The 144,179-nt window shown below is 37.7% G+C and overlaps 1 protein-coding gene and 1 pseudogene across 2 annotated transcripts; one reads left to right on the forward strand and one right to left on the reverse strand.

The window, feature by feature from the left end:
- Positions 1-4,612: 4,612 nt before the first annotated feature.
- PKP2 (plakophilin 2) lies at positions 4,613-89,637 on the reverse strand. 2 transcript variants are annotated; one of them, XM_029205504.1, is made up of 13 exons: positions 89,388-89,637; positions 77,162-77,274; positions 76,140-76,813; positions 68,229-68,364; positions 50,029-50,236; positions 41,568-41,745; positions 20,473-20,590; positions 19,405-19,569; positions 18,317-18,490; positions 13,054-13,207; positions 8,983-9,172; positions 6,180-6,267; positions 4,613-6,049 (listed from the first exon to the last, which is right to left on the reverse strand). In XM_029205504.1, exons 1-13 carry the CDS (start codon positions 89,599-89,601, stop codon positions 5,981-5,983), a joined length of 2,481 nt encoding a protein of 826 aa, XP_029061337.1. In that variant the 5' UTR covers positions 89,602-89,637; the 3' UTR covers positions 4,613-5,980. The 2 variants fall into 2 exon arrangements, with proteins under 2 accessions (XP_029061337.1, XP_029061339.1); XM_029205506.1 differs by having other exon boundaries at positions 8,990-9,172; positions 89,388-89,601.
- Positions 25,858-26,580, forward strand: LOC114885394 (annotated as a pseudogene).
- Positions 89,638-144,179: the final 54,542 nt, after the last annotated feature.

A 144,179-nucleotide genomic window follows, 5' to 3' on the forward strand; every position in this document is an offset into this window, starting at 1 on the left:
TCTACTTACTCAACTGCAAATGAAGCATCTTAAGTGATAAACTAAAACAGGAGAAACACAACATGAGATGAAGAATTGGGTCATTTTAGAGATGAGACACCAAAAGTTGGAGCATGTTAATATGCTATTTAATATGTTCACACCTAATTCTTTTTAAAAAAAGCTGTTTTGACCGTACCACTAAAATAGATTATTTATGTCTTTTAAATTTAGGACTGCAAAAATCTCCAATTAGAGCAAGGAGTACAAGAAACAAGTTCCTGAGGAAAATAAATTTTGTCTATTTTCAAAATATTAAAATTTTCATGCACTCATTACAGGAGTGTCAATTCTGACTTAACCCCTTCTGGCTAAAAACAAAGGTATTTTCTTAATTATTCTCTGCTTCTCACTCTAACCATTTCTTGTTTTATGAGAGAGATCTATTCCAGTAGGTCTAGAGCAACTTAACCCTCACCACACAGTTGATGACTTTTCATTTCCCAGGTGAAGCAAAGGGCACTGAAAACTGTAAACTGTCACAGTGAAGTCAGTTTCACGAAGAGCTGTGAGAGCTTCCTCAGAAAGGTACATCTCACTGGTCCTCAGCTCCAGGAACAAGTGCTCAATACATGTATGTTAAAAGATATCCTAATTGAAAATGGATACCCCTAACTTCCTTTCCAAAACAAGAAAACACCCAAAACACTGTTACTGGGAAGAACATACTGCAATGGTTCTAAGAAAATCTGCAACAATTTGGACTTGATTTTTATTCCTTGCCAGATGTGTGTTAGCCGCTTACAAGCAAAATTCAGGCTTCGGAGAGATTTAACTGCTTCTTGAAGTGGGATTTATGAAGAGGTCTGATCAGCCAGATGTAAGAATGTCTGTCGCTGTCTCAACCTGCTTCTCTGGGCTCATACGTACCTCCTGAGTTACCTTCTCATCCACAGATGCAGCACTCCAGGTGGGAATGAGACAAAATGTTCAGGAACTAGTCCTAAATCTATTGAAGTCGCTGATTTTCAGATTTTACTAAATGATGACTAAGCCCAGGTATGGTTTACTAGTAGTCCAGGCTTTAGCAAGATGAATTGGGCTAGACTGTGAACAAGATAAATGCCTTTTTTCCTCTTGACTATGGCTCACATCACTGCTGGTCACAGTGTTTACAACAGAAGCACAGATTCAAGAATCATCTAGGTTCATTGATTGAACCAAAGAATCATCTAGGTTCATTGATTGAACCAAAGGCTTGTGACATGCAACATAGTCTAGCCCTTTTTGGAGATTTCACAATGTACGCTGCATATTAGGGGCTGTGAGAAGTCTTGTAATCCAGATTCTTTCAATATTTGTATAACTCAGCCCTTTTCAGACTTCAAGTATGGGATATTTCTTTTCACATAACACTTATAAATACTCCCAAAGAACTTGTGTTCTGAAGAACAGACTTTCAGCAACACTTGTCTGGGCCATATTTATTTTCCTCATTTCTACCTGGCCTTCTGAGGAATGAAACAGTATGTGTATGTGTGGGTGTACAAAATGCATGGCTGGGGGGAAGGTCGGGCTTTTAATTGAGCCAACCTATCTGAGAAGTGAGAAACTTCCCCCAACTAACCCTAACCTTAACCCTAACCCTTACCCTTACCCTCCCAGTAAGTAGAACAGTCACAATTTGAGTTCAGGCTGGCTGGTCCTAGAATCAATCCTCTTAACCATTATGTCAGACTGTCCTCTTAACTTGCCAAGAGACAAGCCAAAGAGAGCCCCACATTTCCCTAGCACGGAGACCTGAGTCTTGATTCTTGGCTCCCAGGGAACCCAGAGAGAAGCCATCCCACCTGGGTTTACATGGCCCCTCTGCACTTTCTAGCTATGCAGCTTTGGAATGTGACCTAACCTTTCTCTGCTCCAGGTTATTTTCATGTGTAAAACGTATTAAAAGAAAAAAAAAGAAAGAAAAAGAAGTACATACCTCATGAGGAGGCTGTGAGAAGTGCTCAACATATGTCCACTCTGGTTCAGTCAAAGCCAGTCACACAAGCCTCTGCCTACTCACCCTGGTCTGTCTTCTACTCTGTCAGGAAGACTGTGTCATCTTTTACACCGTGGTCTCTCAGATATTTAAAGGCAGATAACACAACACCCTTCTTCCAGGCTGGATATTGCTGGGTTCTTTGTGTCTCCCTAGGACTTTCAAAATGCTTTCCCTTAACATATTTTAAACAACTTCTATGCCAATGTGTGGCATTTTGGTCTCTCTTTCTGAATAGATCATAAAAAAAGACAGTTTTCTGGGCTTCCCTGGTGGCGCAGTGGTTGAGAGTCCGCCTGCCGATGCAGGGGACACGGGTTCGTGCCCCGGTCCGGGAAGATCCCACATGCCGCGGAGCGGCTGGGCCCCGTGACCCATGGCCGTTGAGCCTGCGCGTCTGGAGCCTGTGCTCCGCAACGGGAGAGGCCACAGCAGTGAGAAGCCTGCGTACCTCAAAAAAAAAAAAAAAAAAAGAGTTTTCCTTTTAGTTACAGTTCTTAAAGGGTTGAAGTTTATTTCATAAGAGATGAAACTGTCTTTCCACTATAAATAAAACATTAAATCTAAAGCCGAGTTTTGTTTTGAAGAGTTTGTTTCCTTTTTAATCTATTTTCACTTCCACAATGAATACTTTAAAATGCAACAGTTACTGAATCTGAAGATAGGCCAGTTACAGGGTCATGTTAGGCATTAGTTGAATGAATGATTGCATGTTTTTCTTCTGTTACTTTAATAAGAACTGAGTCTTTTATGATGCAAGAAGATACTCTAAAGAGGACTTGACCGGATGCCCTCTAAATTCCCTCCTAATCCTCAGATTCTGTGATTCAAGGCTTCTGCAATTTTGTTCAAAGTACACACATACTGAAGTCCTGCTCATTCCAATGCAGTGCCTTCATTATATATTTTATTCAGAGGAAATTTCATTTGTAACTATAGTATATAAATTACATATATATATACACGTTTCAATATATATTAAAACATACATATTATTTATATATTTAAACATATATATATATGCGTGTGTGTATATATATATATTTCTCCCCCAGCATTTCCTTCTTTCTTCTAAGGAATTGCTTCTTCATAGGGTGATAAAATTGGTTTTAAAGTGGTTTATCTACTCATGCTGCTTATTTTCCCATTTGACTTGTTAATCCCCTCTTTATCTTATCAGACAACCCTTTGGGTTTTTTCCATCTGGTATAAAATTTTTCATTTGATAGAAATCCAGGGCAGCAACCTCCCATATTCCAGAAGATCGTTAAGAATTCTTGACAAGGCAGCAAGGCCTTTAGATCTCTTAACATAAATGCATGCAGAGTCCCAGCTCAGTCCCTTTGTTCCTTTGATGACATGGGTACAGTCTGGGACACATAGAAAAGAAAAAAAGCTTTGTGTATAGACCTGTGATCAAAAGTGATATTCAGGGCGCTTCCCTGGTGGCACAGTGGTTAAGAATCCGCCTGCCAATGCAGGGGACACGGGTTTGAGCCCTGGTCTGGGAGGATCCCACATGCTGCAGAGCAACTAAGCCCGTGAGCCACAACTATTGAGCCCAAGGGCCACAACTGCTGAAGCCCACGCACCTAGAGCCTGTGCTCTGCAACAAGAGAAGACACCGCAATGAGAAGCCCGCGCACTGCAACGAAGAGTAGCCCGTGCTCGCCGCAACTAGAGAAAGCCCGCGCACAGCAACGAAGACCCAACGCAGCCAAAAATAAATATAAATTTATAAAAAAAAATAAAAGTGATATTCAACTGCATAAGGACCTCCCTCAGCAGTGTTCATAGAAAATAAAGTGGTGAGGTTTTTGTAAACAAAGGGACAAAGCAGGACATGGGGATCAAGCATAGTCTATCTTTTCATGGTCACAGACTCACTCAATTTACTGAAATCTAGCAATACCTAGATTTGTATCTCTCCATTTTTACATGTTTTAGTCGCTAGCTAGTCCCATCTTTCTTACAGGAAGTGTTTCTTGGTGAAGAACTTAGGACTAATTAGGGAAGAAATACAGCAATTACAAAGTATTAAACCCTTAGTAATTAAAGTTGAATTTATGTCATGTCAATCATACCACATACACCAAGATACACAAATAAATCAGATACACACAGATACCAAGGCAGGCAATGTTATTTTTGCCTCATTTTGTGTTTAATATTATTGAAGGCTCTACTAATGTCTTAAAAACATAGAAACTTCTTGAATATACATTAATTCTCTGGAGGAATAAATATACTCCAAATGCTTATCATCAGAATTCTGATAAAAGGGATATAATTTCTTTCTTCAGTATTTTAAAAATTGGTATCTAAATAATTTCATTTTGAACTAGGTTAGTAACCTAAGTCTTCTTCATTGAGCTTTTGAAATTGAAAAAATTTTAAGTTCCAAATATAATAAAGACTTTGGGAATTCCCTGGTGGTCCAGTAGTTAAGACTTGGTGCTTTCACTGCCGTAGGCTCGGGTTCGATCCCTGGTTGGGGAGCTAAGATCCCACAAGCTGTGTGGCCAAAAAAACCAAAACAAAACAAATATAATAAACACTTAAGTACACATTCAAATTGAAAGTGGCAATTTATTTCCTATTACACTTTTCTGGCCAAAAGGAGCTGAAGGATTTTTTTCCTTCTTACTTTCTTACAACAGATATTGTCAGATTTTTTTTTAAAAAGCAAAATAAAACAGAATTATAGTTAAGAAGACTAATTCTATCTGAATGGTATTAATCACAGCCCAGTTAAAATAACACTTAATATAGACTCACTTCAATAGATGATGCTGTCAACTTTAAAACATTAGTATTTCTCGTATCATTTCTGGATGGCCTAGACACATTTTTCCTCAACATAACTTCATTTTTTTTCTAGCTTTTCCTTGACTTAAAATAATGGCCTAAGGAAGGTCACATGAGTTTAGTGGTTCTATTTTTTAAATGTTGGGCAAAGTAGGGCTGGTTGATAATGTACTTCATTAAAATGAGCTGTGTTTTCAGGGCCCTGGCTGATCCAGTAGTCTGAGAGGCCTAGGTTTCTTTTGTAGCCAAACAGTAGAGTCCATTCTTCCACCAGTCCATAGCAGTGGCTGAAGAAGTCCAGGAAATAGATTACACTGAATGCTACTGTCAGAAGAGATTTGCATTTAATGGTGTTAATATAGATGAAGTATTTCCTTGAGTAAAAATCCTACTTATTCAGTATTTTGAGGGAACACTGAATTTCATAACCATAGTTGACTTTCTCTGTAGAAAAGACTTTTAAATTTGCTATGATCACTTCCTTTCAATTTCTTTTCCTTATAGTCATGCATGTTCTGTGACCTAAATTTCTTAAGTTCATTGAAAATCAGAGAAAAAATTCAAGAGGATAAAAACAAACACAAAGTAAACAAACAAGTAATTTTGTCATTACATTTTCACCTGGATAACCCCAAATATTTCTTGTTGTTTCCATTCTGTTTCAACACTGCAGAACAAGACACTCATGGCTCAATGGTGAAGCAACGTGCATGTGAGTGACAAAACATGGAAACCAGAAAAGGAATATAAATGTAAATCAAACTTTTAAAATCCTAGTAATACAGCAGCTTCCTTCCTTATTTATTCTGTTAACGTCCATTCCACATGAATTCACATTTTGATTCCAGTAGGACATACACCATCAGCCGTGATCAAAAAGACCACTATTTGTAGAGGGTAAAATCGAGCCTGTTGCCAGTATCCACTGGTGGCAAACTTGCAAATGTCCTCTGGAAAACTAATAAAATTATATTTTGATTATTTGTTTTCTGGATCCTGGGGACCATGGAAATAGAAAAGGACAGCAACAGGACACGCTTTTTTGAAGTTTATTGGGCTGGGAAGTAGAAAAATAGGTGTTTTCCTTTGGGGCTTTTTGTGACTGAGAATGATGAGGTTCATATTTCTGAGAGCACTTTTTCATGTTCCTCAGTCTTTCAGGGAGTGGTAGGCTTTGGCAGTCCGGCTGTTGACAAAATCTGTCTTCTTAAACTGAGCCTTTGAATAAGCAAACAGAAATGTGAAAGGTTAACAACATTTTCACACAAGAAAATGCAGTTTTTAGTGACTTCTCACCAGGGTCAAGTCAAGCGGGACATTATTATATGGCTCTTTTTAGCATTCTTACCTTCTTGTAGGCATTATGGAGCTCCGTGTGGGTCCACAGAGAATATAGGAGAACAGAAGCAGCTTTACTTGCTTTGTTGGAAGCACAGCTGAAAAGAAGAAAAGGACATTTTTTGGAGATCAGTGAGAAAGTATGAGGCTTCTGGATGCTGTCTTTGGACATTCTGTAAATCTTCTTCAATTGCTGTCACTCAGGAGCCATCCATTAAGTCAGGCCACTCACCATGACAAGAGATTAGATGGTGAGCTTTAGGAGGCCAGGGGCCACGTTGGTGCTTTTGTTTTTTTAAAAATCTTTTCAAACCACTAGCAAAGTACTAACAAATAGTTTATAAAGCAAATTCCTGATATTTATAAGGCATGTATTCTTAGAGTTTTATAATTTCTTGAATTTATTTATAGAATAAAATTTATATTTGTACATTTATATTATATATTTTTAGAAAATACTTGTATATTTATAACGCATATTTATATAGTACAAACGCATGAAAGTATGATTGAAAAATATGTATAACTCTTAGACTTAGTGACTCCATGAATGTAGGGATTATGTACCTTTTTCAAATTAATAAATTCTTACTGGAGCAACTGTTATTTTAATACAGTTTCAAAATTTATGTTTTTGTATATAGCAAATGGAAAGTGTGTTCCTGTTATAAATCCAAGTCCGCACTGAATTTGACATTGTACTTACTTTTTTTTTTGGCCACACCGTGCGGCATGTGGGATCTTAGTTCTCCGACTAGGGATCGAACATGAGCCCCCTGCACTGGAAGCTTGGAGTCTTAACCACTGGACTACCAGGGAAGTCCCCTTACTTTTTTTTTAAACTTTATTATTATTATATGTACTTTTTAAAAAAACTTTATTATTTTTATATGTTTTTGATGTTCTGCTTTTAAATTTGTCTCAAACTTCTTGTTTCTGGCTAAGGATCAGTGCTTTCTTAGGTTTCTCTCTCTTCCATCACTTGAATTAGCACATGGCTGCATTTTTTCTTTTAACAAAGAAACAAAGATTTTATTTTTCCTATCATAGGAGTTTGTAAGCATGCAACCAAGAACAGAGAATGCAAAGCTGTATGAAGAAGCCCATGCTGGGTTCATTTAATAGCTAAAAGACCTTGTCTTTCATACCAGCAGTGTAAGGAGGGTAAGTAAAATTAGCACCTTACAGATTTTTTTTAGTACCTCAGGGACTTTTCAGAGTCACTTGCTAATAACTGAAGTACTAATAAATCCATGAAAGCTGTGGATCTCTAATATTTAAAATTGTAAGTTCTTAAATTGCAAGGGTGTTATAGTCATGAAGTTTGTTCATAAGTTGGTTGCTTGGCACTTGGAACTCATTTATTCAAAGATGAAATGTACATGGTGATTGGTTATCAGGCTAGCCCATAAATTATGGGTTAGCTATACAACACTCTAGCAAGGAAGAGACAGTAGACCCAACTGGTAGGAGTTCCTTGTTGAATTTTTTTTTCTTTTTGGAGACAGGGCATATGAGGACTGGCTCACAAATGGGACACTCAGTGCAACGAAAAATAACAGAATAGCACACCCTGTAATTTTCTAAGCTACAAGAAATTTCCAAAAGTGATGGTGTATTCCCATGTGCTTCTTACGTCTGAATACTCAAATAATTAAAGTCATACTGTCTTATAGAGATTTGGTTAGAAGTTTGGATGACAACTTGGAATAGTCGTTTCTGCTTTGCAGCAATAATTCATACTTTCCACAAAGGCTGAGCAACTGCTACTTGGGAGCGGGTAAATATTCCCTGCTTTTGGGAAATGGACATTCTAACTAGGGCTCCTTTTAATCATGTGACTCTGAATGTAGTCCTCCTTCCATGTGAGCTTTGCCAAAGGGGAACTGCAGAGCACAAGGGGCCTAAATTGGGCGGGGCTGTGGGGGGAAGGGTTGTGCTCATTCGGGATACCACAGATCCCTATGCTAGCTTCTGTGCAGCCAAGCACACATTTATCTACTACAGGTCAAGTCCGTTTGCTTTGCAACTCATTAGAACTGGCCTATAATAACATTTGTTTTCTTTTTTGGTTACTTACAAAACTAACTTTATTTAACAAGTCAAACAATTCAGAGTCATATAAAGAGAAAAAAATAATACTCTTCATACCCCCTTGGGATCCCATCACTCTAAGTTAACTAACAGTAATAATTTGGTTACACAATATTTTTCATTCTCTTCTTCACCTTTTATTTTTAAAATGGGGAATATTTGAAGACACAGACACAAGGATGTGGGATGACTTACATGCATTAAACCTTCTACTTCAAAAGAGAATAAGAGATGGAAGAGATGTGATAAAGAAAACTGAGAAAGCAAGAATTTCTTGTTACGCTGCCTCCTACTTCCCCTCCTCATGCTATTACGGGTGACACCTGCTTCACATATTTAAGTGAGGAAAAGGGCATTCCTTGTCCATAGGACTCCAATTTGCCTACTTTCTTCTCTTTTTAAATCACAGCTGTGATTCTGGGAAACAATTAATTAGGTCAATAAAATGCTGGAATGCACGACCCAGATAAGCTATGGAGTTTTACTATTTCTGGATATTTTACTAGAGAATGAGCAACTACTTGGCTTAGAGGATTCAGCTTTCACTTGCCTGATCACCAAGGACTGGAACAGATGATCTGGTCCGGCTTTACGATCTTATTTTTTGGCCATGTTGCCCATGGTACTCAATGCCTGGACATTCACAACTGCATTATTTACATATGAGAGTGGTGGTGGGGAAAGGGGAGACGCTGACAGGCAGATGCTAAAGGACTTACGTGTCACCTGTGCTTATGGTCATAATTTTCTGCAGGCTCCCAGTGTTTAGAAGATCCCGTGCATTCTGGTAACTATTTTGGATTATATTGTTCAATGTGTAACAGGCAGAGGCTGTAGTTTCAATGAGAAGATCAGTACTTGGGACTGTGTTGGGAATTATGGAAACCAAATCAGGTAGAGTTTCTCTGGCTACAAATGAAAGAAAAAAAGAACACTTGATTAAAAAGATTGTTTCTTAACCTCAAGATCCCAATAACATTTAAGAAGAAACATTTGTTTAACAAACATATGGAAGGATGTAACCATTTTAATACTCAAATTACCAAAAAAAAAAAAAAAAAAAAAAGATTTTTAAAAAGGTGATACTTCGTGCTCAGTGTACTGGAGATCTTTCCAGAAAGCAAGTTGACAGAAATGTCAAAATTTTTTTTAAATTTTCACATTTTTTGATTCAGTATTTCCACTTTTGAGAATTCATCCTAAAGACATCACTTTAAAAATGGTAAAAGCAAAGATCTTTATTATAGTATTATATATATCATAAAAAATTTACAAAGCCTAAACATCCCAATAATATGAATATGATTAACTGAAGCACATCTGCAAAGAATATTATGCACCCCAAAACATATCTATGAAGCATGTATAATAACAAGAAAATATTTGTTAATATTCTATGTGAAAATAACCAGTATACTTAAGGGATAAACACATATACAGGAAACCTGAGAAGAAATACACTAAAACAGTAACAGCCCTTGTTCTTCTACAATAGTATTAGTGGTGACTTAAAAATATTAAAAAAAAATTATCTGTACTGCCCAAAGTTTCTTTAATGCGTAAATAACTGTTATTAAAAAAAAAGGTAAAGAAACTATTTAAAATTTATTTTTTCACTACATATATAAAATCTTGGTTATAGGGTTTTCATTTAGCTTTTTCTGTAGTAACAAGAGAGGTATTAATATTTGATGATGTCATTATACTTTGTCCTATGGTATATATTTCAGGCAATACGAATTTATACTTGATATTTTGCAAAAGTTCTTTCCATGTATGCTTTTTTTTCCTGTAACTACTTTGGACTCTCCTTGAAAGATAGAGAGCATGCTTCTATTGCTTTGTACAAATACTTCTGCCTAATTTTATTTTCTTCATCTGAGTTTATGTGACACCTTGAACTGCACTTCTCTCTCTGATACCAGACTGTAATTAGTTATGTGCCTGTCTGAATTCCAAATGGAGCCATGAGTTGCTTGAGGACAATTATTGTATTCATTTCTGGATTTCCAGCATCGATCACTATGCCTAAAATAGAGAGGTACTCAATAAAAGGAATGGAACCATACGTCTTCCTTTGATAATACCTGGACCTGACTGACAGGAAAGACATACCTTCTGCTCAAAGGCCCGAACACTTCCTTTTTCACTGTTGTCTAAGCATCTTGGCATAGTGTTAGGAGCTCAGAGCTCAGTCTCTGAAGTTACACCTTTTTAGTTTTAGTCTTGTCTCTGCCACTTCATGGCTGTGTGGTCTGGGTAAGTTACTTAACCTCTTTATGCTGCATTTTCCCAATTTGTAAAACGGAATAATAATAGTATTTACTTCACAGGACTGTTTTGAGGGATTAAATGAGTTACCATGTGCTAACTGTATCACAGTTCCCAGCACATAGTAAGCTCTCCACAGATGTGAGTAACTACCAGAAGGCTTCCTCATCTTAGTAAGTTAAACCACAGAATGAAAGGCCTTGAGAGCCTGAATTTTCCTTTTGCTGAATTTAGGTCGACAGCATGAAAACAAGTGTGAGACAATCACAACAGAAAATGTACAACTGATCTCTCTGCAGGGTGCATCAATGGCTGGCTGAGACCAGGCTGCCCACACTGAGACTGATCCCTGCTGAGAGAGTTCCACCTCTCCTCCCTCAGTATGACCAACAAGAATGTTCAATTCTACAGATCAATTTTACGGTCGAACCTTTGGGTTATGTCTGAGGAGGAGTGAGAATTAAGAGAAGTTAGAATCTCTAACATTTTATATCATGTTTGTTTTTCTTAGAAGAGTAGTATAACTGTTTACATCGACAAAGTTAAACACTACAGTACAGTAAAGGAGGGGTCATTCCGTCTCTCTACTCACACATACACACCCTGAGGGCCTGAGTAAATACATTCACTTTGAGACAAAGTTAGATCTTTAATAGTGAAATATAAAATCAAAGGCCCTATCATGATATTGGAGGGTTATAGCTCAATGTCATATTATTGAAGGAGATTTTAGTTAATGCTGGTGCTTGCACATACATTATGTTATCTGATCCCTGGAAAAACACTGTTCTGTAGTGATTACTAATTTCATTCGGTTTAGGGCAGTTAAATGACTATCCAAGGTGACATGTGGCAAAGTAACATTATAGGATGCAGACCAATGTCTTCTGCATGAGACCTGTTACTCTGTCACCATGCTAAGTTGCCTATCTTCAAGTTTTTAAGAAAATATGTTTCAAGTTTATTTCTGTTAAATCTAAGTGAAATGTGATGACTTCATTCCAGGTCAGCCCATGGGAAGTTTTACTTGGCCTAGAAATCTCTCATGAAAAACACAAAGCTTGTATTTCAAACTGATTTTCATTTATTCCTGGCTATTAATACCCTGAATTAACACAAGTACTTTTACTCAAATTACATATTTGACATAAAGCCAATTTGGAATTCAAAAATTGCATTTATCTTGCTGAAGCCTCTTCTCACGATTGTCCTTAAAACAATCATGGGGAGGTTGATCAGTGAAATCACCTTATATAAATTGTGGGGCTACAGCTGTATTGTTCCAACAGCTGGAGGACTGTGGAACTTGAGACAACAGTATTTCTGTCCTGAAGGCATAGGCACAGTGTGCAGAGCACAGTTCTTCTCATCAGCTATGCTCTAAAGATGGACTTAACATTTCATTTGAGAAAAAATAAGTCAAAGGATAATACGCCTGATTGAAGTGCAGCACAAAAGTCCATGAAAGACAATGAGAAGAACACTTTCATAATTTTGAGACAGTGCCTTTGGCAAGGTTTCTTTCAGATTCACTGAAAAATTTCCAGGCTCTCTACGTTCATAATGGGCACAAAGGCATTGTATGAAACCTCCTGTTCCATGTTGTGCTATTGGCTGTTTTTGAAAATGACATTGTTAAAACATAACCACAGACCTTTTGGCACTGTGTCAGTGTGTGTGTGTGTATGTGTGTGTGTAGATTTCAAAATAATCCAATCCATTAAAAAAACAAAAAAAAATTTAGTGGAATTTTTGAAAAACTGAGTTTTAAATTGTCAGAAATGACTAATTTATGGAGCATTAGAAAGCATGAGTAACTTTAGCATTATCTTCCTATTATCTAATTTTATAGTTTATGACTTAATTCAAAACACATTTTCAGGTATAAAGAAAATGAATGAAAAATGTTATTTGAAAGTGTAACATAGTTATCATCTTCGTCAATAATACGGACTTAGAAAAAAAGGAGCAAGTGTGTTTCATCATATTTATTCTAAAACCTATGCCAAATCTGTTATATTCATGATTCCTTCTTTTTGTGATTATCTGTCCAACCATACCATTTTTTTCTAGTACAACAATGGCCAAGGTTCTGAGGTGAACAACCACTGTGTGTGTGTGTTTGTTTAATGTTTCAGAAGACTGGTGCTTAAGCAGGCCACACAGAGAACATTCTGAAAGACATGGCTTAAAAAGACTTCACTGGATGGCATAGCTGAGGGCTGGGAAATATCAAATATATTACCTATCTCATTAATTATTAGTATGGTCTAAAATTTCTCTTTGGTAGTAATTAGAACAAAACCAAAGCTGGATATTAAGAAAAATCCTATTTGAGACCAGTGCGAAAGCCAACGCTTGATGTCTGGGTACACAAAAACCAGTTGTATTTATCACATTTTGCTCTTTATTCACATTTTCAGCTCATCATTGTAAAAAGAATGTGATAAGGACAATGCTTTATTGCATTTGTATTTTCAATATATACACTTTACATCTAGAGACTTATACTGACTTACCAATTTCATTCTGCAGAGAAAGATTCCGAGACAAATTCCTCAGCAGAGAGACGGCAGTCTTTTTCACACTTGGATCACCAACATGCAGCATCTTTCGTGTGTGCTGAAGGCCATTTTCTTTCTGGACAACTGTCTGAGCTACTGATGCTGGCATCTGTTTTGTGAGACATATTCTATAAATACTATTGTATTTTACTTCATGGTTAAAATTTCTTAATTTCTGTAGATTACTAGAGATTGAGCGAGATGTTTTAAAAGCTAGAGATACTTTCTTTAAATTCTTATTAGGTTTTCAATTTAATTACTGGATACAGACAGTTTATTCAGTATTTTTAAATATAACACTGGATTTGGTTAGCTATTAAGTTTTTTGCATCTGGTTATAAATAAAATGGGTCTGTCTTTCCCTTTCCTTTCTTTTTTATCATAATCTTTTTATTCACATTTTCAGTTCATCATTGTGAAAAGAAAAGGACGTTTTACAATCACAGTTACACTAATGTCATAAAATTTAGTGGGTAAGTTTTTTTCCCTTTTTCTATTTTCTTGAACTATTTGTGTAATATAAGAATAATTTCAACTTTGGGGGTCTGGTAGAACTTAGCTCTAAAGCCAACTGAGCTGAGAAAAATTTTAAAGGGAGATGTCTTTGATTACTATTTCAATGTATTTACTGGTTGTTGGCTTATTCATCTTCTCTGTTTGTCTTGTTCAAATTTTGGCATTTTACATATTTAATAAACTTATTCATTTCTAAAAAGCTAGTTTAAAAAAAAAAAAAAAAAAAAGCTAGTTTATTCTGAAAGAGATATTGGGCTTTTAAAGAAAGGAATGTATGGCTAGTCAGATTACCTGTAATTCTATTCTCTGTATCAGAGGCTGCATGGGTAAGTTGCTGGTCCAAGTCTAGGTCCACCAGAGGCAAACCTTGTTTGGAATTAGGCTGGTCACCTACTTTCACAGGGTCTGAGTACCAACTAGGCCCTTCCTAGCATCAGCAAACGTCCAACAATACTAAGACCTTAGCTTGTGTCTGCAACTTTATATATTTTTATTTGAAGCTAACATGAGGCTACCATGCCAAAAATCCGTGTATTCTTGACCATTCTTCAGGGTGTCTATCTTCTCTGTTTATCTAAACTCTGCTTGCTTCCCCTACCTCCTGCACAGCGCCCTCCTTACATTCTCCACCGTACCGTCTAAAAAAGGGGTTCTTAATACAGGATCCAGGATAAGTTTCAGGGAGGGAACAGGAGGTCCTTAAAATTATTTTTGTGTTTATATTAATCTTTTTCAGGGAAAGAGTCCATAACTTTTATTAGATACTCAAAGTGTCCATGACTCAAAGAAGTTTAATAACCACTATTTTGCAATGTTTGTTCCAAAGTTACACTTTGTCTTTCACTAATTTGCAGAACATTCCATTAGAGTCTTTTCTTTCCTCTGGGAAGAATCCTTCACCTGCAGCCATTCTGTACAACTCCTCCTTGGACATGGAGGTAGATTTAGCATCCCTCTCTCTTCCCAATGGCCCATCTAAGTGATTATCTCTCCTCATATGCAAAAGCTCTGCTCTTCTGAGTCAATGTCGTCCAGCTCTATCTCTCTCATAGCGTTTTCTTTGTCATCTCAAGGCCTAGTATATAAAAGTGATCACAGAATTCTGATTCATTGAGGGAAATGGGAGAGGCTGATGTGGAATGGTCTTTAGAATTTGCTCATTAAGGAAAATAAACAATCAGATTTACCAAATAGAGATTTCATATTCCAGCTTTAGGGAATTTGTGAGAATGACTGTTAGTTATTTACAAACAGCACTTCTAGTTCATATTGCCCTGAGGTTGAGCGCCTTTTCAAATGTTTAATGGCCATATATACATTATGTTTTGTGAAGTGCCTGTTCAAATCTCTTGTCCATTTTTCTATTGAGTTGTCTATCTTTTTATTGTTAAATTGATGAGTTTTCTTTTATTTCCTAGATACCAACTTTGTTACTTATGTATGTTACAAAAATCTTTTCCTCCTCTGTGCTTTGCCTTTTTACTGTCTTTTGATAGCTTGATAATAATTTTAATGTAGTCAATTTATAAAATATTGACTTTATGTGCTTTTTATGTCTACTGTTAAGAAATCTTACCCTATTCCAGGTCAGGAAGATATTCTATGTTATCATTTAGAAGCTTTACTGTTTCACCTTCCACATTTGAATCTCACTGCTGTTGGAACTGATTTGTGTGTAAGGTGTGAGACAGGGAACACATTTTGTTTTTTTTTCATTGGACATCAAATTAAGTGCCTTTAAAGTGTTTTAGAAACTTGAAAACTGTTTATTTCAATGATTTTTAACTTGTACAATGAATGTTTAATTTTACATGTATATACAACATAATGAGTTGATATATTGTAAAATAATTATCACAATAAGTTTAGATAACATCCATCATCACACATAGTCACAAATTTTTTTTCCTTCTTGTGATAAGGCCTTTTAAGATCCACTATTTTAGCAACTTTCAAATATACAATACAATATTGTTAACTATAGTCACAATGCTGTACATTACACCCCCAGGAGTTATTTATACTGTACTTTATACTTTATACTTTACACTATCCTTAGAGAATTTGCTAAATGGGTAAATTTTATCAACCCATCCCCTTCCCTTATTATTTTGTAGCTTTTTTGTATCATTTAAAAAATAATGACCATTATACCTGAACTAATAAAGTTTACATTAAGGTATTCTTACCAGCAAGAAATTACTGCCATAATTTTATACTAAAATTATAGAATTTATTGTTTAGAAGTTATTCAGTCCAGTTCAGGTTCTTTGCCATCTAAGGCACATGGCCATCGATGCTCAGTGCTGTCTCAGTTATGAACACAGGTGAATGGACTGGGTATTTTTTGGAACTATGTTTAATGGTCTGCTTTTCATGTTTTTCTATTCAGTGATTCCTTTTAGAAATTACAAAGCCAGGCATTTTTTTATCACACCATCTAAACATAGCAAAATTAGGGAAAGTAATAATTAGAAAAAATATACATGTAAGTCAAAATTTTAATAAAAAGCATCTTGTAACTTAAAAGAACAAAGGGTCCTCATATCATTGTCCCATGCTGCTAATGATTTTCTCCTATAAATCTCTAGTCAAGTTCAACTCTAATAGCCTTGAGTATGGATTAATACCAGTTTAGTGTAGGTCTCCTTTCAGGGGACTGGACTGGTCTGTTAGGTATGATTTAAAATCCATTGCTTGGATTCCTTTTGGACTTGGAACTCTTAGATTTCTGTTTGTTTATTTCTTTTTCCCAGCTAGATTATTACCAAACACAGGGATTTTGTCTTATTCACCACTATATACTTAGCACTAGGCTAGTGCCTTTTATGTAGAAGGTGCTCAAATACTGTTTGTTTGATAAATGAGTAAAGGAATTATGTAGTCTGAATAAACTACATATTCAGAATGGCATATTCTTGTATGTTGGGTGGCAAATATTCCTGTATTGACAGAAACATGGAAACACCTCTAGATAGTTTGGATTCCATGAAAGATTCTGGAGTGGAAGAGGCTAAAATCCAAGCTTAAAGAGTTAGCTCATATTGAACCATCCTCAGAGTATAGTGAGCTTAAATACATACAGATACAGCAATTTAATTTCTGACCTTTTCTATTAAGTTGGCTGGTAGTCAGTTAATAAGAGGGCTTCTGTAGTTTGGGAAAATGAAAGAAATGGTTTTGGGAAACCAAGCATGGGGAAATGGGAAGATAAGACAGTAAATTATGTCTTTCTGTCTGTCAGGGCTCCCTGGTCACTCCCCATTTCTTTCTCTTTGTGCACAAGTACATTCTGAAGAATTTCAAAGAGATTAAAATTGGGTTGTATTCTTAACCACAGTGCTAAAATTAGAGAAATACTGGTTTTAGTATTTCACAATTCAAAACTGAGCAAAGAATGAACATGGTTCATTAAAGAATGAACATGGTTTCTCAAGTAAAGAATAAATAATATTTTTGTTATCAACAAGAGTGCTTTCCTCTATGATGATGGATAATTAGACTGGCCATAGAGTGAACTACTTGGGGAGAGTTTAATCATTTTATGATCAAGGCAAAGAATACAAGCTTAGTTCAAATAATTAAATATTTATAGAATCCTTTATTATGTTGCAAGCTGTAAAATACATGGGGAAAGGAACAACTTTTTACTCTTTTCTAAAGTAATTAAAAAAAATTATTTTATTGGAGTATAGTTGATTTACAATGTTGTATTAATTTCTGTACAGCAAAGTGATTCAGTTATAAATATATATACATTCTTTTTCATATATTTTTCCATTATGGTTTATCACAGGACCTTGTAAGTTTTTACTCTTTTTAATATTTTGATTTTGCTGGTATAAAGTACATCTGGAAAGAGAAGTAACTCTTTATTTTATAGTTGACTTTCTGGGACACAAAAGCACAGATAGCCTTTCCAACTGCAGTGGACATGTGTTGTCTCTGCCTTCTAGCGTTCATCCTTCCTTTTGGTAACAACACTCTGACTTTCCATTAGGGAGCCACTCCATGTGGTACAAGTGGTAGTGACCCTCGCTCACTGAAACCCCTGCCCCTGAAATTCACATGTGAGCACATAACCCAGACTTGGCCAATTAGAACATCACAGGCTCCTGGCCACAGGTACTGGTTTGGAAATGGGCAAGTGAGACTCATTCCACCAGTTCTTAACAGAGCTATTGGGAAAATAGTAGTAGTTTCTTTTCCTGTGGAGACACTGAGCTGGATAAGAGGTAAGCCTGAAATCACTGGTGGCTATCTTTGCTGTAATATGAGGCTAGCCTTTGAGAATGAAACCAACAGAGGAAAACAGAGTCCAGAGATAGAGAGTCACAAATACAATTGCTGGGCACCTATGTCCCACCATGACAGAAGGAAAACCCACCCTGGACTCTTCAGTTATATGAGTCAAGAAAGTCCTCTCTTTTGCCTAAGCCAGTTCAGGTAGGATTCTGAGACTTGTAACAGAAAGAGTTCTGACTGATACTCATAAATACCAACGAGTCTTTCACTCGCAGTCTGACCTGGGTTTGCAGAAGCTGAGGCTGAAAGTCCTGCAAAGCTGAACTCTCTCTGGCAATTCCTGAGAACTGTCTTGATTGAAGCGAGAAAACTTATGTTCTTACTTCACTGTCATTTCTGAACTTAATGTAGGTGTGTCTACAATGCCATTATTTTAAAAAGTAAGCATGATACTCACTGGTCCACTTCCTGCTGTGAGATTCTGGAGAGCTCCCAAAGATGCTTCTTGAGTGTAGTTTCGGACACTCTTGGCAATCAAGGACAAATACATCCGTATCACGATGGAATGCCACAGCCACTCCACGCCCTTGGGGTTGCTCTTTTCCTCTGGCATTGGCATGTCCTGGTATTGCTAACCACACACATGATGAAATCCAAAATTAATGCCTTCAAGTCATTTCTATAATTCCACACCCAAACCAAGAGACCAGAAGTACTGTCTTGTCTAGGGAGACTAATAATTAGCATAATAAGAAGCCCTTAAAATAAAATGAAAAAGCAAATATGTATGATTCACAATCATTTAACTTTTAGCCCATGATGACTATTTCTCTCTCACAATACCCCATACTCACAACTTTACATTTCACAGCGAGAGAGACTGCAAAGAATTAAGCATTGACTGTTCTAGAATAGTTTTCAGGCTGCTGTTAAGCTAAAAGCTAAATTAGTCACATCCACTCTGAAGATAAGAAAAACAGGCCTCTTCCCTCAGTCTTGTGAAGTTGTCCAGGATAGCACCAGGATTCTAAATTTACCAGTCATCCTACAAGTTCACATACACCGTGATACTCTGAGAAGTAGGAGAGATCACATTCCTTCTATTTCATGAAATGCCAGTCTGGACAGCAGTCCTTCCTATGTATGGGATTTGCTTTTCAGATGTAAAAGTTTGTTTTTAGAATGTTTAAAGCTGAATGTCAGGGCTGCTTTTAATGTTAAAACAATGCTATGCCACTGGCCATGTGGCATTAAGCTTACTTCCTAACCTGCAGGGCACAAAGCAGTATGGTTTGATGGCTAATAGTGTAAATCTGGGGCCAGATTACCTGGGATTCAATTCCATCTCCTCCACTAATTTGAATTATTCTGAATTAACCTTTCTGTACCCTCTGTTTCCTCATCAGTAAATGAGGGTATTAATAATACATACCTCATAGGGTAGATATAAGGATTAAAAAAACTTAAAATGGAGACTGACATATACTAAGTACTCAGAAACACACACACACACACTTATACTTTCAAAGGCCTCCCCCAACATACCTCTTTTACTTTCCTGCTTCTACTGCCAAAACACCCAATACTTTTGTTGTTGTCAGCCCGGATATTCCGGCTTTGAAGATAGATACTCTGGGAATATTTCTCTGGGAGCTCTGCCTCCAGCTGGTAGGAGAGGTTATGAAGAATGCACACACAGTTCTCTGTGGCCTGAGAAAATAGGACATGAATATTGATCATATACATATAGATATCCCTTTGCAAGTGTTATACCACAGGACCTCTTAGGCTTTAGATCTTACAAGGTTAACTGGATGCAACAGGGTGCGCTTGGACTGCAGGGTGGCTGGGGGAGTGAAATGAGTACAGCTAGAAAGGCTAGGGCTAAATCATAAATGGTCATGAGCACAATGCTAAGAAGTAGAGGCTGAATGTTTTAAAACATTGAGGAGCAGTTCTAGGTTACTTTTAAAGAGCGTTCAGAATGATTTTAGATTTTAGGTACATTGTTTAGTAGCCACGTGGACTTGGAAAATAGGAGGAGATATTGCTTATAGAGACCAGTCGACTACAATAATCAGTATAAAAGATGCACAAACTATGACAGCAGTAGTAGCATTAAAGAGAACTGGTTAAACTAAAGAGCATTTCAGAAGTAAAATGCACAAGATTTGTTGTCCAATGGATGTCGGATGTGAGGGAAGAGAGGAAGTCCAACATTACTCAGGTTTCTATTTTCATTTGGTAGATGGTAATAATTATTAAGAAGGTTTATACAGAGGAGTAAGTTCAGAGACGAGGGAAGAGATGAATTTCATTGCTGAATATGTAGCATTTGGGCTCCTTTCAAATATCCAGAGTTGTTAAATTTGGGTTAGAAATTTGGGTCTGGAAAGTAGAAAATTTGGGTTAGAAATTTGGGTCTGGAAAGTAGAAAAAAAAATGAGGCTAGATAGATATTAATATTTATGAGCATGTATGGGAAATCTTAAGCTCAGCAAATCAGTTAATAAATAAAGCCAAACCCAAACAGCTACTTCAAGAATACTCTGAAGAGTCTTACTAAGACAAAATAAGTAATTCAATACGAGAGACATCTAATTCTTGTATCACCTTGTCATCTGGCTGGTAATCTGCAATGGTTCCTCTGACATAATGGACCAGTGAGTCAATCAGTCCATCACACCTTCTCATCACTTTCCTCCCTTCAGGGCCAGCTGAACTCATGTTTCTATCAGGAAAAACAAACAAACAAATAAACGATCAATCATAAGACAGGCAGTGTATCTAATAGGTTTTTGTTTCAAAGTTTCTTCCAAGGGTTCGGAAAACTGTCAAATTTGTCAAAGTATGACAGACTTGTCCTGGGGTCAATAAATCATCAACTGCCTATGGTCATCAAATCCAGACACAACTTGTAAATATATTCATAACACATTATTATGTCAATAAAAGTCTTCTGTCTACTTCATTCCAAGCACCAAGGTCAGAGCATTATTTATTTAATCTTTGCACCATTTTGGAGAGGGTATAAATATATGAGGAAAACATTTTGCAGTTAAAAGGAGAACAAATGGCACATTAGCCATAGCAATACACATGTCCAAGTCCCAACTTGTGCCATGCCTTAATTCTAAGTAACTTAAAGCTACTTAAATTCTCTGGGCTTCAGTTTCCTCATTCGTAAATACAGGGTGTTAGACTATATTATTTGGAGGTTTTGTGGGTTTCAGCATAAACTGTTATTGACAAATATTAAACCAAATGATCTAAAATGTGATAATTCTATAATTAAAATGGCAGAGTGATGTCACGAAAAATGCAGTTTTACACTGTGTAAGGCCTAAGTTAAAAGCATGACCTATAAACATCTTTGCAATTAGTCTGTTTTTTTAAAAATAAATTTATCTATTTATTTATTTTATTTTTGGCTGCACTGGGTCTTTGCTGTGGTGTGAGGGCTTCTCACTGAGGTGGCTTCTCTTGTAGTGGAGCATGGGCTTCAGTAGTTGCGGTGTGTGGGCCTAGCTGCTCCGCAGCATGTGGGATCTTCCTGGACCAGGGATTGAACCCGTGTCCCCTGCATTGGCAGGCAGATTCCTAACCATTGCACCACCAGGGAAGCCCTCTATTTCTAATTTGGCTAAGCCATGACACCTTTCTATAAACAGTGATTAAATCTACAAGTGCAAGTTGCTTCCTTATAGAGACTGAAGCTTATCAAACACAGCAAAGTAATACATTTAGGGATTATGTTTCAGATTCACATCATGTTTATATTCTGGTATTACTGTTACTATGTTCCTTTGCATTAAGTTCTTCTTGTCGGCATTAACTATTTAAAAAATCTTGTTTTCCAAAAATGTTAACAGCTCCATCAACAAGAATGGCAAAAGAACAATGCATTCAGGTTTTTAGAATTTTGAGAACCACTCTTATTCCCTTTTGTTAATTTCACTTGCTAAGAACTATTCCTATAAATTTTATCAGACCAGTTCCTTTCACTGGTAGGTAGAACATTCAAAGCATATTCTTTTTTTTTTTTTTTTTTTTTTTAGTTTGCTCCTTTTTAAAAATTTTATTTAGAATGCCTACTTGTTGAAGTTGGCATCATTTTACAGATTAGAAAAATTCAATTCTTCTGTCTCTGCAAACATTTATAATAGGTTAGGAATAACAGATTAGAAATGTAATACATTACAAAACAGTTGCCTATGACTATCTGTACATTTACTATGCACCTTAAGGAAAAGAATTCGACAGTGTGCTGTACTTACACTGCAGATAACATCCTTTTATCCTATTTTACAAAACTGACCAGTGGTAGTGTTTGAATTTATAAATGGCCATTAAACAGGATATTTAACTTAGATATATAGTTAGCGTGCTAAAAAGTGAAAATTTTCAACTGAAGTTCTGTGGCTCACAAAGCATACTGTTTTTGTGTATAATGTCTCAGCGTGATTCTGAACATCAAAAGAACTACAATTCTGAGAAATTTTGGGGTAGCATTTTCTTCTTCTTTAAAATAATATATTACACTAAGTGATTTAAAAAAGTTTCTGTTCCCAAATACTGTTTTCAATACATTTTGTCAAAGAACAAATGTGCCCAGCATTATATCAAGAACTGCAGGGAACAAGGGAGGAGTATCCAGCATTGCACCCTGCTCCCAGGGAGATCACATCTATAATACTTGACTGTTTCTAACCCATGAAAATGCAATTTCATAATCCAACCTAATAGTTGAGGAGATAAGACAAATACACCTAAAACTAAGGATATACTAATAATTTAGTGGTTGCTGAACTGACACAATGAGTTTGTGATTTTAACAAAATCCCTTCTGTGACTTTGGTTCTCATTTGAGGTTTCTAATGTAATTATTCCCGTCCTACTTTTCACTGTACCTGAAAGACTTTAACACTTAGTCCATTAAAAAAAAAGATAATGAATAGGCTCATAAGCTGTAAATAAAACCATTTTTTCTATAGTTTTTTTTTCAAGAAATGATTATTTGAACCAAGATCCTCTATCTACTCTCTGAGCCCTTTAAGGTCATGGGATCTTAAGAAGCTTGACAAAACTGAAAAAGCATCTTTTACGGTCTCCTTATTTTACACATGGAGAAACTGAGGACCAAAGAGTTTAAGTTACTTTTCCTGGTGAGATTAAATTACTGGTGAAGTCAGGATAGGAGAGCTGTTCTTTATTCTGTGCTAAGGGCGGCTCCAGAGTAGAGCAAACCTTACCTAACATTCATTCAGTCTGCCATTTGTTTAGCAAGTACCATATGTCCCCCAACTCCAAGACAGCGTTATCATATTTTAAAGCTCCCTTTGACCTTTTCAACATCTGGCTTTGAGAGATGGCAGTAGTTTTAAAATTGCTTTGACAAATCAAAAGGTCTCTCTCCCTAGCTAAGCCCACTACATACCTTGCAGATGGATGACTCAGCTTTGTTTAACTTCAAGTCTGTTTATTTTGGGTGAGAATGGTAATTCAATTTGGCAGTACTGCCAGTTCACACACACTAACTGTTGTCTTGTAGTCTGGTATTATCCAGACTCTACTGGCTTGAAATGGGACTTATCAGTGGTTCCTGACAGTTGATACCTTTGCTGACAGAAAGTGCATGGAACCCCACTGCTTCAGTATTTGCTCTTGCATATCAAAAATAGTTCCTACCTTACCCAACTACCCAGAAATATGAATGATAAGGGTGGATTATTTTATAGCAATACATCCATGAATAGAGGTCACTAGTCAGAAAGGAATTTGTTATTGTACCACTCTGAAAATAATCAGAAATTATTAGAAAATGATATATTCATCTTGAAGTATTTTTTAACAGCTAATACATAAGTTTTTTGGAATCAGAGAATTAACATGGCCAATCTTAGGCAGAATTGATCCTTTTACACTGTATCTCCTGAGTCCCGAGAAACATTTATCTATCACTGTTTCCTATATGCAGCCCAACAGAGGTTTAATCTGGAAAGCTATCTCAAAACTATACATGAAATATATCAAAACAATTATCTTGTTGAAAAGTAAAAAAGAAAGAGCATAAAAACCACAGTAGTTACTCAATAAAAGTTGATTATCAGAGTTACCAATGAACATATTGGAAATGTTTAATTCAGTGTCTATGGTTTGAATTTGATTAAATGAGTCTATTTCCCCTGGTATAATCTAGCAGAAGTCTGAGTAAATATGTGAGTACCTTTTAGGAAATTAGAACTGCACACTGTTGTATACTGAAATTTAAATACCAGGTCCTTGGGACTAGGGGTTGGGGCCTCAGGAGGAGGTGGGTAGAGAAGGATGTGAACTACTCTAAACATAAAAGCAGGACTGTTTCAGAGCTCTTCACCTTCACTGGCCCTGAGTGGGAGGATACCAGCACGAACTGTGGCTTGTGTTTGATATTAAGAAGAATTTTTCTGCTAATATGACTTATAAAGGGTGAGAAAAAATAGAATCTGAACCTCTGTATGTCTCTGAACAAAACTTCACATATTTAGGAGGCTTCAGGTGATTTATCTGAAAGCAAATCAGTGATTCCTGACTCTCTCCAGGACCATTTATCTCACACATTCCTGAGTGTCACAATGAAAAGGAGAAAAGAAAACCAAACACCCTGGACCTTGCTAGAATTAAAATAAAGAATGGTCTTTGTTAAGATTAAGGACAGTGTGACTAAATCTTAAATTTGTACGGCAAACCAAAGAGTGAAGTGTCAAATGATAAGAGCAACTGCAATTTAGTGTGTGTGCTAGACATTGTTATAGATACCTTGCAAATATTATGTTTTTACAAAATTCCTTAAATTAGGGTGTGCTAGAATCTCATTCAGAACCCTGACCTATGACTGTTGTTTAAAGTCAGAATTACCTGCTTCTAATGGGATTTTTAATGCCTCTTCGATAAAAAGTTATCTGTGTGGGGCTACGTGCAGGCATGTTGTCAAATACAGCTAGTCTGCCAGCACTGGAAGGAAGTTTGTTATAACACAGAATGTCCAAACTTGGGGTATGGACAACTGGCCTGGTGAAATGATGAGCTAATATGAAATGTTTAAAGTAAAAGGCTATAGTTAGTTACCAGGGCATGAGAATGGCAGGCAATAATAAGGCAGGAGTGAATCTTTTCAAGACATCTCACTAACAGGTAATTCTAAGATACAGAGATTTTTATTAAAAAATGGGGCTATTTCTACTGATAATAGGTGGTTTCCTACTAACATACAATTTACATGTGTATTAATGTGACCTGTCTTAAAGGTCTAACCAGCATACTGAGATAGTGAGCACCACAGTGGTTTTTAAAAAATTGTGGCTGTATCTTCATTTTCATCAATAATTATAGGCTTCCTAATACCATGTGTTATAAATTATATCCCAAGTGGTACCAGTCAATTAAGTGCTTGGTCCAAGTCCATTCAAAGACCCAATAGGTACTTGATAAGACATTGGCTGATAAGAAGGCATCCTTCTTCCTCTGGTTATTTGAGATTTAGGTCTGGGTTTTTGTTTAACTCTCAGCTGATACATATCAAACAGTTGGGCCTTGTCTGTGATTAACCTAGAGAAAACAGCAGAGGCAGTTTGTGGTTGCACAGAACAAAAGGGGAGCCTCATTTGAACTGGCAGAGGAACAAAAACTCTATGTCAAAAGAAAGGTTTGTCTGTTATTCTGAGTCAACATCAGATCCTGCAGGTATCCGCAAACATCAGCCAAAGTCAGCTGTTCATTCTGCAAAAGGAAGCAATGTTGGGAATAGAACAAAGCTGTACAACCTACACGTCTTGTTCCTTCCAGGACAAGGAACATCAACTTAATAAAGATGTGCTAGCATCTATTACACATCAAGAAACTAGAAGGTGTAGGAAGAGAAAATCTATCCTTAAAAATCCTTTAGTTCTGCTTTCCTACATTTTCAGGTCTTCCAAAAGTATGCTGAAGAGTCAGTTCAGAGCCCCCTGCGCGCGGCACATGGGGCGCCTGACAGCCGGGCCCCCTCCCGTTCCCCTGCCCCTCTCGTCCACGTCCCCCCGCTGCGCGGCCACCATGGCGTCCAGCGAGGAGGATGGCACCAACGGCGGCGCCTCGGAGGCCGGCGAGGAGAGGGAGGCCGGCGAAGAGAGGCAGGCCGCGGGCAAGAGGAGGCACCGGGGCTTGCTGGCCACCGCCTGGCTCACCTTCTACAACATCGCTATGACCGCGGGGTGGCTGGTACTAGCTATTGCCATGGTACGTTTTTATATGGAAAAAGGAACACACAAAGGTTTATATAAAAGTATTCAGAAGACACTTAAATTTTTCCAGACATCTGCCTTGTTTGAGGTAGTCCACTGTTTAATTGGAATTGTACCTACTTCTGTGCTTGTGGCTGGGGTCCAAGTGAGTTCAAGAATCTTTATGGTGTGGCTCGTTATTCACAGTGTAAAACCAATATAATTTTTTTTATCATCTTATATCCTGTTGGAGTTGCTGGTGAACTTCTTACAATATACGCTGCCTTACCATATGTGAAGAAAACAAGAATGTTCTCAATAAGACTTCCCAATAAATACAATGTCTCTTTTGACTACTATTATTTTCTTCTTATTACCATGGCCTCGTATATACCATTGTTTCCACAACTCTACTTTCATACGTTAACGTCAGAGAAGAAAGGTGCTTCACGGAGAGGTGATTGTCGAAAAGGATGATTAAATGATCCCTACAACAGGTGCTTTTTCCAGAATAACCAGGATTACTTGAGCCCAACTTTTAATAACAAGAATAAACAGCTTCATAAAAAAAAAAAAAAAAAAAGTCAGTTCAGCCAGAAATCATCTGGTTGGTCAGCAAGAGTCATTTCCCCTTGACTTAGCAGGCTGTTCAAGGTAGAATGTCAAATTCCATTTTAAATGAATTACAACAGCAAACTAATTTTAAAAATATGCCCAGGAGCCACTGGAACTTGAGTAGACATTCTTAACACCTAAAGGAGAAGTTTGGGATGCTAGACTAGGACAGATGAAGATGCTTAAGATCTAGAATAGTATTCTACTCAAGAATATGGTGCTCAGACAGGCTGTACCTCCAAGATAGCCATATGTTTTTTAAAATTTATTTTTTATTGCGGTAACATTGGTTTTTAATATTATACAATTTTCATGTGTACAGCCTGATATTTCTACTTCTGTATACACTACAGCGTGCTCACCACCAAGAATTGTTTTCATCCTTCACCATACAGTCGATCTCCTTTATCCATTTAACCCTCCCCTGCCCCCTTCCCCTCTCGTAAGCACTACTCTGTTCTTTGTATCTATGTGTTTATTTTTGCTAGGTTTGGTTTGTTTACTTATTTTGATTTTTTGACTGTTTTTTATAGGAGTGAAATCATTTTCTACATATGAGTGAAATCATACAGTATTTGTCTTTCTCCATCTGACTTATTTCACTTAGTGTAATACCCTCAAGGTCCATGACGGCATAAACTTTAACCACAGGATAGTAATAAAGTCATCAGTGGCTTTATCCAAATATATCAACTCACTTTTTTTTGATGAAGAATTTAAAAAAATTTAACAGTAGTTCTATGACAGTATTAATTTTTTTGGAAAATGACTTCGAGTTTCATAAGATACAGTTAATAAGACACTACCTTCAATTTAAGATACACACAGAATTTTTTTTTTTTTTTTTTTCCCCAGTACACGGGCCTCTCACTGTTGTGGCCCCTCCCGTTGCGGAGCACAGGCTCCGGACGCACAGGCTCAGCGGCTATGGCTCACGGGCCCAGGCGCTCCGCGGCATGTGGGATCCTCCCAGACCGGGGCACGAACTCGTGTCCCCTGCATCGGCAGGCGGAGTCTCAACCACTGCGCCACCAGGGAAGCCCCACACAGAATTTTTAAACATGAGGATGCTTTAAAAAAAATCTCTGACAAAAATACACACTTGGTTTCAGCCTAGCGCTGCAGATATTATCTGTTGCAGAGGGAGACAGGACCTTTGTGGAGAGAACTGCCAGATCACCCTTGACCAAGTGATCAAGCTTGACATCATGGATAATAGGCCAGAAGGATACCATGACACCCAACAGAAGTACACAGCATCACTCCCGACTTTTCTTACTAAAAAGTTTGACTTGAATCTAATCTTGAAGAAACAATTCAATAAACCCATACCGATACAGTCAAAAAAAAAAATCTCTGATAAAGACATTCTTGGGAATTTCATTTTCTGTTCAAGACTCATCTCATAAACTAACTGATGCAGAAAAACAAGCAAATACAGTCCTCTTGATATAATAAAAATTATTCTTCTGTTTCCTTCGCTGATTCTTCTTCCTCCATATTATCCCTATTCATGTGTTTTCTTTTAACAATTATCCCAGGGGGGCTGGACCCAAAGCAGACAAATGATATTTATGAACTGGTTGGTAAGAATGAAGAATTTCTTTGGCAAACTGAAATGTCATATAATTTCTGTGAAGTACAACTTTTAATCTGGGCCTACCTGCTAAGGACACGAATAAGATAGTGGAAAATTTACTCTGAAGAGTGGGGACCTTTGCAAGGGGGCTGCTTAACATTTCTAATAAGACAAATATTCTTTAAAACATTGGACTCAGGGAGACCAGACAGGGGTGACCAGGTAATCATGGCCATATTTGCTTCGTTTGTTTGATGTGTCTGCTTTAACAAGTTAATTATCGTTGAGAGATTTAAAAATGACCTAAAACCCCTGAGGCTTACTTTATAAAAGTTATTTTTAAAAATCACTTACACCTTTTAAAATTACTTAAAGAGAAACTTACACAATAATTTAACTCATTAGGGCTTCCCTGGTGGCGCAGTGGTTAAGAATCCGCCTGCCAATGCAGGGGACACCGGTTCGAGCCCTGGTCCAGGAAGATCCCACATGCTGCGGAGCAACTAAGCCCATGCTCCACAACTACTGAGCCTGTGCTCTAGAGCCCTCGAGCCACAACTACTGAGCCTGTGCGCCACAGCTACTGAAGCCCGCCTGCCTAGAGCCCATGCTTCGTAACAAGTGAAGCCACTGCAATGAGAAGCCTGCACACCACAACGAAGAGTAGACCCCACTCACTGCAACTAGAGAAAGCCCGCGCACAGCAACAAAGACCCAATGCAGCCAAAAATAAATTAAAAAAAAATAATAATTTAACTCATTAAGCCACGTTTGTTTGTATATCTAAAATATTCAATGTATAAAATGTGATTATGACCAACAGAGTAATATGACTAGAAATACTGCCAATTCCATTATTTATGGACTTTATATTGGTTATGTTTATACATCAAATGTTAAGAGTTTCAATAATTAACCAAATAACAGGATGAAGTTGATAATTCAACTTTTTATTTCTGGAAAAGTCATTCTCCAGACTGAACTATCTGGATACTTCTATCAGGTTTCTGTGTTGTTTACACTGTCTCAGCTAACATTCTTCTAGTTTATGTTAAACTATTTTCTAGAAGTAAATAACCACTATTTAGATTATGGTTTTAAAAAATATATACACTACCAAATGTAAAATAGATAGCTAGTGGGAAGTAGCCGCATAGCACAGGGAGATCAGCTAGGTGGTTTTTGACCTAGCTAGGAAGGGTGGGAGGGAGGGAGATGCAAGAGGGAAGAGATATGGGAACATATGTATAACTGATTCACTTTGTTATAAAGCAGAAACTAACACACCATTGTAAAGCAATTATACTCCAATAAACATGTTAAAAAAAAAATAAGTTCTGGCCTGCTTTTAAATCTATAGTCTTACAAAAAAGGAAAATACTTATTTGATAATAAGGGAAATTAGACTCTCATTTAATTATCTAATTCTTAATTCTTTAAATAACTAAATAGGATTATGCACAGATATAGACCAGATAAATCCTTTCCTGTTAGGAGTATTCAGAATAAGGGATAACTGAGCAAAGGTAAATAGAATGAAAAGCATAATTAAGGAAATTCAGATTCAGCAAAGTTCTGAAGTTTGATATCCAGATATACATAAAAAATTAAATTCAGGAACACAATGACATGTTTTATTGTGCAGGAGTAGATAGATATAATTGAATATATTAAAAATTTACATAGAGATATTATTTTTCCAGAAAGTAGTTGGTATTGATATTACCAAAAATCTTGCCCTTAACCCAGAGGCTCAACAGGATTAAGGCTGATAATTATAGCTTTTCTTTCTAAATGTAGTTTGCTTCCTCTGACCACTCCCCACCTTAGCTAGATTTATCATAAGTGACAATGGAAGTTTCTTTTAAGACATCATAAATTTTAGCACAAATAACTATATTACACATTCATTAAAATACATTTACTATACTATGACACATATAGGAAAGAGTGAAGTTTAAGTCACTTGCAGGAGAAATGCATTACCGATTGCTTTTCCTCTTCAACTGGCATAAAATATAATTAAGAAAAAGGAGTATATTTCATAATGCTTTATAGTAATGTTTTGTCATTTTGTCCTATTATCCTAAACAAAATGGCAAATTCTGGGGTGGTCTTTACAATGCAGAAACAGTTGTGTGTTTTTTAACTTTTAATTTATATTGGAGCATAGTTGATTAACACCGTTGTGTTAGTTTCAGGTGTACAGCAAAGTGATTCAGTTATACATATACATGTATCTAGTCTTTTTCAAATTCTTTTTCCATTTAGGTTATTACAGAATATTGAGGAGAATTCCCTGTGCTATACAGTAGGTCCTTGTTGGTTATCTACCTTAAATATAGCAGTTTCAATCCCAAACTCCCAATTTATCCCTCCCCTCCACCCTTTCTCCCATAACCATAAATTGGTTCTCTAAGTCTGTGAGTCTGAGAAACAGTTGTTAATCAGATTGTGGCGATAACATTAAGGCAGCAAGTTTATAAGGCTTTCTCATAAGCAAATGGTTAACAAACAATAGGAGTTTAGGAAAACAACTTTTCAGAGTTTTGTGAATTCATATTTTTAATGACTATATTGAAAAAGGATAGAGATGAACTAGTGATAGCATGATGAGCTAAAGACTGAGAGGGACATTCAAACAGCTACTCTTCCTTTACCAGCTCCTTAAATGTGACTCTCCAGTCAACATTTTTTCCCAATCCCTAGGCAACATCAGTTAAGCAACTCAATGCCTGCATTAACAGTCTTTTCAAACCTCTTCTACACTTCTTATCAAATGGACTCTGATAATCTCTTCTGGTGCCTTTCCCCCACTAAAACTGGAGTTCCTCCAGGGCAAAGATAGGTCCCATTCCCCTTTGAAATTTCAGAAATTTAAACAGTGCTTTGGATACGGCAGGCACTCAAGTACTGGAAAGGATTGGATAAGAGCAAGAGGGAAGACAGACCAAGTGGTAAAATCCCAAGAAGGCTGGATTAGTTGCTTTTCTCAAGTTTCTGATAACTGCTTCTATTATTGTGGAAGGGTCACTAGTACTTAATTTCTTCAGCTGAAGAATGAGACTGCTAACAGAGGCTTTCTCAGAAGAGTCTGTGTTTGGCCTGAAGTGTTTTCCAGAACTCTGAATGTCACTGCTCCTGGGGTAGGCATTTTTTCCATTCTCTAGTCTGATAGCAGCCCATAGTCTCACACCTGTCCACTTAAGTGCCTGTCTGACCCCTGGAGGCATTTTAATTTCTGACCTCTAAATTGTTTCCACCTCTTCCCTTTTAAGAGAACAAAGAAGACTGAGGTAAGAAAGGAAAGAAGGAAAGAAGGTAAGAGAAGGAAAGAAATAGTGACAACCAAATGGAAGAATGGAGAAATAATAGTAAATCTTTGGTAGGAATTTTGAACATACACCCTGATAATGACCATTGGTTTTATTTATGTCACATCCAAAGGTGTCCCAAAAGTGTGGCAATCAGTGAGGTGGAACATAGAGAATTGACAGCCATGTCACACCAATTCCCAATGAGTTACCCATACTAAATTGACAAACAGGGGCTCGCAATAAGTATGTGTAGGAAGGGTGTACAATCAAAGAAGGCAGCTAATGCTCTTTGGTAATTTACAATTCTATGGTTGTCACATAAGTCTTTTGCAGTTTGAAATGTTTGGAAGAGTATCCTACTAATCAAAATAAATTATTAAATATTTTAACTGTTATACTTCTTGTCCTAAGTAAATAAAAATAATTTTGAAAAAAAGAACGGGGCATTTTAGTAGGTTTTCTCCACTCAAAAAAAAACGTGGGGTGGATAATGCTTCATAATGCCTTCCAAGAAGACAAAGGAAATATTTCTTCTTTGAAAAGAGATATGTAAGGAGAAATATGCCTTTACCCTAATTATCCACATCTTGATGTTAATCAACTAATGGAAATTCAGTGCCAGTGGTATGCACTTGCATAGAACTCCTAAAAAAAGACAACACTGAAATGCAGACACAATGCCCATAATGAGACCTGAACGTGACTGTACACTGGCCTGTACACTGGCCAACCTGACCCTGTGAGGTTGCGAGACTGTGAAGGGCAGAGGCTTAATCCACAGCAGAGCAGTCTGTAGACATGTGACTAATATCAATGTATCCAGCACACTGATGAAGAGCTTGGCCCTGGAGACAGCCTTCCTGGATTAGAATTCCAGCTTTGTCTCTTACTAGCTGAATGATGTTGGGAAAATCTCTTAACCTCTGCTCTCTGAGCTCCAGTTTCCTTATCTATAAAATGGGAAGGCCTACTTTACAAGGGTTGCCCTGAGAATAAACTGAGGAAATCCTCATAAAGCATTCTGAACAGTTTTTACAACGTAAATATTAGCTATTATTATTATAAATTACATATACAGGTGAAATAAGAATAGATATTTTAGTAAGCAAATACTATGATACTCAATTTCCCAAATATTTTGCAATATTCTGCTCCTGAAAGTAGTTCAAATCAGTGGTTTGGACTGACTTTGCAAACACTGTTTAAAATGGTGTCATTATGATGGGAGTGGATTCAGGCAATAACATATCTGAAAAATGTGTGCCAACAAGGGCACTGCTTCACCCAAACCAAGCAAGTCTGTTATTCCTTGTTCATAAAAGGAGACTACAGGAAAAGATGTGCAACCAACATCTTTATTTTTAGATTTCCACCTTCCCAATACACCTTTCATGTGGATAATTTTTCTTCTTCATGCAGAACTTATATTTCTATCCTCCTCACACTACTAACTTTGCTTACAGAAGAAAAATATTAACTCCTTAACATGATTTATAAGGCCCCCTCAGTCTGGCTTTAGCTAATGTTTCCAACTTCTGTTTGATTACTTTCCATCACAAATTTGATACCTTGCCAGACATGATTATCCACCTAATTCCTAATGGATTTTCATTTGCTCATTCGTTCATTACTCATTTCACTCAAATACTTTATACTTGCTTACTATATGTCAGAAACATTGCTATGTGCTAGGAATTAGAGATTAGAAAAACTCTTAGAGTTCACAATCTAATAAAAAAGGTATGTAAACAACTTCCCATAAAAATAGTAATGTAATACAAAGTCTGTACAGAGGTGACTTACCTGTAAAAAGTCCTGTTTGAATTCTTATAAACAAGTAATGGCTTTTGCCTGAGGCAGGAAAATGTTTTACAGAAAAGGTGAACTTTATCTTTGCTATTATATGATTAGGAGATTAAGTAATCAGTAGGCAGATAATAGAAAATGTTTACCAGGCAGTAAAATTGAATAAAGCCTTGGCTATATGAAATTACCTATAATATCTAAGGAAAGCAAGTACTTTGTAGCTTGCTTGTACTTTGGGATATGTTTGCAGGAAAATGGGAGTAAGATTGTAAAGAAGGTTGTGGATAGACTGAGGTTGCATATGCTGTAATTGAGGAAGGTGTCTTCTATTTTTGTTTTGTTTGTCCACCAAGTGTTCCCCTCCCTCTTGCTACTTTAACAGACCTTGTTGCCATTGTTGCCACGAAGCAAGTATCTGATCCAGGTCTGGTCAATCTAGGGGAACAGAGGCTCAAACGATACACAGCTTTCAGAAGCAGAGTCAGGGTTAAACCTTCCAGGAGATTGACATTTAAAGAAAGAAGTGCACTTTTTCTGCTGGGTGGCTAAGCAAGGGCTGCCTGTGATTTAGGGATCTGCTACGTGGAGAAGGCTTGTTTGCATTTTTAGAGAATGAGCCCAGTAGTCTTCAAAGAAGATGAGTAAGCAGAGATAAGATATACAGGCATACTTCGTTTTATTGTGCTTTGCTTTATTGAGCTTCACAGACATTGCATTTTTTTTTTAACAAATTGAAGGTTTGTGGCAACCCTGTGTTGTTAGATGATGGTTAGCATTTTTTGTAATAAAGCATTTTTAAATTAAGGTATGTATATTGATTTCTTTAAGACATAATGCCATTGCACACTTAATAGACTGTTGCATAATGTAAACATACTTAAATAAGCACTGGAAAACCGAAAAGATCGTGTGACCTGCTTCATTGCAATATTCACTTTATTGCGGTGGTTTAGAACTGAATCCATAATATCTCCGAGGTATGCCTGTAAATAGGAGACTGAGTTCTAGAGATGCTGAATTTACGTCCCAGTCCTTGAGGCCATGGTTCCTGATGCACTTCTTTCACTTCCACAAGTGCCCGTCAACATCTCAGCCACATGAGCCACTTGATTTAAGGAACTTTGAATTGTGTATCTGCCATTTTCAATTGAAAGAGTCCTGAGTCTGTCAGGCTAAGAACTCTGTCGCACATGGTAAGGCAATGGGAGCGACAGAAAAATTTTAAGATGCAAAATGTTTTTAAATGAATCAAAATGTTTTAATGAATCAAAAATACATTAAAAAGTGGTTCCAAGTGGGTGGAGTACTAGGAGGATGTGGAATTCGCGTCTCCACACAACTAGGGCACTTACCAGGCACTGGTGGGGGACCATGGACAGCTAAGGGTACAGGAGGAACTCCCAGCGATTGGTTGTTAATTATAGTTTTATTTTTCCTAATATATTTTTTAATCTTTCTAATTTTATTTTGTTTTTTATTCTTTGATATTGTACTGCTCCTTTTTTTCTTTCTTTCTCTTTTTTTTTTTTTTTTTTAACCACACCACAAAGCTTGTGGGATCTTGGTTTCCAGGCCAGAGGTTGGGTCTGAGCTCATGTGGTGGGAGCTCCGAATCCAAACTGCTGGACTAACAGAGAACCTCAGACCCCAGGGAATATCAATTGGAGTGAGGCCTCCTGGAGGTCCTCATCTCAGCACCAAGACCCAGCTCTATCCAACTGCCGGCAAACTCCAGTGCTGGATGGCTGAGGCCAAACAACCAGTAAGACAGGAACACAGAACCACCCATCAAAAAAAAAAAGAAATGACAAAAAAAATATCTTACAGATGAAGGAGCAAGGTAAAAACCTACAAGACCAAAAAAATGAAGACGAAATAGGCAACCTACCTGAAAAAGAATTCAGAGTAATGATAGCAAACATGAACCAAAATCTCGGAAACAGAATGGAGAAAAAACAAAAAACATTTAACAAGTACCTAGAAGAACTAAAGAGCAAACAAACAGTGATGAACAACACAATTACTGAATTAAAAAGACTCTAGAAGGCATTAATAGCAGAATAACTGAGGCAGAAGAACAGATAGGTGAGCTGGAAGATAAAATGGTGGAAATACTGCCAGGGAGCAGAATAAAGAAAAAAGAATGAAAAGAATTGAGGACAGTCTCAGAGACCTCTGGGACAATATTAACCATACCAACATTCAGGTTATAGGGGTCCCAGAAGAAGAAGAGAAAAAGAAAGGGTATGAGAAAATATTTGAAGAGATTATAGTCAAAAACTTCCCTAACATGGGAAAGGAAATAGTCAATCAGGTCCAGGAAGCACAGAGAGCACCATACAGGATAAACCCAAAGAGAAACATGCCGAGACACATATTAACCAAGCTATCAAAAATTAAATACAAAGAAAAAATATTAAAAGCACAAGGGAAGAACAAAAAATAACATACAAGGGAATCCCCATAAGGTTAACAGCTGCTTTCAGCAGAAACTCTGCAAGCCAGAAGGGAGTGGCAGGACATATTTAAAATGATGAAAGGGAAAAACCTACAACCAAGAGTACTCTACCCAGCAAGGATCTCATTCATATTTGAGAGAGAAATCCAAAGCTTTACAGACAAGTAATAGCTAAGAGAATTCAGCACCACCAAACCAGCTTTACAACAAATGCTAAAGGAACTTCTCTAGGCAGGAAACACAAGAGAAGGAAAAGACCTACAACAACAAACCCAAAACAATTAAGAAAATGGGAGTAGGAACATACATATCGATAATTACCTTAAATGTAAATAGAGTAAATACTCCAACCAAAAGACACAGACTGGCTGAATGGATACAAAAACAAGACCGATATATATGCTATCTACAAGAGACCCACTTCAAACCTAGGGACACATACAGACTGAAAGTGAGGGGATGGAAAAAGATATTCCATGCAAATGGAAATCAAAAGAAAGCTGGACTAGCAATTCTCATATCAGACAAAGTAGACAATAAAATAAAGACTATTACAAGAGACAAAGGACACTAGATAATGATCAAGGGATCAGTCAAGAAGAAGATATAACAATTGTAAATATTTATGCACCCAACATAGGAGCACTTCAGTACATAAGGAAAATGCTAACAGCAATAAAAGGGGAAATCCACAGTAACACAAAAATAGTAGAGGACTTTAACACCCCACTTTCACCAATGGACAGATCATCCAAAATGAAAATAAATGAGGAAACACACGCTTTAAATGACACATTAAACAAAATGGACTTAATTGACATTTATAGGACATTCCATCCAAAAACAAGAGAATACACTTTCTTCTCAAGTGCTCATGGAACATCCTCCAGGATAGATCATATCTTGGGTCACAAATCAAGTCTTGGTTAATTTAAGAAAATTGAAATCGTTATCAAGTATCTTTTTCAACCACAATGCTATGAGACTAGATATCAATTACAGGAAAAAAACTGTAAAAAATACAAACACATGGAGGCTAAGCAATATATTATTAAATAAACAAGAGATCACTGAAGAAATCTAAGAGGAAATCAAAAAATACCTAGAAACAAGTGACAGTGAAAACACGATGACCCCAAACCTATGGGATGCAGCAAAAGCAGTTCTAAGAGGGAAACTTATAGCAATACAATCCTACCTTAAGAAACAAGAAACATCTCAAATAAACAACCTAACCTTACACCTAAAGCAATTAGAGAAAGAAGAACAAAAAATCCCCAAAGTTAGCAGAAGGAAAGAAATCATAAAGATCAGATCAGAAATAAATGAAAAAGAAATGAAGGAAACATAGCAAAGACCAATAAAACTAAAAGCTAGTTCTTTGAGAAAATAAACAAAATTGATAAACTACTAGCCAGACTCATCAAGAAAAAAAGAGAAGACTCAAATCAACAGAATTAGAAATAAAAAAGGAGAAGTAACAACTGACACTGCAGAAATACAAAGGATCATGTGAGATTTCTACAAGCAACTATATGCCAATAAAATGGACAACCTAGAAGAAATGGATAAATTCTTAGAAAAGCACAACCTTCCAAGACTGAACCAGGAAGAAATAGAAAATATAAACAGACCAATCACAAGCACTGAAATTGAAACTGTGATTAAAAATCTTCCAACAAACAAAGTCCAGGAGCAGATGGCTTCACAAGGGAATTCTATCAAACATCTACACAAGAGCTAACACCTATCCTTCTCAAACTCTTTCAAAATATAGAAGAGGGAGGAACACGCCCAAACTCATTTTACCAGGCCACCATCACCCTGATACCAAAACGAGACAAAGATGTCACAAAAAAAGAAAACTACAGGCCAATATATCTGACGAACACAGATGCAAAAATCCTCAACAAAATACTAGCAAACAGAATCCAACAGCACATTAAAAGGATCATACACCATGATCAAGTGGGGTTTATCCCAGGAATGCAAGGATTCTTCAGTATATGCAAATTAATCAATGTGATACACTGTATTAACAAACTGAGGAATAAAAACCATATGATCATCTCAATAGATGCAGAAAAAAGCTTTCAACAAAATTCAACATCTATTTATGATAAAAACCCTTCAGAAAGGGCCTAGCGGGAATTTACCTCAACATACTAAATGACAAACCCACAGTCAACATCATCCTCAATGGTGAAAACTGAAACCGTTTCCTCTAGGATCAGGAACAAGACAAGGTTGCCTACTCTCATCACTACTATTCAATACAGTTGTGGAAGTTTTAGCCACAGCAATCAGAGAAGAAACAGAAATAAAAGGAATCCAAATTGGAAAAGATGAAGTAAAGCTGTCACTGTTTTCAGATGACATACTATACATAGAGAATCCTAAAGATGCTACCAGAAAACTACTAGAGCTAATCAATGAATTTGGTAGAGTAGCAGGATACAAAATTAATGCACAGAAATCTCTTGCATTCCTATACACTAATGATGAAAAATCTGAAAGAGAAATTAAGGAAACACTCCCATTTACCACTGCAACAAAAAGAATAAAATATCTAGGAATAAACCTACCTAAGGAGACAAAAGACCTGTATGCAGAAAACTATAAGACACTGATAGAAGACATTAAAGATGATACAGACAGAGAGATATATCATGTTCTTTGATTGGAAGAAACAATATTGTGAAAATGACTATACTACCCAAAGCAATCTACAGATTCAATGCAATCCCTATCAAACTACCAATGGCATTTTTCACAGAACTAGAAATAAAGATTTCAGAATATGTATGGAAACACAAAAGACCTCAAATAGCCAAAGCAATCTTGAAGAAAAACGGAGCTGGAGGAATCAGGCTCCCAGACTTCAGACTATACTACAAAGCTACAGTAATTAAGACAGTATGGTACTGGCACAAAAACAGAAATATAGATCAATGGAACAGGATAGAAAGCCCAGAGATAAACCCACACACATATGGTCACTTTATCTTTGATAAAGGAGGCAAGAATATACCGTGGAGAAAAGATAGCCTCTTCAATAAGTGGTGCTGGGAAAACTGGACAGATACATTGAAAGAATGAAATTAGAACACTTCCTAACACCATACACTAAAATAAACTCAAAATGGATTAAAGACCTAAATGTAAGCCCAGACACTATCAAACTCTTAGAGGAAAACATAGGCAGAACACTCTATGACATAAATCACAGCAAGATCCTTTTTGATCCACCTCCTAGAGAAATGGAAATAAAAACCAAACTAAACAAATGGGACCTAATGAAACTTCAAAGCTTTTGCACAGCAAAGGAAACCACAAACAGGACCAAAAGACAACCCTCAGAATGGGAGAAAATATTTGGAAACAAAGCAACTGACAAAGGATTAATCTCCAAAGTATACAAGCAGCTCTGCAGCTCAATATCAAAAAAACAAACAACCTAATCCAAAAATGGGCAGAAGACCTAAATAGACATTTCTCCAAAGAAGATAAACAGATCGCCAACAAACACATGAAAAGATGCTCAACATCACTAATCATTAGAGAAATGCAAATCAAAACTACGATGTGGTATCACCTCACACTGGTCAGAATGGCCATGATCAGAAAATCTACAAACAATAAACACTGGAGAGGGTGTGGAGAAAAGGGAACCTTCTTGCACTGTTGGTGGGAATGTAAATTGATATAGCCACTACAGAGAACAGTATGGAGGTTCCTTAAAAAACTAAAAGTAGAACTACCACATGACCCAGCAATCTCACTACTGGGCATATGCCCTGAGAAAACCATCATTCAAAAAGAGTCATGTACTACAATGTTCACTGCAGCACTATTTACAATACCCAGGACATGGAAGCAACCTAAGTGTCCATCGACAGATGAATGGATAAAGAAGATGTGGCACATATATACAATGGACTATTACTCAGCCATAAAAAGAAAGGAAATTGAGTTATTTGTAGTGAGGTGGATGGACCTAGAGTCTGTCATACAGAGTGAAGTAAGTCAGAAAAAGAAAAGCAAATACCATATGCTAACACATATATATGGAATCTAAAAAAAAAAAATGGTTCTGATGAACCTAGGGGCAGGACAGGAATAAAGACACAGATGTAGAGAATGGGCTTGAGGACACGGGGAGGGGGAAGGGTAAGCTGGGATGAAGTGAGAGAGTAACATTGACATGTATACACTACCAAATGTAAAACAGATAGCTGGTGGGAAGCAGCCGCATAGCACAGGGAGATCAGCTCGGTGCTCTGCGACCACCTAGAGGGGTGGGATAAGGAGGGTGGGAAGGAGACGCAAGAGGGAGGGGATATGGGGATATACGTATGCATATAGCTGATTCACTTTGTTATACAGCAGAAACTAACAACATTGTAAAGCAATTATACTCCAATAAAGACGTTAAAAAAAAAAGAAAAGCAGTTCTAGTGGACTGTATAGCAAATAAATTTCAAGGGATACTACCTAGAGAATTTCTGTCTACTGAAATAGCCCACCAAAGCCCAGCTCATTTGGCACCTCTGATCCCACTCAGCTGGCATGAATGGTCCTTTTGTTCTGCATTCCTGCAGCACTTCACTTGTTCCTGACACGTGTTCCTGAAACTTCTGATTTAGTAGGTCTGGGGTGAAAGCTGAGAATTCTAATAAGTTCCAGGTAATATACATGCTACTAGTCCAGGGGCCACGCTTTGAGAATCACTGCTGTAACATATTTCATTGCATTCTAGTTTACTTGCTTATCTGCATCCCCTGCTAGATTAAAGGTCAGTTAAGAATTTTCTTATTCATCTTTGTAAAACTCTCAGTGGCTAACATAATTCTTTATAAAAAACTGGCATTTGATATGCATTACTGTGTGATTAACTGTGGAGATAAGATAAACATCTTACCATAATAAATTCCCTCTGTTATCATCCAAACAGATTCCCTCAAGAAGTGAACTGTGAAACTAGAGAAAAGATCAGAAGGCAGAATATGACCCAACTTATTCTGGGCTGCCTATTTTTGATTACATATCTATCTGGTTTCTTTTAATCCTTGGACATAAAGGACAATGATTATTTTCAAATATATATAAGAAAGCTTGAGAGGCACGCTTCTACAAAAGTTGAGACTAACGTTTCTTCCTCTTGCATGTGTTTCTATTTCCTCTTGGTTTAGCTGGCATCTGACAGCCCAGGGGAGAAAACAGTTCTAGCATTTTTTCATCCCAATCAAACTAACGTTTTTTGTAAGCTATTCTTGTGGCAAGACATTCTATCCTTTCAGGCTTTGTTGCCTATTTAAAAACTGCAGGTTCAAAACTATTTTTTTAATCATGTCATTAAATTATATTTTTGTGAACTAAAAATACAGCATGGAGCCTGGCTTAATTCCTGTGAGACAGGAAAGGCCAGTGTGCCTGGACTTCTAGGTGTTCGGACTGGATTTCTAGTTTCTTTATTGGCAGACATGCTCTCTCTCATGAGCTAATGTGGGTAGCTTCTGGAATCAAACATGTCTGGAAAAAATACTCTTTCTACATTGTGCTTCTAGTATTTAGAGTGATGTTTATAATTTTTACCATATCTCCAGGTAACTGGGTAGAGTTTTAGACAGATCTGGATGCAATATTTAAAGTGTACAGAGAAAAGGTTGAGGGTGGTTGTAGAGTGGTATTACCTTAGGCATCCTGTGACATTGTAGAATATATCAAAATCGAGCAAACCATTTGCTTTGGGGTAGTCTCCTTCTGCCCACCCCGAAAAGGGGATGATGATATTCTCAGTCAGGATAAGCAAGGCTTCTGTTACCATGAGATTCTTAAGTCTGTCATTAGAGGACAAATTCCACAGCAAACCTAGAAAAGCAAAGAGTACCATCAAGACAGTGCAGGGTTGGGTCAAAATGACCTGAAAAGATCAGTTAAGACCGTCACCCCTAGAGCTATGGCTAGTTATAAAAGGAAAAAAAAAAACAACAAGGTGGAGGAGACAGCCCTTTTCCCAAGGGAAAGAACCTGTTTAGACCTCATTAGATGGCAATGGAAGCTGTTCCATAAGAAAAATTAAAAAAAAAAAAATATATATGTATACTAGTGGTGAGACAATGGAATATTACTCAGCCATAAAAAGAAACGAAACTGAGTTATTTGTAGTGAGGTGGATGGACCTAGAGTCTGTCATACAGAGTGAAGTAAGTCAGAAAGAGAAAAACAAATACCGTACGCTAACACATATATATGGAATCTAAAAAGAAAAAAATGGTCATGAAGAACCTAGGGGCAAGACGGGAATAAAGACACAAACCTCCTAGAGAATGGACTTGAGGACACGGGGAGGGGGAAGGGTAAGCTGGGACGAAGTGAAAGAGTAGCACTGACATATACACTACCAAAAGTAAAATAGATAGCTAGTGGGAAGCAGCCGCATAGCACAGGGAGATCAGCTCAGTGCTTTATGACCACCTAGAGGGGTGGGATAGGGAGGGTGGGAAGGAGGGAGACACAAGAGGGAAGAGATATGGGGACATATGTATATGTATAACTGATTCACTTTGTTGTAAAGCAGAAACTAACACACCATTGTAAAGTAACTATACTCCAATAAAGATGTTTAATATATATATATATATATATACGTATATATGTATACACACACATATACATAGAGAGAGAGAGAGAGAGGGAGAAAGAGAACTTACAATGTAAAACTATACATGTTTAATCAAGAACATAAATGAATGCCAAAAATCCTTATTGCTGTTTCTCTTAAATGACCCTACCACAAAGCTGACCTCATTAGTATAAATTCTGGGCTCACCAACAGGAAAGCTTGAAATGATCCTGTTGTAATTAAGAGTTCAGCAATTTAAAAGTCGTAGTTTTCTCCCTTAGATACATACATATCTAAGGACATCTCTGCCTGCCTACTGCTCCCCACTGCCTGCAACTCCCACTTGACATCTGCCTTCCAATAATAGCAGGAAGAGCCTCTAGAAAGCTTTTGCCTATGCCTGTCAACAGCAGGCTTCTCAACATCACCAATTAATATTTATTAACTCCTACCCAATGGCAGACTTTATGTCCTGCCAGAATTTATGCTGGCTCTACCTCATCTACTTCTTATATTACAGTTTGGCAGAGAAGGAGAGACAAGAGCATTTTATCTACCTGCCAACTTGCATGGCCTAAGCATTGGTCTAAGACTGGTACCACATTTACTCACTTAACTTTCCTATTCCTCTTGAATCCCCTCCACCCCCAATTAAAAAGAAAGGCCATATAAGCCAACTCAGGAAGAAATTAAGATAACAGGATACTGTATTTCCCAGGGCATTTGTGAGACAGGGACTGAAGCTGGGTACTGAGAGAGAATACAAAGTGGCATATACACTTAGGATTTGTTTTTCTCACAAATTTGGTGCTTAAATACCTCTGATTCAGTGGAAGGACTATACCCCTATTGCTTGTTATTCCAGTGACTCCCAGCAGGTGTCAAGTTGCTTTGCCATCATTCATTCTTCAGTAAGTTACCCTAACTCGCTATCATCCAGGAAAGGAGAAACAGAGAGGGGACAGAAAGAGAAGGAATCTTCATTTTCTTCCTATTTATGCCCCCACCGCCCAGGCAGTTAAATCTTACCTCTTAAATTTACTGCTTCATCTGCATGAAGGACAGAGGAAGCACAGATATACAGGACAGTCCACTTTATGAAAAAAGCAAACTTGGTGGTCTTGCCAGAATTACATGGAGATATCACCTCCCTTGATATTAATGACTGAAATAATAGTCTGTATGGTTAAAGCTTAGTAGTTAATCAACCATACTTTTATTTGGCCTATCAGTTAGAACACTCTAGGCCTAATGTAGTCTTTTGGGCTTAAACAGTTTACTTTGTGTACAAGTAACTAATTTTTTAAATAACCAAATTTCCACCATAGCTTACATCTAGCTGCCATTAGACAGAGCAATGCTGGGTCTAGTGCTTCGTGAGGACTAGAATTCTGGCTGATGAGAAGGTCTTTTCCTGATCAAACTGGCATTTGGGGTTAGTCATGAGCAGTGTCCCTCCGCCACAGGTTTTGCAACACAATGACTTCATGGGTCACACCTCATCTTAAGAGGCCCTGGAGAGGGACAGACAGAATAAAACTCCAAAAACTCCTAAGGTGGTTGAAAACAATTGAAAGGGAGGTCTGACGTTGAGTTTTGGTTACTAAGCTATAAAAGAAAGCTAAAGATAAGAAAGAAAAGAAAAAAACAAGCTTCCTCTTCTAAATAAGCAAACAAATTAACAGTCTCTGCCTGTCAGAGGCTTAAACATGTGAAGCATAATGATATTTCCTCTCTTTAAAAAGGACCACACAGAGCACTCAAAGGAAAAGTACACCTTACAATAAAAACCAGAGAGGATTAGTTTGAATAAAGGGAGTGGAATTTTCCTCCAACAGTCAATGTCCTTTGTAGCTTGTCATGCTGTATTATTTCTACAGAAGTATAAGGTTTGGGGAGTTTTAGTATAATTTTTGAATTTTTAATGTAGGATATTGTACAGAAATGTCATGCTTGCCAAATTTCTGTATGGTACAAGGCTAAGGAAGAGCTTAAATGTTCACTAGAAATTCGGGATTGTACTTATACACACACACCCTCACACACACATACATACAAAATCAATAAATGACCAATTACAAATTGGGAAAATGTGCATGCTGATATAGGACAAAGGGTTAAATATCATTAATATACAGAGTTCTTATAAATCATTAAAAATTAAATTACTAGTAGAAAAATTAACCCAAAGCTAAAAGAGTCTAATATACATAGGAATGCAGGCTCTCTAGTAACTAAAGAAATGCAAATTCAACAACTACATATTATTTTCTGTGGCTATAGAAGACAAAACCAGACCAATGAGCAGAAATTCTGAGGATGGAGATTTTGGCTCAGTGAAAGTATAAACTTCTAAGACAGCTTTGAAGAAAACAGAAAGATCTGCTTATAAGATCCAGCACTATCACTGGAGCCAATAAAAAAAAATGAGCTCATCCTTTATCAAAATATCAACAAGGGGGTTTTATCTTAAAACCAGAGTGTTCGAAGAGACTAGCAGTCACCAAATGAGCCCAGTGACAAATTAGAATCACATATTCCTGGGCCACACCACAAACTTACTAAGCCTGACTCCCAGGATGAATTCCAGGAATTTATACTTTAAATATGATTCCAATTTCTCTCATTGGGAAATTAATGGTTTAGATGACCCTAAACAGATGTCCCTTTCAATGATTAGATTCTATATTCCCCAATACTGTATTATATTTAGGGTTTGGATTTTCATTTGTTTCACCTTTAACTTCCGGTCAATTTAATCATAGTGCCTAAATTTCTATTATTATAGTTCTCTGTTGTAGCTGTTCTGTCTGTAATTTTCTATCACTAAGCTCTCATTCTAGCCAAAAAGAAGGGGAACTGGATTCTGGTAAGGGATATACTTTTAATAATTAGCAATTATAAGAAAGATAATGATAACTGCATTATCTAGAAACTTATTGCCAATTGATATCTACAAAATGCAGCTACCTAGTAAAGGGATTTAATAGATACTGAAACCCATGTTTTATTAATATTGCTCTTTAGGACTGGAAATATAGTTATTTAACTAAATCTGTATAATGTTTAGTAGCAAAACTTGTACATTTTATGATTAAATCTTCAAGGAGGAACAGGAGGAGGAGAAGTGGTTCTTTTTAAACTTGTTTTTCAAAATTATCACAGAGCAGGAGGAATACGTTTTTGCAATTTCCCTTGCATGGACATACTCCTCCTTTCACCTAACTTCTGTTAAGTCTTACCTGGAATATCACATTATAGCAAAGGCCATTTATTCAAAACTATAAATAAACTCAAGGTACCTTACTGCACCATTACAAATGCAGAACAAAATAATTATACATTTAAAGAACGTGCATAATGATTTTTTTTTTTTTTGCAGTACGCGGGCCTCTCACCGTTGCGGTATCTCCCGTTGCGGAGCACAGGCTCCGGACGCACAGGCTCAGCGGCCATGGCTCATGGTCTCAGCCACTCTGCCGCATGTGGGATCTTCCTGGACCAGGGCACGAACCCGCGTCCCCTGCATCGGCAGGCGGACTCTCAACCACTGAGCCACCAGGGAAGCCCCATAATGAATATTTTATATAGTAAAATATTTTTGTATTTTATGAAAATACAGAAATCCAATGAAATATTTTCATATAATTTGCAGAGATCAATATGCATTTTCAACATTGACAATCATCCCGACTCTTCCTTACGCAATTTGCAGAAGAGGGACAATACCCTACTTCATTCTTATCATGACCTGTTTTAACCCAAGGCAGAGCCCTACTCACTCCAGTTAAGTGCTCATTATTCAGTGACCTTAAAGATGAACTTTTGAGACTAGTATGTACTGTTCTCATTTCAACTAAATACACTACCACACTCACTTGGTAAGGGAGGGGGAACACACTCACGGGAGGAAAGTCTTTGATCCTGAAGTCTTTTCTTCAGAAGAGGGAAGAGCTTCCCTCCTAGGCTGGTACTGAACATGCCAGAAAAGTTAAGTGAGTTGACTTTCTTTCCCAGCCAACAAAGCTCTGGTGCTAAACTTCTCATGCATATATAGAAGCAGATGGTTTATTTTTTTATATCCTGGCCAGAAAAGTCAGAGTCTTATCTGAAAACACACCTGATTCTCTCATTTGTGTGTAATCTAGATATTCCCAGGCCATAAAACTCTTTTTTTATATTTGGTCAGGCATCCACAGCTATTGAGAAACTTCTATGAGTACCACAGTTGTTACTGCAATAACATACTGGCACAAAATAAGTGGCAACTTAATATGAAAGGACACAAAGGTAGTTCAGAGAAGCCCCTTCCTTCAAAACTCTGCTGAGAGGAAAGGTGGGACCTGAGAGTAAAGTACAGAAGGATGGTATTTGAAAATGCTTCAGAGAGAGAAGTGATACTTGAGTAGCTACTGAAGAATGAGAAGGTTTACCAGGTGGTCTAGGTATGAAAAAGGATTCCACTCCAAGACAACAGCAGAAGCAAAGGTATCGAGACAGATGAGACATGGGACAGAGCAGCAAATTCTTTAGGATTTCAGAGCCTGGGCTAAAAGGGTATGAAAAGAGACACTGCTGCCAATGGTCACCAGGCTCACATCATAAAATCTTTGTGTGAGATGCTACAGAGTACAGACTTCAACATAGGAAATGGAGAAAATAAAGGGACAATATTTTTATTTTAGAAAGAAATCACTAGAAGCAGAGTGGTGGACAGACTGGGAATGTGCAATACTGAATCATAGAGGCCAGGCACAAGGTTACTCCAAGAGTAGACCAGAGAGATGAAGAGGGTTTGAATCAAGGCAGTGGCAAGAGGAGAGAGAGGAAGGGCCAAAAAGGAGCAACGGAGAGCTCTCTGATCCAAGATCTCAAAGACAAAGCCCCTTCCTAAAGAAGTGTAAAAATGAGTCACTCTTTGCCCCCAAAACAGTAGGTGGGAGCCACTTTGATATAGCAAAACACCCAGATAATACTGGGTTCAAATCTGGCCTTGTTCTTTGCTAGCTGTGCAACCTTGGGCAACTCAACCCCCTGAGCCTCGCACTGGTCATATGTAAACAGTCAATAATACCATACCTTATGGAGCTGTCAGGAAGAACAGAGATAAAAAATGGAAAGCCCAAGCTTATGACTAGCATGTAATAGAGGCTCAATAAAAAGATGTTTACAAAATAGACAAGAAAAGATTCACATATATGGTTACTCGCTTTGTGTTTTTTTTTTTTTTTTAAATTGGGGTATAGTTGTTTTACAATGCTGTGTTAGTTTCTACTGTATCATTTTGTGTTTCTAAACAAAGATATAAACATGTCTAAATTAGTTAACAATTTATTTTTGAGGCCCAAAAAGCACTTATTTAGCACTTCTATTAATAGAGCTAAAGGAAGTTATTTAGTAGGATTTGTATCAAACATTCAACTATCAACTCAATTCAATTAATATGTAATGAACACCTTCTGGTAGGGATGTTTAGCTTATACCAGAAATCCTGGGAACTGCACAATCAAACTCCATTTGTCACCTCAGTAGATTATCTAAAGAAGACAGTGGTTTCTGCGGCATCAATACCACAGAACATTCTCTGTCCTTAGCTTCCTTCTTCCTACACAAGAGAAGAGGAAGTTCATAAACAATGGATTATTTCCTTGACACAGAGCCACACATCCTCCCAAGATTTCTGGCTACCACACACCCTAACCTCGATCACTCTATTACCCAAGTTTCCTGTGAACGACCAGCAGCTTCTTTGCTTTGCTAGTGATTTTCACTTTGCTGGGAATAACTTTCATTCTCCTTCAAAACGCTAGTCCAAAGCCTAAACCTCTTTTAAGGTCCACAGTGAAATATATCTCCTCATGAAGTCTTTTCTGAGTGTAAAACAGAATAATCTGTTTGATTCTCTTTCGTGGTTCATAACTGTTTTTTTTTGTTTGTTTTTTGTTTTGTTTTTTTTTTTGTTTGTTTTTTTGTGTGTGGTATGCGGGCCTCTCACTGCTGTGGCCTCTCCCGCCGCGGAGCACAGGCTCCGGACGCGCAGGCCCAGCGGCCACGGCTCACGGGCCCAGCCGCTCCGCGGCACGCGGGATCCTCCCGGACCAGGGCACGAACCCGCGTCCCCTGCATCGGCAGGCGGACTCCCAACCACTGCGCCACCAGGGAAGCCCCGTAACTGTTTTTTAATAAAGAAAATGTTAGGTTCTAAACATGAGGTTTGGTTGCTATTTTTTTTGTTTTTGTTTTTTTTTAATGCCAACCATCACATAATTGTTCACGTTTTAGTAGATGGAAAATAAAATTCACAACCTCTCTAGACTGTGAGAGTACCTGGTTGGTACTTGAAGGCTGCCCTCTAAATGTTGGCTGAATGAATGAATGAATGAATAAGTGATATCACTCTTAATTTCTGTAGGTATTTTAATATAAGTCATGGATATGAAAGGAAATCTCTCATGGGACATGACAGCATGCTGGCAGAAGGGTAGTACGGTGCAACCCTTCATATAGTTTTATAAAATTAAAATCTATTGAGATAGAAAAATGTGATATTTTGAGATATAAATGGATAGAGAGGATATAATGACAATATTTTTATAGAAAAAAGAATACTGTTGTCTAATAAAGGATGGCAAAAGTGCAACATATATTCAGTTCAACTTAAACAATATTTATGGAGTACTTCTTTTAAATAAGTATGAAGACTGTCAACTATTATCATTAAAAAAACTTTTATATATTAGAAAGGGTTAAGTTCTTTGGACCTTAGTTTCGTCATCTGTAAAACTGAGATTTAGTAGCCAATAATACCTAAAAACACCCCAAAACCTAAGGTTTTTGTGAGAATTAAAAATGTCTACTACCTGGGACACGGAAGATACTTAAAAGTCCCCCCAGGCAATACTACTGATGATTACACTCAGCAATGTTTCTTGCACTCTGTAATGTGTTCATGGAGCTTTAGCCGAGAGCTGATGAACAGTTTGCATTTCATTTTCAATGAACTATTTTCTCTTCTATCATACGTACTATTCATTTAAATGAAACTAGTCCTCCTTTCTCCATGCTTCAAGAATTACCAAAACCGTTAGTTTAGTTCTATCTGATTATTTTAGTTTTCCAATCCATGCACAGAAGGGAGATATTTATTTTTCCAAATCAGTATTTGAGTAGAAATATAAAATGGAGAACTGAAAAACATATCCAGTCATGCTTTTTTTCTTTTTTGGGGGTGTAGAGGGACAGGTAAGCTAGGAAGCTCGTATTGAGAGAGGTCCAGGTGATGGAAGCTGCAGAGAACTTCTAATTAAAAATATTAACCAAAAGCCTCAGAATCATTTCCACTTCAGAAAAAAGGAATTCAAACTTGACTTGAATCTGGGGTCTAAGCTAGCAGTAATAATGTTCCTTGAAAGCCCTCTCAGATAACAATGAGCCCATCAATCATTTGTTCCAGGAAACCTCAGAAAAAACAGATGATATTAACACATCTGGCTGGGGTGCACTGCGCTGTAATAGTCAGTAAGCACTACCTGTTATTTGTTTCTTAGTCTCCAAGTCTCTGGTTTGCTTCAGCACCTGGAGCAGCCGAGGTACTCCACTGAGTTCAGCTACCTCCAATTTGTTGTCATTATCTTCAAACACCAAGTTTCTCAAGGCCCCACACACAGCTCGCTGGATATCTTCATTCTGAATTTTGAGCAGCTGTAGAAGCTTGGGGATGCCATGAAGCTGATTAACCTGGGGAAGAAGTAGATGCATATTTCACATATTTATTAATTTTGATGTGGCATTAAAAATCTTCAATGTAATATGAATGAACAGATGAAGTTCACTGACTTTGTTGATAACTCCCACCAATCAATGTGTGGCACAACCTGGGACTCCAGTGTACAATATACCCCTGCTCTAAGGCAGTATCTCTCATCAAGGAGCTTAGAATAAATCTGCGAAATTAAGACTGAAACCTATGAAAAAATTAAAGGGCAAAGTTAAGTGATAAAGGGTTGAATAAGTGATAGTGGATAGAAAGAGTTGAATAATAAAAGCCTTAATCATAATGAAGATGAAGAGAACTGGGAATCAGAGAAATAAAGTTTTATGGAAGGATACTATATTACACGAATTTTTTCCAGGACAGAACTATACAGTCAAAATAATATTTTATTTATTTTTGGCTGGATTGGGTCTTGGTTGCTGCGCATGGGCTTTCTCTAGTTGCAGCGAGCAGGGGCTATTCTTCGTTGCAGTGCGTGAGCTTCCCATTGTGGTGGCTTCTCTTGTTGCAGAGCATAGGCTCTAGGCACGCGGGCTTCAGTAGTTGCAGCACGTGGGCTCAGTAGTTGTGCCTCGTGGGCTCTAGAGTGCAGGCTCAGTAATTGTGGCGCACGGGTTTAGTTGCTCCACGGCATGTAGGATCTTCCCGGACCAGGGCTCGAACCCGTGTCCCCTGCATTGGCAGGCGGATTCTTAACCACTGTGCCACCAGGGAAGTCCTATACAGTCAATATAAATAATAGAAATCACTCCCATCAGCAGTAGAAATAAAAATTCATTTACCATGGCAACTGTAGTAGCAATGCAAAACTAACCTTAAATGCAAGCTATTTTTTTTAATCGAGGTGTAAATGACATATAACATTATATTAGTTTCAGGTGCAGAACATAATGATTCGATATCTGTACATGTTGTAAAATGATCATAATAAGTCTATTTAACATCCATCACCACACATAGTTAATTTTTTTTGTGGTAAGAACTCTTAAGATCTATTCTCTTAGAAACTTTTTACAGTCACGATGCTGTACATTACATTCCCATGACTTATTTATTTTATAATTGGAAGAGTGCAAGCTATTTTTATGATCAATTGCTTTCAGTATTTAAAGACACTGAAACAAATGATGCAAGCATTTTAGGTAAATAACATAACTTTATGCTTTTTAATGTGTTTTTTTTTTTTTTTGCGGTACTCGGGCCTCTCACTGTTGTGGCCTCTCCCGTTGCGGAGCACAGGCTCCGGACGCGCAGGCTCAGCGGCCATGGCTCATGGGCCCAGCCGCTCTGCGGCATGCGGGATCCTCCCGGACCAGGGCACGAACCCGTGTCCCCTGCATCGGCAGGCGGACTCTCAACCACTGCGCCACCAGGGAAGCCCTAATGTGCTATTTTAAAAATATTTCTTCTATACACATATGCAAGAAAGGACATGATATTAGAGAAAGAACCAGAGAGTCAGAACTAGGAATAAAAAAGAAAAATAGAAGGTTTTGATTCTGAAACCTAAGGCTGTTTAAGAAGAGGCCAAATAACGAGTCTGAATAAAGTGACTTTGTGTTTTAGGCTGCAAATATTATCTAAAGAAATCAGGAGGAGGATGCAGCATTGCAGAAGAGAAATGTTAAGTTGCAGACTGAGGGCTTTCTTTCTCAGAGGCTTCCACTAGCAACTGATTAAAATTTTTTTAAGTTGATAAGAGCTTTTTGGTAAAGATCTCAGTCATTTTCACCATCTTAATGCAGAAATTTTTAGGAATTAAGTTGCTGTGAATGAGCATAAGTTTCCCATTCAGATGATGTTCATCACTTATGAATGATGCCCTAACTGCACGACAGTTCCCACTCAGGAGAGAGCTGCACACCTGGTCCAGTGGCACATTTCACATTTTCTATGTCTCTCATAGACAGACAAATGGAATTTAAGACACTGTCTTCCAATCTTACATCTTCCTTTGTTAGGACTGGGGAGTAGACTAGCAAGTCAGGAATAAAAGTCAAGGTTGTAAAATAATCTAGTAAAAATAATAAACATAATAATAACCACAATACTAACAAAATAACTCTTCCTCCCACTTCTATGATTAGGAGGTGTTGGCATAGTGTTAAGAATTTTATATACACTCTCTAATCAATAACTTGCAAGAACCTTAAGAGGAAAGTACTCTTTTGGTCCCTTTAAGGCTTCAGTGGCAGCAGTAAGGAAGAATACTTCCACTTTTGGCTCCCTTCAGAGGAGACATTTGCAGAACAGGAGACAACTGGGAGACTGGCTATGTCTAAAGCCATTCTAATGTATTTGTATGAAAATGCTAATGATAGCTATCAATAAGATCTGGTCCAGCAGATCATCTATTTGATCACTTCATCTATTCCTATTATTACACTTCCTTAAAAGCAGAAAGGCACAACTTATTTGAAAACAGCCTGTAACTCATGTTTTTCACTAATTCTGTCAATTTCTATTTCATAGTTAGGTTTTATGACGGTTGAATTCATACGCTTTAGACTTCATAAATGGCAGCTAGATGATAGAAACATTTCATTACTTAATTTACAACTAATAAGTTGCCTTCTTCAAAATATGATGTGAAATGGCCTCCCGGCTAAATTGCATTTCCAGCTGTGATGATAGCATGAGTGAGAAGTGGCTAGTGGAAGCCTCTACTGCCCTGCCTGGGTGGCATGAATGGCTGTCTTCTGCTAACAGCACTCTAACCCATTCCCTTACCCTGTCACCTTTATCCCCTTGGCTTTCAGCACTTGCTCCAGCCTGGAAAGAAGGAACTGCAGACACCTGATACTCAGATAAATGCTGAAATCCAGCTACAGCTCTGCTCACTGTAGAATGTGACCTCCTAGTATCTGGCACCTACCTCACATTTAAAAATAGATTTTAGTTACCTTTATCCATTTTATCAAATAGATATATATCATATCAAATACAAGAAGTTGATAATATTCTGCTCATTGCCTATAACTAGGGCAGTTGGTAGTGACTCCTATTCATATTAGTTCCAACGTTAAATGCACTGTTCTTGCCCCTCTGAATTCAGGGAAACAGGTGGGACCAGAGAGGTTGCATATGTTTGTTATACTGAATCCTCATGGGATTTGTTCCCCCTTTGGGAAAGGAAACAACCAGACTAACACAAACATCTCAGAACTTTAAAAAAAGCTTCATTTGAGATGGCTTCTAAATATGTGAAAGGGCAAAATCGCATATTAGAATTTTAACTTTCTCCTTGACTGTTCTGATTCTTTTCCCTGCCAACTCTAGAAGAATTAAATGATGAGGGTTTCTGGTGGCAAATAAGTTGAGGGAACAAACTCTGTTGGCTCCCTCATGCCTAGTGCCTTTGCTCTCAGTTCCTTTCCTATCTGGAATGCTCTGCTCACTCTGCTTTTTCCGGCAAAGTCCTACTCATCCTGCATAAGCCAGCTCAAATGTCACCTCCTCTGTGGAGTGTCACCTTCTTTCTCTCTCTTCCCTCCCATTAGAATTAATCACTCCTTGCAAATTGGTATAACCTTTCAGGAAGGCAATTGTCAATATGTGTCAAAAACTTCAAACATATTCACTTTTAGTAAACTTCATTAGGAAATAATTTGAAATGCAGACACGGACTAACATGATAATAGTAACTAAATTATTTATAATATGGAAAAATAAGAAAGCATAAATGTCCAAAGATGGGGGAAGACTGGTTAATGATTAATTGTCACATATCCATAATACTGAGGTGTCCACAGGAGAGGCACAGCAATGTTTGAACTGACATTTTGTCATATAGTTCCCTCATCAGTCAAATGCGGATTGTGCAACATTAGCAGTGTGCTAGGCCCAGAGTAGTTACTCCACACATCATAGCTACTACTATGACCATTAATATGCCACCATTAAAATGAAGTTTACAATATATATATTTTTTTGGCCATGCAGTGGCATGACCAGGAATCAAACCCGTGCCCCTGCAGTGGAAGCGCAGAGTCCTAACCACTGGACCACCAGGGACCACCACTTTACAAAATATTTTTAATGTTATGAGAAAATGCTTGAGGCAATGTTATTGAAAAAGTTGAATAAAATATCTAATGCATTTCTGCTCACAGACCTAAAGAAGGGAATGAAACTAGGGGGTTTGGGAGAAATGGTGGGGTTATAATGTATGAATGGGGCATGCTACTTTGTTTTTTTTTAAACAACAAGCATGTATTTAGGCATGCTTTTTAAAAACAAAACATCCCCATAAACAAAGCTACATATTCAATTTGATGACAGCTGTGTACATGTATGCATTAAAAAAATCAGAGAGCAATACCAAATGATAACAATAGAAGGACTGTGGGCTTTTTTCCTTTTTTCTTTCTTAATTTCTCAAATTTCTTATAATGAGTTTGTATTAGTTTTACAATAAGATTTTGCAAGACAGTTATTGCAGTCACCGCTTCGGTGATGAGATTTGAAGCAGGCATGGAAACAAAACCAGCTTAAAAGGGTCTTGCAGATTAAATTAAGGGATTTGTCCTTTATATTGCAGGCAAGCAGGGCAGATATTGGAAAGGTCTTGCTGGATGCTGTGAAGAGACTGGGATTAGGAGTGGATAAGAATGGAGGCAGAGAGATTAATTAGGAAGAAGCTGGATTAAAAGGATGATGGTAACAGGGATCAGCATCATGATTAGGGAGAGCAAGATGTAGGCAGATTCAGGACACTTTTAAAAATATTTATTTTTATTTTTATTTTTTGGCTGTGTTGGGTCTCAGTTGCGGCACGCAGGATCTTCGTTGAGGCATGTGGGATCTTGTGTTGTGGTGCTCTGGCTCTTCGTTGTGGTGCACGGGCTTCTCTTTAGTTGCAGGTTTTCTCTTCTCCAGTTGTGGCGTGCGGGCTCCAGGGCACATGGGCTCTGTAGTTTGTGGCATGCTGACTCTCTCGTTGAGGCGCGTGAGCTCACTAGTTGTGGCGTGCGGGTTTAGTTGCCCCGTGGCATGTGGGAACTTAGTGCCCCGACCAGGGATTGAACCCACGTCCCCTGCATTGAAAGGCAGATTCTTTACCACTGGACCACCAGGGAAGTCCCCGGGACACTTTTAAAAGCAGCCTTAATAGGACTTGAAGACTGCATGAACGTGAGAAGTAAGGAAGAAAGAAGGTTCAAAGTCTCTGTTTCTATTTTGGTGTCAAACTACCTGGGTGAACTACCACTCACAGAGGAGTGAGTTATTATTTCAGGGCAAGCATTGTATGATTATCTGATTGCATTCTCACAACAACTCTTTGTAGTAGGACTATTAGTTCCAGTTTAAAGCAAAGCTGAGGTTTAGAGTGGTAAAATATCTTGCCCAAGGTCACCCAGGTAATTAGGTTGCTGGGATTCACACCCAGCCCCTGGCTACTCTTGAGAGTCAATGCTTAAACCACCACATGCCCTACCTGCCAACTCAGCAGAAAGGACAAGTTTAGAAGGAGAACTGACTGGACAGTAGAGAAAAAACAGCAATGAAGATAATGTGTTCATTTTTAGATAAGTTGATATTGAGCTCAGTGGGATGTCTAGCAAATAGACGGACATGTGGTTTGGAACCCAGGGAAAGGTAAGGTCTGGAGATGCTGTGAGTCATTAGCACTCAGATCACACATTAGTGAAAGCCAGAGGAGTAGATGAGGTGGGTCAGGAGATGGTGTCAAATAAGAAAAGTCCCAGGAAAGCATCTAGGGAACATAAACATTTAAGGTACAGGTTAAGGATAATTTTTTTTTTTTTAACAGAGGAAACCTGAAGGAGCCAGATAAGTGGAAAAAGAGCCAGGAGACTCTGGGGCCAAAAGAAGAAAGTTTCAAAAAGGAATGAGGGATTGACAGTGTTAAATGCTGAGTCTTAATCAAATAAAATAATAACTGAAAAGTTGCCATTGAAGTTTATGATTTAAAATTTTGATCTTTATATTCAAACTGTAACTGTTTTTTGTAAATAACATTAAAAAACTATAGTACCACTCTTAATATTAATGGGATTTTGTTAATGCCCTTGGGTTATATTTTCACTTCTTAGATTTTCTACCAAGCGTATACGTGTATAGGTTTCATATAGTTTTCATGTTTCATTATTTTAAAACCAGTCTTTGTTCTAGCTTTATTACAATGAATAAGAGCTAAGAAGGCAAGCATAGGTTTAATCCTATATGCAAGCAAAATGGTATTTACAATCAAATTAGTAATTTAGGGGATAGTGGAAATCTAGCCCAACTTGGGTAACAAGAGAAAATTTCATGTAATTCCACATTATAAAATGAAAGCATGTATAAAAATGCTGAGTTTTAAAAATTGGGAATAAAAAAAGATTTGTGTATAAAGAAGGTTTATTACTAGCTAAATATATTATTTTTAAAAATGCTTACTGGGCTTCCCTGGTGGCGCAGTGGTTGAGAGTCCGCCTGCCGATGCAGGGGACACGGGTTCGTGTCCCGGTCGGGGAAGATCCCACATGCCGTGGAGCGGCTAGGCCCGTGAGCCATGGCCGCTGAGCCTGCGCGTCCAGAGCCTGTGCTCCGCAATGGGAGAGGCCACAACAGTGAGAGGCCCGTGTACCGCAAAAAAATAAAATATATAAAAAAAATTAAAATGCTTACTTATTTTTTCCATGGAATAAACATAGGCAAAGGGTCAGTGAGAAATACCCAAAACTTACATAACTTTTAAAAGTAAAATAGATGGGATAGGTCTTTTGAAGCAATACATAAAATACAGATATCATGAAGAAAAATATTGACAAATTTACTTCATAAGAATTTAAAATTAGGGACTTCCCTGGTGGCACAGTGGTTAAGAATACACCTGCCAGTGCAGGGGACACGGGTTTGAGTCCTGGTCTGGGAGGATCCCACATGCTGCGGAGCAACTAGGCCCGTGTGTCACAACTACTGAGCCAGTGCTCTAGAGCCCGCGAGCCACAACTACTGAGCCCATGTGCCACAACTACTGAAGCCCACACTCCTAGAGCCTGTGCTCCGCAACAAGAGAAGCCACGGTGATGAGAAGCCCGTGCACCACAACGAAGAGTGGCCCTCACTTGCCGCAACTAGAGAAAGCCCACACTCAGTAACAAAGACCCAATGCAGCCAAAAATAAAGAAAGAAAGAAAAAGAAAAGAATTTAAAATCATGCACAATGTAAGATATCATAAGCAAAGTTAGGAAACAGCACTGTCACATATGTAGCAATGGATTAACGTGCATAATAGGTAAAGAACTCTTACAAATAATTAAGAAACAGACACACGTCTTGGGACTTCCCTGGTGGCACAGCGGGTAAGACTGCGCTCCCAATGCAGGGGGCCCAGGTTCGATGCCTGGTCAGGGAACTGGATCCCACATGCATGCTGCAACTAAGAGTTCGCATGCCACAACTAAGGAGCCAGCGAGCTGCAACTAAGGAGCCTGAGAGCTGCAACTGGGGAGCCCGCCTGCCACAACTAAGACTCGGTGCAACCAAAATAAATGAATAAATAAATAAATAAATAAAATATTAAAAAAAAAGAAACAGAAACACGTCTTAGAAAAAATAGTCAATGAATTAAAAAATGACAACTGACTGAATAAATACAAAGTCAAAAAAATATCAAAAAATGCTCACCTTCATGAATAATTAATGAAATGCATGTGAAAAAAAATTAGTGGAAGCTCATTTGTCTGACTTACTAACTGATCTGCAGGATTAATCACATTCTCTTTTCCCTCTGTGACATCCACGGATTTTGAGTACTATCAAAGCTGTAGGTTAGTATATGTTGGTCTTTGCATTCTTATTTCTTCTAGTTTACCAAGAATAACTTAGGTTTCTTACCCAATGCATTTATGTCAGTTATACTTGTTATTGTAATTATGTAATTTACTTACCTATTCTGAAAAAGCTCTGTGTCTCTGAAAACTAATTTGAATGCTTTAGAAAGACTAGATAAAGGTGAAGAGCTTTAAAAAGCTCTGTAATTGGTTGTGGAAGAAATTAACCTGAAAGACTAGGTAAAAATATAAGAATCTAGAAGGATATGAACTCAGATGAATAAGGGCCACTAAGTTCTCATCTCACTCCAAAAAAACTAAAAATGGCAAATGAAACATAATCGGCATAGTTTATGTATGAAAGACAATGACAAACTCTGTAAGTGTGTGTGTGTGTATAATTTTTTAAAAGAATTTCTCTGTAATTCTGATTACCTGATCAGTTATTCGTCTTGAGTTCCAGAAACAGCGAATTTCTTCTATAAAGAGATACCTTTCTTTCTCCTTATCAGATTAACAAAAATGAACAAAAAAGAATAATATCTTGTGGTAGTAATGGTGCATGTAAATAGGCACTTTGACACCATGCTGGTGGGAGTGTAAATTTGTATAATTTGGGGGAAGATTTATAGGAGGCTATTTATCAAAATTAAAAGTGACTCACTAGTAATGAGGACTGGATTTACCTACCATTTGAACAATTTTAAAAACCAGACAAAACATACAATAGTTTCAATAACTGGACATGAGGCAATGATGGACAGTGATCCCTAAGAGATGGAGAACAAGCAAGGACAGCCCTACTGCTGCCTCAGATCACAGTCTAGAGAGAGTTCCCAGGCTGTGGTGCGATTTGGGAAAACCTAAGTGGAATTCAACAAGCAGAGCTGAGGAGAAAGAGTGAAGAATCCAAGAAGAACAAAGAGGCTAGTGTTTGCAGGGAGGAGTAACAGTAAGAAAAGAGCTGCACAGAAAGAGAACTCCTGAGATCTGCAGAGGGTCCCCATTTAGTATTCAGTAGAGTATTAATCAGTTCATCTTTGTGAGGAAGTTGCCTGAGGCCAGGGAAGTAACTGCCTAAAAAAGTTACTGCTCCTCATGCTCACACAGGCCCGTGAACAGGGCCTATTCTCACTAGCCAGCCAGAAAGCCTCATAATTCATAGTACATTGGGTAGAGTTCTCAGAAGTGTCTTGCCTTAAGAAGTGGGGACTAATAAGTTCTAGAATAAATGCTGCTCTGGTCCCACCAACAAATCTCAAAAGCAAGATTTGAAAGAGTCAAACTGTTTTCAAGTAATTTAATTGTATCCCTGAGTTTGTGAAGAAAACTCAAGAATATCTACAAATATAAAAATGTCTAGCATCCAACAAGATAAAATTCATAATACCTGGCATTCGATAAAAAATTTCCAGGCATGCAAAGAAGAAAAATATTATCCATAATGAGGAGTAAAAACAATCAAATGAAACCCACTCAGAATGTAAATTGGTGCAGGCACTATGGAAAACAGTATGGAAGTTCCTCAAGTAACTGAAAATAGAGTTGCCATATGATTCAGCAATCCCACTCCTGGGCATATATCTGGACAGAACTATAATTTGAAAAGATACATGTACCTCTATGTTCATAGCAGCACTATTCACAATAGCCAAGACATGGAAACAACTGACAGATGAATGGATAAAGATGATGTGATTAGATATAATGGAATACTACTCAGGCATAAAAAAGAATGAAACAATGCCATTTGCAGCAACATGGATGGACCTAGAGATGATCATACTAAGTGAGTAAGTCAGAAAGAGAAAGATAAATACCATATGATATCACTTATATGTGGAACCTAAAATATGACACAGATGAACTTACTTATGAAGCAGAAACGGACTCACCGACATAGAGAACAGACTTGTGGTTGCCAAGTGGGAGGGGGAGGTAGGGGAGGAAAGGATTGGGAGTTTGGGATTAGCAGATGCAAACTATTATATATAGAATGGATAAACAATAAGATCCTACTGTACAGCACAGGGAACTATATTCAGTATTCTGTAATAAACCATAACAGAAAGGAATATGAAAAAGAATACATATATGTATACCTGAATCACTTTGCTGGACAGCAGAAATTAACACAACATTGTAAATCAACTATACTTCAATAAAATAATTTTTTTTTTTTTGCGGTATGCGGGCCTCTCACTGTTGTGGCCTCTCCCGCTGCGGAGCACAGGCTCCGGACGCGCAGGCTCAGCGGCCATGGCTCACAGGCCTAACCGCTCCGTGGCATGTGGAATCCTCCCGGACCAGGGCATGAACCCGTGTCCCCTGCATTGGCAGGTGGACTCTCAACCACTGCGCCACCAGGGAAGCCCCAATAAAATAAATTTTTAAAAAATGAAACCCACCTAGAATGGACACAGATGTTAGAATTAACAGACAAGGTCATTCAAGCAGCTATTTTAACAGTCTTCCCTACACTCAGAAATCTTCAGGAAAGATGAAACATATTAGGTAGGGACACAGAAGATATAAAAAAGACTCAAATTTAACTTCTAGAGAGGAAAACTATAATTTATGAAGTAAAAAATATACTGAATGAGATTAATGGCATATTAAACATTGCAGAAGAAAATTTTAGTATATTTAAAGCATAGAAAATGAATTTATCCAAAAAGAAACACACAGAAAAAAGAAACCAACTAAAAAAGAAAAATAGAGTATGCATAAGCTGTGGGACAACCTCAAGCAGCCTAATATATATGTAACTGTAGTTCCCAAAGGTGGCACAGAAGAAAATTTCCCAAACAAAATTCCAAAATTTGATGAAAAGCAGAAATCAACAATTTGAGAAGTCTAATGAACTTAAGAAGCCTACGGAAAACTGCACAAAGGTACATTGTGACCAAACTGCTCAACACCAATGATTAAGATAAAATCTTAAAAGCAGCTTGGGTAGGCAGGGAGAGACACATCACGTACAGTACAAAAATAAGGAGGACAGGACATTTCTTGTCTGAAACAATGCAGGTGACAAGACAATGGCGCAACAACTTTCAAGTACTGGAATTAAAACACCATCAACCTAGGGTTCTGTTACTAGTGAAAATAACTTTCAAAAGCAAAGATGAAATTCTTTTTCAGATATTGGAAGCTGAAATAGTTAATCGGAGATTTGCACTACAATAAATGTTTTAAAAAATTCTTCAGGCAAAGGGAAATGACATCAGATGACACCTACAAAAAGAAATGAAGAGCACTGGAACAACTTAGATAAAATGAACAAAGACTTTGGTCTTTGGATGACATAAACTACCAAAAATCAATAGGAAGAAATAAATAGTCCAAATAGCCCCATATCAGTTAAAGAAATTAAATTTATAGTTAATAACCTTCTCACAAAGAAGACTTAAGGTCAAAATACCTTCACTGGTGAATTCCACCAAACATTTAAGGAAGAAATAATACCAAGTCCAATCAAAATCTTTCAGAAAATTGAAGAGAAGAGGAAACTTTCCAATTTATTCTATTAGGCTAGTATTACCCTCAATCTAAAACTGGACAAAGACATTACAAGAAAAGAAAATTACAGGTCAATATCATTTGTAAATTAGCTTTGTAATTTCTTGACAAAATTTTAGCAAATCTAATTCAAAAATATAAAAAGTGACAGTATATCATGATCAGGTGGGTTTCATCATAGGAATGGGTAACATTTAAAAATCAAAGTAATATATCGTATTAGCAAAATTAAAATAAAAACCAGAGAAGTATTTCAATAAATGTATAAAAAGCATTTAATAAAATTCAACAGTCATTCCTGAGGGGGGAAAAATCTATTAAATTAGGGACAGAAGGGAAGTTATTTAACTTGATTCGGTGATTTATGAAAAACCTACACCAACAGCTAACATCATACTCAATGGTAAAAAGCTGAAAGCTTTTCCTCAAAGATCAGAAGCAACAAGGATGCCCACTCTCACCACTTCTGTTCAACACAGTATTGAAAGTCCTAGCCAGAGCAACTAGGCAAGAAAAAGAAATAAAAGGCATCAAATCAGAAAGGAAGAAGTAAAATCATCACTATTTGCAGATGACATGATATTATGTACAGGAAACCCTAAAGATGTCACAGAAAACTGTTAGAACTAATCAACAGATTCAGTAAAGTTGTAAGATACAAAACTAATATACAAAAATCGGTTGCATTTCTGTATACTTAATAACAAACTATCAGAAAGAGAAATTAAGAAAACAATCCCATTTACAACTGCAGCAAAAAGAATAAAATCCTAGGAATAAATTTAACCAATGAGGTGAAAGACCTGTACACTGAAAATTATAAGACACTGATGAAAGAAACTGAAGAAGACACAAGTAAATGGAAATACATTCCATGCTCATAGACTGGAAGAATTAATATCATTAAAAACATCTATACTACCCAAAGCAATCTCCAGATTCCATGAAATCCCCATCAAGATTCCAATGGTATTTTTCATGGAAGTAGAACAAGCAATCCTAACATTTATATAGAGCCACAAAAGACCCTGATAGATAAAGGAATCTTGAGAAAAAAGAACAAAGCTGGAGGCATCATGCTTCCTTGATTTCAAACTATATTAAAAAGCTATAACAATCAAACCAGTATGATTTTAGAATAAAAACAGACATATAGATCAGTGGAACAGATTAGAGAGCCCAGAAATAAACCCACACATTATGATCAATTTACAACAAAGAAGGCAAGAATACACAATAAAAGGTTTTGGGGAGGCTGCACAGCCACATGCAAAAGAATGTAACTGTACCACTATCTTACACCATACACAAAAATCAACTGAAATGGATTAAAGACTTGAACGTAAGACCTGAAACCATAAAACTCCTGGAAGGAAACATAGGCTGTAAGCTCCTTGACGTTGGTCTTGGTGATGATATTTTGGATTTGACATCCAAAGAAAGGCAACAAAAGCAAAATTAAACAAGTGGGACTATATCAAACTAAAAAGCTTCTGGCACAGCAGAAGAATAGATCAACAAAAGCCAACTTATACAATGGGAGAAAATATTTGCAAATCATATGCCTGATAAGGGATATATATAAAGTATATATACTTTATATACTTTATGTATGTAAAGTATACAAAGAACTCATACAACTCAACATCAAAACAAACAACCTGATTAAAAAATGGGAAGAGGACATGAATAGACATTTTTCCAAAGAAAACAGACAGATGGCCAATAAACACATGAAAAGATGTGTCACTAATCAGCATCATTAATCAACAAGGAAATGAAAATCAAAACCACAATGAGATATTACCTCACACCTGTTAGAATTGCTATTACCAAAAAGACAAGAAACCCTTGTGTACTGTTGGTGGGAATGTAAATTGGAGCAGCCACTGTGGAAAATGGTATGGAGGTTCCTCAAAAAATGAAAAATAGAATAACCATATAATGCAACAATTCTACTTATAGGTATTTATCTGAAGGAAACGAAAACACTAACTCAAAAACATATATGACCCCCGTGTTCACTGCAGCATTATTATTATTTTTTAAATAAATTTATTTATTTATTTTTGGCTGTGTTGAGTCTTTGTTGCTGTGCACAGGCTTTCTCTAGTTGCGGTGAGCGGGGGCTACTTTTCATTGCGGTGTGCGGGCTTCTCATTGCGGTGGCTTCTCATCGCAGAGCACAGGCTCTAGGTGCACGGGCTTCAGCAGTTGTGGCGCATGGGCTTAGTCGTTCTGCAGCATGTGGGATCTTCCTGGACCAGGGCTTGAACCCATGTGCCCTGCATTGGCAGGTGGATTCTTAACCACTGCGCCACCAGAGAAACTCGACTGCAACATTATTTATAATAGCTAAGACATGGAAACAACCTAAGTGTCCATCGGTGGATGAATAAAGAAGTTGTGGTGTGTAAATATGTATATATGGAATATTATTCAGCTATAAAAAGGAAGGAATTACTGCCACTGCAACAACATGTATGGACCTTAAAGGCATTATGCTAAGTGAAATAAGTCAGACAGAGATAGACAAACACCCTATGACCTCACTCACATCTGGAATCTAAGAAACAAATAAAACAAAAAAACCCGAAAATCACAGGTACAGAGTACAGTTTGGTGGTTGCCAGAGGTGGGGAGGGGGTTTGGGGCAGGGTGCAATGGGTGAAGGGGGTCAAAAGGTGCAAACTTCCAGCTATAAAATAAATAAGTCCTGGGTATGTAATGTACAGCATGATGACTATAGTTAATAATACTGTATTGTATATTTGAAAGTTGCTAAGACAGTAGATCTTAAAACTTCTCAGGACAAGACAAAAAATTTTGTAACTATGTGTGGTGATAAATGGTAACCAGATTTATTGTGGTGATCACTGCACAACATATACATATATCATACCATTATATTGTATACCTGAAACTAATATAATGTTATATGTCAATTATATCTCAATTAAAAAAACAAAACAAAAAGCTGGAAAAAACTGTTGTTAAAAATACTAAAGTATAAGCCTTTTCCCTTTCTTCCAAAAAAAAAAAAGAAAGCAAGAAAAGAAAAAAGAAAAACCACAAAAATACCCCAGATTAAATTCCTCAAAAAACAACAACAAAAAAAAAAACTTACAGGTAGTATCAGACTTAATAGTGTAAGCACAACTGAATGCTTTCCCCTACAATCAGGAACAGGACATGTCCACTCTCACTTCTTTTTAACATTGTACTAGAGGTTCTAGCCAGTACTAAATTAAAAAAAAAAAAAAGACGTATAAGTCATCCAGATTAGAAAGGAAGAAACAAAACTGTCTTTATTTGCAGTTGGCATGACCTTCTATGTAGAAATGTGATGAATCTACAAATATGCTACAAGTGCTAATAAGTGAATTAGGTAATAACACAGGTACAAACCAACATATAAAAAATCAACTGCATTTCTATCTACTATCATTGAACTACAAAAAATTGAAATTGAAAAAAAAAACTTGACCATTTATAAAAGCATCTAGAAATATGATATCTTTAGGGAAAGATCTGACAAAAGAATGAAAGATCTCTAGAGTAAAAACTACAAAACACTGTTGAGAGAAATTAAGGAAGACCTAAGTAAGTGGTGCAGTATACCATGTTCAGAGGTCAGAAGACTTGTTTAGATGTCAATTCTCCACATATTGATCTACAGATTCAATGCAACCTCAAAACAAAATCCCAGCAGTTTTTTAAAATATAGAAATTGACAAGCTCATTTCTAAAATTCAAATGGAAAGCAAAACACCTAGAATAGCCAAAATAACTTGAAAAAGAACAAAGTCAGAGGGCTAACATTACCTAATTTCAAGACTTAATATAAAACTATGGTAATCAAGACAGTATGGTATTTGTATAAAGATAGGGCTTCCCTGGTGGCACAGTGGTTAAGAGTTCGCCTGCCGATGCAGGGGACACGGGTTCGTGCCCCGGTCCAGGAAGATCCCACATGCCGCAGAGCGGCTGGGCCCGTGAGCTGTGGCCACTGAGCCTGTGCCTCCGGAGCCTGTGCTCCGCAATGCGAGAGGCCACAGCAGTGAGAGGCCACAGCAGTGAGAGGCCTGCGTACCGCAAAAAAAAAAAAAAAAAGATAGACAGAGATCAATGGAATAGAATACATAGTCCAGAAATAAACTCACATATATGCATATGATCAATTCCTTTTCAACGAAAGTGCAAAAATAACTCAGTACCAAAAGGCTAGTCTTTTTAACAAATCCTGCCTAAACAACTGCATATACATATATTTTAACAAAAGGAATTTTGGTCCACATCTTGCAATATATACAAAAATTAACCCCAAAAGGACTGTTGATCAACTATAAAATATTATACTTAAAAAACTTCTAGAAGAAAATATAGAAGAGTATTTTTGTGAACTTGGAGTACAGAAAGATTTCTTGGATACACCATGAAAAGTATGACCCATAAGGAAAAAACTGATAAATTAGACTCCATCAAAATTAAAAACTGTTAAGAGAATGAAAAAACAAAACACAACTGAGAGAAAATATTTCCAAATCATATATATGAAAAAAGATTTATATGCAGAATCTATAAAGAAATATCAGAATTCAATAAGAAAACAAAAGACCCAAATAAAAAAATGGGCAAAAGATCTGGAAACACATTTCACCAAAGAAGGTATATAGATGATAAATAAGCAAATGAAAAGATGTTCAACATCACAGGTCATTAGGAAAATGCAAATTAAAACCACAATGAAATACTACTACAAACCTATAGGCTCTAATAAATACTGACCATGTCAAGTGTTAGGATATCGAGGAACTGGAACTCTCATACATTGCTAGTGGGAATATAAAATGGTACAGCTACTTTGTAAAACAGTTTGGCAACTCCTTAAAAAGTCATACAACTACCATGTCATCCAGGCATTCCACTTCAAGGAATTTACCCCAGAGAAATTAAAACATTTGTTTGTATACATGTGTTCATAGCAGCTTTATTTGTAATAGCCAAAACTCAAATGTCCATCAACAGGTAAATGGATAAACACATTATGGTGTATCCATACAACAAAATACTACTCAGCCATACACACACACACATCTTTTGATACATACAACATGGATGGATCTTAAAAGATTTAAGTTAAGCTGAGTAAAAGAATCCAGACAGGGCTTCCCTGGTGGCGCAGTGGTTGAGAGTCCGCCTGCCGATGCAGGGGACACGGGTTCGTGCCCCGGTGTGGGAAGATCCCACATGCCGCAGAGCGGCTGGGCCCGTGAGCCATGGCCGCTGAGCCTGCACGTCTGGAGCCTGGCTCCGCAACAGGAGAGGCCACAATGGTGAGAGGCCCGCGTACCGTTAAAAAAAAAAAAAAAAAAAAAAGAAGAAGAATCCAGACAAAAAATGCATATTTACTAATATGATTCCATTTATATACAAATCTAGAAAATTCAACTTATCTATAGTAACAGAAAGCAGATCACTGGTTGCCTGGGACTGGAAGTGGGTTGTGTAGGGGTGGGATGTATTGATTACCAAGGGGCACAAGGAAACTTTGGAGGTAATGGATATGCTCATTATATTGATTGTGATGATGGTTTCACAGTATCAAAACATATGTCAAAACCTTGTCATTTTGAACCTTAGCAAGTCTGTTAAAAAACTGAACAAACAAAATTGGTGCACTTATACAAGAGAAATCTATGTGGCAGTTTTAAAGAATGAAGTAGGGCTAATAAATACTGAAGATTTCCAAGATATAGTGTTAGATAAAAACATAAAGTACTGAGTACTGTAAATAACCTGTTACCATTTGTGATTTTATTTTAAACAAAAAAGGATATTCAACCAACCCATCCAATAATTGTTTCTACATGCATAAACTATCTCTGGAAAGATACCCCAAAATTGATGAGAGAGACAAAGAGAGAAGGAGGGAGGGAGGAGGAATAAGAATGGGAGGCTGAGAGAGAAAGAGGGAAATGGGGGGTAGACTGGGGTTTGGAGTAGGAGAGAAACTTATTTTTCACTGCATACCTTTTTGAACTATGATTTTTTTCCCCCACAAATGTACCACTCTTTAAAACGAACATTGATTCCATTTTGGAGGATCTGTCCTATAGCAACACTGGTGGAAATGCCAGAAGATACATGTACAAAGCTATCCATTGTTGTAATATGTTAAAGAAATTGTTTAAGGAAAACAAAAATTGGAACACATTGCTTACATTTAATATATTTTTTTAAACATAGAAAATAATAGCCTAAAATGTACACTCATTTTCTCTCTCTCACTCCCTTTCTCTCTCAGAAAAATCTGAAACTATACAGACTGATACAAACAATTATCTCTGGGGATGGTTCTAAAAGGTCAGACAAAGAAGGGAGAGGTATGTGTAGTGATTTACATTCTAAGTCTCTGGATTGCAGGAAAATTTTTTTTGGCAATCAGTGTATATTTCCTTTTAAATTAAAAGGTCTCAAAAAAGATTATTTATTTATTTATTTAATTTAAAAAATTGAGCTACGATTGACATAACTCAATGAAGATTTTCAAAAATTAAAATAAATTAAAATTGGTTTCAGTTTGCAGTATCACCGTAACAGATGTGAAAGTGTGCTAGTTTTACATCAGACTTAATATGATATGCTCACCCTTTTCCGCGCTTCAGATTTCTGGAAGCACTCATGCTGTATGAAAGTAGCTGCAGCAGAAATCCTGGACGGCGGCGTGTGGTCTGCCTCAAGCATACTCACTGCTCGCTCCAGAGTCATCTCCGTGTCTGCATTCCTAGACAAACAGTCACAGATTCAGCAAAATTCCAAACCTGCCCTCTCCTGTCAACTTGATCCTCCAGAGATGACTTGGCTAATATCGTGAAGCACCTAGAGCCTTGCCTCCTCTTCAGCCAGAGGAATAATCAGCCTCTGAGGTCAGAAGGTATAGGAAGCTAGCAGCAGAAACACTCCAGCTCTGGTCAGACTAGCCTCTAAAGATACCACTGAATTGAGAAGAAACTTAACTCTGTTTAAGATAAACATGTATCTTACACGAAATTTAAAAGAAATTTGGTCACAGAAATTAAAAATTATTCCTACCCTGGTAATGTCACACCTGTAAGTTAAACACCTTCCCTCAAAAATCATTAGATTTTTCTCACCAGCTGCTCAAAATCTGTTATTTCACCTGAAAATCAGTTTTAAAAGAAGCATTCTAAAAGTGCTCTTATTTGATGAATATAGTAGTATGTAAACAGTACGAGCCAGGAAAACTGAGTTTGTTTGGTTAAAATAAGTCATGCTAGTGTGACAGAATCCATCAGGAAAGGTAATGATTACATGCAACAATAAAAAGCCCTTTTAAAAGACAATTTTATAAACATTCTGTTACCATTTGCTTTGCCATTGTAATGACATTCAGTTTACATCTATCTAGTAGCATACTTTGTCCTCTCCTAATTGCAGGTGTGTAGTGTTATGAAATCTGACTCAGTTTGATACTGACAGGATAATTTGTAGAGAACAAATAAAATTGCTATGTGTAAAACAATAGCTCCCAAATGCCTCACAGAAGTGGCATTTTTTTCCTCCCCTTTTACTTCTGCCTAGAGGGTGACTAGGTTAGGCAGCCTATTACCAAGGTAGATGTGCACTTCCTTTTTTTCTTTTGCACATTTGCACTTCCTTAAGTATCGCCTCAGAGAAACCATACTCAGGATGGCAACACGTTAGGACTGTGGCTAAAGACATGCTTTAAAGGTAACCTAGGACTTTTTTTGGCTTCAAAGAAGGTTACACCTGATTCATTTCAGGTAATGGAGACTCCTAAGACATTATGGGAGGGAATTTTCCAGTACCTGCTAGCAAGAACAGTGAGGAAATTCTCTCTTACAGCTGGCTAACCCACCAATACATGCGCCTGTGTACAGAGGTGAGCATGTGTATGTTGTGAATGGCTGTGTGTGTGGGTGTGGCACAGGTGAGGATAAGAGTAATGGGCCTCATGACTAAAAACTAATTTCCACTGCTTCTGAAACACATGTTCAAACACAGAAGTGTTACCTCATGAATACAAGGGTATTAAAAATGAAGCACTTCTGGCATCTATACTGAGAATTATATAATGATCTCATATTTTTAACTGTTGGGACTTAGCAATCAAGTTAATTGGTAAAAATGTAGGCTATTTTCACTAAAACTAGAATTTGAATCACTTTTATTTAATATAAACACCCTTTTAAAAAGAGATGGAACCTCCATCCTGTTTTCCAATAGATAGCTAGTGGGAAGCAGCAGCATAGCACAGGGAGATCAGCTAGGTGCTTTGCGATGAACTAGAGGGGTGGGATAAGGAGGACAGGACGGGTGGGAGGCTCGAGAGGGAGGGGATATGGGGACAGGTATATGCATATTCACTGATTCACTTTGGTGTACAACAGGAACTAACACAGTACTGTGAAGCAATTATACTCCAATAAAGATCTATTTAAAAAAAAGAGATGGAAATATTTCATATGCATGGACTCCAATTCCTTTACAGGGAAATCAAAAGTGAAATTAGTTTTAAGTCTTTTACCATCCACCACTACAGGTGTTTAAACTAATGAAAGATCATTCATAACCTAAGAATAACCTCCTGTTTAACACTTCTTTTTTTTCAAGATTCAGCCATTAATGTACTTCGTAAGTCATAAATGACTCAGGAAAGTTTGAATTCCCAAGTCTCTAACACCAACAATTAATTCCATTCCTGAACATGATTCACAAAGAACTTCTGCATTCACTACCAGCCAACATAATGCTACTTTACTTTATCATTAAAAACAATTCCAAAACATAACGAAGACTTGCTCAACAAGAAGGTCTGCCACAGCTGTCAGGGCATCAATTTCCTGTTTTGTTATTGTCTGTAAAGTCCAACTCTATAACATGGCATATGTTCTGACCTCAGTCTGACTCCATCTCCTGCCATCCTCCACCCCATCTCCTCTCCCTCCCCTGATGGACTAACCCATCCTCCAATCACACCAGACTTTTAATCCTTCTCTAAACACTGCACGCCTCTTCACAAGCCACTCTCTCTGATTTTTCTAGAAAGCCCACCCTTCTACCTAATTCTTTTTTTTTTTTTTTTGCGGTACGCAGGCCTCTCACTGTTGTGGCGTCTCCCGTTGCAGAGCACAGGCTCTGGACGCACAGGCTCAGCAGCCATGGCTCACGGGCCCAGCCGCTCCGCGGCATGTGGGATCTTCCCGGACCGGGGCACAAACCCGTGTCCCTTGCATCGGCAGGCAGACTCTCAACCACTGCACCACCAGGGAAGCCCCCCTTCTACCTAATTCTTAATTTTTCAAGACTCAATTCAAATATCATCACTTCTGTGAAATCTTTCCTGTAGCCCTACCCCCAGACAGAGCTATTCTTTTCCTCCTTTATTCTCCCATAGCACTCCTCCCCTCTGTTTCCCAACAAAATTGAAGTCTGCTAGTGCAACACACAGCAGTCAATCTAATGACACAGAGTTGTGGTGAAGGAAAGTACAGCGTTTACTTCAGGGCACCCAAGCAAGGAGAATGGGCAGCTCATGCTCAAAAGACCAGATGGCTGTCAGGGAAGGGTTTTTGTTTTTTTTTTTTTAATAAAATTATTTATTTATTTATAGGGTTTTTGTTGCTGCGCGGGCTTTCTCTAGTTGCAGTGAGCGGGGTGGGGGGATACTCTTCATTGTGTGTGGGCTTCTCACTGCGGTGGCTTCTCTTGTTGCGGAGCATGGGCTCTAGGCATGGGCTTCAGTAGTTGTGGAACACAGGCTCATTAGTTGTGGCTCACGGGCTCAGTGTTGTAGCTCGTGGGCTCTAGAGCGCAGGCTCAGTAGTTGTGGTGCACAGGCTCAGCCGCTCCACAGCAAGTGGGATCCTCCCGGACCAGGGCTCGAACCCGTGTCCCCTGCACTGGCAGGTGGACTCTTCACCACTGCGCCACCAGGGAAGCCCCAGGGAAGGGTTTTTAAAGGCAAAATTAGGAGTGAGGGTTGCAGGGTGCCTGATCAGATTGTGGACATTCTTCTGATGGTGGTGAGGTAACAGGATGATGTTTCAGGAATCTCAACAATCAACCTTCTGGTTCCAACCAGTATGGGGTCTGGTGTTGGTGGTCAGCACATAGTCACTATCCACAATGAGTGGCGGTCCTAGTTTCTGCAGAACTCAGAGATATGTGTTAGATTGTTATCTATATCCCTTCAGGATGAACTAGGAGTCCTGTGACTCCAATGTTCTAATCATTAACTACTTGAGCCGGCTCTTTGGAACTCAGAGAGGGCCTAGGAGACAAAAGCCTTTCTTCAAACAAGAAACGTGGGATATGGAGGGAATTTTGCACCCAGGCAAGGCCCTGCAGGGTCCTGCCTGCTTTCACTTCAATCTCTCTTCCTCCCTACTTCCTTCCCTGCTTCCCTTTCGTCCTTCTTTCCCCCCTTTCTGCTCACTCACAAAACATTTCTTGAAGCCTGTAGAAATGTGGCTTGGGAGATGGGGTTGGGGAGGGAAGCATCAGGATGAGCAGTTGTTCCTCGGCCCCATTATCCACTGAGCAGATTCTCCAGAAGTGAGTCTTTTCAACAACTTTAGTTAATATGTTAATATGATATCAATATATGTTTTACAAAAATGTAAAGAGGAAGCAGTGTAAAATATCACTGGTCAGAATATGAGATATTATACGAAAAAATTAAAAACGGTCCTTTTTTTTAGGTGTGCAATCCCTCAGCAACCGCATTCCTGCCAATAATAATACAGCCCTGCCCTAGGTTGTTTCCCAGATATTAGAATAGCTCTGAAGGCCAAGCAAACACCAGATGATGAATGAAGAGCTCCCTCGTGTTGTCAGATGCTTAGGAAATGCAAATCACCCTACCTCACAAAGATTTTAGGTGTGATGAAAGCACTGCTTTGGAAACATGACTTTGGAGTGGATATGTGTCTCTAGACACAGTTTTGAGGGCACTACAAGAGTCTTAGCTGAAGCAATAAAGTTGTGAACTGGGCTGTTAAAAATGGAAATGGAAAGAAAGATATAACTAAAAGGAACCTGAGGAATCAAAGAACTAGAGAGGTTGTTAATTAAGAGGATGTGAAGGGAAGTTATTATGACATCTTTTCTGCTCTGTGCTGCTCTATGTCACAAAGTTGACTGGTGATCCTACCAGAGATAAAGTCTCTCACCTTTCTCTCCCTCTACTAATACATCACTCTTTTGTTCTCTGAATTCCTATAGACACTAGTACAATCTAGCACTTGATGTGTCTTATTTTCTTTTTTACGGATCCTCTATGGTGCTTACCACAGTGTTGGGTACACTGGAGCAACCTAATATTCATTTGCTGAACCACTAGTCCTCCATAGGTACAGAAATCATATTTTCAGTAAAACTGATCTACAGTGTTTTACTTGGTGATTTCTTAAACCTTTTTCATTAGTCTGATTTAGAACAGTTGTTCACTATCTCTCTTTACTCCAATGTTTTGATTTTCAGCTGCACTGGAAACTGACCAGCCATTCTTCTTTTAGAAACAAAGATCCATTGTTTAATACCTATGTCATTATGTAGGTTTATAGTTTTATCTAACTACTCTATAGGAACGTTCCACAAATATGAAAGAACACTTCCTTACATGTGGGACTTTCACTAGACATAAAAAAGCAGTTTCCAAATATAGGGACTGGATAGAGGTTGAAATGTGAGACACTGCAAGGCAAAGGAGAGCAGAGTGTGTGTTCTCAAGGGCAGAGCTCTCAGGGGGCAGCCCGGGGAACTGAAATGAGCCATGGGGCACACCAAAGGAGGAAGAGAATCAGATATGGATGCCACCTTGATCATTATAGGAAATATCCCTGACGCCCTTTCCTTTCCATACATAGCAAAAATTTCAAGAAGTGTTCATTTCTATGATTTCTGGTCTCCAGGATGGCAACTTTGGGAATCATCAAGAATAGAATTCTTTCCCTTTATTTTAAATTTCCTGACCCCAAATATTCCTTCTAGTCTTTGAAATATGATCAATTATTGTAATAAAATCCACCCTATTAAAACAATAACTCGAATTTAGAAGGGGAACAGATAAGAAAACTAATAACCACAATATACTATTCTGGTAGACACACCCACACAATACAGCTATCTGGGGCTCCTAAACTAGATTGTGAGGGGAGTGGTCAGGGAAAGGGTGGTAACTGAGATAAATCCAGAATCATGAGTAGCCAGCCAAAGCTACTGGGAGGAGACAGATAGATAGACAGATAGATAGATAGATAGATAGACAAAGAAAAGAAGGAAGGAGGGAAGGAGGAAAGAAAGGAAGGAAAGAAGTAGGGAAGGCAGAAAGAGAAAGAAAATATGTGAATAAATATTTTCCATTAAGGGAAGTAAAAGAGGTTCAAGGTGGTTTGACTGTTTGGGGATGTGTTTGGGGAAGGTGATGATGACAGGTGGAGGATAGTAGAAAGAGATGAGACTAGAGTAATAAGCATAGCTGAAAACATGGGCCTTGTGTGCCATGGTAAAAAGCACAAAAATTTGGTGGAATTATGGGAAGGTTATAAATTGGAGAGAGGAATCATCATATTTGGGAAGACCATTCTAATGGTCCTAGAGAATGGTTGAGTGAGCAAGACCAGAGGCAGAGAGACCTATGCAATAGAGACAGAAAGAAGGGTAAAAATTTAAGACCCATTAAGGAGAATAAAATATGGCTTGGTGATATGTGACTATGGAGGGAAAAGATAAGAATGACTCCCAGGTTTGTAAAGATAGGACATAAATTTAGGACTTTAGTATGAGAAGATAGTTAGAAGTAGAGGGTAGGGAAGAGCTGATAGATTTAGTTTTGAACATACTGAGTCCATGACTTTGTTAGAAATACATACAGATCTAGAGTTCAGGATGGAGGACAGAGCTGAAAATAAAACACTGGGAATCACAGGATACAACTGCAGTACACAGGGCCTCTTTAGAAGAGCACCAAGACCAGAAGAGAAGGGTTGATGAAGATGACTTCCTTGGACATGCAGAAAAGTCTTCTCAGAGAAGACTAAGACATGGCTAGAGAAAACCAGGAGAAGCTGGTGCCCCGACAACCCAGGGAAGGGAGAATTTCACAGATAGTGGTGTCAAATGCTGCCCACAGACTGAGTAATATAAGGACTGCTTCAGATGTAGCATTAAGGCAATCATTGGTAGATCTGTGGGGAGCCTATTCCAGCGAAATGGTGGGGACTAAAGCCATACTGCAGTGGGTTGATGACAGACTGGGAAGTGACAAGGTGGTGGAAGCAGTGTGGGGACACAGAGGTGCAAGAAGAGAAGAATGCCAGTTGCTGGAGAACGTGGCACAATAGTTTTGTTATTGTTAGAATCATTTTGTTAAAACTGTGCTTGACACAAATCCTAGAATACAGTAGGCATTTAATACATCTTGAATTATCCATTTAAAAGACTTGATCAGCTTTTTCCTCCATAATTACCTCATGTATTTTTCTTCTTTATAAGTGTGTCCATATTGACAAAGATCTGCTTTCTACAAGAAATGTTGGAAGTCTCATGCTCAATTTTGCTTTATAAAAAATATTTCTTGCTTCAAGATTAGATTAGCCCTAACATCTTTTCTCACCAGTGCCTACCTAATCAATGAGTATACTGCACAATTTCACTTAAAGGGATGATTAAAGGTAACAACTTCCATTAGAAATTTTAAAAAGTCATGTATTTAATGTTTTACCATAATGATACCACATCATTATTTTGGGAGTTACTGATGTAATCATCCATCCATTTCTTAACCTTTCTCTTAGTGAGTTCCTCAGTTTAAGAAATTTGTGTTCCACCATTAAACTTGAATAAAGGTTAAAGTTCCAAAAACTAGATTAGTCAAGGTATAAAGTAAATAGGAGAGGCAAAGGAATGACTTTGAAACTTCAATTATTTTAATTATTCAGTATTGCAAAACAAAATCCCTCCAATCACTGATACCAGAATCAAAAAGTAAAATTATCAGGTACCAAAGGAAGGAAGAGACATCTAGAAATTAGCTGCCTTTGCTTAGCTCCATCTTTTTGTGGTAGTGTTATCAAAACAGCATTTGAGGTTCACTCTTAGCACCAGGAATAAACACTTTTGCCTTCTTCCTTCATTTCAAGGAATGATTGAGAATAATTGATGCATGCAATTATCCATTTCTTGGTCTACTCTGGAGTTAGCTCTCATTCAAAGCATATTTTCATATAGCCAAGGGGCAGCCATCCCTTTAGCCAGCATCTAATTTGGAACAGATGGATTAAAAGTCACATTTCCCCCGCCGAGCTGCCATACAAGCAGGTAGCTTGGCCCCTGTCCCTGAGGCAAACAGGCTAATCTGTCAATTAGGCAGCTGCCTGAGAAGTCATTGTTTTAATCACTTATCTCTCTGGAAGCCTTTCTCTGCAGCCCCAGGAGCACCAGCTCACACGGTAAGAGCTGTGGGAACAGAATGTGCTGGCACCGACTGTGCTGCAGATTGAGTAGGGGACTCACCCAGCCTGCGCGTCGGTGAAAGTGCTTCTCTCCGCGAGCACGTTTCCACTTCCTCCTGCTGCCACTTGGCCCACAGTCATGTGGGTCCTCCTCCCGCCGAACTCGGCCTCCCTCAGCGTGCGGGTGCTGTGGAAGGAGCTCTGATGCCAGGACGACCGCGCCGCCCGGCCCTGCGTGCCCGGCTGCACGGACGCCGGCCTGGCCTGCCCCGCGGCGGGCCCCGCAGTCACGTAGTTCTCCTTCTCCAGGAGGTTGCCCAGGCTGTGGCTGGTCCCAGGCCTGGGGTACGTGAGCACCACCGGGTGGACCTGGGCGCCATCAAAGATGGCGTCGTTCACAGACCGGTACTGGTAGCGCCTGTACGAGTCGTAGTGGCGCTGTCTGCCCACCGCCCCGGAGTGGCTGAAACCCACAATTTCTGAGCGGGCGTAGCGAGGCGGCGCGAGAAGCGTGGACCTCCTGCTCTCTTGCTGCCGCGAGGTGTGCCCGGCCTGGCTTCTCTGGCTGTACTGGTGCTCGCTGTGTGCGTACTGAGCCCGTTCAGGGCTGCTGTCCGGGGAAATCTCAAGTCTCCTCAGAGGCTGCCTCAAGAGCCTTTCTTCCACTGACTTCTGAGAGCTGTACTGCGAAGTTCCTCTCCCCCAGTGACCTTCATAAGTGGCAGCTGTACCTGTCTGCACAAGAGAGAAATAAAGTTTAAATGAGGCATGAATCAGTTTTCATCTTTGCTGAAGATTAACTATTCTAGGACTATTACACAAGGTGTTGGTTTCTCTGAATCACACGGAGAAGTCAGCTCCTTTCTGGGTAAAATCTGTCTTTAAATAAGACTTGGTTGTCTAGTTATTTGCACCAGGATTTAATAGTTTAAAGTTTCCAGTCTTCCATGGTGTCCACTTCTCATAATTCATTTAGGAAATGGTAATACTTGAAAACAGTAAACATTAAAAAATAACCTACAGAAGTTTAAAAATGTTTTCTTGGTAACCTGGTAACTAGGGTTATATTCTTTGGTATCCTACCTTTAGCATGTCATACGTTTTAGTAACAGGGGAACGGCCCCCAGCAAAATCATTTTCAACCAAGTGTAGATTGTAGACATATTCAGGAACACTGCTAGTTCGGTGAAGATTTCCTGTAATCAAGCATATATTAAAATAAGTGGGCCAATCAGTAAAGATTATATAACAATAATATATTTTAAATTTAAGTAGTTAAGGTCAGGACTTCCCTGGTGGTACAGTGGTTAAGAATTCACCTGCCAATGCAGGGGACAGGGGTTCGAGCCCTGGTTCCGGAAGATCCCACATGCCACGGAGCAACTAAGCCTGTGTGCCACAACTACTGAGCCTGTGCTCTAGAGCCTGCGAGCCACAAGTACTGAGCCCACGTGCCACAACTACTGAAGCCCTTGCTCCTAGAGCCCATGCTCTGCAACAAAAGAAGCCACTGCAATGAGAAGCCCACGCACCGCAATTAAGAGTAGACCCCACTTGCCGCAACTAGAGAAAGCCCATGCGCAGAAACGAAGACCCAACGCAGCCAAAAATAAATGAATAAATTTATTTAAAAAAAATTAAGGTCAATGACAAGTACTAGATTTACATTAGTGTTTTTTAAGTGCTAGGTTATTAACAGGACCCTTGGATATGGCAAATGATTGCAGGTTATGACAACATTCTCCACAAGCTTTTCAAACTAAAAGTTGAATTAAAATTAAAAATATTTATTTAAAAAATATTTTTTTGAGAAAAGGGAAGAAAGGAGAGAGGAGATTTTCACAAAAATCTAAAAATGTTAATTACAGTTAACAGTTCGGTAAGTCAGAGGAATACCCAAGGCAGAAACTCTGAAGCTTCCTGAGAGGATGTAGGTGAAGGCAATAAATATAATGGGTGGTGTGGTCAAAGAAAACATGGATCAGCTTGAAAAATGCCAAACCTGGGCCTGAGGCATTTGGCAACATGAGAGTTATGCAGGACAGAGAATCAACTTGTACACCACAAACGAATTGCCGGCTAGTTCTTAGTTTGGGGTATAACAAGTCAGCCCTTTCCTGCAGACACTGCACAGGAGGCAACCCTTCCTGCTCAGCTCTGTGGGGCCTGCAGGGACTCTCAACTGAGGCAAGTCTTAAAATGCTCCTCTTTGAGCTTAAAAAGCTCCCAGCTTTTTGTTTGTTCTTTTGCGATCTCCCACTGCCCTACAAAAAAAAAAAAAAAGCCTAATCAAAATAATAAAAGATCTCTAAAACCTAGGTAATTTCTATTTCCCTAACTTTATCCAAAATTACTCTGTCACGTAGCATTCTTTTAGAAATCAGAGGAAAAAAATAAAATACTCAACTCTTGCAGGATTGAGAGACTTGTGAAAGATGTTGGGAATAAAACAACACAGGTAGACCCTTTCCACTACAATTGGAACATAGCAACATACTTTTCCAATAAATTGTTATAGAGTCTAACTGACAATACTTTCACAAGTTATTTTGAGGTAGAGGGGGAATGAAGAGTGTTGTTGCCAGAGAGCTAAAAAGTATGAATCCATCTCAAATTATGTCTGTATATGTGTGTTACTTCCGGGAGCCAAATAATCTGGCTGGTAAACAAGTTTCAGGCCTCAAGGGGTCCTGGGGGAGGCAGCTGCAGGCTTGTAACTGTCACCCTAAAGACCAAGCGAGTTGAGTCAAGCCAGTCTTCTCCTGTTTCCAGGGGCCTGATTTCTTCTCAAGGGTTAGCAAAAGGTCAGGCAGCTCCTTAATTTTTAACTTCAATGACAGAGGATGCCTGGAACCTGGACATTGAATAAGGGAAAGGAATCTTCCGGCCGACCCCAGAGCAAAAGCTGTGAGAGGCTTAAGTACTAGCTCTCAATGCCTGCCTGAGGCTCCTGCTGAGGCTGCCCAGGCTGTCGGTAGTCCCCAACTCGGGCCGCTCTTCCTTCTCTCACACCCACCCCCACCCCAGGCTATCAGGGAGGCAGGGCTGCAAGGGTCCTGCTGGTGTGGGAAGGGAGGCTAAATGTTTAGTTTACATTCTTTAACTCACGTTGTTGCTGAGGCTGCTAAGGCATTTTAAAGCAACTCCTTACATTTCAATACTACTTTTCTTTAAGGAGCTCAAATTATTTTATTTTTCAATACTTTGTGATGCAGAGTTAGCTATTGGCATGTCCCTTAAAAAAGAGGGAAACAAATTACTTGCTTCAAATTGTGAAGAGATTTAATATCGGGTTTGAACTCTGGGCTCATCCTTTCCACTGATCTCTACTATTTGACTGCACTGTGGCTCTTCTGAAATTGCCATTTATCAAAACCCTGGAGAGATATTATTATCAGAGTTTTTTTTTAATGAGAACCAATAACAGTCATTCTCTTTCCTCTAGAACCTTTACCTGGGCAACTCCAAATACTCTGGTAAAAGTTCTTTATTTGCTGACATAAATCCTTAAAAGGAAGCTTCTCCTTCAGTTTTCAGATGAAAGAATTGAGACCGATTTACTGGTTTCCAAAATAACTACAAGGTAGTTGGTAACAGGGAATAAAATCAGATTAGATCTTTAAACCACAGACTCTCTTCCTGTTCAAGGAAAGTTGTGACTCCTGATAGTCAACCTGCAGGATGGCTCAATAGATGGTTTCTCTAGTTAAAACGCCAATCTTAAACAACAAATAACGCAGATTAATTTGCCTAGGCAGTCGTTGAGTTTGAGATCAGTATAGTGGATTAATGAATTAGCAGCTGTGTTCTAAGATTTTAAAGAAATTTTAAACTGGGTAGAATTAAAAAATAAGTATTAATCAGAATGGAAACTAACCTCTTTAAGGCAAGTCATTATTTTCTGTTCAATTGGAGAATAAAACAAATAATAATATGACAGTTAAACATATAAAATAACTCAGCCATGCCCTTCTCCAAAAACAGAAATAAGAAAACAAAAACATATTATACATACAGGCACATACTGCTTTAAATAAATCCAACATAAAAATCCATATTTTCTAACATGGAAAATTAGAGCATGACTACATTTCAAAGGGCTTGCTTACATCATAGAAGTATGTAGGTACCTTCCCTAAGCTGAAGAAATCTGTGGACTTGGTCTGGAGCCTCCAACTCTACTCCTTTCTGTGCGTCTGGACAAATCACCTAGATTTATTTCCCCTAATTCCACCTACTAACAGAGTTGCTGAGAGAGAGGTTTACCTGAGAAAGCATACATTCAAATACTTTTAAAATTGTAAAGCAACATGCAAAAATGAGATACGGTTTTAAAAAAGAATTTGGGTCACAAAATCTGTTTTCCACACATTTTCATGAATTAATCTGTTGTAGAAAGAGGGATAAACTAGTTTGCATGCTTTAATTTACACAGTGTTGTATCTAAGAGTTTTGATTCGGGTACTGAATTTAACTTTTTCTGGTTATTTTTGATTGATCCAGCCACTGAGGATGATCATTTTGTGGTTTTAACTGGTCATTCATTTCACTTACACACTGCATAATGTGCTTTTGCTGTCTCCTAAAGAAGGCAATGATTTTTAAGGGACTATTTCAAATTATTAATAATACTGACTCAGGCAACATTATCCAAACCTTTTCTTCTAAGAACACTGTGGACATCTATGGAGCCCACTTTAAGGGAAATGAAGGATGCAGTTACAGAACTCCATCCTCCTCAGATAACAAGCAATTCAGGTCAAAGCAATTGTGGGGGCAGGGTGGGAGGGTGAGAACGAGGGGGGTTGGTTTCGATGGAAGGATTCCAAATTGCTCAGAAGACTGCAGAGGTGCAGACCTCACGGGAAATGTAATTTTCTCTCTTTCCAATTCTGAATGTTAATCTGAATGATGTGATCCCTAAGCAGCTGTTCGTGGGAAAATATCTTGATTTCTGGTCATCTATGCAAGTGTTGTCCAAAATAATGAAATATTGTTAGGGTTAAAAATAGAAAATTAATTTCCATAATCAGTTCTTTGTAGCTTTTGTGACCAGCTTTATTACCCAATTGGTTAAATTTAATATAGTTATGAAATCAAATTGACAAGCCTCTATTGTGACTCCATTACCGGTATCTGGGCACGTTTAAAAATACAGCTTCCCTTATGGTAAGTAGATGATAGAGAGTTGCTAAACAAACAAACAAGACCTTTAAATAACCTGCTTATATTAGAGAGAAGAGAGTAGCATTCACATTCAGAGAAGCATCTTTTCTTTCAAGCATCTAGCACTCTCTGAGCATAGGTGAAAAACTGATTTGGTTCACACTGAGCTTTAAAAGGAGAATGTGTAGAGATGGAGGTATAAGAAATTCCCGTGAAAACAGGTATGCATAGAAATCAGTATGTGTTCACTACCAGTACTGATTTAAATGCTACAATTTATTGTGCTCACAATCACAAGCAGTTGTCTTCACTGTGTGGATTCACAATGGTCTTTTTGATGGAAAGAGATTAGATTCTGGAAGTCTAAAAGCTCTAAAAGCTATCACTTTCTTGTATTTGGTCTTTTCACAGCAACCTCTGGGTAGCAACAGCTCTCTTTCTCCATATACCTTAAAAAGATTTAACTACGTGACCTCTTGAAACTTATCAGAAGGAATTTGTATAGCAATTCATATTTAAATAGACCCTTAAAATAATTTACTAACAAAAGTAGGTACTTAAAAGAAAACACAAAATATGTAAGGACCCATCAAGAACCATACAACAGGACTCCTGAGTTGCTGAAGGATTTTCCTTTGCCTGTGTGGGCATATAACATAGAATTCATTTTCCTGGACTTAACATTAAAAAAATATATATTTCTTTTATCTTCTTCTGTTTTTACTTTCTAAGAAAAATGATCAGATATTCACACAAACCGCAATTCTACAACCTTGTGTGCAACTCAGGTAAGCACTTGCTCAGGCTGGAAGAGGAGTGGAATTTGTTGGCTTAAAAAACTATAGTGAAAAATTGTTTTAAAGCAGACCAAAGCCTAATAATGTTTTGCATTATTGAAAAATTAACAAAAAATGTGCAGTGCTGTAACTTACCAGTTAAGAAAGCTCACATAATCAACCATGAGGAACAACTCAGTGTACTGAGTGTACAGTTGGAAAGTACTGGCTATGAGTTCTTACAAAGTGGAATATGCCAGGAGTCAGTGTTGGTAGTACAGTGGTGAGCAGAGCTGGCTTCAAACAAAGTTGAATATGCCAGGGACAGACCAACAATCCTAGCAAAAGGTCCACACACTCCATGTGCCACTGTGTCACTAAGTCAATGGCTATCACCCACTAATAATATACTAACTAGCCACCAGAAGTCCTTATTTTTCAGGAGCCTCTTATGCAGTTTATGACATCAGTTTATGACATTTTGGGGGTAATCCTCAAATTACTGCTCTAGATAACCACAAAACACATATTTAAAAGGCCCTTAAAAAAAAAAAAAGGCCCTTTTACACTGCAGGTGTCTATATCATGTATTTTGTTTGAGTAGCCAGAATATGTGATCATAAAATTTGTGATTATAAACTGGTAACTTAGCACACTAGTAAAGCACTAAGTTGGTACACCCTGGAGGTTTCTAAATCTATATGAATTACTATAATTTATCACCTTACTTTGGCATTCTTGCCAATTCATTTTCTGAGATACCTCATAATGATCACTTGTAAAACTTTAGAACCACAATGACAAATAGCACATTATACTCACAGTGATGCAACTAATAGTCAAAAAAGATGAGTTTAAAGAACTTTTTGCTTTAAAAAACTTGCTATAGGTTTTTGTAATGACTCAAGACATGATATTTCCACTGCCCCTCACTTGACAGTATTAACCTCTTCTCTCCCAACTGATACATAACTGCTGTCCCTTCTTTAAATCCACCAAATCTGCCAAATGTATTTTCAGAAAACCCCTGCATTTTTTCATGTTTTTCCCCTACTGAAACATCTTGTGCGCATCACAGTGATCAAATATTTAACTTGGATCAGGATGGATGAGGGACAGCTGCCTATACAGGGGCACAACTGAACTGAGTTTTGAGTGGCGTTTAAGAGTTAACCCAGCCAAAAGAAGGGAGAGAGGAGTGAGGGCAGTAGGGGGTAGGGATAGGAATCGAGCAAGATAAATCGCTGGTGTTTGGTTGGGTGTGGGAGTAGTGGTGATAGGACCAAGTTTGAGAAGATGCAGGCATGGAGAACTTGGAATGCCATACTGAATAAGGATTTCGCTCCTATAGAGAACAGCAACAGACCGAAGTAATTTAAATCAGGAAATGATGTGCTGAGATTTTAGAAAGTTTACTACCTAGGTGAGGAATGAATTGGAGTGAGGCCAGATTTACCTTCTTGATATAAAGAATCACATATTTTACTACCATTTCTGGCACAGTCCTTCATCATCACCTCACAAGTTAATGGTTGATTAGTCAGTATTTCCTTGTACATTAAAAATATCCTAGTTATACACATTCAGTTTGCACTTAATCCTTCAGGCCTACATCTATCCTGTGGATTACCACAGTGGAGCCAAAATGTGAAGATGATAGCTGCATGTATGCTTTTGTCTTGGAGTGGATGGAAGGTGCTCAAATATTTCCTACTGTTTCTCTGTCATTCTAGGAATATAGAGAGAAAAAAAATTTTCCCCCAAATGCAGGCAGACGCTAAGTGATTAGAAAAGATGACTATGTTCTTTGTGGCAAGGTTGATTCTACATCTGCATAATATATATTTACTGTCATTCTCTTATCTGTATGGCTTGTGTTTTATCTGCAATATTTTGGTATTCTGTAAGTTCCTATGATCTGTCAAGAAAAGTTTCCATTTATTTTCCTCCTTCAAAGAAAAAGGTAATCAAGATACAATAATTCGGATGTGACCCTTCTCACCCATATCCTGTGAACATATTAGTGAGATTTAAGATAAAGTGGGAATAATTTATTAAGCTTCTAATGAGCAGTATTTTCTTCTGGATATCAAGGAATTGCAAAACTTTGATTATGATGCTTTGGCCAATTAATATTGTTAAGCCTAAAGCTGATTACTCCAAGAAAACAAATATGTGAATTCTTTTAATGGTAATGGTGAGCTGTGGTTTCAAATGCTCAAGATTCTTTTTTCTAAATATGCCTTTTCATTTAAGTCTACATATTGATTGGGCTCCCCAGCTCATCTTTAAGCACTTAAGAATAGAGCAACTGTTTTTATGTCCTATATCCAATCACCATTAATGGCATAACACAAAATATACACAATAGATTTTTCAATCATTCTATTATAAGAGGACCTGAAATTCTGCTTATTGTTCTTATATTAATAAGTCAGGGGAGTGAGATGGCTCACTCTAGCACAAAGATTAAGTTTTCTACTAATTGTGTCTATTCCCACTTGCAACACTCCTTTTACTGTTTACTTCCCTAGAAGGAGTATGGTATTTATGTCTTCATACATTTGTGTACTGGCACAAAATAGTTGGAGTCCAACATTTATCTCAGAATTGTATAGCTTAAAATTCTTGAATTTCATCTGAGATAGTATCAAATGATCTTATTACAGACAATATTAATCAAGTCTGATATATAAATTCCAGAGGTTTTAGCAACATATTTGTTATACATTATTATCATAGATAGGTTGTCAATAATATGCTTGCTCTCAGAAAAGAAAAAAATAAAGCTTTTAATAATTTCTATTGATCAGACCAGAAATTCAATGAGTGTAAAATTAATGTTGACTATTTGAAGATAAAATAAAGTAAATATGTATGACCTTATTTTAACACATAGGGGAAAAATTTTAAGCTGATATCCAAAACAATTAGGAGAATAAGCCAATGTGAACAACAAATACCTAGAATATCTAATTCAAGTAAGTTGTTCCCATGATTGGAACTTACTAACACAGGGCATAAATAACATTAATGCAGTCTTTTAAAAAGCCTAAGTGAACAGATGTTTTCTCTTAAGGAAATTTCTTGCACCTTATCTGGGACACATAGAGCAATGTACTTTTATAATCAAACACTGTTAATACTTCCATTGATTCTGAAGCACCCCTACTCACGCTTTCACTCAAGACCTTATCCATAAAAGATGTGTTTTCACCATTTCTAGGGGAGGGGAGTTAATTTTTTTGTAATCACCATGTTGTTAACATTCTATTTCCTTTGACTTATTATAATCAGAAGAATTTCTAAAAAAAAAAAAAGGCACTTTTTTTTTTAAGTCATTGCAATTGATCTGCTAGACACTGGCAGACAAGGAAGTACATTAAATCATGTAGCACTACTGACATTTTACAATCACAGCAGCATGGCCATGTCCCTGCCACCCCACCATCTAACTTTTTTTCCTTCTCTCTTGATTTCTCCTGCTTTCTAAATGACCAGTCGCCTCGCTTCCAGAATTGCTTCATTCCTGGCATTCCTTTTTTTGGCAACAAATAATTCATACAGGATTTAAACAATGTCTAACTCCCCCCCACCCCACCCCGGGCCTCTGCCCCACAAATAATACCTATTAATTGCCTTTTTTGCTACCTTAGCCGATTTTCAGTCTTTTCTCCAAAATTCCTTCTGATTACAGATATTCAAAACATCTTGGCCAGGAAAACCATTTAAGTAAACAGCATGCCTTTGGCTGATTTCCAAAGAAGCTGCAAATTTTATTAGGATATTGTTCATTGTGTTTTATACATATTGTATACATACAATAATTTAAAGCATGACTTTCTTCCTTACCCAGGCACCCAAGGGGGCACTGTTGTAATAAGTAAAGTAGTAGTACTTTCAAAGTAAATGTAATAAATAGAATATGGACACTAAAAATTCTTCCCTTTGCTAATACTGCACTTGCAATTCTTAAATGTCTTCTATGTGACTTTTATAAAAGAATTTTTTAAATTTCCTACAATACAGACTCATCTCACAGTGCTGCTATACACCTCTCTTCCACACACCACCACCCCCCGCCCCCCCCACCCCCGGCCCCAAGAGTTACAGCCAATTTTAAAATGTTCAACACAATCTAAAATAACAAAAGTTAGAGTAATTTACAATGAAAACCATTCACTTATATAAAGGCATTAGAGAGAAGTTGACAGCTTAAAGACCCTTGCAGGGTATTTATCAACAAATCAGTCACATTTATCTCATCTCTGTTTTCAGCATATTATCTGCTGCCTCAATCTTACAGGTATGTCAACAATTCTGAATTCTCCAGGTCCCTGGAGCTAACAGCAGTTAACACCAGGGTCATTTCTTCCCAGAATTTATGTTGATACAGGATTCTTTCCAGACCAGCACTGTTTCAACAACTGCCTGTCTGTTTCAACTTTAGAGACAGGATAGTAATAGGGAAATAATAAAAACAATACTCACAACCATTAGGGCCCCCAAACCTTTTCAAAGAACTTTAATTAAACAACATACACAAATCACCCCTGGTAATTGTTCCATGGTGTGTTAACGCTAAATTCCTTTGAAGCTGATTTCCCCTTTGAGTCTCAGAAAGCTGAGGTTTAGAGTAAGTAGGTGTTGTTTGTTGCCTTATCTCTCTGCCTGGCTTGCACTTCTGTGTAGGCTGAGTGTATTTCAGCTTGTTGGGAAGCTCCTGTTGCAATAAAAATATTTCAAACACTTTGTTTCTTAGTTGGACTCAAGCAGTTGCCCTAAGCGTTGGAGCAGAAGCATCATGACAGTGCCCTTTGTTCTATCTACGATATCAATTCTGTGAACTGTGTAATATTCCTGCTGTTCCCTCCTAGAATGCTCTTCCTCCAAACCCTTCCTCTGTCCAATCCTACTGAATTTTTGAGACCTAAAATCCCAATTCCTCCAAGAAGCTTTTCAAAATTCCCTTCAGCTAGTAGTCTAACTCATTCTTCTAAACTCCATAATTCGTTGGCTGTTCTTCCTTTGGGTAGCTTACCATTTTTTATTTGATAACGCATTTTTTTAGAGAGAGCATTTTCCTTCTACAGACTTTGAACTCCTTGCTTTAAAGCAAGGAGAGTGTATGTTTAATTCAGCATGTGCAGTGCCCTGCGTAAAGAACAGACTCACCTGATAGTTCCTGAGTTCACCAAACAACATGAATGTGCCATTGTCAAGAGAACAAATCATGTGTGGGTTCGGGACTAAGCGTCCAATAAATATTGAGAGACTGACACATTCTTCATATGTGAAATGGATCTGCATATCTATCTCATATAATTGTTTTAAGGATATAATAAAATGCAAACATATTCTTGAACAGGGTCAGGCGCATAGCAGATGCTCGGCAATGCTCCCTTTCCTTCTGTTCATTCCCTGCATTTATTGAATAGTTGATGTCTGGTTGCTCTTCCTAGCCAGCCATTCTCAGAGGGTAAGAAAGGATATTTCAGGTGCATCCCTTGTGTTCCCCTATGCAGAAGCAGCTAATTTGGTTTCAGTTTGGCACTGGATCTGCACAGACTAAAGGGGTACAATGACCCCACTGGTCAAAAATTGACCTCAGTTGTCCTAGGGTCTTTAGTCAGACTCCTAAATGTAAATATACGTTCTTTTTTTCCATGTGCTGTGGCAGTTCTGTGTCACTGAGACCTCCCCACTCTCTCAGAACTATCTCAGTTTTATTTAAAGGAAAATGGAATGGGGGCTTAGAGAGGCTTAAGGTTGAATTAAAATCCCACTTTCTATTAATTACCAAAAAGCTTAACAATATAGCTGATGAGTGGTTTAAAAATTCAGGCTTGGGAGTTTAAGTACTACCAGTTTTGCTACTTACTACCTGTGGGAAATTGAGTGTTACTTAACTGCTTAGTTTCCTCATCTGTAAAATGGGGATTAAAGCACCCTACCTCACAAGCTTTTTTTTTTTTCTTTCTGGAAACATAAGTAACATAATGAATGCAAACCACAGAGTTCAATTCTTGGCACATAGTAGGTACACAATTACATCAACTGTAATTATTAAACATCTCTTTACCTTTCAAGTATGTAAATATTAATTGCCTGATCCTTTAAAATTCTTTTACATAAATGTAAAACAATACAGCTTCGCAGGGTCTGCTGTTTTAAATCTCTGATCTGGTCTGCAAGCATTTTTCTTTTTCCTAATGGGTTCTACATTTGCCATTTCTCGAGTTAACTTCCTAGAGAAACAGTTCAACATTGCAGGAAACAACTGATAACCCAACTTAACTGTTTAATTTCTTTCCTCTCGTTTCCATAATAAGCCTAGAATACTTTTATAATGAAAAAATAAATTAAACAACTAGTAAAAGAATTACTGAGTGGCTCTGATCATCTGACTTTTAGCAGGAGAGAAATGATATTTCACGTTCTCTAATTTTCACAACTGGTTTGCCATCTTCTTACCCTTCCACCTCCTTTGACTATCAGTTACTAATATAGTGTTCTTTGTGTGTGTGTGTGTGTGTTGTTTTAACTCTGTTCACCTCCAAGTTTAATTTTTCGTAGAAACCAGCGCTGTGCTCACGAGTGCGTTGGCGGGGCGCAGCAAGGCCGGCGGGGCTGCTGCCGGCGGGGCCGAAGTCCCCTTCTTTCTCCTCCTCCTCGTCACCCGTGGGGTGGGGTGATTGTTCCCCAGCCCAAACTCTCCTACCCAATCTTTTCACTTCCTAGATCAACCACTCGCTCAGTACACTGGGTGGAGTGCCCCGAAGTACCTGGGCGAAGCACCACAATCGCAGTTTACAGGTTGTAGGAGCGCCAGTGTTTTCAGGTTTTCTTTTTAAAAATATTTATGGAGGTCATAGATCCTTTAAAATTTTTAGTAAAAGCTAGGGGCGCTTTCTCCCAGAAAAATGATCATACCAAATTTCTGCAGAGAATTTCAAAGTATTTACAGACTGCCGGAGCCTCCAGATGAAGTCCCCTGGGGTGGGGGTGGGGGCGGGGGGCCTAGGGGAACAGGTTAAGAAAGGGAATCTTGGACTGAATTCTTTTCATATATATATATATATATATATATATATATATATATAAACAATATACGTAGATACATATACGACACATCTGAGTAAGAGTTTGTTTTTAAAAACAGTGCTTTCCCAAAGTAAGCTGGTCTGAGTCTGGAGGCGCGACAGATCGTACAAAGGGCCGGCGACCCACAGGTGGGCAGAACACCAGTTTCCGCACCCTCAGGAAGAAGCAAGTCGAAGCAACTGGGCGCTGAGGGTGAGGGAGGGGGAGGGAAGGGATAAGGGGCAGGGTGGGGGCGGTACAGGGCACAGCGGGGCTCCACTCACCGTTGCCCACGAAACTGCGGCCCTTCCGGGCCAGGGTCTGCTGCACCTGCTCCTGGATCCGCAGGCTCTTGGCCGCCTGGCCGCTGCTCCCCACCAGCTTCAGCTTGGCCTCGGAGGGCAAGGCCAGGCTGGAGCTGTCCAGCTGCCCCAGGATCTGCTGGCCCAGGACTGTACGGATGTAGCCGCACTCAGCCGAGGAGCCTAGAGCTGCCATGGGGCCGGAGCTGGCGACCAAGCCACGCGCCTGCCGCGAGACCTACGGGCGAAGCTGCGGCGGAGACCGGGGCACCGGTGCGAGCCCCGCCCCGCCACGCCGGCCCCGCCTCCGGCCCCGCCTTCGCGCCGGTGAGAGGCCAGAGCTGCGGCGAGCGAGGCCTCGGGAATCCTGGCGCTGGGCCTTCGCCCGGGAGAGGGGGCGCGGCTCCAGCGCGGCAAGCGCAATCCGCCAGGGAGCTGGGCCGGGCGGGCCGCGCGCGCCGACACCTGACTAGTTGAACTCCTTGTAGGGAAACGGGAGAGGGGCGCGGTCCGCCCCAGGGCGTGCACACTCTCCGAGTCACCTCGGATCCTGTGGGCCGGGGCCGCGCACCGCTCTCTTTTTCTCGCCCGGCCTCGGTCCAGCCCTCGAAAAGGATGTGATTTCCGCTTGATTGCTCAAGGGCCGACCTCCAGGCACGTGCACCCTGGAGAGTAACTTCTGTTCTTGGGCTGGGGTTTGCCTCTGGGATCCCGGAGTGAGTAGTCTATCTGGTTAGTCAGGCTCTGTCAGACTGTTCGAAACATTTCGTGGACCTGGGGTGAGAAGGGGCTATTTGGTCAGGCGGAAAAGGAAGTAGGAGGGAAATGTGCCAAGAAGATGTCTTGTGTAAAATAAGACATTTTAAAATTGTTTGTTTGTTTTGTTTTTCCTTTAGTACAGTTTCAGGGACTGTGTCCTTTTTTGCACAGATGCCGTCCCGTAAATCTATGTTTTTCCTCACTGAGAGTTTCTGTTTTCTCTTGCACATACTCAAATTGTACCCAGTACACTCTTGCTCACCCACTCCTCTCTTAGGAACACACCCACACAGAGAAACTCCAATAAGAGAGCACACTTGCAATAGGTGATACTTTCTAACAGCCCTGCTAACGTTGATGAAGTCCTCTTTATGATAGGCTCTTTGTAGGGGACCCATAGAAGGAGCCTCTGACTTTCAGTCCTATCTTCCACAACTTATACTTACCCGGCTATTAGTTATGTTTCACACTTAGTTGACTTCTGAGAACTTGAGAGCTAAGCTCAACAGAAAGAGTCCTTGACCTTAAAGTTTACAACAAAGCCACTCCATTCGTCCTGCTTTCCCTCTTTAGACTTGAGAAGCAGAAAGAAAACATCTACCCCTGGTATTAAGATAATCTTCCCTTTGATTGCTTGGGATTGTATGTCCACTTTCCCTCAAATCACTCAGTTATTGCAGAACCCCACTTATTCAGTGGCTGGAGAACACAGCTTCCCCTGTCCTCATTTTCCTACAGCATACCCTTCTATCTTTACACACACACTTAATGCACAGGTATAAGGCCTTCCGGGGGTGAAGAGGAAATCAAGGGGCCCAAAGCCTGGACAGCTGGAGCGGTGATAGCTCTGCCACCCTTTCTCAGCTTAAGTGAAGCCATGTGGATGGTGGGTCTTGGATGCAATTCCTTCTATCCCTGCAGGACCAGTCTTGAGGTAGATTATACCTTGTGAAGAACTCAATTATATAGCCAGATGTAAACATCCAAACCTGGTGCTGAGAATCAACTGAAAAGAGAAGGGTGAACTGAAGGGGAAGTGATATAGAGACTTCCAACATCAAACTCCATTCCTGTTCCCTTCTTCTTCCTCTCCCCCCCTCCCTACTCCTGGCCTCCTCTGGCAGCTCTGTGAATGCTGCTTTGAAAGACAATTTCAGTACCTGCCCCACAGGGTCAGCTGGGTCATTCTTTGTTTTTTGTGCCTGGAGAGCCATAACTTACAAGGTCAGCTCTGTTTCCATCTAGATCCTTCACCACGGGGGTGGAGAGGAATGTTTCTCATTTATTTATTTGATTGAGCCAAACTTCATTTACTTTTTTCCTCTCAAATTGATTTTTTTTCCAAGTGTGATGTTGTAACTGACTAGCCTAATATCCTATTGAGCACGTAGACATCTTGGTATTGGGTAGTTGCATGATTTGACAGGATGGTTAAAAGCACAGCTTGTGAATGAGGCAGATCTGAGTTCAAATCTTAACTTGTCCTTTGTATACAGTGTGGCCTTAAGCAAGTTTCTTTACATTTTTAAGCCTCAATCCTCTTAACTGTAAAATGGGAGTAATAAAAATACCTACCATGAAGTGCTGCTGTGAGGATTAAATAAGTGGTTCATAAGAAACACCCAATGAATAATTGCTCAATACTCTTTAACGAACATCCTCCTGAGGTCCAGTTTTGGATTTCCTCACCTCCTTCAGGTCTCTGTTCATATGTCAACTTATCATTTGGATGAGATGCTTTCTCTCTCTCTCTCTTTCTCACACACACACACACAGTCACTATTTGCCTTCTCTGCTTCATTTTTCTTCATAGACTTATTTTCATACACATGCTTTATGTTTAATTTATTTGTTGTTTCCCTACTGGACTGTAAACTCCATGTGAGCAGGGACTGTTTTGTCCACAGCTGTCTCTAGGACCTAGAATAGGGCACATAGTAGAAGATAGAGATATGTTGAATGAATGAATGAATGATGTATAGAAACACTTATATATTACATGAGTACTCAACAACTGTTAGCATTTAGGTATTCTACTAGTTAGCTATGTAATAGTCCCTGTAAATAAAAAACAAACTAAACTGAGGTAATTTTTGAATGCTTTCAGAATTCAATGATTTATTAGAATAATCCCTTTGAAAATAAGGTAAACATAGAAATTAATTAAAAGAATAACTTTGGAGGTGAGAATCCTATTGCAATAGCAATGGTTATTTACAAGGTAAGAAATGCAAACTCTGGCATTGTGCCCCCAAACATAGTCTAGATGTACTTCTGTTCCAACAGAGTGCAGGCCCTGTCATTTTCTCTGCATTTACTGGGAAAGCTGCCTAGCCAATTTCCTAAACTGTGAGCAATACGTGTGAGATAACTGCTAATCGTAGTTTCTAGCCAACAAATTGAAGCATGGAAATTAAACACTATGAATACTTTTGTGGTGTTTTGCTGTTCTACAATCTGCTACTTTTTAGTGTTTAGGTTCAGCTTTGAAAACTCTTCCATCTCTTTTTTTTTCATTTACCAACAGAATCTGATAAAAGGAAAAAAGAAAGTAAAATCACAGGAAGTTTGAAGTGGAGTGTAAATAACAGATAACAATTATGAGGCTACAATTCCTTCTGCTGGAAACCTACAATAAGGATTCAAAAATTCTTGAGTTTTAAACTTGCATTTTTATCTGATTTACACACTATAGCCTTAAAACACTAATCTTTTATTGTTTTCAAATCTATAGTTAGGGCTTCCTCAGTATAATCTCTACTTTCTTTAACCATATATAAATTCCAATATGAAAAACCCAGGAAGTCACTAAAAGACTAAACATAGTATAAATTTTAGAGCATAAATAATATTTTAGTAGAGAACATTAAAGAACATTAATGGCACCAAAACTCTTTGGTTCAGATTTAAAAAATAAGCTCTAACATTTTCATGAGTATCTTCCCTTATGAAATATTTTCCTGTTACTATTTGTAGGCTACTAATATCTATTGCTTTTAAAACCTATTTCCCGGGAATTCCCTGGCAGTCCAGTAGTTAGGACTTGGTGCTTTCACTGCAGTGGGCCCGGGTTTGATCCCTGCTTGGGGAACTAAGATCCCTGCAAGCCTCGCAGCCCGGGCAAATAAATAAATTAAAAAAACGTATTTCCTAAATTAGTGTAAAAGACCTGGCAGATAGAAAATTTAATATAAACCACGGGCTTTATTTCCTCTTTTAGCAAATGGATATGTCGCCAAGGCAATGGTAGCAGGTTTATCTTTAGCCACATATAATGAGGCTGGATCAGGAGTGGAAAAGGAAGCTGAAGCTGAAGATGCTGAACACCACTCTCTGATGGGGACTTTCAACAGCAGTGAGGGTTAAAGTGTTTATCTTTAATGCAGACGTTCATTTTATCTGCTATTTTGGATATATTGTGAGTGTGTAGGTCTGAAAATTATTCTTTTTAAAAGACCCCAAATATGATGTGGGAGATGGAAACCAGGTGGGCAACCATGAGGGCTACCAATGAGCAATTTGTTCATACGGAGGCTTTCAAAAGTTCCTTTCATGACTCATGGGCCTGTATGCTTTTGGTATATCAGTTAAAACTAGTACTTTCTGGGTGGATGACTACAGCTGATACATTAATGGTTGTCAGATCTTCCATCTCATGGCCAAAGAGGCTGAAGGGAGGGAACAATTTGGTGGATTTTCACCATAAATTTTTGGCTTCCTATGAGACAATGTTTCTTACTTCTTTGTCTCTGCCACAGAACCTAGCAATGAGATTACTAGCAGGTGCTCAATAAATAGTTAATTGAATGTAACCTCTCACCTATGGGCATTTTGATTAATTAGCTTGCCTCAGAGGGGGCCCAGGTGCAGCTGGGGATCCTGAAGGCAGTGGCTTGGCCTGAAACAAAAATCTCAAAGTGACTTGAGTGCCCAAGGGAGCACAATGTTTAGTGTTTTTAAGCTTATGAAGTTATGAAGCTTAAGTTTATGAAGGTATCAGAGAAATTTGGTAGAATTGATTTTTTGTAACTTTGTAGAACAGCGGTCCCCAACTTTTTGGCATCAGGGACCGGTTTCATGGAAGACAATTTTTCCACGGTGTGGGGGGGGCATGGTTCAGGTGGCAATTCGAGGGATAGGGAGCGATGGGGAAGAGCAGATGAAGCTTTGCTTGCTTGCACACCGCTCACCTCCTGCTGTGTGACCCGGTTCCTAACAGGTAGCAGACCGGTACCGTGGTTTGGGACCACTGTTGTAGAGGATCTAGCACCTCAGCATCATGCATTGTTTATTTTTAAAATTATTGCACTATACACTTTTTGAGTTGTTTGGAAATTATTTGAATACATGATACTGATTGATATACGTGTATGTATATTCAGTGACAAATAAATTATCTGTATTTTAGATTTGTCTCCTTTTTCGATACATACTATTAGTTTTTTGCAATTCCAAAAACTGAAGTATTATATTCCATGTAGAAAAATAATACAGGCTTTGATTTTAAAGGCCTCATCACCTACCATTTTTCCTTCACAAATATTATCATAGAATGATATTGGGCTGGCCAAAAAGTACCTTCGTTTTTAAAGTAACAATAAAAGACACATTTATTATTTTCACCAAGAACTTTATTGAACAACGTATTCACCCTTTTGTTCCCTACCTTTTGCCATTTTTCAAGCAAATTCATAATTCCATCTTCCCAAAACTTTTTATCTTTTTCAGCAAAGAACTGTTCCAGGTGCCTTTTACAGTCTTTTACAGGGAATTGAAATTTCTTCCTTTAAGAGAATTTTGTAAAGATTGAAATAAATGGAAATCTGAAGGTGCAGTGTCTGGTGAATATGGCAGATGACTCAGAACTTCCCAGCCAAGCTGTAACAGTTTTTGCCTGGTCATCAAAGAAACATGCGGTCTTGCATTATCCTGATGGAAGATTATGCGTTTTCTGTTGACTAATTCAGGACTCTTTTTGTTGAGTGCTGCTTTCAGTTGGTCTAATTGGGAGCAGTACTTCTTAGAATTAATCGTTTGGTTTTCCTGAAGGAGCTCATAATAGAGGACTCCCTTCCAATGCCACCATATACACAACATCACCTTCTTTGTATGAAGACTGGCCTTTGGTGTGGTTGGTGGTGGTTCATTTTGCTTGCCCCACGATCTCTTCCATTCCACATTATTGTACAGTATCCACTTTTTATCGCCCATTGCAATTTGTTTTAAAAATGGAACGTTTTCTTTACATTTAAGTAGAGAATGGCACGTGGAAATATGGTCAAGAAGGTTTTTTTCACTTAAATTATCTGGAAACCAAACGTCAAAAGGGATTAACATAACCAAGCTGGTACAAATGATTTTCAACACTTGATTTGGATATTTTGAGTATGTTGGCTATCTCCAGTGTGGTATAATGTTGATTGTTCTCAATTAATGTCTCAATTTGATCGCTATCAACTTCAACTGGTCCACCTGACTGTGGAGCATCATCCAGCGAGAAATCATCAGCATGAAACTTCACAAACCGCTTTTGACACGTTTGATCAGTCACAGCACCTCTCCATACACTGCGCAAATCTTTTTTTGAGTTTCAGTTATGTTTTTACCTTTCTTGCAATAATAAAGCATAATGTGTCAAAAATGTTGCTTTTCTCCTTCCATCTTCTCTATTAAAATGGCTACACAAAAATCCAGCAATTTTGATAAGTTTTTTTTAAATGCACGCTGATATGACAGCTGTCATATACAACCTAACAAAATTGTTTCCAATGAAGTTAAAGACAACTAAGTGCTACTAGGGCCATCTTACGGAAAAAACTGAATGAAACTTTGGGATAACTCAATACTTTAAAACATCCTCATAGAATGGTAGAGTGATATAAATAGTTTCCTGAGACCAGAGCTTGATTTAATTTGTTGCTTTACCTTCAGCAAGTTACTTAAATTCACTGACCTTCAAGTTCTTTATTTGTAACGTGGTGTCTTTAATAGTATTGCCCTCACAGTATTGTTAAGAAAATTCATTTAGATACTAAATATAAACACTTAGATCTCCTAGTCCATACTAAGGATATCATTTATCTATAATTACAAAATATCCACCCCAACGTTTAAGAGCTTAAAGAAACGATTTTTTGGATTGGTTCAAGATGGCAGAGTAGAAGGACGTGTGTTCACTCCCTCTTGCGAGAGCACTGGAATCACAACTAACTACTGAACAGTCATGAACAGGAAGACACTGGAACTCACCAAAAAGATAGCCCACATCCAAAGACAAAGGAGAAGCAGCAATGAGATGGTAAGAGGGGTGCAATCACAATAAAATCAAATCCCATAACTGCTGGGTGGGTGACTCACAAGCTGGAAAACAATTATACCACATAAGTCCACCCACTGGAGTGAAGATTCTGAGGCCCACATCAGGCTTCCCAACTTGGGGGTCTGGCAATTGGAGGAGGAATTCCCAGAGAATCAGACTTTGAAGGCTAGCAGGGTTTGATTGCAGGACTTGACAGGACTGGGGGAAACAGAGACTCCACTCTTGGAAGGCACACACAAATTAGTGTGTGCATCAGGACACAGGGGGAAGGAGCAGTGACCCCATAGGAGACTGAACCAGACCTACCTAGTAGTGTTGGAGGGTCTCCTACAGAGGCAGGGGGTGGCTGCGGCTCACTGCTGGGACAAGGACACTGGCAGCAGAAGTTCTGGGAAGTACTCCTTGGCATGAGCCCTCCCAGAGTCTACCATTAGTCCCACCAAACAGCCTGTAGCCTCCAGTGATCAGTCACCTCAGGCCAAACAACCAACAGGGAGGGAACCCAGCCTCACCCAACAGCAGACTAGCAGATTAAAGTTTTACTGAGCTCTGCCCCCCAGAGCAACACCCAGCTCTACCCACCACCAGTCCCTCCCATCAGGAAGCTTGCATAAACCACTTAGATAGCATCATCTACCAGAGGGCAGACAGTGAAGCAAGAAGAACTACAGTACTGCAGCCTGTGGAATGAAAACCACATTCACAGAAAGATAGACAAAATGAGAAGGCAAAGGACAATGTACCAGATGAAGGAACAAGATAAAACCTGAGGAAAACAACTAAATGAAGTGGAGATAGGCAACCTTCCAGAAAAAGAATTCAGAATAATGATAGTGAAGATGATCCAGGACCTTGGAAAAAGAATGGAGGCAAAGATTGAGACGATGCAAGGAATGTTTAACAAAGACCTAGAAGAATTAAAGAACAAACACCTAGAAGAATTAAAGAACAAACAAACAGAGATAAACAACACAATAACTGAAATGAAAAATATACTAGAAGGAATCAATAGCAGAATAACTGAGGCAGAAGAACAGATAAGTGACCTGGAAGACAGAATGGTGGAATTCACTGCTGCGGGACAGAATAAAGAAAAAAGAATGAAAAGAAATTAAGACAGCCTAAGAGACCTCTGGGACAACATTAAACGCAGCAACATTCACATTATAAGGATCCCAGAAGGAGAAGAGGGAGAGAGAAAGACCCAAGAAAATATTTGAAGAGATTATAGTCGAAAACTTCCCTAACATAGGAAAGGAAATAGCCACCCAAGTCCGGGAAGCACAGAGAGTCCCAGGCAAGGTAAACACAAAGAGAAACATGCTGAGACACATAGTAATCAAACTGACAAAAATTAAAGACAAAGAAAAATTATTAAAAGCAACAAGGGAAAAATGACAACATACAAGGGAACTCCCATAAGGTTAACAGCTGATTTCTCAGCAGAAACACTGTAAGCAAGAAGGAAGTGTCCCAGTATATTTAAGTGACGAAACGGAAGAACCTACAACAAAGATTATTCTACCCATCAAGGCTCTCATTCAGATTCAACAGAGAAATCAAAAGCTTTACACAAGCGAAAGCTAAGAGAATTCAGCACCACCAAACCAGCTCTACAACAAATGCTAAAGGAACTTCTCTAAGTGGGAAACACAAGAGAAGAAAAGGACCTACAGAAACAAACCCAAAACAAATAAGAAAATGGTAATAGGAACATTCATATGAATACCTTAAATGTGAATAGATTAAAGCTTCAACCAAAAGACACAGGCTTACTGAATGGATACAAAAACAAGACCCATATGTATGCTGTCTACAAAAGACCCACTTCAGACCTAGGGACACATACAGACTGAAAGTGAGGGGATGGAAAAAGATATTCAATGCAAGTGGAAATCAGAAAAAGGCTGGAGTAGCAATACTCATATCAGATAAAATAGACTTTAAAATAAAGAATGTTACAAGAGACAAGGAAGGACACTACATAATGATCAAGGGATCAGTCCAAGAATAAGATATAACAATTATGAATATTTTTGCACCCAACATGGGAACACCTCAATACATAAGGCAAATGCTAACAGCTATAAAATGGGGGACTTTAACACCTCACTTACACCAATGGGCAGATTATCCAGGCAGAAAATTAACAAGGAAACAGAAGCTTTAAACAACACAATAGACCAGATAGATTTAATTGATAATTATAGGACATAACATCCAAAAACAGCAGATTACAGTGTCTTCTCAAGTGCGCACAGAACTTTCTCCAGGATAGATCACATCATGGGTCACAAATCAAGCCTCAGTAAATTTAATAAAATTGAAATCATATCAAGCATCTTTTCTGACCACAACACTATGAGATTAGAAAGAAATTACAGGGAGAAAAATACAAACACATGGAAGCTAAACAATACGTTATTAAAAACCAAGAAATCACTGAAGAAATAAAAGAGGAAATCAAAAAATACCTAGAGAAAAATGACAATGAAAACATGACAACCGAAAACCTATGGGATGCAGCAAAAGCAGTTCAAAGGGGGAAGTTTACAGCAATACAATCCTACCTCAAGAAACAAGAAAAATCTCAAATAAACAATCTAACCTTACACCAAAAGGAACTAGAGAAAGAAGAACAAAGAAAACCCAAAGTTAGTAGAAGGAAAGAAATCATAAAAATCTGATCAGAAATAAATGAAAAAGAAACGAAGGAAACAATAGCAAAGATCAATAAAATTAAAAGCGGTTCTTTGAGAAGATAAACAAAATTGATAAACCTTTAGCTAGACTCATCAAGAAAAAGAGGAAGAGAACTCAAATCAATAAAATTAGAAATGAAAAAGGAGAAGTTACAATGGACACCACAGAAATACAAAGCATCCTAAGAAACTACTACCAGCAACTTTATGCCAATAAAATGGACAACCTGGAAGAAATGGAAAAGTTCTTAGAAAGGTATAACCTCCCAAGACTGAACCAGGAAGAAATAGAAAATATAAACAAACCAATCACAAGTAATGAAGTTGAAACTGTGATTAACATTCTTCCAACAAACAAAAGTCCAGGACCAGATGGCTTCACAGGTGAAGTCTATCAAACATTTAGAGAAGAGCTAACACCACCCATAATTCTCAAACTCTTCCAAATAATTGCACAGGAAGCAACACTCCCAAACTCATTCTGTGAGGCTACCATCACCCCAATACCAAAACCAGAAAAAGATGCCACAAAAAAAGAAAATTACAGACAAATATCACTAATGAATATAGATGCTCAATCCTCAACAAAATACTAGCACAAATCCTCAACAAAATACTAGCACAAATCCTCAACAAAATACTAGCACACAGAATCCAATGACACATTAAAAGGATCATGTACCATGATCAAATGGGATTTATGCAAGGGATGCAAGTATTCTGCAATATACGGAAATCAATCAGTATGATACCCCATATTAAGAAATTGAAGAATAAAAACCATATGATCATCTCAATAGATGCAGAAAAAGCTTTTGACAAAATTCAACACCCATTTATGATAAAAAAAAAACTCTCCAAAAAGTGGGCATAGAGGGAACCGACCTCAACATGATAAAGGCTATATACGACAAACCCACAGCAAACATCATTCTCAATGGTGAAAAACTGAAAGCTTTTCCTCTAAGATCAGGAACAAGGCAAGGATGTCAACTCTCGCCACTATTATTCAACATAGTTTTGGAAGTTCTAGCCACAGCAATCAGAGAAGAAAAAGAAATAAAAGGAATACAAATTGGAAACGAAGAAGTAAAACTGTCACTCTTTGCAGATGACATGATACTATACATAGCTAATCAGAAAGATGCCACCAGAATTTACTAGAGCTAATCAATGAATTTGGTAAAGTAGCAGGATACAAAATTAATGCACAGAAATCTCTTGCATTCCTATACATTAACAACAAAAGATCAGGAAGAGAATTTAAGGAAACACTCCCATTTACCATTGTAACAAAAAGAATAAAATACCTAGGAGTAAACCTACCTAAGGAGGTAAAAGGCCTGTACTCAGAAAACTATAAGACACTGATGAAAGAAATCAAAGATGACACAAACTGACGGAGAGATATACCACATTCTAAGATTGGAAGAATCAATACTATGAAAATGACTATACTACCCAAACCAATCTACAGGTTCAATGCAATCCCTATCAAATTACCAATGGCAGTTTTTACAGAACTAGAACAAAAAATTATTAAAATTTTTATGGAGACACAAAAGACCCTGAATAGCCAAAGTATTCTTGAGGGAAAAAAGCAGAGCCGGAGGAATCAGGCTGCCAGACTTCAGACTACACTACAAAGCTACGGTAATCAAGACAGTATGGTATTGGCAAAAAAAGAGAAATATAGATCAGTGGAACAGGATAGAAAGCCCAGAGATAAACCCACGCATCTATGGTCAACTAATCTATGACAAAGAAAGCAAGAACATACAGAGGAGAAAAGACAGCCTCTTCAATAAGTGGTGCTGGGAAAACCAGACAGCTACATGTACAAGAATGAAATTAGAACACTCCCTAACACCTTACACAAAAATAAACTCAAAATGGATTAAAGACCTAAATGTAAGCCCAGACACTATAAAACTATTAGAGAAAACATAGGAAGAATACTCTTTGACAAACCACACCAAGATCTTTTTTGACCCACTCCTAGAGAAATGGAAATAAAAATAAAAATAAACAAATGGGACCTAATGAAACTTAAAACCTTTTGCACAGCAAAGGAAACCATAAACAAGACCAAAAGACAACCCTCAGAATGGGAGAAAATATCTGCAGATGAAGCAACTGACAAATGATTAATCTCCAAAATTTACAAGCAGCTCATGTAGCTCAGTAACAAAAAAACAAACAGCCCAATCCAAAAATGGGCGGAAGATCTAAATAGACATTTCTCCAAAGAAGACATACAGATGGCCAAGAGGCACATGAAAAGTTGCTCAACATCACTAATTATCAGAGATATGCAAATCAAAACAACAATGAGGTATTTCCTCACACCAGTTAGAATGGACATCACCAGGAAATCTACAAACAACAAATGTTTGAGAGGATGTGGAGAAAAGGGAACCCTCTTGCCCTGTTGGTGGGAAAGTAAATTGTTACAGCCACTATGGAGAACAGTATGGCGGTTCCTTAAAAAATTAAAATAGAATTACCATATGACCCAGCAATCCCACTACTGGGTATATACCCAGAGAAAACCATAATTCAAAAAGACACATGCACCCCAATGTTCATTGCAGCACTATCTACAATAACCATGTCATGGAAGCAATGTAAATGCCCATGAACGGACGAATGGGTAAAGAAGATGTGGTACATATATACAATGGAATATTACTCAGCCTTAAAAGGGAATGAAATTAGGTAATTTGTAGAGATGTGGATGGACCTAGGGTCTGTAATACAGAGCTAAGTTAGAAAGAGAAAAACACAAACTACCAGTGGCATTTTTCACAGAACTAGAACAAAAAATTTCACAATTTGTATGGGAACACAAAAGACTCTGAATAGCCAAAGCAATATTGTGAATGAAAAATGGAGCTGGAGGAATCAGGTTCCCTGACTTCAGACTATACTACAAAGCTACAGTAATCAAGACAGTATGGTACTGGCACAAAAACAGAAATATAGATCGATGGAACAGGATAGAAAGACCAGAGATAAACCCACGCACATGTGGTCACCTTATTTTTGATAAAGGAGGCAAGAATATACAATGGAGAAAAGACAGCCTCTTCAATAAGTGGTGCTGGGAAAACTGGACAGGTACATGTAAAGGTATGAAATTAGAACACTCCCTAACACCATACACAAAAACTCAAAATGGGTTAAAGACCTAAATGTAAGGCCAGACACTATCAAGCTCTTAGAGAAAAACATAGGCAGAACACTTTATGACATAAACCACAGCAAGATCCTTTTTGACCCACCTCCTAGAGAAATGGAATTAAAAACAAAAATAAACAAATGGGACCTAATGAAACTTAAAACCTTTTGCACAGCAAAGGAAACCATAAACAAGACAACCCTCAGAATGGGAGAAAATATTTGCAAATGAAGCAACTGACAAAGGATTAATCTCCAAAATTTACAAGCAGCTCATGCAGCTCAATAACAAAAAAAAAACAACCCAATCCAAAAATGGGCAGAAGACCTAAATAGACATTTCTCCAAAGAAGATATACAGACTGCCAACAAACACATGAAAGAATGCTCAACATCATTAATCATTAGAGAAATGCAAATCAAAACTACAATGAGATATCATCTCACACCAGTCAGAATGGCCATCATCAAAAAATCTAGAAACAATAAATGCTGGAGAGGGTGTGGAGAAAAGGGAACACTCTTGCACTGCTGGTGGGAATGTGAATTGGTTCAGCCACTATGGGGAACAGTATGGAGGTTCCTTGAAAAACTACAAATAGAACTACCATATGACCCAGCAATCCCACTACTGGGCATATACCCTGAGAAAACCAAAATTCAAAAAGAGTCATGTACCAAAATATTCATTGCAGCTCTATTTACAATAGCTTGGAGATGGAAACAACCTAAGTGCCCATCATCGGATGAATGGATAAAGAAGATGTGCACATATATACAATGGAATATTACTCAGCCATAAAAAGAAATGAAATTGAGCTATTTGCAATGAGGTGGATAGACCTAGAGTCTGTCATACAGAGTGAAGTAAGTCAGAAAGAAAAAGACAAATACCGTATGCTAACACATATATATGAAATTTAAGAAAAAAAAAATGTCATGAAGAACCTAGGGGTAAGACAGGAATAAAGACGCAGACCTACTGGAGAACGGACTTGAGGATATGGGGAGGGAGAAGGGTGAGCTGTGACGGGGCGAGAGAGAGTCATGGACATATACACACTAATAAACGTAGTAAGGTAGATAGGTAGTGGGAAGCAGCCGCATGGCACAGGGATATTGGCTTGGTGCTTTATGACAGCCTGGAGGGGTGGGATAGGGAGGGTGGGAGGGAAGGAGACGCAAGAGGGAAGACATATGGGAACATATGTATATGTATAACTGATTCACTTTGTTATAAAGCAGAAACTAACACACCATTGTAAAGCAATTATACCCCAATAATGATGTTAAAAAAAAAAATCTAGAAAAAATAAATGCTGGAGAGGGTGTGGAGAAAAGGGAACCCTCTTGCACTGTTGGTGGGAATGTAAATTGATACAGCCACTATGGAGAACAGTATGGAGGTTCCTTAAAAAATCTATGAACAGAACTACCATATGACCCAGCAATCCCATTACTGGGCATATACCCTGAGAAAACCATAATTCAAAAGGAGTCATGTACCAAAATGTTCATTGCAGCTCTATTTATAATAGCCAGGACATGGAAGCAACCTAAGTGTCCATCAACAGATGAATGGATAAAGAAGGTGTGGCACATATATACAATGGAGTATTACTCAGCCATAAAACGAAACGAAATTGAGTTATTTGTAGTGAGGTGGATGGACCTAGAGTCTGTCATACAGAGTGAAGTAAGTCAGAAAGAGAGAAACAAATACTGCATGCTAACACATATATATGGAATCTACGGGAAAAAAATGGTCATGAAGAACCGAGGGGCAAGTTGAGAATAAAGCACAGACCTACTAGAGAATGGACTTGAGGATATGGGGAGGGGGAAGGGTAAGTTGTGACAAAGTGAGAGAGTGGCATGGACATATATGCACTACCAAACATAAAATAGATAGCTAGTGGGAAGGAGCTGCATAGCACAGGGAGGTCAGCTAGGTGGTTTGTGACCACCTAGAGGGGTGGGATAGGGAGGGTGGGAGGGAGGGAGATGCAAGAGGGAAGAGATATGGGAAAATATGTATATGTATAATTGATTCACTTTGTTATAAAGCAGAAACTATCACACCATTGTAAAGCAATTATACTCCATTAAATATATTTAAAAAAATAAATTAATTAATTTAAAAAAAAAGAAAGAGTAAAACAAATATCGTATATTAAGGCATATATGTGGACTCTAGAAAAATGATACAGGTGAACCAGTTTGCAAGGCAGAAATAAAGACACAGATGTAAAGAACAAACTTATGAACACCAAGTGGGGAAAGCGCAGTAGGGGTTTGTGGTGGTGGGATGAACTGGGATATTGGGATTGACATATATACACTAATATGTATAAAAATACATAACTGATAAGAACCTTCTGTATAAAAAAAATAAAATTCAAAAAAAAAAAACCTAATGATTTCTTTCTCATGATTTTTGTCGTTGACTCCACAATTCTTCTGTGGGTCTTGCCTGGGTTCATTCATGTGGCTGAGGTCAGCTGATGGCTTGGTTGGGGCTGGTTGGGTGGTCTAGGACAGCCATTCTCATGAATCTGGGGTCTCAACTTGTATGGCTGGAACATCTAGGATGGTTGACCCTCTCTTTTCATGTGGCCTCGCGTTCTCCAGTAGGCTGGTTTCAGCTTCTTTACAGAGTGTTCTTGAGCAGCATTCTAAGAGAGCAAGAGCAGAGGCAATAGACCTTGTAGGCCTAGGCTCTGACACTTGCCCAATGTCATTTGACCACAGTCTGTTCATTAAAGCAAGTCAGAAGACCAGTCTAGATTCAAAGGGCAGTGAAAGACCCACTCCTTAAGGGAGCGATCACAAAGTTTTATTGTGGCCATCTTTGCAAACTGTCTAACATACTTTCTACTCAATAAAAGGTAGCTGCTATTATTATCATTATTATTCAGAATTGGCTTATCCCTTGAAGGTTGGCAGGATTGTTGTTATTACCTTTTGATGGCTGGAGGAATGAATTTAAAGGAAAGCAGTCTTGATTTACCCAAGATAGTGGATACATGTAACTCTCTGCCTGTTACATCAAAGCAGTTTAAACTCTATTCAGAGGAAGCTTGGATACCCTTAGAAATCAAGTGCAGTTAATCCAGACATATTTCACTGGATGTGAAGGATTCCCTGTTGGTCCCCTACTGGTTCAAAAGTGGATGGACTTCCAGTATTTTCATCATCTCAGTTATGTCACTGGTGCTCCAATGATCGTCATCTTGGATTATATTTATATATACTTATTAATAATTTTAAAAATTATTAAAAATGCAAATTTGAACCTCAAAAGTGATTAATAGTATAATTTTATTGTGGCATTCCTACTTATAATGATAAAAGAAGAATACGTGACACCTTTACAATAATAAGAAGGACAGCGTACTATTCACTTGGAATATCGTTGCTGTAGTCCAAATGAAGAGCAATTACCAAGAGAACATGTGGATGAGAAAAGGTAGACAATTGTTAGTCCAACACCATTATTTCACATTGCTTTTCCATTATAGTCGTAGTCCATTCATGCTGCTACACAAAATATCATGAACAGCGTAGCTTAATAACAATAAACATCTGTTTCTTAAGTTCTGGAGTCTGAGAAATCCAAGATCAAGACACCAGTAGATTCAGTGATTGGTGAGAACCCACTTCCTGGATCACAGAAGGCATCTTTTCATTGTGTCCTCACATGGCAGATAGGGAAAGGATCTCTCTGGGGTCTGTTTTATAAAAGTACTAATCCCATTCATGAAGGCTCTACCTCCATGACCTATGCATCTCCCAAAGGCCTCACCTCCTAATACCATCACATTGGGCATTAGGTTTCAACAAATGAATTTTAGGGGGACACAAACATTCAGACAAAAGCAATTCTGTTCTGTTCACTTTTATTAGGTCTGAAGAATGGACCCCAGTTTAAAAATTGTCCAGGTGAGGTTGAGCAATGGGGGTAGTAACCTTTTTTATTTCTTGATGAAATACACTTGTGCCTTAGTTCTTTCCTCTTCCTGGAAGATGCTTTCCCCACATTTTCATAGGATTGACTTCTTGTCATTCAGATTTGTTTAAATATCTCCTTCCCAGAAAGAATTTTCCTGGCCAACCAGTCTGAAGTACCTATTCTATCACTCTGTACAAAGCACTTACAGGACCTAATAGTTTTCTTATTTACAGAAGTATATGTATTCATATTTGTTATTTCCCTACTAAAATGTAAGATTCATGGAAGCAGAAAGTTTTTCTTGTTCACCAATTCATCTGAAGTTCTTAGAATCTAACATATAGTAAGCTCATGGGATTTGTTAAATGAATGCATAATAGAAATACATTTTAATTTTAGTTCTTCACTCTTTAATAGAATTTAAGTGTGGGGACAAATCGTTTTGTGTTTTTCTGAAAAAAATGGTTTATAATGGAAGATGGGATTCTAGACTTATTTATTGATACTAATTTTATTTCACCAGATTGAACTACACTAGTCCAAATTTAGAACATGTCCAGGTCTCCTCTTTTTAAGCTTTAAGTGTTGTATCTTAGATAGCAGGAAACATTTTGAAGAAATATTCTGGCCATAGAACCAAAGTCACATAGGAATCCTAGTGATTGCCCTGTGAGACAGAAAAAAGGGTAAGAAAGTAGTCCTTCTGAAGTTGTGATTGTGGCAACAGCTTCTGATAAAATGGTTCAGAATGATTTGCTGGGTGTTTTGATTGACCCTGCTAATATTTCAATGTTGTAGGTTTCAGCAGAAATGTTAAGCTTTGGAGCCATAAATAACAAGGCAATAGTTGACTCAAGTGAAATTTCAAAAATGTTATCAGGAAAGCACTTAAGTGAGGAAATGACCCCATTAACGATTGGTTGCATAAGGAATCAAGACAGCATTAATTTCATGGCATTCTAAGATCTTTTTCATCAACCTCACTGTACCAAGCTGACTTAATCTCACAGTATGGAACTCTCCAGTGCAAACATTCTGAACTAGCCAGGCTCAAATTCTTATCACACCCTAAAAATTGTTGGTGCTCATTTACTCTGATTTTCAGTGGCTGCCTAGTTTATTTCTACCCGTCTTTTAAGGTCCAATTTATGCTTCCTCTCCTTAGCAAAGCTGATTTCATTTGCCCTCATGGGTTTCCCCTTGTCCCACCCTCCAGACTCCTTAGATTCATTTGTTTTTGCTCCTGGGAATTAAACGAGATGGCATTTTTAAGAGTTCACACTCGTTCCTGAATAAGGATCACAGTTTTATGTTTGTTTGCTTATGTAATATACATAAGATAAAAATTAGGGGATAAAAAAGTAACCAGTAAGTGTATGATATATAAAGAAATATACCATAATAATTCAGAACTTAGCCTCTGGAATTAGATAAACCTGGATTATTTTTCATACTCTGACAATTTATACTTATTTCATCTTGGTCAGATTGTTAGACTTCTCTAAGCCTTAGTTTCTGGCTTGAAGATAGGGGTAATAAATAATACCACATTTAATAGGGCTAATGTGACAAGTGAAATAACAGATATAAACATTCTTTATAAATCATAAAGCATTATGTGAATGTTAAATATTATCTTGCATATTTTAGAATGTTTGATATGTACCGTCAAAGTAACAGATTGTGTTAAAGCTAACAATATGCAAGACAGTAGCTGAGAACTTGGTATCCAAAAGAATAAGGCACATTCTTGTGCTGGAGGCCTTTCTATTGTAGATAGGAAGATAAAACAAAAATATGTCAAAATTTAAATAACAATAGCATGTCAAAAGTTATTCAAGGCAACAGTAAAGGAGGTGGTACAGTATGATGTGCCAAATAAATTGGAAAGATAAACAGTATTCCTGAAGTCCCAAGAGTAAGAGATTGCTTTCCAGTTGGTGCAATCAAGAAGGATATTTGTAGAGTCTGTAGGTGTTAACTGAGCCACATCTTGAGAGCGGGTAGCATTTGATTAGGTGGAAAGTGGGCAGAGGGTATAAGAAGGTGGGCAGCAGATGTTTGGAGGTAGAAAAGTGTGATAGTTGGAAGCCTGACTAGGAAAGTAGTCTGAACCAGAGTAACTTCAGCTTGTGTTCGCAGATCCAGTTGGACATTATAATGAAAGAGGGAACTTTAAAAATTATACAGATTCCAATTAAAATTTAATCTTTTAGAATGCCAATTAAATCAGAATCTCTGAGGTGTGGCATCTGGAATCTGTAGCTTGAAAAAACTTTCAAGGTGATTGTGATGAACAGCTAGGTTTGGGAACCACAAGTAAGAAGGATTAGTGAACCATAAAGCAAGAAATTTAGTTGAGGTCCAAATTCCAAAGGCCTTGGATATTAAGAGTAGGTTTTGCCCTTTATGTAACAGCACTTCTCAAATTTAGTAATGTATGGATATCTTTAAAAGGGAAAAATATCCTTGGGGACTCTATGATAAAACTGCAGGAGTCATAGAATCATAGAAAAATGTGGAGAATCATAGAAAACTGCAACCAACTTGTAAGAAGTGGATTGACAAAATAATTATTCAGGTTTGGTAATTTGCAGGTATTTTCTTGAAAATAAGTGGAGTAAGTCTGCCAATTCAAGGATACCAGCTACAAGTGTTTGTTACAAATGACAAGATTCAAGCTTTTAAGCAAAACTTAGAATTTTAGAAAACATGTATCTGCCACCATTGTGACCTTGAAAGCTTCCCATATTTTTCTAATGAGATTTATGGTGATATTAACAAATATGATTTTTTGGTTATTGTGTAATATGATGTACCAACATTTTGAGGAGAGATATAGCTCAGTAAACCAACATTTATAATGTTAAAACCATGCATGGATGAAAGAGCTATTCAAAGTGCTTAAATAGAAAAATGGATTTTAATGTTACCAACTAGGAAAAATTCATTAATATAGTTTCGGATTCCACATCACAACTAACCTTTAAGATTCTACCATTTGTTACATTTTCATGTAGTATCAAAGAAAATGCCTACAAATATCTGAAAAAGCTATTAAACCACACCACCCCTTTTCAACTACATATCGGTGTGCAGCTAGATTTTCTTCCTATACTTCAATAAAACAACTTATCACAACAGATTGAATGTAGAAGCAGATATGAGAATCCAGCTGTCTTACATTAGTTGTGAATATATAAAAATTCCACTTGTCTCCAAATATTTTCATTTTGGAAAATATAGTTATCTTTCTAAGACATATTTATGTTAATATGTAATGGCTCCATTATTTTTAAAAATTCTCAGTTTTAATTTCTAATACAATAAACATTGATAGACATGGCCAACACAATCAAAAGCTCTTTGGGTTCTTTAAAAATGTTTGAGAGTGTAAAGAGTTATGGAGACCAAAAATTTTGAGAACTGCTGGTTTAATTGAAGTAGTCCTACCAATTCCTTTAGTTTTCTGTCTTAACGGAGACTGATGGCAGGAGAAGAGATGTGGTACAAGAAGCATTACAGCTGCACCTCAAAAAATTATACATAAAATTACCATATGATCTAGCAATTCCACTCCTAACTACACCAAAATTAATTAAAAACTGTTACTCAAACAAATGTATCAATACACACAAGTTCATTGCAGAGCAGTGTTATTCAAATTAGCCAAAAGGTGTAAATAACCCAAATGCCCATCAACAGATGAATGGATAAACAAATTGTGATATAGACATACAATAAAATGTTATTCAGTCATAAATAGGAATGAAGTATCAATACATGTTGCAATACAGATAATACCTTGAAAACATTATGCTAAGTGAAATAAGCCAGACACAAAAGGTCACATATTGTATGATTCTGTTTATATGAAATATCTGGAATAGGTAAATCCATAGAGACAGAAAGCAGACTGGTGGTTGGCAGGGCCTGGGAGAGGGGGGAATGGGGAGCATTGGGTTGGCCAAAAGGTTCATTTGGGTTTTTCCGTAAGATGGCTCTAGTAGCACTTAGTTGTCTTTAACTTCATTTGAAACAATTTTGTTGATTGTATTGTGACAGGTGTCATATCAGTGTGCATTAAAAAAACACTTATCAAAATTGGTGAATTTTTATATAGCCATTTTAATATTGAAGGTGGAAGAATAAAAGCAACGTTTTTGGCATATTATGTTTTATTATTTCAAGAAAGGTAAAAACATAACTGAAAAGCAAAAAAAAAAAAAGATGTGTGCAGTGTATGGAGAAGGTGCTGTGACTGACTGAACGTGTCAAAAGAGGTTTGCAAAGTTTCATGCTGATGATTTCTCGCTGGATGTTGCTCCACAGTCAGGTGGACCAGTTGAAGTTGATAGCGATCAAATTGAGACATTAATTGAGAACAATCAACATTATACCACACTGGAGATAGCTAATATACTCAAAATATCCAAATCAAGTGTTGAAAATCATTTGCACCAGCTTGGTTATGTTAATCCCTTTGACGTTTGGTTTCCAGATAATTTAAGTGAAAAAAACCTTCTTGACCGTATTTCCACGTGCCATTCTCTACTTAAATGTAAAGAAAACGTTCCATTTTTAAAACAAATTGCAATGGGCGATAAAAAGTGGATACTGTACAATAATGTGGAATGGAAGAGATCGTGGGGCAAGCAAAATGAACCACCACCAACCACACCAAAGGCCAGTCTTCATACAAAGAAGGTGATGTTGTGTATATGGTGGCATTGGAAGGGAGTCCTCTATTATGAGCTCCTTCAGGAAAACCAAACGATTAATTCTAAGAAGTACTGCTCCCAATTAGACCAACTGAAAGCAGCACTCAACAAAAAGAGTCCTGAATTAGTCAACAGAAAACGCATAATCTTCCATCAGGCTAACGCAAGACCGCATGTTTCTTTGATGACCAGGCAAAAACTGTTACAGCTTGGCTGGGAAGTTCTGAGTCATCTGCCGTATTCACCAGACATTGCACCTTCAGATTTCCATTTATTTCAATCTTTACAAAATTCTCTTAAAGGAAGAAATTTCAATTCCCTGTAAAAGACTGTAAAAGGCACCTGGAACAGTTCTTTGCTGAAAAAGATAAAAAGTTTTGGGAAGATGGAATTATGAATTTGCTTGAAAAATGGCAAAAGGTAGGGAACAAAAGGGTGAATACGTTTTTCAATAAAGTTCTTGGTGAAAATGAAAAATGTGAGTTTTATTTTTACTTAAAAACCGAAGGCACTTATTGGCCAACCCAATTGCTTAATGGGTACAAGTTTTCTTTTTGGGGTGATGGAAATGTTTTGAAACTAGTTAGAGGTGGTGGTTATACAACATTGTGAATATAATTTATGCCCCTTGAATTGTTCACTTTAAAATAGTTAATTTTATGTTAGGTGAATATCACCTTAATTAAAGAAAAAAATCATGGCTGGGTCATCACGAGATACAAAACCTGGCACTTGGCATAGATTCAGAACCTCTTTTTCAATTTTACTCAAGTAAGCATAATTAATGATACCTGTTTTCTTTCTGTTGGCCGTATTTCAAGTATCTGGTGTTAGTGTAATCAGTATTTTGGCTATTATCAGAATTAGCAGTGCAATTTTTTCTTTGATATTCTTCCTAGTTGTTTTTTCAGGAAAAAGGCAGAATTAGGCAGTATGTTAAAATCACATCAGTATTTCTTATATAAATGATTGGTTTGGGCAAGTCTGTTTTTAGTCACAAATCTCCTTTGAAGTCTAAAAGCAAGCAAGAAACTTGATATTGCTGACATTTTTTAACAGGAGAGCTATAGAAATGTACTGAGTGTTACAGAAAGAACACAAGAAAACATAATCTTCATTTTATCAGCCAAAGGTGGGATTACTAATTAGGTTCTTTGTCCAAAGGATAGGTTCTTCTGTCCCTCACTTAGCAAAATTTTGAGAAATATCCTATACATGTTGGATTGGGGCAGAGCTGCTGGCTCACAGTTCTCGAGTTTGCCATCAGCCCTTCTTCCCTGGTAACCAGAAACAATATGACTCATCAAGAAGATTGCATATTATACCATTATGCAGGGCTCTTTGTATTTAACTGGTAGTCTAATTTTCCTTGAGGTCTGCACACTGGGCACTTAATAAATTGGTCAGTAGCAAGGTGATCATATTTCTGATAAGACAAAGCAGCATCTAAAGGAGAGTGCAAAAACCTGAGAAGGTGTTTGAGTTAGAATTTCTGACCTTCAGATTAGGGTGTGGGGGTGGAGGAGGCAATATGCTGGCTTCAGTTTCTTCATTTGTAAAGATAAGTTAATGGTACTATTCACACAAGGTTTTATGAGAGAATGTACCTATGTAAAATGTCTTATTTAAGATTAGGTATGTAATTGGCCAGTTTAGGGAGTGCTACTGTTGTTGTTGCTTTAAAAATATATTTGACATATAACATTGTGTAAATTTAATAAGGGAGTTTGTTTTTATTGCTTGTCATAAAAGGGAGGATCAACAGCTCAGTTTTCTTTCAATTGAAAAATAGATATATCAATAAAGCAAAATATAAAATTATTGCTATTAAGGGAATGTATGCTATGTAATATTTAAAGAAGGGAAAAATCAAGAGGCAATATGACAAAAAGAAGATTAGAGTAAGTTGAATGAGAAATGGAGTGCAACCAAAAAATTCCTTTTGAGTGATGTATGAGGATGTGAAAACGTAAAATTGTTCAGTTAAATAGAATATCAGGTCAGCTTATGTTCTCTAATGTTACAAATTAGGAGAGGTATAGGGCAAAGTGGAACAGAGATTTCCAATCCTTACTGATGCTGAAACTTGGTCTCTGTGCACCGGTGCCAAATTGATTCTTGGAAACAGGGTTCTGGGTGCTTTGCCATGCAAAGGGGGACATGGTGGGCTCCTGCCCTCGAAAACTGTGTGTCCCACCTGGAAGGATTTGGTAAGGAGTCTTATAGCAATGGTTCAAGGGTGGTGTGGCTGATAAGATTAGGGTGTGTGCAGGGACTGCACTCCTTTTAATCTGGCCTCAGGTGGTATTCTCTGGAATGAAGAATGCTGACATCTTCCATTTATTGGGGGTTTTAGTTCTATAAAAAGTTCAAAAGATATTGTTATGTGTATCCCTTGTGTCAGAGCCAGGACCCTGCCCCAAGGCTGTACTATTGTTTCTTGTCTGCTCTTTCCTTGTCTCTGCATCCTCTCTCTTCCCTGATTAACAACTCTTTGAATCTGCCCTTTGGGACTCTGGGAAGGTTGTGGAGGCTGGAGTCTGTTCCCTACAAACAAGGAATGGCTTCCATGCCCAGGAGCCCCACAGGATCCTGCTCGGTTTCATTACTGATATTTAGAATCACTCTGAGAAACTTAAAATATAAATCCCTATGCCCCATTCCAGAGATTCTGATTCCAGAGTTCTGAATCAGAGTTCTGAACCCCATTCCAGAGTTCTTGGGTGGAGTCCAGTGATTTGTGTTTTAAAAAGATCCCCAGATGAATTTTGATACATAGCTACATTTGAGAACTGCTGATATGGGAGTGGAATATTTGTCTTTGTCTAGTAATGTCTGCTCAGTATCTTCATGTAATTGCCTTCTCTCTGCAGAGCAAGAAAAAGAAACAAGGTGGAATAACCCAATTTAAAACTGAAACAATCATTACCTCTAAAAAATGTCCATAAGAATATTAAAAGTACATTTGTCTAATTTTTCTTTTCTGGTGACTTAGGAAGGAGGCAACTTCTATTCCTCTCCAAAGCCAGAGATGAGCTACAATAGTGACATCAAGTGGTTGTTATAGGGTATTTCCCTTTTTATTTGGGACCTTGATATTTAAACAAATTAAATTAAATAGTGTTGTTTTCCTTTTCTTCCTCCAAACAGAGAATGTATTCTTTAGTTCTTATACATTTCACTCTCTGGAAATGCTAAAAGAATGAAAAAAACAACAAACAAAATTTGACCCTGACATGTGATCCTGCTTTGAGTGCTGATCCAATGTAAACACCTTTGTTTAGTTGTTTATAGAACCAGGTGATTTCAGTGAAGTGAAAGAAAGCCTAAACTAAACTCTACCTGCAAAAACTATGATAATGCTGATGAAACGGTCAGTGTATTTAAAATAATAAGACACATAAATTAGGGAGCACTATGAACTTGACTAAAGTGAGAATACTCCAGGCTGATGCCAAGAACTCAATAGACTATCATGAAGGTCAAAGCTCCCTTTGTAATCATCTGTGGTAAGCTAAAGCTTAAGTATCCAAAGAACAACAACACTCAAAATGTCTTGATTAAACAAACAAAGTAAAAGTGATTTGGAAAGCTTTTATACTCTAAAGACCAAAAATGTTTATTGATACATAACGCTTTATGCAACTCAATCCGTGGAAATCAGATTTTATAGGAGAGAAAGTAGAGGTGACTCTCAAGATTTCTACTTTATAATAGCATTTGTCAAAGATCTCCTTTAAACAGTGACCTCACCAGTATAGTTATACCATGACTAAGTTTATAAAAATTTTATATACACACTTAAAAAAATACATTTGCTAAACAGAGTAAGACATGCCCAAGTTACAAACAAAAGAAAGAAGGGGAAGTTAGGCAATTAATTGGCATGTAGACAAGAAAAATGTATTTAGTTACTCTGGACCCTGACTCTTTCAAACACTGGCAGAAGAGAACACAATTATAAAGAAGAAAGCATAAAGGAAATGGGATCACTCTTGGTCTATTTGTCTCAGGGACCATCATTTTGTATGTAGAACCAACCAGCCGATTTGGTTAAAGAATCAACAGTAAGCATCCAGATTAGCCACTTATACCAGGCTACCTGTGCTATTGTGAGAACTGTAGAACAAAGTCACCAAGTTACAGGAAGTGCTCTTTACTTTTCCTCCTGTGTTTTTCAAAAGTCATTTTTCTTAGTTTTTCTTCATTATGTCTATCCGACACTTCTAAAATCTGAAAAGCAAAGGAAAGATGTCTCATTTTAAAATGATATATTTAACCACTATCTAAGTTGGGGAAAGGACTGGTCCTTTGTTTAGCTCCTAGATACTTACTCATTTTAAGTCATTAGTAGAAAGCTGTCACATTTAGAAAATTGGCAAGAGGAAAATTGATATAAAAACTAAAAACAGCAGTTTTTAGTACGATGGATCATGAACTTGCTGCCATTGACAATTTAATGATCAGAAATAATAAGCAGGGAGAGAATTTTTAGGAATTATCTATTTTTGAGCTAAATGTTCTAAAATTTGTGAATGACTGAGTGATGAGGCATCCATCTGCATTTCACATTCATATGGGAATAATAGGGAGAGATTAATGAGTATTTTTCTTTAGCTTCTGAGCAATAAACAATTCCAAGATGAGGAAGAGTGCTTTGCCTTGCTTTAAACCAAGAGTGTCCCTGGATTGAAATACTGGGAACTTTATAAATCTCTATGAAATTATGTAAAGGCCCCAAATAAGAGGACTGAATTTTCACTTTTATTTTACCCAATCAGATGTTAAAATGGATCAAACAAAACTGTGTCTACTTGGACAATGGGCATAACATAAAAGTTTATATTGTAGCCAATAATAGTTGTCCTTTTGTCAAGTCGTTCTATAATTTTTTTCCTCCAATGAGTATGTATTAAGCACTGACTGAGCATGAGATAAAGCTGGAAGAGTAGACTGGGCCAGAACATGAATGACACATATTTTCTTCAGCAATAAATGGATATTTTCAAGAAAACAAAAGAGATGATCAGGTCTTGGAAAGACATAACAGGTAGTCTGTAAGACATTTTGGTGGGGGATGAGACCAAAGGTAGGGAAACTGGAGGAATGGAGAGGAGGGTAGAATTAATGTGGTTGCCTTGTGTGAAGTACTGCTGTGTATCTTTATTTCACAGCCTTGTGTTTTATATTCTTCTAACCTTATTATTATTTTCTATAAAAAATCTTCTGACCTAAGATGCTTTCTTAATCACTGCAACTTAGTGAATGTGAAAGTCTAATGGGCTAAATTCTGGTAAGCAAAACTGGCACTGAGGAATGAAGGAGAACATTACTGACAACACTGGATATACCAGGGGTCATCTACATATTTTAGGGGGAATTCAGAATTTATTCCAGTATCTCCTTTTATCCAGAGGAATGTTCTCCTGTACAACCTTATTGGAATAAGGTTCTATGTTTTAGGGTAGATGAACTGGAGGAGAAGAAGTGGGTTGCAGACTAAGTAACTTCCAAGAGTGATTTCTTTTCTGTTCTTGACTGGCAATATGATGGTGAATGATAAATTGCCCAGAATCAAGCAGTTACTAGGAGGTGAGGAGTAGAGGCAGTGTGGAAAGACTATTTATAAAATAAGTTTGGCAGAGAATGACAAGAGGTTACTAGGAGAGGAAAATAATGACATTAAGGAAAAAAATAAGAAGGGGTAAAAACACAGTCTTTACTGGACATTCCTGATTCCAGTTCAGTCATTCCCTGGGTGCTCTTTTCACTCATTTCCTTATTTGTTGTTTTCTTTCTTCAGGTTCCTTTTGAAAATTCATGTTTCTCAGGAAGTCTTTCCTAAAAATAATCATCACATCATATACTACTATATACCCTATACATGACTTTTTAGCTATAAGTATTAATTATTCTATATCTTTGTACATGTTATATATTTTTGCTCAGTTTTTAAAAAGTCAGTCTTTCAAAGATCAGTGTGACTCATGTATTTAACCCTAATACCTCTTACTACACACAAACACCATACATAAAGGAGAACTATTGTTCTTGTTTTTGTCATCCTACTTAAGTCATCTTTAAGTCTTTCATTCATTCAAAATATTACTTACCCTATGTGATGAAGTGATGGATACAAAGTGAGGCAGGTAGGGCTCTGGCTGCCATGCTGGTTCCTGCTCCTGGAGGCTTGGGTGGCTTTGTGGCCACTGCAACAATCATTGCCTCTTTTTCTTCTTTCTAATTGAAACTTGCTTTTGTTGAGGTATTAGATAGGCAGCAATGGGCTCATGGAAGTTATGCCTGCCCCTTGGTGCAAGAAGGGAACCATAACCGATTAAGCGAGTCACATTAATCTCATTCTTCTTTGCCAGTGGGAAAAGGGTGGGCTTAGTTCTAGTTATGGCAACGGAATATACTTGGTGGGGAGGTACTTTCTTATTCCTCTCTATTTTTGCTAAGTATACCAGTGGGAGGAAGTACTGACTGGAACTATAGTAGCCATCTTTATTCTCTTGACTTAGCCATGGAATCTCAAAGACTTCAACCTGGAAGGCTGGCAACATTGAGCCACTTGGAACCACTTACCTCTAGACTTTTGTTAACCATAAGTTAAACTTTTGTGGTTTAAGCTTCCATTAATCAGGGTTTTTTTTTTCTTTGCTGTTGTTGTTGTTACTTGTATCAACATACAAGTTAATAAAGCATACTAATAGGAGCTCTGATAAACACTCTGTCCATGAAGGCAGGTTAGCTAGGTGGGAGAAAGGCAAGTTCCAAAGCTGAGTCAATTGAAGGAGGTTGTTTTTTAAGGAAAGTGTTAAATGGTGCAGCTGGAGGAAGAATAATTATTAAGGGCTGAGAGTAAAGAGCACGGAGAAAGTCCCCCAAGTTGAGCCACTGTCTGGAATGGAAAGTCATAATAAATACTGACTAAATGTTGAATAAGGACAGTGCTGTTTGTCAAATTTAGCATACGTGATAAGGGTAAGGAAAGTCAGAAGCCAGGAGGATAAAGAGCAGGATGAAATACATTTTAAGGAATGTTCTTCTTACAAGGAAACTAATCTCATCATGTGGGCCCCACTCACATGACCCCATCTAAACCTAATTACCACCCCAAAGCCCCACCTCCAAATACACTGGGGGGTAGGGCTTAGACATATAAAATTTGGGGAACACAAATATTCAGTCCATAACACTCTTTAAGCTTTAATTTTCTCATCTGTAGAAAGAGGAAGCTAATAATAATTACCTCACAAAATTGTTGTAAAGATTAATGAGTTAATACATGTAAAGTGTTCAGCCAAGTAGTACGCAGTCAATAAATGATAGCTATTATTATTACTACTACTACTTATTGTTGTATTATTATTTTAATCTTTGGTATTGCCTTTTTGGTATTTGACCTCTTCTTACCTCTCCAATATTACATGACCATGGTTAGTATGTCTCAGTCAGGAGGTGGTAGCCATTGGCAGATCAGTGAGCTGGGAGTCTGGGCCCTGGTTCATACTAACACTAGTGTTCTGAATGCTTACTTTGGACATCTTATTCAATACTATCTTCCTTATAATATTTTGACACAATTGTTTAGGCTGGGCCAGTAACAATGTCTCCCTAACATAAGGACAAATATATATTAAGTGGGGTATGTGATACATAAAGGACTCAATATTTATGGATGTTATGTGTGAATAACTGAGAACTGAGAACCACACCAGTGTAGAATAAAATGAGATTTCAATTCGCTTTAACTTAAACAAGTCAAAACCAACGACAGCAAAATTATTGAATATTTATTTTATGTTAAACATGCTGAAAGGCACTAGGAATATAAAGATGTAAAATTGAGGACTCATCTGTAAAGAAGCAACAGTCTGAAAATAGAGAAACATGCAAACAAATAATTATGATGAAAGTTGCAGACATAGGGATAGGAAGAAACATTGCAATTAGAAAGATACCACATCATGGGATGGGGGATCAGATTGACATCTGGACAGGCCAGTGAGGGCTTCTTAGGGATGGTGACATCTGGTCTCAGAAACAGACAACTGGGCATCACATGTAAGGAATTCCAGAGAGTTTTGTATGTATATGGGATTAACAGCTAAGAAATTAGAAATGAAAAAAGTAGATTGCTGTCTTAAATTTTAGTCGTATATCAATACATAATGGATTAGAGCATAGATTCAATTTAATACATCTGGGATGGATTCTGAGATTCTGAATTCTGAAAAATCTCCCCAAGTCATATGGCTACTCCTTGTGCTAAAATAATCTGATATACCCACTTCCCAGGATGATTTTGCTCATTATTTCCCAAGCCAGTATCCTACAGAAAACTGTTCCTTCTTATGCTAATATCAGTGTAAGGAAGTTTTATGTTCAGATAAGTTTGGAAAATGCTAATTCACTTAATCCAGTTTCTTTACATAAGTTCCTTTAAAGCAAGTTATGAATCTCTAAGGGAGGATATAGTGTGTAGCCATTTTGTATAGATTAAAAAATTTTTGTAAGTCTGTTTATAAGAATTCCATTTTGTGTCTGTGTGTTGTGGGGGTGGAAAAAACTTTCCTCTACCATTCTAGGGTTTTCTGGATGGTCTAAGAATTAAATTGACATGAGGGAGATTAACAGGAGAAAATGAAATTTAATATGTATGTATGAGGGTTCCATAAGAACATGAGGCCCAAGGACAGTTGAAACTTATAAACCATTTGAAGGAAGGAGAAGGGGGTAGGGGTTTGGGGCTTCAAAGGGAAGGAAGGCACTTTATAAGAAGCTGAAAAACAGCAACTATTTGGTAGACAAATCTTTGTTGGGCCATGCAGAGACAATGGGACACAGAGAGAACTTTGATCAAACAGGCCTCGTTTCCCCTAGTCTACTACACCCAGTTCGTATTAGACTTTAGTTATCTATGGTGATAGTTCTTCCTGGAACAGGCCTTTTATCCAAATTCTTTTAGACAGTGAAGGGAAGGAGGTAAAAGCTCTTCCTGAGCCTTTTTTTCTTGAAAACAATCAGCCCAAAATAATCCTCAAGCCCAAGAGACACATTTTGGGCTGGCAAGTTTTGTTCCCCTCCAGTGTCTTCATTTAAGTTTGTGTATGTCCACTTGTGTTTACTGTGTATGTCTGCCTATATGGGTTGTCTCTCTGTCTATTTATCTAAGTGGTATGTGTATGCATATGTGTATGAGTGTGTATCCTTGTGCGTATGTGTGTACATGGGTGTGGGTGTGACTGGATGTTGTAGGGGAGGAAAAATATTTTTCCCTGGACTCTCCTAGATTCAAGGACTGAGGCCTTTGAATTAAAGTGATGAAAGACAGATTAACAGCAGAAAAAACTCTTTTCATTTGTTATGTTTGCACAGGAGTTTGCAAACTGTGACTCAAGAAGGCAGCTAGATGATCCAGGCTTATATACCACCTAAGACTAAATATAAAAGGGTGGGTGTGTTCCTGGGTAGGAAGGCAAGTTCTGGGAAGGTGAGAGGAGGAGAAGTATGGTAAGTAAACATTGTCTTGTTATGTAGATGAGTCTCTCAGGTGATAAGAGTTGTCTCCAGGCATATCTCTCTTCCTGGTAAAGAAACATCTTTACGAGTGTAAATATCCTTTATAAATGTAAATTTCTTTTATAAAAGAGGAAATTTATACTCTATTTTTAGTCAGGGTGAGGTAAAGAGTTTTTCTTGCAGCTGCTGGTTCTCAATGGCCTTTAGCTCAAAGCTATCGATATGTCAAAATATTTTGGAGTGGCATATTCTGGTATCGTTCATTGTGTTTCTGTTTGTCCTAGGATGGTGTCTAAATGTATTTATGGAGGAGGCCAAATCTGGAATAAAGGTGTAGAAAAAGGAAAGCAGGTGTCACCATGAATATGGAAAGTTTCAAAAGAGTATAAAAAGTAAGAGCATACTGAGTAAAATTGAGCTGGATGTTCAGTATGTTTTGGTTTAAAATGAATCAGAGATAATGCAGTCACTTCATTGAGTACTAACTGGAATAATATTTTTATTTCTAAAATGAAGCTCTGTCTCCTTAAGTATGATAAAGTAATTGGGTCAAAAATAATTAAACTCACTTCTCTGAATAACTATTTAACAAATAATTATTGAGTGTCTACTGTGTGTTAGGCATAGTTCTAGATGTTGGATATATTGTAATAAACAAGATGGATTTCTTGCTGTCACGAAGCTCATTTTTCCAGGGGTTAAAGGGACAGTAATCCCATAATTATATAAATAAATGAAATGTGGTATTAAGTAGTGATGAGAGCTGTGAAGAAAATACAGCAGAGTAAGGGATAGGGAGTTCCAGAGTTGCTATTTTATTTATTTAAAGCATTATATGATGTTTGGTATAAGTTTCTTCATGTTTCCTGTTCTTGGGGTCTATTGAACTTTTTGGATGAATGAGCTTACAGGGTTCACTAGATTTGGAAAAAATCTTAGCCATTATTTAAATAATTTTTCTGTCCGCTCCTCTCTTTTAGAAACTTCTATTATGTATATATTAGCGTGCTTGAAGTGGTCCTTTTAGTTCATTGATGTGCTGTTCCAATTTTTTAACACTAAGGTATAATTGACATGTAACATCTGTTCCAATTTTTTGGGTCTGTTTTTCTGTTGGTGAGTCATTTTGAATAGCTTCTATTATTACACCTTCAAGTTTACAAGTGTTTTCTTTGGCAGTGTCTAATCTGTTGGTAATTCTAACCTGTATATTTTTTACTTAAAACATATTTCATCTCTTAAAGTTTGATTTTTAACATACTTTTTATTTCTCTACTTAACATGCTCAATCTTTTCTCTACCTCCTTGAACATAAGGAATATATAATATATTAAACATATGTTTTAGTATCCTTGTCTACTAATTCTATTACCTGTATATGTCTGAGTCTTTCTGCTGATTGATCTCCTTATTATTGGTGCTATTTTTCTGCTTTTTGCATGTATGGTAATTTTTATTGGATGTCAGACATTGTGAATTTTACCTGCCCAGTGCTAGATACTTTGTATTTTCTATTAATATTTCCTGAGCTTTATTCTGGGTTGCAGTTAAGTTAGTCAGTACAGTTCAATTATTTTGAGGCTTGCTCTTAGACTTTGTTGGGCTGGATCAGAGCAACCTTTAGGTCAGGGCTAATTTGGCCCCATTCTGAGGCTTTTTGTGTACTCTACTAGGTGGGAACATGAACATTTCCTGGCCCTTTGTGAGCTCTGAGAATTGTTTCTTCTACTGTTTTCTGGTTATTTTCCCCTTAATCTCATACACATGTGCTGATCAGTACTCAGCTGAAGACTTGATGGGGTGCCTCTGTAGATCTCTAGAGTTCTTTCTCTATGTAGCTCTCTCTTCTCTGGTCTTCTGCCCTGTGAACTATAGCTGTTTGGCCTCCCTGGATTCCCAGCTCTATCTCTTCAACTCCAGATGATGCCCAGGCTTCTCTTGGGTTCCTTTCCCCCTGTGTTATTGCCTGGAAACTCTTTAGGCAGGAAGCTGGGGAAACTACAGGTTCACTTTATTTGCTTTCCCTCTCTCAGGGATCACTGTCTTGCACTGTCTGATGTCCAATGTCTGAAAACTATTGTTTCATATATTTTTGTCCTTTTCTTTTAGTTGTTTCAGATAGGAGGGTAAATCTAAGGACTCTCAGAAGATTTATAGAGAGATTCACATGGTAAGGAGGTGAAGCTTCCTGCCAACAATGAGCACAAAATCATCAGCATGTAATTGAGCTATCTTGGAGGCAGATCTTCCAGTCTCAGTCAAGCTTTCAGGTAACTGCAGCTCCATCTGATATCCGAAGTGCAATCTCATGAGAAACTCTGAGCCAAGACCACCTAGCTAAGCCACTTCCAATTTCCTGACCCATGGGAACTGTGTGAGATAATAAATGTTGATTGCTATTGAATAATGTTGAATGTTGATTGTTGGTAAGTTTTGGAATCATTTGCTATGCAGCACTGTATAACTATTACATATTTGGGTACCCAGAAATGGAATGCTGTCATAACAAAATGTAGAAATGTGGGTGTGGCTTTGGGACCTGGCAGTAGGCAGAAGCTGGAAGAATTCTGAGGAGAGTGTAAGTGAAAGACTAAGATGTCTTGAAGAGACTGTTAGTAGAGGCCTGATGGCCTTTCAGGAGGCTGCCAGTGAGGGCTTAAGGGAAACTGGGGGAAATGTTTTTGGAAACTAGATAAAAAGGTATTCTTGTGTGGTGGTAGAAAGTTCAGCAACATTGTCACCTGAGCTCATGTAGAAAGTAGAAAATGTACTTCATGTACTGGATGATCTAGTTAAGGAGATTATTAGGCAAAGTGCTGAAGGTGCTTCCTTATAAAAGTGAGGGGGGTAGGGAGAGAGAGAGAGAGAGAGAGAGAGAGAGAGCGCCAGCGAGAGCACCTGCTGTGATCCATGGGTCTTAGTGGGGGGCCAGGTCAAAAGGCATAAGCCTGGCCCTGGCCCTCCTGGGTTAGAAGAAGAGAGAAGTGTTTAACAGGTGCTGCTTTGTCTCTCTAGGAGTGGAAGAGAGGTGTGGTCATAAGGTCTATCATCAACTGGTAGATAGAACTTGAGATTCAACTCTCCCTTAGAAGCTTCAGGAATATCAAGGCAAAGATCAATAAACATGCAGTGTGTGTGTGTGTGTGTGTATGTGTGTGTGTGTGAGTAATAAAAGCCATTTCTCAGTGATCTAATAAATTTTGGTTTGTGATTTTTCAAGTTTTAATAAAAGTTTTTGGGTTTATGTAATTTTGAAAAGAGAAACGTGAGTTTATCCCCTGCACACCTCTCCCCACCCACATTGCTAAAATGGATTTTCCTAGATGTAGTAATGTTTTGCTTATGAATAAAATAATTTTTGCAATATTTATGATGTTGAGTTCCACTGTGTTCTTTGTGTTTGGAACATATCTACAGCTGCAGAGTGAAGTGTGCTCTGTAGAACTTTATATATTCACTAGCTACTTGTCATGGTAAAGTTCAGATCATGATCTTTAGCTCAAATACATTACTTTCTGGTTATTTATCCATGATGGAGACATTTAAAATATTCTCTTTCCCACCTGCTAAGATAGCGGGGGCACAGAAGTCACCTGTGACTGTATATAATAGTCCCCCTTCATGTTAACTGGAGCTCCAATTTAATGTGATCTTGGGACCACTGATTATCACAAGAGATGTTGGGGTACAGAACAACACTATAAGAGTCATAGTTTCTGGCTTCCCTGGTGGCGCAGTGGTTGAGAGTCCGCCTGCCGAGGCAGGGGTCATGGGTTCGTGCCTCGGTCCAGGAAGATCCCACATGCCGCGGAGCGGCTGGGCCCATGAGCCATGGCCGCTGAACCTGTGCGTCCAGAGCCTGTGTTCCGCAACGGGAGAGGCCACAACAGTGAGAGGCCTGCGTACCGCAAAAAAAAAAAAAAAAAGAGTTATAGTTTCTTTTTCTGTGCAGCCGACTGCTTCTGCTATGAAAGGAAATTTATTTTCTCAGGACTTTTTCTCCACAATTTTTATTCCATACTCTAAACCAAAGTTATGTTTATCACAATACACACAAGAAATTAAAAAGCAACATAGACTAGATTGCTGTATCTCCCTTATCAAAGAGGAGAGTCTTTATTTCTAAGCCAGAATACATTGAATACCGCCACTTCTTTCTTGAGCTCACAAGAAAAGGCTGAATCAACAAGTGGGTCATTGACCCCATTGTGACAATAAGTGTGTGAGGTTCCTGTGAGCTCAAAACTGCCTGTGAACTCTGTCTCTGTAATTGCCTTTTGTAGGTTAGGTGTTGAAAATTGTTCACACCAAGGTTAATACATAAAAATACTTCCCAAATCAAAGAATTTAAATGAGCAGGAGATTAATATGCACCTTGATTCAGGCCATTGGTATCTTGGAAATCAATGTGGAAATTATGCAAGAAATTACTCCTCAGCAGGTGCTTTATGAAAAGGTTGTGCCACATTGAATGGCAAAGGTAATAGATACTACATAAATTTAAGATGCAATTGAGGCTTGGGTATTAACTGGGAAATGGAAATGTCTGGATGACAGAATGATAAGTGACTGCGTTAAAGATTTTAAGTACTTCATTTTTATCAAGGGCAGTAAGCTAGATAATCGTATCTCCTCAATTGCTATTGGCTGTCATTGATGACATTATTTTCTGAGGATGATTTTACAAGGAAGATAAGTGTGTTTCCTAGTAAACATCCATTCTGATATATGAGCATCAAATCCAAATGGAAAAAGTAATAAATAAAGTAGCAAACCCACCTCTATCCCTGCCAGTAACTGAGATCTCTAATCATAGTTGTAGTTCTCTCATATGCACTACTTAACTTAGAATTTTGATAAAGTACTCTAGTCTCATAGTTTCTATTGCTAAAATTAATGTTTGTTATATTATGGAAACATGAATATATTCTTAAATATGGCTGAACTGTTTTCCCCCAATTTCATATGTTGAAGTCCTAACCTCCAGTACTTCAGAATATGACTGTTTTTGAAGATGGGGGTCTTTAAAAATGATAAAATGAGGTCATTTGGGTGGGCCATAATCCAATAAGTCGATGTCCTTATAAGAAGAGGAGATTAGGATACAGACATGCACAGATGAAAGATGATGTGAAGCTACAAGGAAAAGACAGCTATCTGCAGCAAAGGAGAGAGGCATTAGAAGAAACAACCCTGTCAACACCTTGATTTTGAACTTCTAGTCTCCAGAACTGTTTGGAAATAAATTTCTATTGTTTAAGCCACACAGTTTGTGGTACTTGCTGTGGTAGTCATATCAAACTACTACAAAGTCTCAAATGGCTGTTTTGAGAAAGAATGGGAGAGTCTAGAAAAATTGGTATTTACTATCTATGGAGAGGTAAACCTTTTCTTTTTGGTGGGGAGTTGGGCGTGAGGGATAGGGTAATTGATAGCAGAATTCTCAAAATTTAGTCAACAATGTCACGATCTGTCTACGATCTGTCATTTCTCTTATTCAGGAGGTGATTAGCAGAAATAAGATAAGAAAGATCAACATGTTCTGAAACCAAAAAATGTCCATGATACATATCATTTTAAGTATAAAGAAAAAAATCACAGGGCAATACCATAGGATGATTCCATTTATATGTAAATTCAGATTCCTGCTAGTCCCTATGTCTAGATATTGAAAAAGTACCCCCAATCAAGCATGGCAGGGTAATGCTAAGGGAGAAGATCTTGCCTGCTGAATAAAGTCAAACGTACTTCTCAAAATTGTTTTGAAAAGAAAATGCTCGGATTTTTCTTGTTTAAACTTGCTTTTAGGGAATTTATTATTTTTAAAAAAGATTTAAAATTTTTATTTATTTATTTTTGGCTGCTTCAGGTCTTTGTTGCTGCGTGCGGGCTTTCTCTCATTGCGGTCAGTGGGGGCTACTCTTTGTTTCGGTGCGTGGGCCTCTCATTGTGGTGGCTTCTCTTGTTGTGGAGCACGGGCTCTAGGTGTGTGGGCTTCAGTTGTAGTGACACATCAGCTCAGTAGTTGTGGCTCATGGGCTTAGTTGCTCCTGGGCATGTAGGATCTTCCTAAACCCGTGTCCCCTGCATTGGCAGGTGGATTCTTAACCACTGCACCACCAGGGAAGCCTGGGAATTTAAAGCACTAATTTAAAAAATGACTTATTAAAATGAGAAATTCATGGTAAGACCTGGCAGACACTTTCACTGTAATAGAGATGTTATAAAAATTTGTTTAATGTCTTCTGGCTAATATTGTTCTTTCTAATATGCATTTCAGCATTGGAAAGAAATCTGGTGGTAAACCAAGCTTACATTGGTATCTTCTTTAATTGAGTGCTTATTATGGGTTACACACTATTGTAGGCACTATAACACAGTGGAGAATAAGACAGACAAGGCCCCTGACTTATAGCTTATATTCTAGTGGCGGTGGTGGTGGTGGTGAGATATATGGTATTCGGACAGTACATAAACATGATTTTTCAAGATAACTATGAACAGAGTCCGTATGTAGAAATTACTGAAAAGGAATGGCATTTTCTAGACAGGCACTAGCAGTATATTGGACTTGATGGTTTTCAAAGTGATATTAAGCAAATTGTTTCCCCTTTAACTCAATCTCTTTCTGGGAATGATTCATTTTCCATTCATTTTAATCTTAAGATGGACTATTATTGGGGCGTTTAATTTTTTAATTTGTAGCCTGGCAGTGGAAACCAGTTAAAGCCTATATTAAATGATAGTATACAGACCATAGGGTACTTAATTTTCAATTGTTATGTTTTATTTATCTTTAATAATCACAATCAGGAGAATTTTTAATAAGGATTGTCTATGTCTAGTGGAAAGTGATAGCCAGCTAGATCTTGTAATCTTTGGATTGGCATAAGTTCTGTATTTTGTGTTAATTGTGGAATCATCCTCACTATTACTCATCTACTTATTAATTCATTCTCTTCCAACCCACAAGTATTTTTTCACTTAATGAAGCAGTAAAAATTAATAATTTTATTAATTTTCTATCCTCAAGAGCAAACTTTTAATACTCTATGTGATGAAATATGCAGTAGACATAAAGTACTTCTGCTGATTACTCAAGTATGATTGTTAGCTTGAAGAAAAGCACTTGAGTTGTAAGCTGAAAAGCAGCATTTCCTTGAAACTAATATTTACTTGGAAGAACAACTGACACAAAGCTATGGTTATTTTGACTTGGGTATTAACATACTTTTCTTGAAAATGAGCAATGTGAGCCTGTCAGTTCAAGAAAAGTAATTGATGATATTTGCCAACCCACAAGTATTTACTGAATGCCTAAAACTGTTCACAATTTAGATTTAAGAAAGTGAATTTCTAGGAAGGCAAAAAAGGCTAAGAAGATTTTTGAGGTATATTCTCATTGCACTGGAAATCCTAACCCAAAGGAATGGGTATGTAAGAATGCAATTTTGGATATCCACTGAGTAAGTGGAGAAGATTGGATTAGTCCTCAAGAAATTTATGTACATGAATAATCTCTAGTGAGGTTGGGTATTGAAGTGATCCTGTTTGTTGTACAATGTTGTTATCTACTGTCTTTCATTTATGCAACAATTATTTAATGAGTGATTTCCATAGAAAAGGAACTATATTGATCTTGAAAGGAATATAAAATTGAATGAGATTCTGTCCCTTCCCTCAAGTAGTTTGTATCCTAATAAGGAAGATGATACATTCACATAGGTGACTGTCTGTAAGGCAGTATGTAAAAAACCTCTATATCAAGGAATTTCATGGCAGAAATTTTAACCATTAAATTATTGAATGCATTGTGGAGGGACTTGAAGGCCAGGTTAAGAACTTTAAATTTTATTTGATAGGTAGTGGGAATCCATCAGAGATTTTTGAACAAGATTAATGGAAACAAAGCAGAATTGGGTAGCACTAAATTGCTCTTCATACCACATTGGTATAAATGCATATTAAGTTGTTATTATCTGTCTTTCCTTTCTAAAATGTAAGTCCCAGAAGAGTAGGGATTTTGTTTTGCTTTATTGCTGTTATTGACAGCTTTCAAAACAATGCCTGGTATCTGGTCAATTCTCAAATATTTGTTAAATAGTGAATGGATTAATCCAGAGGTTCTCAAACTTTCTTGGTTCATGGTGGAAAAAGAAAAAAGGTAATAATTCCAATTGATTTTCAAACAGTGCCTTTTTTTTTTTTTTTGTATCACAGTAACTATAGAAAACTCAGCTTCACAAGATATGACGTCAATTAAAGGAATGTAGTGTGAACTAATGGTGAAACTGAACTACCTTGGGATAATAGTTAATGGAGTATTCAATAGAGGTCAAGATATGTTTCACTTGAAAATTTAACATATCTTGCATTAACCCTATAAGTTTCCTGCAGTGCCCCAGGGTGCCCTGGTGTGCAATTTGAGATTAAAAAGATGAGTCCCTATATCCTCACTGTTCTTCTATAGGACATATTCCTATGATCCTACTAAATTTAGTATTTTTAGCCAGGTTTTACTTTTCCCAGCTGCTCTAATTCTGGTCTTCAAGCCATTGAACAGATCACAAAGGTGAAACAGATTTGCACAGCAAGAGTGCCAAAATAATTGTGCAATTAACCAATTTATCATGATAATTTATCAGTATAACTAGATCAACATTTTAAATTTGATCTATGATAGAAATGTGTTATGTGGAACATATTCCTATGGGATGCTCCAAGAAAAAAGAGACCAATATTCAAATAAAGGTTGTGAGATCTGCAAATTGCTATATTTATCCTCAATAAAAGTGTAGGTGTAAATTATCTTATCTTTTTTTTTGGCGGCGTGGCAAGCAGGATCTTAGTTCCCCGACTGGGGATCAAACCCATACCCTTGCAGTGGAAGCAAGGAGTCTTAACCAATGGACCACAAGGGAAGTCCCATGTAGGTGTGATTTTAAGTCTTGCCATTGATTAATAACTTTTGGAGAAAAGTCTATTGCTACGTGAAATATACTCATCAATTATAGGTCAAATCCTCAATTCTAAAAACATTACAAGGTGAACATTATAAGGTAAAAAATGCTTTGAGAAGCCTCACATATAAAAAAGCTTGTTTATTTTTGTTTTATCCAGGGTTTTCTAAAATTACTTGACCACAAATGTCTTTTTTCATATATCACCTATTCATATATTGTGACTCCAACTATCAAGAAATTCTGCGTTATATTTGGCTGTTGTTTAAAAATAGACCTCAAATATTTTGATTCAAAGATGTTCAAAGGATGTTTTTAGCAGTACCTTGAATTTTTTTTCTGATCAGATTTCCCACTAGGTGGTAGCGTTACAACATCAAAATCCTTCAAAATAATGGCCTAGCAGCTCCAATTCCCCAGGCATTCACTGAGTGCCTGCTATGTGTAAGATACTGTCTAATGATATACAGGCTACTGACTTTTCTGAAACAAGGATCCAGGTTTTTTCACTCTCAGGCTAATGCTGTTTCCATTATATACAGCATATGTACTTAAGAAAGCAATTGCCTAATTTTCTTAACCAAAGTCTTTGAGAAGCTATATACTTACAAACTTGTAAAAGAAAATTTTCTGACAAGTTTATTATACAAGGCAAATCTCTTTATGAGAATGCAAAACTGCCAGCACAAGATACATGAAACCTTAGGAGAATTTTTCATGAATTCCTAGACCCCAGAAAGGTGAGAGATATAGTATATTCTAGAAAGAGTTCATCTCAGGAAAATTTATAGAGTAGACCTAAGCAGTTCTAGCACATAAGATGAATACATATACTCCAGGTCATAGTGTGATCTATGGCTTGGATAACTGTCTTATGATTATGAAGCTGCTTGAGAGACTGTTGTAATGGTACAACAAGAAGTGACCTTAAGGTCACTGAGGTTAAGGGAAAACAAATTATTTTTCAGGATCACAGGAAAATTTCTAACATACTCATGAGCAGAGTAAAATCTAAGCAGATCTTTAGATTTTTAGATTATTATTCTGATTTTCATCATTTCCAATACCTTTGATATATATCTTTCTACTTGAAGGTATATATCCAATTGCAGGGTTGGTACCTTCTGAGTCTCCCTGCCTATCCAGAACTCCCTGTCTTATGAGCAGAAATCTATCTGATTCACAAGACTCCAAGTTTTTCCATCATAATATGGGATAATCTCATCATTCCCAGAACCTGCCATGGTGCTTAGCACACCATGGGTAATCTCATAGGTATGGATGGATCTATTCTGACCCATCCCCTCATCACCATACAAATAGCTGTGCCAGTAGACTGGAGGTAATGGGGATAATTTGATAAAATCTTCAGAGCCCTCCTTCATTTTTGGTAACATCTATTTTTAACAGTAATATTTTGGAAACAGTATTGCTGCTTTTCTTGCCCATCACATATTATTATGATTTTATATTATATTGCAAACGCCTGTCCCACCCTGATATTTATATACCTTTTTCTATATTTTCACTTAGTATCACTTATTTTTTATGCTGACATTTAAATCTTTAATCATTCTAGAATTTATTTGTTCATAAGTTTAGATAATTTTCTAATACCACTTATTGACTTAACTATCCTTTCCCCACTGATTTAAGGTGTCACATTTGTCATGATTTTTACATATAATAATAATAATACAATCCATAACTCTATACAAAACACAACAATAATACAATAGTAAACATAGGTAATTTATATATACAATATATATTAAAATGTATAAGATATATTCATATATAATATATGACAACATATAATCTGTCTTATAATTTTATTATATTTTACAGATTTGTTTATTTCCCTGATTTTTTACTGTGGAAAGGACAGAATATATTACTTTTTTCTTTGCAAAAATTCAGTAACCATATTTAATAAATATTGTCAATATAGTCCCAATATTATATAAATTGATAGATGTATGAAGATCTAGCTTTAATTGCTGTCAAAGCTGAGGATTATGGGAGATAACAAGGGACTATGGTGACAAAATCCCTGTGCTGAGTAGGAGTTTGTATGTTTTTCACATGTACTATTAGGGACATCTCAGATAGGTCTTGCTTATGTTTGAGAAACATAGTCATTGAGAAATATTCTTAATAACACATTATCTCCTTTCCTGGAGACATAATCATTAAATATTTAAGGACAGTTGAAAGAAAGACTAGAATAATCCCAAAGAACAAGATAACAGTTTTCTTATTCTCAAGTTTCTGAAATAGAAAAAAAAAAGATGAAGGATGGATATTAGTAAATTGTATGAGGTTATTATGAGGATTAAATGAGATACCAAAAAATTATCCCACCCAAATTAGATGACTAATGATATTATCTTCCCTAAAAGAGGTTCTATGAGATCCTTGTGGGCAATAGAGACTTTAGTAAGAATACAGAAAAGAAAAAATTGCTCAGATGTGGAGCTGATAAGCCTCCTTCACATCTGTTGAAATAACAACTGGAGGGACTACAAATGAATATTAGATTTACATTTTTCAAACTATGGAATGTTCTTTTTTCTCTGAAATATGTGCCTAATGCTACACACTTCACAGGAAAGTTTATGTGATTTGACCATATGGGTAGAGTAACCTTTTAATTTTTTTTGAGGAGGGAGGGTCTCATACACCTTTGTTAATTAGTTTTGTAGGTTAGGTCTAAGTAAAGTTCTTGAATTTGGAGATACACTGGTGAGTTCTAGCAGGTCTCTTGTTAATGAGAAAATTATTAATAGGTTAAGCCAGAACGTATTTGATCTGTGTTTTTGAGGAGGAACATTCAAAGGGCTTATCTCTGTAGGTCTGAAGCCTCTAGGTTAGATATCATTTTACTGGCTCAGACAGTTTTAATATCAAGTCAAGAGCTTTGTACTTCCCTACTTTTGCAATGCAAAAACCACACCTTAGCCAGGTGGAATCATAGGCATGGGACACAAAACCATCCCTGTGGATTGTTTTATTGGAAACTCAAGAATAGAACGCTTAAGCAGCAAGAAATTAAAAACCTTGTGTGGTAGACTGATGGCATTAATGACTCTCTCTATCCACACTCTTTGCTATGTAAATTTGTAGGGCCCTCCCACTCTGACTCTGGGCCGGGCCATGTTACTTGCTTTGTCCAATGGGTAGTTGTAAGGTTGAAAGGAAGCAGGACCCTCTGTACCTTCGCCCACCCAGTGTCTTCAGCCTGCCTTTTGTCTGTGAACAAAAACTTTAGCCAAAGAATAAATTTGATCAGAGAAGTGAGAAAATGCAGAAACAAAGGAAAACAGTCCAACAAGACTAAATAATAATAGTTTAGTCATTAAGCATAGTCAAGGACTTTTAGTTTCCTCTCAAGGGCTATAGATAATATTCTGAGCCATATCCTGTGAGCTGTCTTATAGGTACTGAAACCTCCACCACATGGAAGAAGTTAGCTGCCATGACATTAGCTGCCACAAGTCCGAGAATTGGCCTCAAAGAAATGGGAACAAACTGATCATGGAACTGAAGATTAACTGTACTTAAAACGATCAAGATGATGCTGGTCAGACCACTGATGACCAATTTCAAGGCTGTCAGAGCTGACTGTGCTGTTTCTGCATGTAGTCTCCTCCCTCTGTCTATAAAAGCTCTTGCCCCCTGATTGTTGGGGGCGGGGGGAGTCGGCCTTTGGACAGGAGTCCACCGTCCCCCTCCACCCCCAGTTGTTGGAATCCAAAATAAAGCAAACTTTCCTTTCCACCAACCTTGCCTCCTTATTTGCTTTTGAGTGGTGAGCAGCCAGACCCCACTTTCCGTTACAAGGTGACCAACTGCCCTAGTTTGCCTGGAGTTGAGGGGGCTTCCTGGATTTGGGAAAGACCAGGCAAACCAAGATGAGTCTATCACGTTAAGAACTTGGCAAAGTGACAAAGCAGAGGCTGGAAGGGAGTCTTCATCTGCCACTCTTGCCTCATCTTTGAGGAGATTGCTCAGGTTGGCTTGCTGGATGGTGAGCAGAGTTGTGTTCTCCCAGTTCTCCCAGCTGAGGATTCGTATGTCAGCTGATCTTTAGTGGACCATGCATCCATGCATGAGCTCAGCCAAATCTGTTCAAATCCAGACTCTGAGCTAAATAAATATCTGCTGTTGGATGCCACTGTGGGTGTTTGCTATGCAGCATTATTGTGCAGTAGAAAAGTGATACACCTAATTACATTTATTTAACATATATATTATTTAGACTTACTGACAAATTAGGGAATAAAGAACAGAATAACCCTTAATCTGTAAGATAAGAACATTATATTTATGTATTTGTGTTTAAACTTGTTTTATAATTTAGATATCGTTATTATCCTATGCCAGATGATTGAACTGATGACTTTTCAGGATATGGCTGGAGGATCAGAGATGTAATTTAGTAGAATTTAGTGCACAGAGATTTGGTAATCATTTCCCAGCATAGTTTGTGCCTGCTGCTTCATGGCTGTTGGTGGTTCTAAGTCAATGGCTCCACGTTGTTCTGGATGAGAAAAACTGGTCCTTCTGCTTCTCTACCTTCTCAGCTGCTTCTCTTCATTATCTGAAGTCATGTTTCAATTTTCTGGAAATTTGTCCACTTCAGTGTTTACTAGGGCATCTCTTTGTAGAATCCATTACCATTTAGTTTTTCATGAAAAACAGAACTTTGTAGTTGGAAGGAACTACATAATAATTATTCTCTCAGTTTTCTGAGGAAGAAACTTCGATTTACAAAAGTTAAATTACTTTGCCACAAGAGCACTTAGCAAATTAATTGCAGAAGTAGGATTGGAGCTTGAGGACACTGACTGTTAGTCTAAATGTGTTTTAATCACCTCAGGAAAATTTCCTCAGGGACAGTAGAGCATTTTCCTCCTCTGAGGGTAGGAGCCTAGTTTCTGTGGGTGCCTCACTTCAAAACTACCTCCTGCCATAAAGATCTGAGAGGTTTGTTTCTCCTCTGGATAAAGCCAATTGTGTAACCCAAATGACCACCCCAATTACCAAGTGAATCTAGGATGGACAATGTGTGACAAATGGTGCTCTCAAGTTCCTACTTGAGGACTAGTTGTCATTTAGCTTAAGAACATGAACGTAATGTGTTGAATATGCCTGGCTATATAAAAGGGTGAGTTTTCTTTCGGTCTTTGCAGTCTTTTAGTGGATTACCTGTGATGTGCGTAACATTCAGGTTTAATGCTTATTCAATAATAAAACTGTTTTCTTTCCCTTCTACCTTTGTGGAGAAGATATCTGAGTTGGCCGGAGTGTTGTTTTTTGGAGTTTTTTTTTGCTGCACAACTTGCGGGACCTTAGTTCCCCAACCAGAGATCGAACCTGGGCTTCCTGCAGTGGAAGCATGGAGCCCTAACCATAGGACAGCCAGGGCACTCCTGAGATTTTGTTTTTAATTACATTTGCACAACACATGATAAATAGTAGTGAGACAGAGGGAGGGGATAGGAACAAATGTTGCCTGCACTTGGAGGAGTTTTTATGTGGCTTTGAAGAGAGAAATTAGGGTCAAAAGTCACTAAAATGAGAGAATGGATGGGAGAGGAAAAAGAAAATTTTTAACAAATACTATTAGTCACCTTATATATCCATTTTCTTTCACAGCCTTCAAGAAACAGAGTAAAAGACTTGGGTTTAAAAATTGAAATGGCTTTTGACTACATGGACCATGATTATTGACTATATTGTGTTAAAAATTGAAATTACTTTAGTATATTGTTCTTCTGGCCACAGTATCATTCTGATCCTAAACAAAACAAGCTGCAGCTTTACAACAATATAAATGAAATGAAGATTTATGGTTCTGAAATCTTACCTTCCTTCAGTTACAGTCAGGAGGCACACATGCCTCAATCTCTTTAGCATATCCTAACTAGATTTATCTTTCAAAACCACTTGAACAAACATATCAGTAGAAAAATGGGCAAAGGATATGAGTAGGCAATTAAAAATTCATATTGTGAGTACGTGTATAAAAAATTGTTGAAATGCACTAGCAATTAAGGAAATGCAATTTAAGGTAACCATGATACACTAATTTTCACTTGACAATGATATAAAATGATAATTTCCAATTTAGATAAAATTGTGTGAAAAGGGGAGTTCTCAAAATTTAAATTGTAACTTTTTCAGTAACATGTACATTAAAATACGTAATTTCCTTTGATCCACAATTTTTCTTGTAGAATTGTATCCATAGAAATATCCTGACAATATTCTCACATCATTGTTTTTAACATCAAAAATTTGAAAATGTTATAATAGCCAAGCAATAGACTTGAGAAATTATTGTATATCCATATAAAGTGTAAAATAAAATTTATATTGATATTTTATGGCAAGACAAGAAAAAATTAAAGATAAAAATTTTTTTCTGCCCTTTGACCTACTCCCCTCTGCTGTGCATTGTGTAACTGCATTATGCATCAACCAGAACTTCCCCATTGGCAGAAATACTTGCTCAACAATAAAGAGCAATATTCTTCTAGCACCAACAAGACAATTTTTTAAAAGATAATATTCCTTCTTAATCTTTTTTCTTTTCTTTTTTTTTTTTGGCTGCACCACGCAGGATCTTAGTTCCCCAACCGGGGATCAAACCCGTTCCCCCTGCAATGGACGCATGGAGTCTTAACCACTGGACCACGAGGAAAGTCCCTCTTCTTAATCTTGTAAGGGGCCATGGTGACCTATGATGATGCTTAGACCTGGATTGTGTAAACTGTCAATAATATGTCATCTAATGTATAGCCCTCTATCTCAAAAAACGTATGTAGCTGTGTTTTGACTTCTAATGGGTGAAACAGTTCTAGGAGTTTTCTGAGAGGCTGTTTTAAGGTTATAATCCTCAATTTGGCTCAAATAAAATTATCTATTTTTTTGAGATATTGACTTATTTTTCATTGAATAATACTATATAGCCATTATTATGATTTTTAAGGCTCATTGACTTGTAAAAATAGTCTTAACGTCATGTCACACCAAAAGAGTAGATTTCATAATGGCATGCATTGTATAATTCCATTTTATGTAAAAGCATCTGGAAGGACATATATCAAAGTATTACACTAATTATTTTTGTATCTATGTATTTTTTCTTTTTATGAAAACTCTAATAGGATAATATTCCATAACTGTGTTAAGATAATATTCCATAACTGTGTTAAGATAATATTCCATAACTGTTAATTTTACATATCTTTTGTTAGGTTTAATCAGAGGCTTATTATTTACTATTTTTTTAAGCATCTTTATTGGACTATATTGCTTTACAATGGTGTGTTAGTTTCTGCTTTATAACAAAGTGAATCAGCGATACGTATACATATATCCCCATATCTCCTCCCTCTTGCATTTCCTGCCCCACATTCCCTATCCCACGCCTCTAGGTGGTCAAAAAGCACTGAGCTGATCTCCCTGTGCTATGTGGCTGCTTTCCACTAGCTATCTATTTTACATTTGGTACTGTATATAAGTCCATGTCACTCTCTCACTTCATCCCAGCTTAACCTTCCCCTTCCCCATGTCTTCAAGTCCATTCTCTACACCTGCATCTTTATGCCTGTTCAGCCCCAAGGTTTTTCAGAACAAATTTTTTTTTTGATTCCATATATATGTGTTAACATACGGTATTTGTTTTTCTCTTTCTGACATACTTCACTCTGTATGAGACTCTAGGTCCATCCACCTCACTACAAATAACTCAATTTGCTTTATTTTTATTTATTTATTTTTTGGCGGTACGCGGGCCTCTCACTATTGTGACCTCTCCCGTTGCGGAGCACAGGCTCCGGACGCACAGGCCCAGAGGCCATGGTTCACAGGCCCAGCCACTCCGCGGCATGTGGGATCCTCCCGGACCGGGGCACGAACCCGTGTCCCCTGCGTCGGCAGGCGGACTCTCAACCACTGCGCCACCAGGGAAGCCCAATTTGCTGTATTTTTATGGCTGAGTAATATACCATTGTATATATGTGCCACATCTTCTTTATCCATTCATCCGTTGATGGACACTTAGGTTGCTTCCATGTCCTGGGTATTGTAAATAGAGCTTCAGTGAACATTGTGGTACATGACTCTTTTTGAATTATGGTTTCCCCAGGGTATATGCCCAGTAGTGGGATAACTGGGTTATACGGTAGTTCTACTTTTAGTTTTTTAAGGAACCTCCATACTGTTCTCTGTAGTGGCTGTATCAATTTACATTCCCACCAACAGTGCAAGAGGGTTCCCTTTTCTCCACACCCTCTCCAGCATTTATTATTTGTAGATTTTTTGATGAAGGCCAGTCTGACTGGTGTGAGGTGATACCTCACTGTAGTTTTGATTTGCATTTCTCTAATGATTAACGATGTTGAGCATCCTTTCATGAGTTTGTTGGCAATCTGTCTATCTTCTTTGGAGAAATGTCTATTTAGGTCTTCTGCCCAGTTTTGGTTTGGGTTGTTTGTTTGTTTGATATTGAGCTGCATGTAAATTTTGGAGATTAATCCTCTGTCAGTTCTTTATTTGCAAATATTTTCTCCAATTCTGAGAGTTGTCTTTTCATCTTGTTTATTGTCTCCTTTGCTGTGCAAAAGGTTTTAAGTTTCATTAGGTCCCATTTGTTTATTTTTGTTTTTAATTCCATTACTCTAGGAGGTGGGTCAAAAAGGATCTTGCTGTGATTTATGTCATAGAGTGTTCTCCCTATGTTTTCCTCTAAGGGTTTTATAGTGTCTGGTCTTCCATGTAGGTCTTTAATTCATTTTGAGTTTATTTTTGTGTATGGTGTTAGGGAGTGCTCTAACTTCATTCTTTTATATGTAGCTGTCCAGTTGTCCCAGCACGACTTATTGAAGAGGCTGTCTTTTTTCCATTGTATATTCTTGCTTCCTTTATCAAAGATAAGGTGACCATATGTGCATGGGTTTATCTCTGGGCTTTCCATCCTATTTCATTGATCTGTATTTCTGTTTTTGTGTCAGTACCATACAGTCTTGATTACTGTAGCTTTGTAATATAGTGTAAAGTCAGGGAGCCTCATTCCTCCAGCTCCGTTTTTCTTTCTCAAGATTGCTTTGGCTATTCGGGGTCTTTTGTGTTTCCATACAAATTGTGAAATTTTTTATTCTAGTTTTGTGAAAAATGCCAGTGGTAGTTTGTTAAGGATTGCACTGAATATGTAGATTTCTTTGGGTAGTATAGTCATTTTCACAATGTTGATTCTTCCAATCCAAGAACATGGTATATCTCTGTAACTGTTTGTATCATCTTTAATTTCTTTCATCAGTGTCTTATAGCTTTCTGCATATAGGTCTTTTGTCTCCTTAGGTAGGTTTATTCCTAGGTATTTTATTCTTTTTGTTGCAGTGGTAAATGGGAGTCTTTTCTTAATTTCTCTTTCAGATTTTTCATCATTAGTGTATAGGAATGCAAGAGATTGCTGTGCATTAATTTTGTACCGTGCTGCTTTACCCAATTCATTGATTAGCTCTAGTACTTTTCAGGTAGCATCTTTAGGATTCTTTATGTAGAGTATCATGTCATCTTCAAACAGTGACAGCATTACTTCTTCTTTTCCAATTTGGATTCCTTTTATCTCTTTTTCTTCTCTGATTGCTGTGGCTAAACTGCCAAAACTACGTTGAATAATAGTGGTGAGAGTGGGCCACCTTGCCTTGTTCCTGATCTTAGTAAAAATGGTTTCACTTTTTCACCATTGAGAACGATGTTGGCTGTGGGTTTGTCATATATGGCCTTTAGTATGTTGAGGTAAGTTCCCTCTAGGTCTACTTACTGGAGGGTTTCTATCATAAATGTGTGTTGAATTTTGTTGAAAGCTTTTTCTGCATCTATTGAGATTATCATATGGTTTTTATTCTTCAATTTGTTAATATGGTTTATCACATTGATTGACTTGTGTATATTGAAGAATACCTGTATTCCTGGGATAAACCCCACTTGATCATGGTGTATGATCCCTTTAATGTGCTGCTGGATTCTGTTTGCTAGTATTTTGTTGAGGATTTTTACATCTATGTTCATCACTGATATCAACCTGTAGTTTTCTTTCTTTGTGACACCTTTGTCTGATTTTGGTATCAGGGTGATGGTGGTCTCAAAGAATGAGTTGGGGAGTGCTATATTTTGGAAGAGATTGAGAAGGATAGGTGTTAGCTCTTCTCTAAATGTTTGATAGAATTCACCTGTGAAGCCATCTGGTCCTGGGCTTTTGTTTGTTGGAAGATTTTTAATCACAGTCTCAATTTCAGGGCTTGTGATTAGTCGGTTTATATTTTACATTTCTTCCTTGTTCAATCTTGGAAGGTTGTTCTTTTCTAAGAATGTGTCCATTTCTTCGAGGTTGTCCATTTTATTGGCATATAGTTGCTTGTAGTAAACTCTCATGATCCTTTATATTTCTGTAGTGTCAGTTGTTACTTCTCCTTTTTCATTTCTAATTGTATTGATTTGAGTCTTCTCCCTTTTTTTTCTTGATGGGTCTGGCTAATGGTTTATCAATTTTGTTTATCTTCTCAAAGAACCAGCTTTTAGTTTTATTGATCTTTGCTATTGTTTCCTTCATTTCTTTTTCATTTCTTTCTGATCTGATCTTTACAATTTCTTTCCTTCTGCTAGCTTTGGGTTTTTCTTGTTCTTCGTTCTCTTTTTGCTTTAGGTGTAAGGTTAGGTTGTTTATTTGAGATGTTTTTTGTTTCCTGAAGTAGGATTGTATTGCTATAAACTTCCCTCTTAGAACTGCTTTTGCTGCAGCCCATAGGTTTTGGGTTGTCGTGTTTTCATTGTCATTTGTGTCCAGGTATTTTTTGATTTCTTTGTTAATTTCTTCAGTGATCTCTTGGTTATTTAGTAGTGTATTGTTTAGCCTCCATGTGTTTTTATTTTTTACGGGTTTATTCCTGTAATTGATATCTAGTCTCATAGCATTGTGGTCAGAAATGATACTTGATATGATTTCAATTTTCTTAAATTTACCAAGGCTTGATTGGTGACTCAAGGTATGATCTGTCCAGGAGAATGTTCCATGAGCACATGAGAAGAAAGTGTATTCCGTTGTTTTTGGATGGAATGTCCTTTAAATATCAATTAAGTCCATCTTGTTTAATGTATCATTTAAAGCTTGTGTTTCCTTATTTATTTTCATTTTGGATGATCTGTCCATTGGTGAAAGCAGGGTGTTAAATTTCCTGACTATGATTGTGTTACTGTCGATTTCCCCTTTTATGGCTGTTAGCATTTGCCTTATGTATTGAGGTACTCCTATGTTGGGTGCATAAGTATTTATCATTGTTATATCTTCTTGGATTGATCCCTTGATCATTATGTAGTGTACTTCTTTATCTCTTGTAATAGTATTTATTTTAAAGTTGAATTTGTCTGATATGAGAATTGGGATTCCAGCTTCCTTTTTTAATTTTTTATTTATTTATTTATTTTTTAACCTCTTTATTGGAGTATAATTGCTTTACAATGGTGTGTTAGTTTCTGCTATACAACAAAGTGAATCAGTTATACATATACATATGTTCCCATATCTCTTCCCTCTTGCATCTCCCTCCCTCCCACCCTCCCTATCCCACCCCTGTAGGTGGTCACAAAGCACCGAGCTGATCTCCCTGTTCTATGCAGCTACTTCCCACTAGCTATTTATTTTAAGTTTGGTAGTGGATATATGTCCATGCCACTCTCTCACTTTGTCACCACTTATGCTCCCTGCTCCCAATATCCTCAAGTCCATTCTTTAGTAGGTCTGTGACTTTATTCCCGTCTTGTCCCTAGGTTCTTCATGACCATTTTTTTCCCCCTTAGATTCCATATATATGTGTTAGCATATGGTATTTGTTTTTCTCTTTCTGACTTACTTCACTCTGTATGACAGACTCTAGGTCCATCCACATCATTACAAATAACTCAATATTGTTTCTTTTTATGGCTGAGTAATATTCCATTGTATATATGGGCCACATCTTTATCCATTCATCTGTTAATGGACACTTAGGTTGCTTCCATGTCCTGGCTATTGTAAATAGAGCTGCAATGAATATTTTGGAACATGACTTTTTTTTTTTTGCGATACACGGGGCTTTCACTTCTGTGGCCTCTCCCATTGTGGCACACAGGCTCCGGATATGCAGGCTCAGTGGCCATGGCTCATGGGCCCAGCTGCTCCATGGCATGTGGGATCTTCCTGGACTGGGGCACGAACCCGTGTCCCCTGCATCAGCAGATGGACTCTCAACTACTGCGCCACCAAGGAAGCCCCATGCCTCTTTTTGAATTATGGTTGTCTCAGTATATATGTCCAGTAGTGGGATTGCTGGGTGGTATGGTAGTTCTATTTCTAGTTTTTTAAGAAACCTCCATACTGTCCTCCCTAGTGGCTGTATATATTTACATTCCCACCAACAGTGCAAGAGGGTTCCCTTTTCTCCACACCCTCTCCAGCATTTATTGTTTGTAGATTTTTTGATGATGGCCATTCTGACTGGTATGAGATGATATCTCATTGTAGTTTTGGTTTGCATTTCTCTAATAATTAGTGATTTTGAGGATTCTTTCATGTGTCTGTTGGCAAACGGCATATCTTCTTCGGCGAAATGTCTGTTTAGGCCTTTGCCGATTTTTGGATTGGGTTGTGGTTTTTTTTTTGATATTGAGCTGCACGAGCTGCTTGTAAATTTTGGAGATTAATCCTTTGTCAGTTGCTTCATTTGCAAATATTTTCTCCTATTCTGGTGGTTGTCTTTTGGTCTTCTTTATGGTTTCCTTTGCTGTGCAAAAGCTTTGAAGTTTCATTAGGTCCCATTTGTTTATTTTGATTTTTATTTCCATTTCTCTAGGAGGTGGGTCAAAAAGGATCTTGCTGTGATTTATGTCATAAAGTGTTCTGCCTATGTTTTCCTCTAAGAGTTTGATAGTGTCTGGCCTTACATTTAGGTCTTTAATCCATTTTGAGTTTATTTTTGTGTATGGTGTTAGGGACTGTTCTAATTTCATACTTTTACATGTACCTGTCCAGTTTTCCCAGCACCACTTATTGAAGAGGCTGTCTTTTCTCCACTGTATATTCTTGCCTTCTTTATCAAAGATAAGGTGACAATATATGCATGGGTTTATCTCTGGCTTTCTATCCTGTTCCATTGATCTATATTTCTGTTTTTGTGTCAGTACCATACTGTCTTGATTACTGTAGCTTTGTAGTATAGTTTGAAGTCAGGGAGACTGATTCATTCAGCTCCTTTTTTCTTTCTCAAGATTGCTTTGGCTATTTGGGGTCTTTTGCATTTCCATACAAATTGTGAATTTTTTTTGTTCTAGTTCTGTGAAAAATGCCATTGGTAGTTTGATAGGGATTGCATTGAATCAGTAGAGTGCTTTGGGTACTATAGTCATTTTCACAATGTTTTTTCTTCCAGTCAAAGAACATGGTATATCTCTCCATCTATTTGTATCACCCTTAATTTCTTTCATTAGTCTTACAATTTTCTGCATACAGGTCTATTGTCTCCTTAGGTAGGTTTATTCCTAGATATCTTATTCTTTTTGTTGCATTGGTAAATGGGAGTGTTTTCTTAATTTCACTTTCAGATTTTTCATCATTAGTGTATAGGAATGCCAGAGATTTCTGTGCATTAATATTGTATCCTGCTACTTTACCAAATTCATTGATTAGCTCTAGTAGTTTTCTGGTAGCATCTTTAGGATTCTCTATGTATAGTATCATGTCACCTGCAAACGGTGACAGCTTTACTTCTCCTATTCCAATTCGGATTCCTTTTATTTCTTTTTCTTCTCTGATTGCTGTGGTAAAACTTCCAAAACTATGTTGAATTAGAGTGGTGAGAGTGGACAACCTTGTCCTGTTCATGATCTTAGTGGAAATGGTTTCTGTTTTTCACCATTGAGGACGATGTTGGCTGTGGGTTTTTCATATATGTCCTTTATTATGTTGAGGAAAGTTCCATCTATGCCAACTTTCTGCAAGGCTTTTATCATAAATGGGTGCTGAATTTTGTCGAAAGCTTTCTCTGCATGTATTGAGGTGATCATATGCTTTTTCTCCTTCAATTTAATATGGTTTTTCACATTGATTGACTTGCGTATATTGAAGAATCCTTGCATTCCTGGGATAAACCCCACTTGGTCATGGTGTATGATCCTTTTAACATGCTATTGGATTCTGTTTGCTAGTATTTTGTTGAGGATTTTTGCATCTAAGTTCATCAGAGATATGGGACTGTAGTTTTCTTTCTTTGTGACATCTTTGTCTCGTTTTGGTGTCAGGGTGATGGTGGCCTTGTAGAATGAGTTTGGGAGTGTTCCTCTCTCTGTTATATTTTGGAAGAGTTTGAGAAGGACAGGTGTTAGCTCTTCTCTAAATGTTTGATAGAATTCGCCTGTGAAGCCATCTGGTCCTGGGCTTTTGTTTGTTGGAAGATTTTTATCACAGTTTCAATTTCAGTGCTTGTGATTGGTCTGTTTATATTTTCTCTTTATTCCTGGTTCAGTCTTGGAAGGTTGTGCATTTCTACGAATTTGTCCATTTCTTCCAGGTTGTCCATTTTATTGGCATAGAGTTGCTCATAGTAATCTC

This window comes from Monodon monoceros, unplaced genomic scaffold (assembly GCF_005190385.1).
Source record: "Monodon monoceros isolate NGI ecotype Baffin Bay Population unplaced genomic scaffold, NGI_Narwhal_1 Super_Scaffold_6, whole genome shotgun sequence".
Classification (NCBI taxonomy): Eukaryota; Metazoa; Chordata; class Mammalia; order Artiodactyla; family Monodontidae; genus Monodon; species Monodon monoceros.

Coding starts and splice junctions, on each gene's coding strand:
- PKP2 (XM_029205504.1), bottom strand. CDS start 89,601: ATGGCAGCTCTAGGCTCCTCGGCTGAGTGCGGCTACATCCGTACAGTC. Junction 20,591..41,567: donor AATGTCACAGGATGCCTAAG/GTAATACCACTC, acceptor TTTTCCTGATAG/AAACATGAGTTCAGCTGGCC. Junction 18,491..19,404: donor GAAGCAGGAAAGTAAAAGAG/GTATGTTGGGGG, acceptor GTGTGTGGTTAG/CAATACCAGGACATGCCAAT.